Raw genomic sequence first — 144,179 nt, forward strand, 5'->3', positions numbered from 1 at the left:
GTCGCCGTTGCGGTCTCCCCGATAGCTGTGCGAATGTGCACCAGCCGTCCTTGAGAGACGATGCTGCAAGCCCATTCGTCGTGGATAGTACCGCTCCGAGCTGCTTGATGTTAAGCCGCGGGGTTTGGCGATGTCGCGCGTGGTATGCAGTAGCGCTGGGACTTTTGACCGGGTATACTCGAGATCCGGTTATCCGAAGCTCGGATCACGGATGGGTAAACGAATACTATTCGGATACTCGGATATCCGGATACGGATCATCGAATAGTCGGATATTCGGGTATCCGGATATTTATTATCCGAATATCCGTAATTTTTTTCTGTCTTTTGAAACCCCGCCCAACAAATCGTAACACGAAAAATGACTTTTTTCACAATCCCCCATATTCTCGTAAGTAATTATTTACAAAATTCTCTTTAAACTATGTTCGGATACAAAATCCGGATATCCGACTATCCGAAAATTCGGATGTCCTGTCGGATAATATCCGGGTATCTGTTTGATCCGGATTTTGGATATTTGTCGGATATCCGTTGCCGGATATCCGGATATTTCAATCCGGATAGTCCCAGCACTAGTATGCAGTCGACAGTTTTGAGCGCACAGTTACCGCAGCTAGTGGTCCGAGCCAATATCCACACCGCGATTGATGCGTCATTTGGTAATGTCTAAGAAGAACCGACCGTCGATGAGAATATGGTCAACTTGGTTTGCTGTACGTTGGCCAGGTGATCTCCAGGTGGTTTTGTGGATGTCCTTTTGGAAAAGAAAGTACTTCGGACTGCCAGTCCTCGAGAAGCTGCGAAGTTGAGTTTGGTGTAGCTGGCGAGACACCGCGTTTTGTAACTCAGCCGTCTACTCCGGATCAGCTCCCCTACCCTATCAGCATACGACCAAGTTCCCACCGGTTCACCGATCTTCCCTTGGTTGCTCGTATCGTAGTCCTGTCGGGTACCACGTGTTGATAGGGATCGGAGTTGCTGGGCATTCTACTTTGGACCACACTGCAGTCTGTTTCCGTCTATCAACCACAGCAAAGATCTATAAGACGCTAATTCCACGACTACGGATGTTGGTCGATGAAGGAAGCCAAGCGTAGGATCCTGCGTTCAACGCTTAGCGGCAAACTGGAGAATTAGGTGTGATGCAGGTGCATGAGCCACAAGGTGTACCAAACATACTAACATGCGGATATCTTTAAACTAATAAAATAGTGCAGGCTACAAAGGCTGGCCACGTTGCACAAATGTTACAGGAGTGAACAGCTAATATTTAGCAGAAAGCCCGACAGGTGTCGGTGAATCCGTGATAGACCCCGTACTCGTTAGATGTGTGTACGGATGAGAATGCCCGATCGGCGGGTATTAGGGGCGACTGGAGAAGACTAGCCTAAGATCGAGTGATGTGGAGACGTATTCTGGATTCGGTAGTGGTTTGTTGTTTGATGGTTTACCATTGCCATAGGTAAGCAGCATATTAAATTTGTTCCGCTGCTGGGCCAAGGTATTACGGACTGGCATATTGGGTTGTCTCCCTCGGGCCTTGAGAGTATCGTGCGGGTCTGATTGCTGTTTCCAGATCCGGGATCTTAACGTGTTCTTGTCGTTTGGTTGGATGTAGGCGGAAGGGGATAGGACTAAACTGGGGCGTGGATGGATTTCAGGAAAACGTATATAAGGGACATGTAGGATAGGTCACGGCTCGCCAAGACATCACGAACAGGAACAGCCGGCTGTCTACCCTCGGCCTGAAGACAATATCGTTGTTTGGTAAAGCCTTATAAGGTCTCCTGGATGGGCTCCCCACCATTGTCCGGTTATTGTACGAAGAAAATTCACTCTTTGTTGACATTTTTTCATCAGTTACCTGACGTGACAACCCCAGGTGCCTTTAGAGTCGAACCAGACACCAAGATATTTGTGTACCAAAACCTGAGAAATCGTTTTACCCATTAATTGTGTTTGAAGCTGAGCAGGTTCATGCTTCCTAGAAAAAACTACTATCTCAGTCTTCTCCGGAGAGAATTCGATACCTAGCTGTAAAGCCCAAGCACACAAATTGTCCAAGGTATCTTGCAATGGTCCTTGCAAATCGGCAGCTTTGGCTCCTGTAACAGAGATTACACTGTCGTCTGCAAGTTGTCTTATCGTGCATGTATTTCATTCGTCGATGTCATTTACATAAGGGTTGTAAAGAAGGGGGCTTAAACATGAGCCCTGGGGAAGACCCATGTTGCTATATAATGCGAAAAGTTGCCAAATCGCCGTGCGTAAAATGCATGTGCTTTTCGGACAACAAATTGTGCAAAAAATTGTTCGAAATTGGAAAAAATCCTTGTCGGTGAAGTTTACCCGAAAGAATGTCAATAGAGACGGAATCAAAAGCCCCCTTAATGTCCAAGAACGCAGACGCCATTTGTTCTTTGTGAGCATACGCCAGCTGAATATCTGTTGATAGCAACGCAAGACAATCATTCGTCCCTTTGGCACGGCGGAAGCCAAATTGAGTATCTGATAGTAGACCATTTGATTCGACCCAGTGTCTAAACGACGGAGTATTATTTTTCCATCAATTTCCGGATACAGGATAGCATTGCAATCGGCCTATAAGAGTTGTGATCAGAAGCTGGTTTTCCTGGTTTTTGCATGGCGATCATCTTCACTTGCTTCCAATCCTGCGGTACAATGTTTTGCTCCATGAACTTATTGAACAAGTTCAACAAGCGCCTCTTGGCATTGCCGGGTAGATTCTTCAACAAGTTGAATTTGATTCTATCTAACCCAGGCGCGTTATTGTTACAGGACAGGAGGGCAACTGAAAATTCTGCCATCGTAAAAGGTGATTATATCACGTCGGAGACGCATCGCGAACAATGTTTTGCTCAGGAACAGAGTCCGAACATACTCTCCTGGCAAGTCAAATATCCACCGACTTGAAGACTCCTCGCTTTCGTTGACGTAAATAGTCGCCAGGTATACCTCCTTTCTGGAAGGCCAAAAACGCGTCGGATCTTTGCGTGTAGACATCGGAGCACTCTTGGTCCCACCACGGAGTGGGAGGCCGTTCTTTAATCGTTACGCCGGGATATTTCTTCGTTTGGGCTTGTAACGCGGCGTCGAGAATCAAGCCCGCGAGGAGGTTGTATTCTTCAAGTAGTGGATGATGTTGAATCGACTCGACCGCTTTTGAAATCATTTCCTCGTATAACTTCCAATCGACATTCCGTGGGAGGTCATACGGAATGTCAATTGGTCGCATGCGAGTTGACCCGTTAGTAGTTGAAATAAGAATAGGCAAATGGTCGCTACCGTGAGGATCGAGGATTACCTTCCTATGCAATCCAACCGTAGCGACGTCGAACATAAGGATAGATCCAAAGCGCTTGGGCGCGCTGGAGGTTTCGGGATACGTGTCATTTCACCGTTGTTTAAAATAGTCATGTCGAAGTCATCGCAAAGGTTATAGATTAAAGAGGAGCGGTTATCATTGTGAGGGGAACCCCAAGCCACACCATGAGAATTGAAGTCTCCCAAAATCAAACGTGGCGAGGGAAAAAGTTCTGTTAAATAAAAGAGCAGCCGTTGCCCAACCTGTGCTCTGGGAGGAATATATATATATATATTGATTGAGGCAATACAAAGCTCTTTACCTAGTATTGTCATTTGACATGCGGCAACTTCGATGCCTGGAATCGAGGGGAGGTTAATACGATTTTTTTTCCTGTATGGACTTCCTCACTGCGACCAGAATCGTAGATCTATTGTGAGATATGCCCGGGTGTCTGCTGTATCCCGCACTGCTGTTAATAGCTATACCTCTATTGAGAAGTTTAGAGAAGAAGGTTAATACGATAGAAAGAATAGCACTTTTTAATCCCTAAAAGTACTCCTCCATATGGGGTGTCTCGATCAAGGCGAATAATATTAAAATCATGGAAGTTGAGATCAATATTTGAAGTGAGCCAAGTTTCACAAAGGGAAAATGCATCGCATTTGTTTTTATTTATCAAAGCTTTGAACGAATCAATTTTTGGTAAAATACTTCTACAATTCCACTATAAGACAGAGATAGAATCTTTCATATACGCAGATGAATTAGGCATCGAAGGATACAATCGCTGCAAGGAGGGGCCATTGGGCAGTCAACTGCTTCAAAAATGATCTGACTGTTGGGAGGAATGCTGTAAGAAAAAATTTAATTGGATCGGGTACATTGAAAGTTTCAAAAATCTAGTCCACAATGTCAGAAAATTTCACTAATCCAGAGTTTGTTTCATCAACTGGATGTGCAAAAGGAACAACTGGGGTTTTAGATGTTCCTGGCAGTGCTGGGAACTCCTTCTGGGACTTTAAATTTGCAAGCCCAGGAGGAGTTTGCTTCGGTTTTTCCGCAGCATTTTTAGGTTTGTTTGTACCATTCATTTCACTTTGAGAAATCTTAGGACCTTCTCTGGGAAGTTTAGGAGAGGAAATATTTTTCCTCTTTCTAGACTCCCCAGGATAGGCGTAAGATGTTCCCGCTAGTGAATCGTCAGAATCGGTTTCATCAGAGGACAACAGATCAAAATGGTTTGATGTAATGGGAGAAGTGGTAACGGTCTTCTTCAGCATCTCAACGTAAAAACGCTTCGAACGCTCTTTGAGAGACCTCTTTATTTTATCCCTTCGCTGCATGTACACCGCACATGTCGAGAGCTCATGCTGACTCTCCCCACAGTGAATGCATTTTTCAGCATTTTTACTGCAGGAATCATCCGCATGATTCACCCCACACTTGCCACAACGTGCTTTATTGCAGCAGTAGGCGGCGGTGTGGCCTAACTGCTTACAATTCAGGCAGTTCATGACGCGAGGAACATAACCCGGTGGATCGAGACGTGGCTTGGTAGTGCTGACCCGGCGAACGTAACTCGAAACGAGTCTGACGGAGTGTATACTGTTTTGCCACCGATGATCGATGCTGACCGCAGTTGCTTGCAGTCGAGCACCTTTACATCGGGACATGTGTTGTTCTTAAAGCACCCTTTGGCACTTTCCAATATACACTCGACGGACAGACTCGAATCGGTTATGACACCGTCGATCTCCACGTCTCGTGCGGGTATGTAAACGCGATACTCGCGTGTGAAGAGCTCAGAGCAAGCTATATCGTTGGCCTCTTTCAGATTACTGACCACGACACGGACCTAGGTCGGACCTTGGAAATTTCGGTCACGCCCTTGTATTCCTTCGTCAGGTCTTTCGAAATCTGCAAAATGTTCAACTGTTTCGATTTCGGTTCGCCTCTGGCCGAAAATATACAGTATAGCTGCCCTGGGCTCCGTCTGGGTAAAGCCTGGGGCAAGGGGGGACTGGAGAATGAACAGGGGAGGGGGTAACAGAAGGGTCAAGGTCAGAGGGGTTCGGGGATGGTGGCGCGGGATCTACCTCTATCGCGCTAAGTCTAGCGCACTAGCGCCGGCAAGAACACGTACCTTTTTACTTCTCTCTTCCAGCAAGGTTGGTTGTCCGATCGTTTGAAACTGCAGCCAGCAGCACCAATACAGCAGCACCAATCAGCCACCAGCAGCGAGCCGGGTGTGAGATCACTCTACACAGCGACACAACTCCCTGTCAACTGATGACTTCTTCTTTTTCCTCTTTTGTGTTGAAATTCTCGTCCACTGCTGTAGCAAAAATCAATCAGCAGCCAAATCGGCTCATGCACCAGCTGGCAGTCACGATGCGAAACAGTTGCACAAAGGCGGGCGACCTTGAACTCGGATTAATTTCACTCGACCAGGCAAACAATGCCAACACTTGCTCACACGTCTTTTGTTTTATATTCTACTAGCTGTCCCGGCAAACTTCGTCTCGCCTATTTTAGTGTTTAATTTAATAGTTTTAAACATTTCAAATTCATTGATTACTTGCGATTTGTTTATATCATTTGAAATGATTGGTTTTATCGGAATGACAACATCCTCGACTTTTGGCTTTTGTACATCACCTCTATTCCGAAAATATATTGAATGCATTTCAGTTATTTTCGTTTTTTTTAAAAACTGAAAGTGGTCATCTTCGAACTCAAAATGGTGTGCAGGGTCAATGCTTGGCTTCTATACATCATTTCGATTACGGAAATATCCATATGTAGTAGTATTCGGTTATTTTCGGCTGTTTCCCAGAAGTTGCCATTTAACAATTCAAACTGGTGTCTGAGGTCAATTTTTAGCTACTTGCATCATTCTGGATCCGGTGATACACATATTGGGTGTTTTCAGAAACTGTAAGTCGCCATCTTGGATTTCAAAATGACATTAGGAGACAATTTTCGGCCTCTGAGCGTCAATCTGGTTGAAGAAAAATTCATATTGGGTGGTATTTTGACATTTTCGGATGTTTTCTAGACACCGGAAGTCGCCATCTTACAATTCAAAATGTTGTCTGAGGTCGATTTGTGGCTTCAGTGCATCATAAAAATCTCGGAAATACCCATATTGGGTGGTATTTGGTCATTTGCCGCTGGTTTTCAGAAACCGGAAGTCGCCATCTTGGATTTCAAAATGGCATTAGGGGACAGTTTTTGGCCTCTGAGCGTCGTTCTGGTTGAAGGAACCCTCATATTGGGTGAAATTTGGTCATTTTCGGCTGTTTTCCAGACACCGAAAGTCGCCATCTTACAATTCAAAATGTTGTCTGAGGTCGATTTGTCGCTTCAGTGCATCATACTCATATTGGGTGGTATTTGGTCATTTGCCGCTGGTTTCCAGAAACCGGAAGTCGCCATCTTGGATTTTAAAATGGCATTAGGAGACAATTTCTGGCCTCTGAGCGTCATTCTGGTTGAAGAAACACTCATATTGGGTGAAATTTGGTCATTTTCGGCTGTTTTCCAGACACCGGAAGTCGCCATCTTACAATTCAAAATGTTGTCTGAGGTCGATTTGTGGCTTCAGTGCGTCATAACAATTCCGGAAATACCCATATTGGGTGGTATCTGGTCATTTGTCGCTGTTTTTCAGAAATATGAAGTCGCCATCTTGGATTTAAAAATGGCATTTGGAGACATGCCAGAAGAAGGAAGGGTGTCGAAACATTATAGACATGTTTGTAACATCTACAAACATTCACTTGCCAAATTTGGTTATATTTGCTTGATTGGTTCTCGAGCTGTGCGAAATTTGAGTATCATTTGTATGGGACCCCTCCCTTATAGAAGAGGGAGGGGTGTCAAACCATTATGGATATATTTGTTACCCTTAAAAACATCCACATGCCAAATTTGATAGTATTTAGTTGATTGGTTCTCGAGCTGTGCGAAATTCGTATTTCATTTGTATGGGTCCGTGGTTGAAGAGGGAGGGGTGTCCCTTGTTGAAGAGAGAGGGGTGTCAAATCATTATCGATATATTTGTTACCCCTTAAAACATCCACCTACCCAATTTGGTTCTATTTACTTGGTTAGTTCTCTAGATATGCAGAAATTTGAGTTTCATTTGTATGGAACCCCTCCCTTACAGAAGAGGGAGGGGTGTCGAACTAATATGGACATATTTGTCACTCCTAAAAATATCCACATGCCAAATTTGGTTTCATTTGCTTGGTTAGTTTTTGAGATGTGCAGAAAATTGTGTTTCATTTGTATGGGGGCCGTCCCTTCCAGAAGAGGGAGGGGTCTCAAACTATCATGAAAACCTTTCTCGGCCCCTAGAACCCCTACATACAAATTTTCACGTCGATCGGTTCGGTAGTTTCCGAGCCTATATGGATCAGACAGACAGACAGACAGACAGATAGACCAACAGACAGACCGACAGACAGACCGGACTGCATTTTTATAGGTATAGATAGGAGCGATCACCAAACACGCCCGATACTGATGCGTGTTCGGCACAGAATGACTTGATTGACATGTCACCATAAAAGTAAACGCGATACCCGCATTTTTTAACCAAATGACATAGATCAACCTTAGAACAGTACATGCGAAATAAAGCAGTTTTCATACTTTTTAAGCTTCTTATTGTGTTTAAAACCTATAGTTTCGCTAAACTCTTCCAAGCGGAAATTTTGCGTACGACTATGTATTTAGGGTCTTTTTTATTACAAAATTTATTACAAAACGTCAATGGACAACGTAATCCTAATTCCCCATCAAAAAGGGTCTATTTCATATTGGTCAATGAGTGAGATGTCGATAAAACCCACGCTCAGCTGTTTTTAAAAACCACATCGAATGCAAAAATCTTACTTCAGTCTGAGTCTCATCGTCAATCCGCATGTTGAAATTTTAATAAAAAAACGTCTATAAATCAATTCGAAATTGAATAAAATATTGCACTGACGGTAACACATAGGATCGAGTTTATTAGTCAACATGATAAGTTAAAGATTGCTCACAGGCTCATACTAATGTATAACAATAAAGTCGTAAATCTGTAAAAGTTGATGTTAATGTTTCCTGCCTTTTTTTGGTGACAGCCGTTGGCGTTAAAATGCTGCGTCACAGGTTATATTGTAGATATTATTGGGACGTCCGATGTTTTGCATCTCGCGAATAGCTTTACAAATGCTTGTTTCGTTTAGTTCAATATCTAGTTTATTATACGAAATGATTAGTTCTGGTATTCAATTTTGGTTTATTATTCAAAATGATTAATGATTGAAAAACTTTTTCCATTTAAAAGATTCAAATTTACAACATTCATATTTTCTTTTTTGTTTATTCTGGATTTGATTTGGTATCTTCAGCATCACATTTCAGGTGTGCCCGATGCATGTGTATATAAATTTTAAAATTGGCGATAATTATGATATGTGTGCATTTATGTTTAATAAGTTAGCTTCGAATATTTTTATTTTTTTTTTAAACGTTGTCAAACTTATATTTTGAACAAATTCGTTAAAGAGTTGACGAAACACTGGTTGGGAGATATTTATATTTGTATTGAAAACATCCTGTTGAATGCCGCGAAAATCGTTTTTTCTAAGGAAAATGTTCAAACGTTTGTTAGTCACTATTTTGTTGAATCGAATTAGGCATTAACATCACATGATGCCGATCTCAGTGACATCGCTTCTTCTTCGTCATCGTTTTCTTGTGAATCTTCCGGTTCTCCAAGAGCGTGTACAAACTCATAAAAGTCGATCCTTCCGTCACCATCAACATCGACCTCTTTGATCATGTCTTCGACTGAAATAGGATAATATCATATCAATCGACAGAAGCAGGGCGAGAATTTGGACTACAAACTCTCTTCTTCGTCGAGATCTTCTCCGAGACATTGTAAAACAGCCCGTAAGTCCGAAGCCGTAATGTAACCACGGTTGTGTTTGTCGAAAACGCGAAAAGCATCCCGCAGCTCACGTTCTTCTTGGTCAGCAGAAGCTTCCGCAACGGTGTCGGTCATATTGGACATAATGTCTACAAACTCTTCGAAGCTTACATTTCCATCACCTACAAATATATTTTAGTTCAGAACTTCAAAGAAACCTTCTAGTTGCAAAATTACCGTCAACATCTATTTCCATTAACATCTGCTCTAGCTCTTCAACACGGGCGAATTGTCCCAACGAACGCATCACAGTTCCCAACTCTTCTTTCGTGATGGAACCATCATTATCCTTATCGAATAGTCGAAACGCTTCTCGAAACTCCTTCATCTGATTTTTGGAGATGAACCGTCGGTTCATACTGTAATTGAAGTTACTGGACGTTATCGATTCGGATGTTTGCGATCGACGGGTATGTGGATGCACTCCTTCGACGATAACGTGTTCCTCTAGGCTGGAGCACTCACTCGCAAGCTGATTGCTGTTGTCCTCTTGGACTAGTTGATTGCTACCGTCGGCAGGATGTGCACGACGCATGTTGCGGTGGCTAACTGCGGAACTGGCGCTCAGATCGTACGACGTCCCGGCCAACCGTTGCGATGGATAGCTTGAACTGTTGTCACTCTGATTGTTCTGGTTCGAGTCCTGATCAGTTTGTTGAGGCTGCGAAGCAGTTATGTCTGGATCGTTGGAGTGTTTAGTCTGGAAAAAAATCGAGAAAAACACGAACATGAGTATTAAACATCGAGAAATATCTTAAAAGGCTTGGTCACACTCTGTAGAATGACAAAATCTGATTGAATAATCCACAATTCAAAATAGCAGTTCCATGAGAGTGTTGTAAGTTTGAGTTTTAATACAAAGGTTTTAGCAAACAAATTTTTCAGCTCAGAGGGTTATTTTTGGAGTCAACAATCGATACTCAAACACAGATTTTCGAAGGTTTGTAGCACTAGAAAATTTCAAGCGAAGGTTAATTTTCACAGTTTGCATTTTCTATGATGAATAAAAATAAAGAGTTTTTGCATAGAGCTTTCCAATTATACTTGTTTAGGTTTACTTCATACGGTGTGAATCGGATATATATTTTTTCTTTAAGTCTTCAAAGTTAAGCTTAGTAAGTGTATTTTTACGACGATTGCTTGTTTGTGCTACAAATTGTGTCTTTCAACATGAAGTATGATTTACGCTCAGCCACCCAAAGGGTCCTACAACTTGGTTCGTTTACCACCCACTAAAGTAAAAGCGAGAGATAATTATGAGGCAAACAACCTTAAGCTAGGGTGCAAGACTGAGTAGACATAAAGCTTGATGAGATTGTTGAAATTCTAAAATTGCCTGACCTTTTTAATTTTTTCCTAGTTTTCATCACTAGTGGGATTACCTCTGCTTTTGAATCACTTTCGAAGTATTTAACAAACAATATTTAAAAATTTTGAAAAAGAATTTTACATTTTATTTACATTTACTTTTGTTAGGGTTCATTTTACGCTCGACGAAAGATATTCAATGTTGCGAAATGTTTTTAAAGTTTTTCAAGAAATGCAATGTAAGAGTCGTAACAATAGGTTCCATTCATTCAATTCCTCTTTTTGGTGTATCTTTTCCGGCTTCACAGTCTGGTGTCGGAACAAATTATGAAAAGTCGGATTTTTTAATTGTTCTCCACAAAAAAGCGAAGGCTTTATGTTACATTCCATATCGGAACTAGACCTTCTGTTTATTATACACAGCTTTCGAGGACAACTGTTATTGTATAGGCACAATTACGAGGAGAGCACTGCGATCCTTTTTCACACTAAGAGTTTCTCCTGAGCCGGGATTCGAATAAACGACGACTGCCTTGTTGGGTTAGTACCGAATCTCGCGGCCAGCTGGGAGGCTAATTTGTCCACCACATAAAACTTAATTCGTGCGGACTTTAGAATTTACTTGTGAAGAATTTTAAAAATGATATTCGCTTATGCATGGTGGACAACAGAACAGTATGGTTCTTGGCAACAAACGGCACAAAAACGATAGATTTTCTGGTTAAATTTTTTTCATAGAATTTTTTTTAATTAAAAATGTTTAATTGATTCAGTAATGTTTGTGTCTATTCTAGAAAAAAAAATTTTGTATTATTTATTTTTTGTTATTATAGGGTAACCGCTCCTATATTCATCTCAGTACCTATAATCATCTTATCACGCCTTTTTGATCAATTTCTCGTCAAATTCTACCATATTTTCTACGTAAAACTTACAGCCACTTGAGAAAATCGAGAAGCAAATAGATTTACTTTCAAAAATTTGTAGAAGTTTGACGGTAAATTGGACAAATGAGAGAAATAAGATGAATATAGGTGCACCATGCTGTTGGGATGAATAATGGAGCGATTACCCTACCAGGCTGGAACCACATAATATATTCCGTTCAGTGGAAGGCATGTGGAGGATGGAATGATCCAGAAACTCTTTTATCGCTATGAGTAAACGCTTGTTGGTTATCGATATTTCATCGGTTCAGCCGTACACACATGCCACTGAGAGATTAAATCGTGAATAGTATAAACAGAGCTGGCAGCAGCATAAACAGGTTTTTTGTTGACGTAGGTACCCAGGGTAAGCACTAGACACAATAAGTAATTTTTCCAAGAAAAAATGCTCAATTTTATCTGGGGTCGGCAATGATTGTAATGTGGTATGGTGGGCAATTCTAACTTTTTTAATTTTCTCTCCGCTGCAGCTACTCGCCTCGTAAAAGTAAAAGTTTTCAACCAACAAGAAAAGTTTTTTTCTCCGTGAAATTGTATACTGTGATTTTGCTCATCTTTTTCAAGCTGTATGAAGTTGCATCTGTTGCCATCTGGCTAGCGGTTAATAAACCGCAAACAAAGCTTGACTGTTGTATAGCATGCTGATGATTCCAGTTCCACAGTCGGTAATGAATTATAGTTTTCAGAAACCACAAACGAAATTGAACAACATATTTTGGCAACATAAGCACACCTTTGACATTTAACCGAAGCTCAAGCTGGATAAAAATTTCTTTTACGGTATTTGTTTTTTAATTTGTCTGAAAATCTGAGCTGTTTTATTCCGTTCATTACTTTTCGAGCAATATTAATAAAACGAGAGACAAATCTTCTAATACTATCATTGAGCTTGGGTGTATTAAACGCAATTTCCGTTCCACTGTTTGATTTTTCATTTTGCTGGCTAAAATAGGGATTAATTTATTCACAGCAATGTGTTGAAAAAATGCTCCGAAATCTACTGTTTGAGCAACAAAAAGTAGCTTTGAAATTTTTTTCACAACACAGCTTTGAAGAATTTAAAGCATAGGGGTTCCTGGGGTAAAATGCACCAGTTAACGAAAGCAGAGTATATTGTTGTTAAAGCTGAGAGATAAAACCAATGTTATACACTGATCAATATAATAAAACCCTTATTTGTTCATTCAAACTCGCATCTGATGCTAAAACATTATAGAAAATGCATAATACACATTTTTTGAGTGAGTGTAATATTTTATAAAAGTCGTAAATCGAGGCAAAATGCACTCTTCCTGGGGTAAAATGCACCGCAACAAAGGGGCAAGAAGCACCATGCAAATGAGGTAGAAAGCACCCCGTCTACGGAGCAGAATGCACTACAATATTGGGGCGGCCTACGACTCATTTTGTCATCTAATAAATAAAGGCAAAAAGGTTTTCTATGAAATTCCATACACTCGAGCGGCATGGTTTTTGGAAACACCGTTTTTGATTGCCTCTAGCACCGATCGCAGCTGTTCAACGATCCATGACCGCCGATTGGACTTCTGGACAATGCTGGAAACGAGATGAAATGTAAGCAAAAAATTTGTTTACACAGAGACTTTGCCCCGAGCTAAGGGAAGCGTTATGCCCCGAATGTAACAAGAGAATGTTTCTGGTTACATAACGGTAATTCTCATTGAAACTTACCGATATTTCATCAGAAATATGTTGCTCGACATATATTCGATGTAATTACACTTTCCGCTGGTGGAAAACATCAATTTAAGAGCTAAAAACTCTTAAATTAGCTGAGAAAAAAATTAGACCGTATGCGACGAAAACTTTTTTTGTATTTATTCACATTTTCTGACATTTTAGTGCTGCCAAATTGACAGGGTGACTAAAGAAAGCATAGATTCAAATAATAGAATTGATATTTTGTTATTAAAATGTTTCTCCATTGTAAATCAGAAGGGGTGCATCTTGCCTCAACGATGCTTATTACCCCAGGTACCCCTACTACGAGTAATAACTAATAGAAACGCTTTTTTCAACTTTTATTCAACACAACAATACGGAATTGCACGAAATTCAACAATGAGAATGTGTTTTGAGAATACATATATTTCGGGTTCACGAAAGGCTCAGATCATGTTCCATATTCTAACTTTAAATGAACAAAGAAAAGTTTAAAAAGGAGTAAGCAGTTTTACTCTGAAGGAAAATAGTAAAATTTGAAGGTAAACGGAACGGAACGGTTTCTGATTGGTCATAAGCTGGACAATGCGCACCATCGCACATCTTTTATCTGCAGGTATAAAATAGATCCATGTGAGGTATCACTGGTGATCCTTTAGCCTCTTGTCCAGCAACTCTTATCCCTACCTCCTCGTGGTGCCGACTGGTGTACGAGTAACCTCAGGAAAGATCGGATAACCAACCTTGGTCGTATGCTGACAGAAAAGAGGGGTTCCTTTCGGGAGCTAATTCGAGCATCTGGCCTCCATGTTAGGAACGGCTCGAAACAGTGTCTGTTCTCCATGTTAGAAGCGGCTGAAGAGTTGCGGCTCTTCGAAATCGCAGCGCTGTAGGAGGTGCGTTGAAAAGATTCTATGGTACGTACGTTTCAGGATGGTCATACCATATACCAGGGCTGCGGCTACACATAAGCTGGGTACATCTTTTATCGTGATGGGCGAGATGCAGAAGCGGTTGATTGGGTTTTGTTCGATCATTTCCCGAATGTGCCGGTTGGGGATCAAAAGCCGGTTCATCAAAGTCAGCAAAATCAATGTGCACAGTCCTCACTTCGGAAGCACCGATGATGATAAAAAGAAATTCTACCTGCAGCTGGAGCCGAATACGACCGTTACCCATGATATCATGATATCAATATCATCATACAATGCTCAGGTCGGCCAAAGGGAGGAGCTTCAACCGGTAATTAGAAAGATCAGCGTGCACCAGCTGACTAACGAAAACGGCCTGAGACTCATCGACTTCGCCGCCTCTAAAAATATGGCCGTACGTACGTACGTACCTTCTTCCAGCACAACCTCTAGCAATGGTACACCTGGAGGTCACCAAATCAGACAGAACCGCAAATCGAACACGTATTGGTAGATGGTCAGTACTTCTCGGGCATCATCGATGACAGAACCTACCCAGGCGCCAGCGACGTCGCTGAAAGTTACACACATGCGCTTGAAGCATCGCTTCAAGAAGAGGGCGAGTTGGTTGACACCTTTCTCGAGGACTGTTCAAGCACCGTGAAAACAGCCATCAACAGCCAGTGTAGCAGAGAACGTGCTGCGGCATTTGGAACGAAAAAAGGAGTTCGATGGTGAGTGTCGGCAGGTGTTGAATGAAAAGAACGCTACGTGGGTGCTAATGTTGCGAAGCGATTTGACGTGAAGCGATTTAGACAAAAGATAAAACTGCATAACCAACTAATCCTAGAGAAGAAGTGCTGTCAGGAAAAGGCAGAGTTAGAGGTACTAGAACAGTTGAATTACTCTCATGAGACGCGAAAGTTTCACCAGAAACTCAACACAACCCGCACAGGCTTTGTACCGCAAGCTGCAATGTGCCATAATAAGGAAGGAAGTATTCTGGTGGACGATCATGAGGTGACCTCGAGAAATATTTGAATGGCGTACAGCAAGAGGACCAAGACCAATAAGGTATATTACAAAGGAGTGGCAGACCCGATTTCAATATGCGATCAGAGGTAGCGAGTAAAAAGTTGTGACGTCACAACAATCGTTTACGTTCGGCATTCAGTGCGGATATTCGACAAATTGTTCTTTTTTCAAGTTTTTAATGTTCTACGGTTACCAAAAAACGCGATTGCCATCGTGTTCAGTTAAACTTGGTGGTGTTTCGGTTTCGGGAGCCAAAAAATTAGGCATAAGCATACATGCTTCTCCCAAAATTCCCGATGATGAGAAACGCTGGTGTTTGTTCTGTCGGGTACCGGATCTTCCCGCGAACTTTTATGTTTGCTCACAACATTTCCGCGCGGAGGATTTTGAACATAGGTTCCAGGCCGATTGCCGGTGCATTGCAGCATCGGAAGGTAATGTATCGGAAGGTAATGTATCAATCTGTCCAAAAGTAATTGTTTACGTTTCAGCCGTTCAACCAATTTTTACACTTCCACCGGTGAATCTATCATCACGGACGGTGCGAGCCAGATCCGCGCTGGTAGTAGAGCTACCACACGAGGCAGAGGAACGAGGCAAATGCATCAGCTGAAGAAGGCGCTCCTTCGGTCGAGCAGGTAAAAGCACCGACGAGAATGTTTTTTTTCGACTGGGGCCGGCGGTGGCTTGTTGGATGAAGCGAGTCAACCAATGTCTGAGCGCTCTACTTACGACGATATTCATCCACCGATCAATTGTCAAAAAGACACTTAAAAACTCAAAGACCTACGATTCATCGTTGATCGCAAGAGGTTGAAAATACGAAATATTCAGGCATAGGCATTCAAAGTAATTTACAAGAGAATACGTTATCGTTTTCGTCAGTCAATTTCAAAACATCTCGTAATCTATGACAATACCTGGGAGACATATGTTCTTTCTGATGATGATGATGATCGAGGTTGTTAATACGATAGATTATCGTCGATAATCGTCATCGCCGTTACCGATAACGTATGGTATCGTTATTGACGATGACGCTACCGTCTTCAAACATTAACGATATCGGCGATAACGATAGTCACTAGACGTTATCAGCTCACTAACGCCTTATGCCAGTTTTGTCTGCTGTGGTAGCGAATGTTGTACGACTTGATCAAGCGTTCTTTCACTTCGGAGGATTGGAGACGAAACATCACTAGGCAACAGAAAGAAACTTTTCCTTATTTGTTTATGTTTCGCTTCTCATCAGGAAAATAAATTTCTCAGTTTTGATTGTTTTAGCTTATGAGGCGCTTTTTAAAGCACAAATTCGAATAGTAAGGTATGTAGCATTGTCATATTTGCATTTAAAATGCATCTAAATGATATATCTAATAAAGCAAAAGATGGTATTGCAGTGGATGGTAATAAACAAACGTTATTGATTTGATACCGTCTAGTAGCTATCGTCATTGACAATGACGATAATGTCTGAAGACGTAAGCGTCATCGTCGATAACGATAACAGACGGTATCGTTATCGGCGTTTACGATAAATTCAATTTCAATTTCTAACAAAATTCATACATGTTCCTGCGCCAAACTGTGTATTATTGATTGTTGTGACGTCACGATCTCAGCACGCGAAAAATGTTGCTATCTAACATTAGCAAACAAGCTAAGGGGGGATTTACTGCTGTCAAAATTCATATATGTGTGCGTTATCGCAGATCAATTCTGGTCCATGAAGTTTGTTGGTCCATAACGTTTGATAGATTACCTGTGTGGCAATGGAACTTTATCACTTTTAGCCAAATACAGGTTGCTTCCACAAAATTTCACTACGCAACGCATTAATAGTTAAAGTTTTTCACAATTTCTCGATTTTTGTCAAAAAAGAACGTTCCAATTCTATTAAATTTAGCTTCGATCAAAACGACAACATCCAAAACAACCGGACGCCTTGTTGCCATATATGTTGGTTACGGTTACACGATATTTGACAGATAGATTCCCCCTGACCACGCTCATCTGCCACTCCTTCGTATATATTATGCATTAAGTTGAAAATTGGAGTTGTCGACTAGTGACATTCGATTTTACTCTCATACCGTACATTATACTTAACGTAGAAAGTAGTGCGCTGTATAGCGCATCTGATTTGCTATACAGCGCATTACTTCCGACATTAAGTATAATGTACGGTATGTGAGAAAAATCGAATGTCGCTAGTCGAAAAATTCGACTTTCTACTTGGGCGACAATTCCTTATTGGACCAAGACAGTGATGGAAATGACATTCATTGTCGATGCAGCAGAAACAGAAGACGTGCCACTCCGAACGATAGGCGAAGTTAAGAAAATTGGCCGGCAAAGATGATGTCGGAGCGGAGCTTTTCTAAATGGACTTGGATTAGTTGGTCGAGTGCCTGCATCGACTGACTGTTAAGATTTAAGATACCGAATAGCTGCCGGAGGAGTGGAAGGAAGGGGTTATATGTATTATCTACAAAAAAGCGACATACTGGACTGTGAGACCTATCGTGCGATCACCATCCTGAACGCCTCCTACAAAGTGTTTTCCCAAGTCATCGTCCAACGTCTGTCGCCACTAGTAAATGAGTGAGGGAAGTTACCAAGCTGGCTTCGTAGAAGTAGTAGGCTCGTCAACAATGGACTAGATCTTCACTTTGTGGCAGATCCTCCAAAATTTCCGTGAGCACAGAGTTCCTACGCACCATCAAATTTAAAGCCGCATATGGAAGATCATGTACGAGAATGGCGTTCCCGGGAAGCTGATCCGACTAATTAAGGCTACGATGGATGGAAACCAGTGCTATGTGAGGATTTCGGGTGAATTATCCTGTGCATTCGAATCCCGCAGGGGACTTCGGCAAGGTGATGGTTTCTCTTTCCTAGTGTTCAACATTGCGCTAGAAGGTGTTATGCGACGAGCGGCACGATTTGCGATCGATCCAGCCAATTAATCTGCTTGCCGATAGCGTAGACATTGTCGGCAGAACATTTGAAACGGTGACAGCAGTACAACAGGCTAAAACGCGAAGCAGAGAAGGTTAGGCTAAAGATTAATTCGTCCAAAACGAAGTACACGCTGGCTGGCGGAACCTAACATGGCAAAGCCCACTTAGGCAGTACTGTGACGATTGACGGGGATGAGCTCGAGGTAGTCGACGAATTCGTCCACCTTGGCTCACTGGTAACTTCGGACAACGATGCCAACCATGAGATCTGGAGACAAATTATCTACGGAAGTCGTGACTACTATGGACTTCACAAGTATCTGCGGTCGAACAGACTCAGCCTTGGAACAAAGTGTATTCTGTACAAAACGCTGTTCTCTACCGGTACGAGACGTGGACACTGCTCAAGGAGGACTTGTGAGCACTCGGAGTTTTCGAACGACGGTGTGCAGGAGAACGGTGTGTGGGCAGGACATGTTGCACGATTGCTGGACAACTATTCTGCAAAACTGGTGTTCGCTGAAAATCCGGTTGATGCACGGCGAATACACCAGAGGTTTAGTACATATTCTACTAAAAGTGTGAACTTACTAATTCAGTATGTATGTATTGTAAAAATTGGTTGGCGAATGGTTGGACACGTGTCACTTGAGATCCTATTGTGGTCATTCACCTCTGTCCAGCAACTCCTATCCCAACCTCCACGTGGTGCCGACCGGGATACGAGTAACCTTAGCGGAGATCGGGTAACCAACCCCGGTGGAAACTTTGGTCGTATGCTGACTGGGAAGGGGGAACGTACGTGGCTGTTTCCCCATGTTAGGGGCGGCGTACAACAGCGTCTGATCCGGAGCGGGCGGCTGAATCATGAAACGCGGTGTCTCGCCAGCTACATCAAAGACGGCAGCCCCGTCGCGAGACTAGGTATTGCAGCCCTAGTAAGGCAGCATACTGAATATTAAATACTACGAACAATCCAGATATAAATACGGAACGGAATAATCGGCACGGACCTAGGCGAACGAAAAAGGACAACGATTATTGGAAACTCGGTACTTGGAATGTAAGGACTCTACTCGAACCGGCACGCGCAAGTATCCTGGATAGAGAGCTGCGGAAGGTGAATGTGGAGGTTGCAGCTATCCAAGAGGTGCGGTGGCCGAAATCGGGAGAACGCGAATTCCGAGCAGTAGATCCTATTGCGGACACTTCATTTAAGTACCACATCTACTATAGTGGCGGCGTGAAAGCAGAAAGAGGAGTCGGTTTCGTGCTAAATGGAAAACAGATGAAGCGTGTCATTAGATGGAGGCCATTCAGTGACCGTATATGCGTGTTGAGAATTAAGGGCAAATTCTTCAATTACAGCCTAATAAATGTGTACGCACCGACCAACGAGAAACCCGATGACGAAAAGGAGGAGTTCTATCAGCTCCTGGAAAAGACATACAATGAGTGCCCAGGACACGATATAAAGATTGTCATCGGAGATGCAAATGCACAGGTCGGGCAGGAAGACTTCTTCCACCCCGTAACTGGTAGGGAAAGCTTCCACTCTACTACGAACGACAATGGCCTGAGGCTTGTTAATTTCGCTGCAGCTAGGGGGATGGCTATCTGTAGCACTTATTTTGCACGCCGGAACATACGTAAGCACACCTGGATGCACCCGAATGGAGAGCTTTGCTCTCAAATTGACCACGTTCTGATTGATGGACGGCACTTTTCAGACGTTACAGACGTGAGGTCGTTCAGAGGACCGAACGTTGACTCGGATCACTATCTCGTAGTAGCCAAAATCCGCGCCAGGCTGTCCAACGTGCTGAAATCCAAGGCAACGAGGAGGATGCAGTTGAACATCCAGCGGCTACCAACTGAAGGAGTAGCTGCAGAGTACTCGCAGAAAGTTGATGAACGGATTGAGGAAAGAGCTGAAGGGAACCTGAATGAACAGTGGAGGTACATCCACAGTTCGATCAGCACTACAGCGTGAGAAGTGTTGGGTACAACTGCGGCAGCTGCGTCCAATGAGTGGTTTGACGCTGAGTGCCAGCGAGTGACGGAAGAGAAGAACCGCGCCAGGGGTCACATGTTGGCCACGGCTGTGACTCGTCAGAGCATGGGTAGATATCGAGATGCAAGAGCCGCTGAAAAGAGACTCCACCGCCGGAAGAAACGACAGCATTGGGAGCGTATTCTTACGGAGGCGGAAGGTTGCTTCTCCAGGCACGATGCGAAGAGCTTCTACAAGAAGGTCAACGGAATCAGGAATCGAAACGTGTCAGCTCCTGTCAAGTGCAACGATAGGGAGGGGAACCTGATAACCGATAAAACAGAGGTGGCCAGGCGTTGGAAGGAACACTTCAGTGTGCTGTTGAACGGTGAGGGAAACAGTGGAGTCGAAAGGAGCAGGATGACTATTGAGAATGATGGTCAGCTGTAGATCCACCATCCATGGACGAGGTGAAAAAAGCAGTGAAAGAGATGAGAAACTGCAAGGCAGCTGGGAAGGACGGCATTCCCGCCGATGTCTTCAAAGTCGGGAGCGAACAGCTGTATCGTGCCATCCATCGGATCATGCTGAGAGTGTGGTCTGATGAAGAATTGCCCTCGGACTGGTTGGAGGGTCTCATATGCCCGATCTACAAAAAAGGCCATCGCCTGGACTGTAGCAATTATCGGGGCATAACACTTCTCAATACCGTGTACAAAATTCTCTCCCGCATCCTGTTCCACAGACTGAGGCCGTTGCAGGAGACCTTTGTTGGCGAGTACCAATGCGGTTTTCGAGGGGGACGCTCCACGACGGACCAAATGTTTACCTTGCGACAAATCCTCGATGAGTTTCGAGAATACAACTTGCAGACGCACCATCTGTTCATAGACTTCAGGGCAGCGTACGATTCAGTCAAGAGGAATGAGTTATGGCAGATTATGATGGAACATGGCTTCCCAACAAAGCTGATTAGGCTGATACGTGCCACCCTTGAAGGTTCTACATCAAGCGTCAGGATAGCCGGTGAGATATCGGACTCGTTCGTGACGTTAGATGGTTTGAAGCAGGGTGACGGGCTGTCGAACTTATTGTTCAACATCGCATTGGAAGGTGCTATACGGAGGGCTGGTGTGCAGAGAAGCGGCACCATCATTACGAAGTCGCACATGCTTCTCGGTTTTGCGGACGATATCGACATCATTGGTATCAACCGTAGAGCTGTGGAAGAGGCCTTCGGACCTCTCAGGAGAGAAGCTGCGAGATTAGGGCTTGTCATAAACTCTGCCAAAACGAAATACATGGTGGCTGGCAGAGTGCGTGGTAGTCCGTCGGAGGTTGGTGCTGCGGTGGTGCTAGATGGGGAAACATTTGAAGTAGTCGACGAATTTATTTACCTGGGCACATTAGTGACATGTGACAACGAGGTTAGCCGTGAGATAAAGAGGCGGATAGCAGCCACAAACAGGGCCTTTTACGGATTACGTAACCAGCTAAGGTCCCGCAGTCTGCAAATTCGAACTAAACTTGCACTCTATAAAACACTGATTCTTCCGGTGGCCCTCTACGGCCATGAATCATGGACGCTGAAAGAGGCTGATCGGCGAGCTCTTGGTGTTTTTGAGCGTAGGATTTTGCGTTCAACCCTTGGCGGCAAACTAGAAAATGGTGTTTGGCACAGACGCATGAACCATGAAGTGTACCAGGCATACAAATCGGCGGATATAGTCAAGCGGATAAAACACGGCAGGCTTCAGTGGGCTGGGCATGTAGCGAGAATGCCGGATGAGCGTCAAGCGAAGGCTATATTTAGCAGGAATCCCGATAGAGGTCGACGACTTCGAGGTAGACCCCGCACTCGTTGGATGTGTGCTGTCGACGAGGATGCACGCGAAATAGGTGTTAGGGGCGATTGGAGGATAGCAGCCCAAGACCGAGGGACATGGCGACGTATTCTGGATTCGGCATTGGATCGATAATCGGTCTGTCGCCTCCAAAATAAGTAAAGTAAGTAAGTGTTGTAAAAATAAATGAATTATGCATTGTAAAGTATTTTTTTGACGAAGAATTACGTTTTAACTTTCTGATAGAAGGGTGTTGAATGAAAACCTAAATATTGAAAGCGTCACGATAGTTATCCAGTTTTGAAAGGCCTATAACTCAGTCAGTTACCAAAGAATATTCTTCATTTCTGCAGTAATCGATGGGAAAATTAATTACGCTTCCAGTAAAATTCTATGATGCTAACTAAAGTACTATTGTACTTTTGAAAAATGCGGAGCCTTGTTCTTAAAGTAGATGTTTTCTAATCAGAGCTGCAATACTACCCAATATGAGTATTTTCGGAATCGGAATGCTCTCGAACATAGAAATATACAACACTATTAGGTAGAAATCCGAAAGCAACCCCAGATGCCGTTATGAAGTTTATGGCTTTCGGTTTCTGGTAAGGCAAAGCAAAGCTTTGGTGCTACATTCCGATTCGGAACTCAACCTTCTGTTTTTTATACACAGACTTCGCAGCCAACTGTTTAGCGTACAGTTCAATTGCGAGGCTAGCGCTACGATCCTACTTACTAAAACAGTACGTCCCGACCCGAGACTCGAACCCACGACAACTGGCTTGTTAGGCCAGCATCGTACCTCAAGACTAACTGGGAGGTTTCTGGTAAACAGTACAAAATGGCAAATTTTAATCTAATATGAGTACCTGTGACCTGAAATCGATCACAGATGCAATTTTTAAATCCATGGTTCCAACTTTTGGCTTCGGGAGAACAGCATAAAGTGATATGGGTATTGTCGAGATCAGAGCGGTGCCAAGAGTCCGAAACATGACTCGGCGATGGTGTTATTTTTTCGCTCCCATGCACTTTTCGTGTTCCTTATGGGTCCTATAATAACCGTGTAGCTTTTCAGATTGATCGGTGTAACTTTATTTTTGCGCCCGATTTTTAAAGTTTCCATACGATTTTATATGGGAAAATCCACTTTTTCAAAACTTATTCTCTAGAGATGTCCAGCTGGTTTCTAAAAATATATCGATACATGATATCTGTAGGAAATTTTCCTGGGAAAAACTCTTCTGAAGACCGTAAGGCGCTACGATGCTTGTAGAAAAAGTTATTCACCCCAAACTGGCGGATTGTCTGACGAACGGCTCACCGTTGAATTTTTCCAGCAACACTGCTACAGCATGCAGCTATTGCACACTTGCTTATAAATGAGAAATGGTTTCGCGTGGAAGTAAGCTTTAAAGTATAATTTTTGCTCATAGTATCTTCGGAGAAGCCTCCATAATAAATTTTACACCATATCATTTCTTATCACATGACTGAATTTGCAACAACAGCATGCTGCAACAGTATTGCTAGTAAAATTCAAAAGTGAGCCGTTCGTCAGACATTCAATCAGTTTGGGGTGAATAACTTTTTCTACAAGCATCGCAGCGCCTTACGGTCTCCAGAAGAGTTTTTCCCAGGACAATATTTCCTACAAATAGCATGTATCAAGTTATTTTTAAAAGCCGACTGGACATCTCTAGAGATTAAGTTTTGAAAAAGTGGATTTTCCCAAATAAAATCGTATGAAAATTTTAAAAATCGGGCGCAAAAATATAGTTCCTCCGATCGATCTGAAAAATTACACGGTTGTTAGGGGCCATCCACATACCACGTGGTCAGATTTTTAACTTGGTACGGCCAATTCTGGAAAATGCGTTCGTTATATGCGATTCGTATTATTGGATTCAGTTAATTGAGCGTATTCAAAAGCAGTTTGTTCGAAGAATTTGTCGCTTACTGCCTTGGAGAAACCCTGAACGTCTGTCTTTCTACGAGACCTTCTGCTTACTAGTTGGCGTTGCACTTCTGCGCTGCAAGGATATCGTGGCTAGAACAGCACATAAAATCCTGCTATGCTCCAGCAGTGTTTGGTGTTATTTTTTCATTATATATTGTTGGTGTTGATCTATTTTACGTTGTTTCTGTTTGATTTGTGAATAATGCTATGTATTTGTGTGAAAAAGATGCTGAATTTTTATGCCGGTTTTGAAACTGCCTCTAGTGCTTTTCAAGGCGGCTTTTTCCAGCCAATTTTTAAATTACTTCATTAAGACTATGAGGCGGATGAAATTGAAAATAAATAATAATAATAAATGAAAATCTTTGAAAAATAATAAGCCCTAAGGGTATACAGTATTCGTGCATAATAATGAACACAATGATAAACATGAGAAACTATTATATTATATTATATTATGGAGAAATTTATATTCATATACATTTAGTAAATCAACATCAATAATAGTGTTGCAAGGAATTAATAGATTAGAGTTCGCGCTGTCAATGGTGCTTTCATGAACAACATTAACAGAAATCAATCTAGGTATCTATCCAGAAAAACTCTCCTGAGCACAGACTGGAAAACTTTTTTAATTCACTGTTTATCGTAAACTTCGAATTGGATTCCACAGAGCAACGACCGAATAGACTAATCTATCACACAGAAACGCTTGGAGCTGTCTCTAAAGTAAGGAGAACAAATATATCACACTTGCTGATACAGACGAACGGAACAGTTTCTGTTCGTTATCTGATTGTTTTCACATCACGGATTAAGTGGTGTGATTTGTACACACTTTAGGATAGATGTGATTAACTTTGTCGCTTATCAACGAAATTCGAGTGGGTGACTTATGGGAATTATGCACATGTGGTAATCGCAAAGCAGGATTGTTATGATATGAAGTGACTTTTACTTTCAACAAATCAGCGTTTCTCACTATATTTATTGTGTTTGTTTCAAGGAAACTTGGTATAAATCAATCAGGTTTGATAAATTTTCAAGCGATTTTACGAACAGTTGACTTTTTTCGGGTTTTGGAACAATTCCGCTAATTTCTTGCATTTTCTTGCAACCGCTAATTTCTTGCAACATCGCTTTATAGAAAATATAGTAAATGTATCCCAATACGTTTATTGTAGTTGCATAGAAAACTGACGCTGGGATGAATAGATGAAAAAATCCAAATGGGGAATAAACACTCAAAGTTTGCTTGAGTGGTGAGGTGAAAACGTTGTTTTACCGTGTTTCATTTATTTTCAGTGGTTAGTAGTTTTTTGTTTCTTGAAAGAACTGTGTATGAGTATCGATTCTCGAATGTAAAAGTAATACATTGAGTTGAAAACTTTTTCAGAGCGAAAACTTGTGCTACACGCATTCATGCATTTGATCCCAGCGATTTATATATTGGGAGTAGTATTTACCTTTGCTGTGCATTCAGCAATCTTTTTAGCTAAATACTGTGATGATTGAATCTTGAAGACGTTTTTACCAAGTAGTAGATAATCTTAGTTCAAAGAATTTTATTTAAAATACGTTTTCTTCTATGTATGGCAGATTTTGAGAAGATTCGCGTTTTCTATGGCATGGCAGTGTTCGAAAATTCAGTTTTTTGCTTTAAACTCTTGTATAAGGTTACAGGGGGTATTTTGGCTCACCTGCATATTTTGGCCCACCCGGGAACATTTTACGCATTTTTTGATGAATTCATTGAATACAGAAAACTATGTATGCATCATAGAAATAGCATAACTAAGAATCAGATTTTTAGAGTTTTCGGCAAAACACTGATGTTTCTAGCGCATCGTAGAAATTTTGATACTTCTAAGATATTTTCCAATAAATTGCATTGTTGAACGATGTACGTCAAGGTAATCTTATGGTAGAGCAGGTATATGCCCCCTCCCTTAAATCCGGGCCAGATAGGAAGTCACATGAGAGATTTATTTAAATCTGAGAAGGACGAAACAAAAATCATGAATTATTTGTTTTGTGAGCCAGGAAGTGCTTAACAGAATTAAAATAGGTTGCTAAATCTGCTGAAGCCTTATTGTACCAGTTTTCTTACCACAAAAAAACTAATTAAAAACATACGTTTTCATTAGGGTACGATGCAGTAGCTGCAGGTTTTTCGTTTTTTAGTTTTCGCTGCGAAACGCGCTAAATGGAAGAAAAAATCCCTCCGGAACCGCCAGCACCGAGATAAAACTTTAAATGAATTCGTTTATCACGAGTACAACTTACCATAATCAGCTGCCGGATATCCTTGACGAGGGTCGACGCAGTGAGGAAGTTATTCACCGCCGAGAAGATTTTACCTTCCAACTTGAACGATTTTTGGAACGTTTATTCGTCTGATTGGTTGACCGGACGAGTGAACGAGTCCTCTTCCTCCAAAATGGAGCTCCAAAGGTTATGTTTCTGACGATGCTGCACACAGGTTTTCTTAACACTTTGCTTTCGAAAGTTTTCCTCAACTGCTAACCCGTCTCGCTGTCCCCGCAAAAGGTGCCAGTCAGCGATGCAGCAATGGGTGTTGGAATTTTCTCAAATTCATTTGTATCACGAATCTAAAGTAACAATCCTGAACGGCTAATTGGTTTCTGCTCTAGCTTGAAAGTGTGTGGCTTGTATGCTGTAATTACTTATTTATGATAATGATAGTAATTTCAGAACAGAGTTTAACCTCTGTCCTTTAGCTGTTTGTTTCCTAGTAAACTCTGGAGTATCGGAATTTACTTTATTTATGTATATACTCAATTGAGTAGGTACTAATTGAAAAATATCTCTCGAGGCTATAACTTATGACACCAAACCGGTCAAATTTATGAAATAGCAACAATTATTCCGTAAGAAAAGTCTCGTATATCAAAAACCATGGCGTTATGAAAACTATACTCCTCCCTCCCCCCTGTTTAAAAATAATTATTTTGCCCAGTTCTTTCATATTTATTTTCCTTAGTTTTTCGATTGTAATTGACTATGAAATATATATTAATAAGGCACACGAGGATGAAAATTGAAACTATTTTGTTTTACCTTGCAGAAAATACTCCACGGACAGGCCAAAATATTTCGTCCATTAACTTGATACATTATAACAAAAAAAAAAAAATTCGAATTATTTAGAACGTCAATCTTTCTCCACACGAACTCGGCGGTCATTCACTATTAACTGCATAAAGGCTATATTCTAAAAGATATGGATAGTCACACTCCTCCTCAGTTTGCCCTTCTCAATCCTTGTGTTTGAAAGTTTACTTTCCTCAGAATTTACATTCCCCGTAACAGCGGCGAAAGGGTTGTTTACGCGTTTGATGTCACAGTCGAAGAGCTCATAGCATGGCAGACAATAGGGTTTGTAGGATATCACAGCCAACGGGCAGTAATAAAAAGCAAAACGACGATAAACATTATTTCAGGGGGTTTTCTGGGAGAATTCCTGCTACAAACTTTTATGAATCATTTTAAAAAGCAAAGTCAGCGTGTATGACATCCAATGCTTCTCTTGAGATGGAAAGGTTCTAATAAAAGGTATTCAACTACTATACTTTATTATTTTAAACAATATCTATGAACTTCAACCGATTACGAAGAGCAGCTACAGCAGCTATAACTACTTATTCTTTTAGGCGGGGGCCTAGTGTGGTTGGTAACGTCTCCGCCAACCACGCTCGACGCCTGGGTTCGAATCCCACCGCCGACATAGGTGTTGATGGTTGTGAGGTGGCGTGATCCACTCACAACCAACCCAACTGGTCTAGATTCAATCCTAGCCGACACCGGGAGATTTTCTGAGGCGAAAAATCTCTGGGATCACGCCTTCCATCGCATGAGGAAGTAAAGCCGTTGGCACCGGTCCGTTAATAAACGGGTCGTGAGTTAGGGTCCTGGGTGTGGAGTCGCCTCCATGGGCGTCGGTGATTGGCCACAACAGTGGCGGAACTAGACCGACGGAAAATAAGCGAGAATAAAAAAAAAACTTATTCTTTTAATTGAATTTCACTTTTCATATTTCTTAATAGCTCCTTAGACATTTTAGTAGTTTAGTTGGCAGCAGAAAGCTTACCTTCCTTTGAGATTTCCTAGGACAGGATAAGTCGATTGCATAGTAAAATGACTAATAGACCTTTATTTGAATGAATAAATGATGTAAGTGAGAAAAAATGTCGAGACATGTTAAACAGTTAGTAGTAATATAGTACAATATGTTAGAAGTTAGAAAAACTAGGTGAAGTAATTTTTGCTGATGACATAAATTTATGTATAAAAAATACAAATTTTAGCTTTGTGTAATAGTAGACAAATGATTTAAGTCAATTTTATTCAACAATATACGTCAAGTATTTCAGAGTTATTCAACACTTATATCAACCTCGGATGAAAGCAAAACGATATATAAATGTTGCGTTTATGCAATTCAAATTTTCCATTTAATTAGCAGCTTGGGAGTGAGAGTAAATACGCTGTGAAAACAGTTTCACTCTGTAAAATTTTTCAGATTTGGCCACGCCGAATCAGTCTAACAGCACTTGTTTACCTGTGTTTTTATGTTGATGGTAGGCATGCCAAAGCTTGAGAGAAATTTCAAGTAGGACCACGCTGTCACAAATTCAGTACACTCTGTTTAGTAGTTTTTCATGGCCGTGAATTTGGTAATCATGTTTTGATGAAAATATAATACGTGATATAATATTTAGTATATGTATTTAAATTATGCAATTATATATAGATACCATTGGGGTTATCATTTGGTCGGGGTTAGAAATCAGGACAATTTTATCCGGTACAAATTTAATATAGGGTGTTTCCATTTTTGAGGTATCAATAAAAACACGTAATTTGAGATATGCACTTCGAAATCACCAAATCACTCATTAATTCATTCAAAGTATTTCTAGGACGATCCAATTTTGCAACTTTGATTCATTAGAGTAGCTAGTAGATACCTAAAATAAGCAGCACACGTGAACTGTTTAAAATTGGATCCTAAAGTTTTACACGGTTTTACTATTTTTTTGAATCAGCTGAAGGAGAGAAATTTTCTGAGCAAAACGTGATTTTTAAAAAAAATGTTTATCGTTGTCCTTCGATTTTTAAATGAAGAATAACAAACTGCTCGAAATGCCTTAAATGACAGTTCCCCTCAACACGCTCGTAAACAATAACTCATGAACTGAGCAACTCTGACTCAGTTTAGAACGATGTTCGTAGACGTCAAAAAATGAGTACAAGTCCTTTTTGATTTTGAGTAACTTTGACTCACTTTTTGAGTTCCCTTGATATAAATTCTTTCTTAGTAACGTCGCATATAACGACGTCCATTTTGAAAGGTTATTATGATGTGCTTCAGTCTGTGACATATGTTTTTTAATTGTGTGCGCCTCAGAAGGCATTATAACTGTTAACTTTTATTACAAGGTAATTATTGATGAACATGTGGTGTCGTTTATTGGCCGTGACGGATATCTAGCCAATAATGAAACTGAACTGTACCCAAAAATTGAGTAATGTCGTACTCAAATTTTGAGTTATAATGACTCATTTTAAAGACGTCTAGTGTTACTCAGTTTTGAGTATTTGTGGAGTTACTCAATTTAAGAGTTGTTCCACTTTCTACGAAAATGCGTCAAATGTTACTCATTTTAGAGTTATTATTTACGAGCGTGTACCTTGCATGGGTGAAATGTCATTCAAGACATTCCGAGCAGTTTTTCATTCATTTAAAAATCGAAGCTTTCACGTATTTTATACTGGCTTGTTAAGCCAGCATCGTATCTCGAGATCAACTGGAAGGATAGGAGTGACCGCCATTACGGTGCGTAAAAAGCTGGATAGCTTTAGTACCTTTAGTAACTGTCAGATGTTTGACGGTTGCAACGACTAGACAATGTCTCTCGTCAAGATTCACCCAAAGGAAAAAAAATCGTTCAAAATGAGTCCGTTTCGCCCCGGAGTCAAGGTAAAAGTACTGAACAATCTTCAACATTTCTGAATAACTGGTATCATTCAGAATAACCAGGACAAATGCTAAAATATGAAAAATAAATCAGGACGCTCCAAACAAGTCTCAAAATCAGGACACAAATGAGAAACAGTTTATTGAACAACGATCGTAATGATTACACGCCTAGATTGGGAATGACTGAATCTCCTCTATGGGCGCTTGTCAACTTCTCAAGGCCTGCTTGGCTAAATATGGAGCCCAACTGTTCGTCGTAGGTTTTCGAATCATCCAACGTCCAGCGCTTTCGTGAAGATGTCCGCCAACTGCTTATCGGTCCAAATTGGATCCACATACAGCGTTCAGATGCAATGTTTTTGATGTCAGGTTTTGGGCCACCCCCGTACAACTACAATTGTTCTTATAGATCGTCGCCGGTTGCGTACTCTTAACACCAGCACCACGCAGGAAACTGGTTTACCAAATCACTCCAGTGACATCAGTGCTCAGTTGCACCTGTTTCACGATTGACCACGATACTGTGGCCGTAAACTTCGAATAAGAAGCCACTTACTGATTTGCGAACCGTTTCTCTGCTGGTTCGGGATCCATGTCATAGCATCACATCCGAAAATCCTTATCCTGTCAAGGTCTGGTTTTGTGTTCATCCTCTTTTCTGCAGGGGTTACGATTCCAGTTAAAGCAACCGTAGGGCAACCGTTCAAGAGGTGCGTTACCGTCGGAGCCGCTTCCGACCACAACACCTTCGCAGATTTTGAATTAGGCAGAATTGAAGATCAATCAGCGTCTGATTCAAACGTTCAGCTACCCGTTTTGGTGTGAGTTTCATTGATTTTTGTAGTCGTTGAATTGCTTAATTGAAAAATCAACGCGGAGATCTTCCTGATTTGCCTCCAGGATGCACAAAGTCATTGTTCTGCGATGACACTAGCATTTCCGTAAAAGGAAAAAGCCTTCGTGTCATATGCAGTCGATTGCAGAAAAGTTTAGATATTTTTTCTTCCTACTTGCAAAAGTGGAAAATCTCTCCCAATGCTTCTAAAACTCAAATGATAATTTTTTCTCATAAGCCTAGGGCTTCTTTCCTCAAGCCAAACAATAATCACGTTGTCAAGATGAATGGGGTTATTTTAAGTTGGTCTGACAAGGTTAAGTACTTGGGACTAATTTACGATAAAAAACTTATTTTCAAAGAGCACATTGAGAGTATACAAGCCAAGTGCATCAAATATACGATATGTTTATATCCTCTCATTAACAGGAATTCTAAACTTTGTTTAAAGAACAAACTTTTGATTTACAAACAAATTTTTAGATCAGCAATGCTTTATGCTATACCGATCTGGTCAAGTTGCTGTTCAACAAGGAAGAAAACGATCCAAAGGATTCAGAATAAAATTCTGAAAATGATTTTGGAGCGTCCTCCTTGGTTTGGTACACTCGAATTACATAAACTTACTGGTGTTGAACCTTTAGAAGCTATGTCAAATAAAATTATTAACAATTTTCGACAAAAATCGTTGCAATCCTCAATTGCTACGATAAACTCTCTTTAAAGCCAATAAGTTAGCAATTAAGTTAGTTGTAAGTTTACTTCCCCTTTTCTGACAAGTAGGTTTAAATCCCTACGAATGATAAGTCCTAATTGCGAAAGCAAACAAATCCTAACAATTAAAATTACAAATTTCTAACAGTGTTGAGAAGTCACCATTTGTGATTGGACACACATACTCATTTTTCTTAATAAAAAAAACGTTAATTTTGGTGAGAATAGATTCGTACAAGACTCAAACAAACGTCGCCACATAGGGTGGGCAAGCGAATTCTCTGTTTATCGGATAGGATGTTCGGCATTTTTGGCCACATCGATAATGAAATCATCTTTTATTTTCCGCATATACCGCAGATGATTTGCATTTATGAGATGATCGCTGCATCCTGTGTCTAGGTAGAACTAGATTTTCCCGGTTTTTTGATTTTTTTCTGGTCATCATTTACCATAAACGTTACTACCCTCCTATCGACTGTCGTTATGGCATTTCCTCCTGGTTTCATTGAACGACAGTTCCTCTGCAATGTGCTTGAGCTTGCCAGAACGATGACACTTGCCAGTAAACTGCTGCTGCTTCCTACCTTCGACGAGTCCCGCACCACTCAAGTCATTCTGGCAGTTTGCCCTTTTCTCTCTACGATCAACAGCCGCTGTTTGATCGTCCTTCCTCTATATTATAGATCTTTTCCTCTAGATTATATAGTGCCGTCACCCGGGGATCATCGCTGTTGCGTAAGGAATAGTTGAGCGGTCTGGAATTGCCGGATAAGATCATCAAATCCTTCCTTCCTCCGTAATCGTGCAAACTGCTTCCTTAGCAACGTTTAACTTGAACCGAATTTTTTCACAAAGGTTTCTTATATAGTCTTCCGTTTGCTTTTGTCGAACAAATTTAAACATTTCATCCGTTGTGAATTAAATGAGAATTTGAATTGATTTGACCTTTCTGTCGGTTTGAGAGCATCGTCTGACGCCGAAACTGGTTGTATCAGCGAGTGTTGCGAAATTTCGACACTGCAAGATGAAAATGATGAAACAGTAATTTCACTCTCACTGTCATCACACTGATATTGAGTGTCACCCGTGTCAATTCTCACTCAAAATCATGTCAGTGATATAAATGGTATTATCATCGAAATTATTGGATCTTAGCCAATTTATTTTGCATGATAGCATCCTTAGCTTCACTTATCGTGGGGGCGGTATGTTTCTCTCATCCGCTGTACTGAATGAAATCGTTCCTCTTGCCGTCTCGGTCTTTTGCCTCTGCGCCATTCAGGTGTTTCACCTGTCGATAACCTCATGATCATTCGTCGAGATTCCTCCACACCGAGGCACAAAGCCTGCGTGAGATGCGATTAGTTTCATGTTAGTTATTACAAAAGTTCACATCAATGGACAACGTTATTCTAATTCCCTAACAAAAAAAAAGTTTCATGTTAGTTTCGTGTTTCCTGAGAATGATATAGATGCCTCATTTCCTCACATTTCAGCTCTTCCAGACGGTGCTTTTTGTCGCGAGAAAGATGTGTCTGCTGTCTTCGTTTTTGTTTATATCGCTTTGATGGGTCCTTTACATCGTTTTGATGAGTCCTTTGCTCAAGCATCAATGCGCTGCATTCTCCTAGTCTAGAATCGGCTGATTTTCTTTGTTGAACCAGCCGTCACGTCGATTTCCTCTAGACGAACACAATAGCACCTTCCGCTGCGCTATCGATGATTGCTTTACCATTACTCTAGCCGTCCTCTAGAGAGGCTTTGGTGAGCTCTCCTTCATTTGGTAACGCTGCCTTAAGGCTTTGCAGCTATTCAGTGACGACTTCGGGAAGTTTAGGTCGCTCCAGAGCGTACCGTGGCGGATAACGGTAGCGGATGTCGTTGACAACCGAGAGTCTTTAATGCATCTTGACCATCAGATAGAGGTCGACGTTTGCGCCACGATAAGTTAGACTGTTGTGGTGATCTCCAGGCGTACTGATATGCTGAAAATAAGTACTATGTTATGACCATGTTCTTGGGGGCTGCGAAGTCAATGAGTCGGAGGCCATTTTCATTCATGAGCCGGTGTGGGCTGAACTTCCCAATAGTTGGTCTAAATTCCTCATCCTGGCCGACTTGAGTGTTCAGATCTCCGATGATAATTTTGATGCCATGTTTCGGGCAGCTCTCGTATGCATGCTCCAGCTGCGGGTAAAAGGCCTTCTTATTGTTATTGTGTTTATTCCTAGGTGATGAATGTGCACGTTGATGATGCTAACGTTGAAGAAGCGGCCTCTAATCCTTAACCTGCTCATTCTGATGTGGATTGGCCACCATCCAATCATACGCTTATGCATTTTGACCATCGCAATGAAAGCTGTGTCCAGCTCGTGTGTGTTGCCGCAGCTCTGGTAATTGATGAAACCATCTCTATGCGTATTAGGGTGGGGAAAATTGATCGATTTTCCAGAACCAAGTTTTTTTGGTTCCTTCTGGGGCTCCAAACAACCCTAAACTTATCGGAAGTCGATTGGTTTCGTCTTCGCTTGGCGCATTGCATTTCAAATTTGTATGGAAATTTCTATGGAAAAACCTACTTTTTTGCATTTACCTTCCTAGAGGGCTCAATAATGATCTAATATAGCACTACATTATGTGAAAGTATAGTATTTTAGATGCCTGACAACTTTGCAGAAGGCACTGAAGAGCTAGGATGTCCCTAAGAAGAGCTATAGCTGTTCAAAGTTGAGTATGTCGGTTTAAATGCAGAAAATCTTGTTTTCTGCCAACATTACCAATGTACCGGCGCCAGTAGGATTCCGATCAGAAATAACCTGTCGTAACGAGTTTATACACTCAGCTGGATCAAACAAACAAATTCAGGTCAATATTATAGACGTAGGTAGAATCTACAACGTGTTTCAGAGGTTACTTCTGATGGAAATCTGACTAACGCCGGTACACTGGCAGTGTTGGCAGAAAACATGATTTGCAACATAAATTTCGACATACTCAACTTTGAACAGCTCCAGTATTTTTTTGGGACACCCTAGCTCTTTGATGTCTTCGGCCAAGTTGTTAGGCATCAAAAAACCCACCATTTGAAGTCATGAAACCTATGGTTTGAGCCACTTTGAGCTTTTTAGAATGGAAAATGCAAAAACGTTGGCTTTTCCATACAAATCTCCATATAAATTTGAAATGCAAAGCGCCAAGCGGAGACCAAACCAATCGACTTCTGATAAATTTAGGATTGTTTGGGACTCTAAAAAGAACAGAACAAAACTTGGTTCTGGCTTTCTATCGATTCCCCACCCTAATACGTAAGTACCGATACTCGCTTCCAGTATAACTCCTGGAGCGATACAATGTCGGACTTGCGGATCTTCAAAAAGTCGGAAAAAATGCGGGTACTTCTAAAAAATCAAAGGACTTTTAGTTTCATGATCCGAGTTTCCAATCCGTTTCTTGCGCTTTTGCTTTGCCGTTAGTCCGTTTTCGTTGCCTGGGCCTACATTGTTTGCATTCTGTACTGATGATTTTTACAACTTGTTTGTAGGGCCTGCACCAATCCCCTATCTTGCTATTTATTAGAGGCTGTTGAAACCGAACGAAACCATTACTGTATCGGGTTTGATTGGGGGATTAAACCGAGTACTGTAGCCACAATATTAGCAGAGGCAAGAAAAACTGATACTACTATATGACAACGCTCGGCCTCATACTGACAAGTAACTATTTTTTATAAATAAAATGGCATTTTTATTTCAAATAAATAGCGAGAAATTAGTTGCGAACCTAATATAAGATTTCGAAATTATTTAACCATTTAGTGCTACTATCTTTTTACCTTTCTCGGGGAAAGGCAAAACCTAATAGGTGAGTTATAAAAAGAGTATGTCTTTGAAATTTTAAAACATAATTCGATTTTAACTATGCCGTGTTTTAGATACTTCTTTGTCAAACGTTTTCGATGGAATATTAACTCCAGCTAGCAAAATTCGAACACATAATTACATTCACACCAGTTTAGCCTTAAACGGTAACGCAACAATTAACAACTTGTCCCATCTAAGGTTGTTCGGTTGTTAAAGTATGGTTACATAAATTGGGCACTGAAATTTGACACGGTTTTCAGATTTTTATGTATCAGTTGAAAAAAGGTAACTTTCTGAGCAAAACGTGAATTTAAAAAAAATGTTTATCGTTGTCCTTCAATTTTTAAATGAAGAAGTAGTTTTTTATTTTTTTATTTAAATATCGAAAGACAACCACAAACATTCTACAAAAATCACGCTTGTTAAGAAAACGCGTCTTTTTCGAATGATATATAAAAACTGGTATAGCTTTAGGACCCAATTGCAATTGCAAGAAAATTATATTACCAGCAGTTCGGGAGGGTTTTTTCCCATTCGACTTTACTGCTCGAAAAGTGCAATATTAAAGTACTTGCCAAAGTGCTCAGAAGTGCATCATTATACTATTATTGCCATTGTGACGAGATGCCTTCGTGCTGTCCTTACGGATACACGCTGATACGGTGAGAATACTAGCGGGTGAAATGGTGAAGTTCAGGGTTGAATTCAATCATAAACCTGAAAATCATCGTGCTCAAGAATACCAAAGTTCATTTTTCTTAATTAACGTTCGGTGTTCGGTGCTATGCAACTTAATAAGATACTTTATGGTCAGAGTTTCAAACTGGATAATGGTAAAATTTTAATATAAATTGTGCAAGCCACCCACGTATTCTCACTGTTCAACTCGTGCTCTCATCCACCCCAGCAGGGTGAAAACTAGTGATACTAGCCAAAGTTATTCACATAGTTATGTGCATGCAGCCATTCATTAATTTATGTTAATAAAAAGTAGACCAATATACGAACGGTACACACAGCAAAAGCGCAAGAACAAAGAAGTACAAAAAGCTTGATCAGCTCAGCGCAGCATAGAACATCGCCCTGGGAGAAGAAAACTTCAGTGGCCACTTCTACATTGCGCTGCTGCATCTTCTTAGCAAAGCTAGACAACAGTGGTTCTGATTCTGATAGCGTTGCGAGTGCACGTATGGATGTACTTTTTTGAACTTCTTCTCGCCGATTTTCGCCTTCGGACAGAACAGAGAGACGGAAGCCTCCCGTTCGCCCGACTCCTGGCAGCACATGCAGGACCGTTCCATCTGCCAGATCTTGCTACCCGATACCTGAATGTAGCTGGCGCAGCGGCCAACACACGCAAACGACGGGATTGGCTTTGGGACACATCCCGGATACTGGAGCACATGGATAACCGGTGTTACCTGGCAGTCGTCTGCCGTGTAGTGCTGGATGTCATCTGGTGAGTTGGTGGGTGATGTTAGTAGTGCACAGTGATGGGGTTCGTGTTGTATGATGTACATGTGTTTTCATCGGTCAAGTGATAGCAGAAAATGGAATGAGAAAGGACAAAACGTAAATATAAAGGTAAGCAATTTTTTATCGGAAAAACGGTTGCATAAAAATAAGCATGGAACAATAAATTTCGGTAAAATAATGAATTCACTGCGGAATGGTTTGGTTGGTTGGTTGGTTGGTTGCATTGTTCGTTGATGGGGTTGGGATGTGGCTTGATGGTGATTGAGTCCGCTTGAATGCTTGGAAAATAAAAAAAAAAATTAACTGAATGAAAGTGTATCGTGTTTAAATTATTATATTACACGCTGTTGATACCTTCAGCTTTTCGCGACTGGTGATATTTTATTGTTGTACATTTATTATGCGAAACCTGTGAAGGATACTTTTAAACCAATCATTCTGCCTTTCATTCGGATCTATAATTAAAAACTATGATCTGAAAATCTGATTAATTCGACATTTTCGAGTGAAATTTTTCAACCTTGTGCAGTCATTCGAATATAATGCTATGACATAGTTGGTACGAGATTCGTTTCTCTGGATCATTATCAATAACAACCAAATAATCGATATGAGCCATAATCGACATAACCCATATACGATGTAAATGTATGCCACGAGTATGTCCATGAATATTAGCTTAAATCTGCACGTCGCAAACAAGAACTATGGCGTTAGGTGTTAAAACTAGAAAAACCTTGTAGAAAATTTTTCTTAAGATTAGCGCTCTAACTTCAGAAATCGATAGAAATCTTTGAACATTATTGCAGACTAAATATTTTATAGATTGACCTTTCATCAACATTCTTTCAAAACTACATGAATATTTTGAAAAAATCTGTTCCCGAAATTGATCTAAACTAAATTTTAGAAGGTGTCTAGTTCTCCGTGTTTTCAAATGTAACACAGAAATAACAAGACTTGCGAAACTAATTGTCATCCAGAATCGTGTGCTTAAGCCTCCACTGTAAATTAGAACAAACACTGTAAATTAGAACATAAGAAAAATAACATGGAAAACTGTCAGGCGTCAAATGTAGGTTATCGCAAAAGCTCTGAAGTAGTTGCAATCCAGCCACCGAGAAGGCTACCAATAAAGTTTCGGTCTGTACACAGTGAAGAAATAAACCGCAATTATTTAAGCGCTACGATTATCGGAGTAAAGTTAGTTAAATTGGCTTCACACAACAACATATCCAAGGTCACGGCCATACGCCATACAAATTTTTTGAGGTTAATTTACCGTCTTTCGGCGGTAAGGGAAAAGCTTCGCAATTCGGAGCGTCTGTTCAACAAGATGGTGCGACTCAAGACAGCATCCGATCTCCATGTTAAGAGCGGTTGATCAACGTTTTGGTGCCAGCGTACAACTCTAAACTGAGCTGCTACGATGGTCCGCAGCCGGCGTGACATGGGTTTGGGGTAGGCCCACCAATCTGCCCCATAAACATAGAAAGTTACGAACGATCAGAGAGAACAAACGACCCGGAACAATTCGCGAAGACCAAGGCGACTGAAACGGGCTTTGGAATTGGTAACTCGGAACATGGAACTGTTAGTCGGTATGCTTCCCAGGCTGCGATCATCTACGACGAGTTAAATCTATGCAGCTTCAAAATCGTAGCACTACGGGAACTTTGCTGAACCGGACCGAAGGTGTGGAAAGGCGGACATCGGGAGCTAGCTGTAAGCAGTGGCGTAGCTAGGGGGTGCGGTTCGCACCAGGCCCATCACTCAAAGGGGCCCCAAAGTCATGCAAACATCGAACCGGTCAACATGCCCATCTGAACTCAACCTCATGTATTTGTGCTCGCCACTCTGCCCTCGTGATCCACACGGACAGAGTAAACGTAATACCGATGGTCATTTTTAACATGATTTGTGATTCGACTGACGCCGAAGTTGAATGTTTGCCGATCGCAGAAAACATTTGATGCAACGTGGAAACACATAACAAAGGAGCGATTTTTTGCGATGCTGAAAACGCTGTCTAGGGTATTTGTTTAATTATTCATCTCATTAGGCCGACGTTCACGAAGAATGCATGGAGTAAACACCAGATTTACACGAAATCGTTGAACAAATAAACAAAATATGATTACATGCTCTCATAGAATCGCCCATCAATGGAAATTTGGTAAACTTAGTTAGTTTTATCCTGAATTTTGTAAAACAAACCATTTTTCACAACCTCCCACTCATCTTAGAACCTAAGCCACTGCTTAATTATTCATCTCACGACGCCCCCATATTCATCACACAGTTAATCACTTTGTTAATGAACGTAGCCGCATACCATCGTAGTAGGTTACCTAGGTATCCGCTGTAGTTGTTTACGCGCAAATTGGTAGTCTAGGTATCCACTGCAGTGCTGTCGATTTATGTCAATTATGTCGGAATTATTCAAATTTAAAGCTTGTTTTTGGAAATTCAAGGTGAACATTTTGAAAGTTAATGTATTCTTAGTGTAGTGATTGATTTTGTTTAGTGATTAATACAAAATGTAGTCCGCAAATGATGAAAAAAACTTTGGTTGGTTGCTGAATGAATCCCGTTGTAGCCGTATAGAGCAATGGGTAGATTTCGTTTTCTTGGTTAGATGATCGAAATAAATGAGTTTTTCAGTGTAGATGACCGACTATAATAACAAATTCAGAGATTTTAGGTTAGTTTCTGAGGATTCTACTTCATGAGATATCTAAAGTGTACTAATAAGAATCCATTCCATGGATTAGTTGATTGGTTTGGTTAGAAAATATGCGTTTTTTCTAGTTTTCAATTGAGTTTTCGTTTTATAATTATGGGGTGAGATGAATAATGGAACAGTTCCCCTATCTGTGTTGCTGTGTTTCTAACATAAAACAGAGTGAGGGAAATAATCCGCGTTCGCGAGTGACTATGTAATTTCTGATTTTGCCAATTTAAAAGCACGGAAAGTGAGTATCAAAATTAACCTTATTTTCGATTTTGCGGAAAACGGAATGAGTAAGTATAAAAACTAAATTTTTTGTTTCTCTCAATTCCTTTCATGAAAAAAAAAACTGCCCAGTCATTTTCATTGGGGGCCCACATTTTTGTTACCGCACCAGGCCCACCAAACCATAGCTACGCTACTGGCTGTAAGCTCAGGCCATTTCTTCAATTAAAGCATCATCAACGTGCACTGACCACACAAGGCGAGACCTTATACCGAGAATGAAGCCTTCTACGTGCAGCTGGAATGAGTCTATGACGGGTGCCCTAGGAACGACGTGAAAATTGTCATCGGCGACATGAAAGCTCAGGAAGAACGAGAGGCAATTTGCAGACTACTGGTTGGACCAAATAGTCTTCTATACTGTACGAAAACAGTCAACGGTTGCAGCCTCACGTGGTATGGTAGTCCGAAGCCACAACGCCCGACCAACGTACAGAAAGCAAAATCGGCAACTTTCTAATCGACAGAAGATTCTTCTCTGATATTACTAACGTTCGCACATACCACACTGCAAACATAAATTCGGACCGCTATCTAGTTGCAGTATGCGTGCGCTCAAAACTCTCGACGTGTCAAAGTCGAACGTCGCGACCCAATTTTGTACACATAAGGGACCCTAAGGTTGGTGAGTACGGGCAGGAGCTTGCAATGGTACTACAAACGAAAGCGCAGCTTGGCACAGATCGCAAAAACGACTGGTTTGATATCCTGGATTTATTGGGTATGTACCCTTCCATGGACACAGGCTAGATTAAAAATTGTACGGAAACCATGCTTGCGACATATCGAACTTCTCCCTAATAAATCCAGAACTACGAAAAGTTTCGAAATGTCCCTTACTGTTTTAAAAATTATACTAAATTTGTAATCTTTTAAAAAAGGTTGTATTAAATTTGCTTGAGATCTTGCGGAATGGCAGGTAAAACGAATTTTCATTTTTTCGGTTCTGAAGGGGTCAGGAGGAGAAGAACATGCGAGAATTCTGCAGTACCGTCACGAGAGCGAATGTGGAACGATATCAATGTGCGTGGGACAGGCAGAGCTCGGCCCTCCGAAGGATAAAGCGCCACCAGGAGGATCGAGATTGCGTAGCGAGGGAGCACTTGTTCTGCGTTAGCGACACCCGTAAGTTCTATGAGAAACTGCAACTGCGTGAGCTAGTGTCTTAGTGCCGTGACCAGGGAGGAATCTCCTGACGAGCTAGTGTGAGGTGATCGGAAGGTGGGAACAGTACTAGGACGAACATCTTAACGACAATGTTACAATGTAGGAGTATGTGCAGATGGCGACAGATTTTCCAGAATATTGAGAAGGAAATCGATAATGTGGTGTTGGTAAAATAACAACAGCCAACAGAAAAAAAATATATTGCGACTATAACGTTGCCGTCTAGTTCCCCATACACGAATGTTTTCTTTGCTGTCCACCTTATTCCCATGTCGACGATAGCATGTATGGTTGCATATAACATTCGGTGTGCGATACACACGTTCTCCAGTGCACAGCCGCTCTATTGCCGAGTTTGCTTTTCTTTGCACGAAGGCTGTCGGTAAGTTGCCGAGCAGTAGTTACGCTTCTTCTTTCCACAACCTTTTTTAACAGCCGTCACCCGACATCCACCATGGGTAAATAAAAAAAGAAACGGAAAATGTCTCCGGTGGATTCGGGCTGTTACCGAAACGCACTGTTTGTGTAGTGCGGACACGAACGTCTTATAAAAAACAGCTTCTTCTCTTTTCTACATTCGCAATCCCAAAGACAATTTTCGAAATAATGCCGAATAGACACACGGAGTACATTTTTCATTTCCTTTTATGATGCTCTGTTGCCAATACGTTCTCAATGTGATTATCGGTTTGTCAGCGCGAATAGGTATCACGAACAAATGGCAACAGCAAACACGTGCTGTACCATCAGCATGCCTGTCCAGAAGGTTCGGTGGCCAAATTCCGGAGAAAGGGAATTCCGTGCAGTAGACCCTATTGCACGCACTTCTTTCAAGTACCACATCTACTTCACTGGCGGCAAAGCAGCGGAACGGGGCGACGGTTCTGTAGTGTTGGGAAATCAGAAAACAAAAGTCATCCGTTGGAGGCCCGTAGATGACCGTATACGCGTGTCTAGGATTAGGTGTCCCTAATTCTTCAACTACAGTTTAATCAACACCCACTCGTCAATCAATGAAAACGGCATGAGGCTGATAAACTCTGCTGGGGCCAGAGGAATAGCCATATGTAGCTCCTACTTTCCACGTTTAAATATTCGGAAACACACCTGTGGGCATCCAGCTCCCAGATCGATCACGTACTGATTGACGGTCGGCACTTTTCGGATGTTACTCATGCTAGATCTATTCGGGGATCAAACATTGACTCTGACCATTACCTCGTCGTTTGTAAGATCCGCGTACGGTTGTCAAACGTGCTGAAATCTGGCACAGAGAGGACGGTGCGTTTCAATTTACAGCGGTTGAAGGCTGAACAGCAGCAGGAGCGAGAGGAAGACATAAATGGGCTGTGGAGTAGTATTCACGGTGTCATTGAAATGACTGCGAGAGAGGTAGTAGGCACGACGCGAAGACAGCCTAATGACTGGTTTGATGTCGAGTGCTAGAGAACCGTGCCAGGAGCCGCACTGCGGTTACGCGTCAGAGCAGAGAGAGGTACACTGCCGGTAACCGCTAGTCAGTCCCATCTGTAAAAATGTTAAAACGAGAAAACAGCTTCGAAAGATATTTCATTCACGCTCAGTTATCACTTATTTGAGATGAATTATTTTGACAATATTCATGCTAAAATATATAATAGTTTGCATACTAGCCTGCACTAATTACGTTGTAAAAATCATTGATATAATTGATTTTATGATAAAAACCTTGAGTGTGACTGACTTGCCGTTACATTTTACACCGAAGAGAAAAGTAACCGCAAGTCAGTCACATTGCCATGTTGAAACTATAGTGCGTGTTGACGTGTTGTTATTCGTTGCCGTAGAAAACTGTCAATCCTTCGCTGTTAGGAAGTGTATGTCCATGAGAACCTTTTAAGAAATGTCGAGTTTGGAAAATCTCATGATGTACGGAACCGATGAAAGCTTATCCGGTCAGGACTCGGATAAAGAAACTGAAGCCGGGACTGCAATTGGTTCATGCGACAACAAATGTCAAGATGATCCAAATCCCATTCTGTGCCGAACACGCATCAGTACTGGACGTGTTTGGTGATCGGTCCGATAGAGTATAAAACAAAAGACGTGTGAACAAGTGTTGGCATTGTTTGCCTGGTCAAGTGAAATAAATCCGGGTTCAAGGTCGTGCCTTTGTGCAACTGTTTCGCATCGTGACTGCCAGCTGGTGCGTAAGCCGATTTGGCTGCTGGCTGGATTGTGCTACAGCAGTGGACGAGACACAAACGAGGAAAAAGAAGAAGCCATCAGTGTCAGCGAGTTGTATCGCTGTGTGGAGTGATCTCACACCTGGCTCGCTGCTGGTGGCTGTTTGGTGCTGCTGTATTGGTGCTGCTGGCTGTAACGGCTGCTACTTCGAACGATCGGACAACCAACCTTACTGGAAGGGAGAAATAAAAAGGTACGTGTTCTTGTCAGCGCTAGTGCGCTAGACTTAGCGCGATGGATGTAGATCCCTCGCCTCCCGCGCCACCATCCCCGAACCCCTCTGACCCTGACCCTTCTGTTACCCCCTCCCCTGTTCATTCTTCAGTCCCCCCTCGCCCCAGGCTTTACCCAGACGGAGCCCAGGGCAGCTATACTGTTTATTTTCGGCCAAAGGCAGGACCGAAATCGAAAAAGTTGAACCTCTTGCAGATTTCTAAAGACCTGACGAAGGAGTACAAGGGCGTGACCGAAATTTCCAAGGTCCGGCCTAACAAGCTCCGTGTCGTGGTCGGTAACCTGAAAGAGGCCAACGATATAGCTTGCTCTGAGCTCTTCACACGCGAGTATCGCGTTTACATACCCGCACGAGACGTGGAGATCGACGGTGTCATAACCGATTCGAGTCTGTCCGTCGAGTGTATACTGCAAAGTGCCAAAGGGTGCTTTAAGGACAAAACGTGTCCCGAAGTAAAGGTGCTCGACTGCAAGCAATTGCGGTCAGCATCGATCATCGGTGGCAAAACAGTATACACTCCGTCAGACTCGTTTCGAGTTACGTTCGCCGGGTCTGCACTACCAAGCCACGTCTCGATCCACCGGGTTCGTCTCCCTGTGAGGCTCTACGTGCCCCGCGTCATGAACTGCCTGAATTGCAAGCAGTTAGGCCATACAGCCGCCTACTGCTGCAATAAGGCACGTTGTGGCAAGTGTGGGGAGTCTCATGCGGAAGATTCTTGCAGTGTTAACGCTGAAAAGTGTATTCACTGCGGAGAAAATCTGCATGAGCTCTCGACATGTGCGGTGTACATGCAGCGCAGGGATAAAATAAAACGGTCTCTCAAAGAGCGTTCAAAGCGTTCCTACGCTGACATGCTGAAGAAGACCGTTACCACTTCTCCCGTTACTTCGAACCCCTTCGATCTGTTGTCCTCTGATGAAACCGATTCTGACGATTCACCAGCGGGAGCATCTTACGCCAATCCTGGAGAGTCTAGAAAGAGGAAAAATATTTCCTCTCCTAAACTTCCCAGAAAAGGTCCTAAGATTTCTCAAAGTGAAATGAAAGTTACAAACAAACCAAACAGTGCTGCGGAAAAACCGAAGCAAACTCCTCCTGGGCTGGCAAATTTAAAGTCCCAGAAGGAGTTCCCAGCACTTCCAGGAACATCTAAAACCCCAGTTGCTCCTTTTACACTCCCAGTTGATGAAACAAACTCTGGATTAGTGAAATTTTCTGACATTGTGGACTGGATTTTTGAAACTTTCAATGTACCCGATCCAATTAAAATTTTTCTTACAGCATTCCTCCCAACAGTTAGATCATTTTTGAAGCAGTTGACTGCCCAATGGCCTCTCCTTGCAGCGATTGTATCCTTCGATGCCTAATTCAACTGCGTATATGAAGGATTCTATCTCTGTCTTACAGTGGAATTGTAGAAGTATTTTACCAAAAATTGATTCGTTTAAAGTTTTGATAAATAAAAACAAATGCGATGCATTTTCCCTTTGTGAAACTTGGCTTACTTCAAATATTGATCTCAACTTCCATGATTTTAATATTATTCGCCTTGATCGAGACACCCCATATGGAGGAGTACTTTTAGGGATTAAAAAGTGCTATTCTTTCTATCGTATTAACCTCCCCTCGATTCCAGGCATCGAAGTTGTCGCATGTCAAATGACAATACAAGGTAAAGAGCTTTGCATTGCCTCAATATATATTCCCCCCAGAGCACAGGTTGGGCAACGGCTGCTCTTTGATTTAATAGAACTTCTTCCCTCGCCACGTTTGATTTTGGGAGACTTCAACTCTCATGGCGTGGCTTGGGGTTCCCCATACAATGATAACCGCTCCTCTTTAATCTATAACCTTTGCGATGACTTCGACATGACTATTTTAAACAACGGTGAAATGACACGTATCCCGAAACCTCCAGCGCGCCCAAGCGCTTTGGATCTATCCTTATGTTCGACGTCGCTACGGTTGGATTGCACATGGAAGGTAATCCTCGATCCTCACGGTAGCGACCATCTGCCTATTCTTATTTCAATTACTAACGGGTCAACTCGCATGCGACCAATTGACATTCCGTATGACCTCACACGAAATGTCGATTGGAAGTTAAACGAGGAAATGATTTCAAAAGCGGTCGAGTCGATTCAACATCATTCACCACTTGAAGAATACAACCTCCTCGCGGGCTTGATTCTCGACGCCGCGTTGCAAGCCCAAACGAAGAAATATCCCGGCGTAACGATCAAAGAACGGCCTCCCACTCCGTGGTGGGACCAAGAGTGCTCCGATGTCTACACGCAAAGATCCGACGCGTTTAAGGCCTACCAGACGGGAGGTATACCTGGCGACTATTTACGGTATTCGGAGCTTGATACCAAGCTTAAAAGCTTGGCTAAAGCAAAGAAACGTGGATATTGGCGTCGGTTCGTGAACGAGACGTCGAGGGAGACATCGATGAGCACTCTTTGGAACACAGCCCGAAGAATGCGGAATCGCGTAACGGTCAACGAAAGCGAGGAGTCTTCAAGTAGGTGGATATTTGATTTTGCCAGGAAAGTATGTCCGGACTCTGTTCCTGAGCAAAATATTGTTCGCGATGCGTCTCCGGGCCACGACGCGATAGAATCACCTTTTACGATGGCAGAATTTTCAGTTGCCCTCCTGTCCTGTAACAATAACGCGCCTGGATTAGATAGAATCAAATTCAACTTGTTGAAGAATCTACCCGGCAATGCCAAGAGGCGCTTGTTGAACTTGTTCAATAAGTTCCTGGAGCAAAACATTGTACCGCAGGATTGGAGGCAAGTGAAGGTGATCGCCATCCAAAAACCAGGGAAACCAGCTTCTAATCACAACTCTTATAGGCCGATTGCAATGCTATCCTGTATCCGGAAATTGATGGAAAAAATGATACTCCGTCGTTTAGACCACTGGGTCGAATCAAATGGTCTACTATCAGAAACTCAATTTGGCTTCCGCCGTGCCAAAGGGACGAATGATTGTCTTGCGTTGCTTTCAACAGATATTCAGCTGGCGTATGCTCGTAAAGAACAAATGGCGTCTGCGTTCTTGGACATTAAGGGGGCTTTTGATTCCGTTTCTATTGACATTCTTTCGGGTAAACTTCACCGACAAGGATTTTCTCCAATTTTGAACAATTTTTTGCACAATTTGTTGTCCGAAAAGCACATGCATTTTACGCATGGCGATTTGGCAACTTTTCGCATTAGCTACATGGGTCTTCCCCAGGGCTCATGTTTAAGCCCCCTTCTTTACAACTTTTATGCAAATGACATCGACGAATGTCTGGCAAATTCATGCACGATAAGACAACTTGCAGACGACAGTGTAATCTCTGTTACAGGAGCCAAAGCTGCCGATTTGCAAGGACCATTGCAAGATACCTTGGACAATTTGTCTGCTTGGGCTTTACAGCTAGGTATCGAATTCTCTCCGGAGAAGACTGAGATAGTAGTTTTTTCTAGGAAGCATGAACCTGCTCAGCTTCAAACACAATTAATGGGTAAAACGATTTCTCAGGTTTTGGTACACAAATATCTTGGTGTCTGGTTCGACTCTAAAGGCACCTGGGGTTGTCACGTGAGGTATCTGATGAAAAAATGTCAACAAAGAGTGAATTTTCTTCGTACAATAACCGGACAATGGTGGGGAGCCCATCCAGGAGACCTTATAAGGCTTTACCAAACAACGATATTGTCTGTTATTGAATACGGGTGTTTCTGCTTCCGCTCCGCAGCAAACACACATTTGATCAAACTGGAGCGAATACAATATCGTTGTTTGCGTATCGCCTTAGGTTGCATGCAGTCGACCCATACGATGAGTTTGGAGGTTTTAGCTGGAGTACTACCATTGAAAAACCGCTTCTGGAGCCTGTCTTCTCGTATTCTAATCAAATGTGAGGTCTTGAACCGTCCCGTGATTGAAAATTTTGAAAGGTTAATCGAACTTAATTCTCAAACCCGTTTTATGACATTGTATTTCAATCACATGTCCCAAAATATTAACCCTTCTTCGAATATTCCAAATCGTGTCGACTTATCAAATACTTCTGATTCTACTGTGTTTTTCGATACATCCATGATAGAAGAAACTCGTGGAATCCCGGATCATTTACGCGTGCAGCAGATCCCTAAAATTTTTTCCAATAAATATCGAAACATCAACTGCGACAATATGTACTACACTGACGGATCACTTCTTGATGGGTCCACTGGCTTCGGTATCTTCAATAACAATTTAACCGTCTCCCATAAGCTCGATAATCCTGCTTCTGTTTACGTCGCAGAATTAGCTGCAATTCAGTACACCCTAGGGATTATCGAAAAAATGCCCACGGACCATTATTTCATCTTTACGGACAGTCTCAGTTCCATTGAGGCTCTCCGATCGATGAAAGATGTTAAGCACTCTCCGTATTTCCTGGGGAAAATACGGGAACATCTGAGTGCTTTATCCGAAAAATCTACTCAGATTACCTTAGCGTGGGTCCCTTCTCACTGCTCGATACCGGGTAATGAGAAAGCGGACTCTTTGGCTAAGGTGGACGCAACAAACGGTGATATTTATGAAAGACCAATTGCCTTTAATGAATTTTTCGCACTTGTACGTCAGAATACGATCATCAGTTGGCAAAATGCTTGGACCAGAGGGGAATTGGGAAGGTGGTTACATTCCATAATCCCCAAAGTATCGACGAACCCGTGGTTCAAGGGGTTGGATGTAGGTCGGGATTTCATTTGCGTGATGTCCCGGCTTATGTCCAATCACTATAGATTTGACGCGCTCCTCCGTCGTGTTGGGCTCGGGGAAAGTGGTATCTGTGCCTGTGGTGAAGGTTATCACGACATAGAGCATGTGGTTTGGTCATGCCCTGTACACCGTGACGCCAGGTCTAAATTAATAGCTTCCCTGCAGGCCGAGAGTAGACAGCCGGCTGTTCCTGTTCGTGATGTCTTGGCGAGCCGTGATCTATCCTACATGTCCCTTATATACGTTTTCCTGAAATCCATCCACGCCCCAGTCTAGTCCGTTCCCCTCCGTCTACACCCAACAAAACGACAAGAACACGTTTGAACCTTAAGCACAAAACCAGCAACCAGACCCCGCACAATAGAACCAGGACCCAAGGACTACGAGCCTCTGTCCCAACTCACGACATCGTGGCTCAGCAGAACGAATCCATACATGCCATTCGACGATTATCAGACGACCATTGAACAACAAAACACTGATTGGAAATCCCATGCTAGTTTTAAGTTAGACTTAATTTCAGCTCGTAGTCGGCAGCGAGGATAAAAAATTTGCTTTAGTTTTTAAGTCATCAGATATAATTGGCGCCGTTAAACATTAAATTGTATTTGTGCCGTGTCAAATAAATGTTATGTGAAGAAAAAAAAAAAAAAAATGATCCAAATCCATTAGAGGTTCGAGCATCACCTTTGGAGATTTCTTGGAACGATTCCCTGGATTCTGATGGAAGTTTTTTCGATACTCAAGATTTTGCGGATAGATCCACGAAAAAGCGAACCAAGAAAAAAAATGACTTGAATTCGTATTAGCAGAAAATTACTCCACATAAATTCATCACCAATTCAAACTAAAAAATAATCCCAATAATTGATAATTATTACTAGATAACTTATTTTTATCTAAACGGTCGTATCGAACTCTTTTTTACTCCCCATTCATTTTACTGTTGTATTATGCATGTTTTTTTTGTAAATCGGGACTGGCTTTCGGTTATTTTTCTTCTGGGACTGACTTGCGGTTACTTTGCCTAATGTGACAATTCGACTTGGTATTGATTTCCACTTTTGTTGAACAAACCACTATTTTTTATCGGTACATCTGAAAATATACTCAAAGCTAGGCCAAAATACGAGGCTAACTCAAATTTGACTAAATTACAGATGGGACTGACTTGCGGTTACCGGCAGTACAGAGGGGCAAGAGCTGTCGAAAATAGAGTCCATCGTCGGAAGAAGCGCGAGTACGAGAAGCAGGTGCTCGCCAGTGTAGAGGACCGCTATGCTAGAAACGACGTGCGGAGCTTCTAAAGAACAGTCAATATAGTCAGAAGCAGGAATTTGCCTGTGCCGGTCATGTGTAATGACAAAGACGGCAACCTGCTTACTAATAAACCGACGGTTGCAGCCAGGTGGAAGGAGCATTTTAGGCGCTATTGAACGGTGAGGAGCCGGATGAGCAGAGCAGAAACAGATGAGCATTATAAGTGACGAACAAGCTGTGGAGCCACCAACACAGGAGAAGGTGAAAGAGACGATTAGTGAGCTGAAAACCGGCAAAGCCACTGGGAAGGACGGTATCCCAGCCGAATTCCTGAAAGCGGGAAGCGAGCGGCTGTACTATGCGATCCACCAGATAATAGTAAGGATCTGGGCGGATGAACAAATGCCGAACGACTGGTTAGAAGGCCTAATATGCCCTATGCCCTATAAGAAGGGTCATTATTTAAATTGTTGCAACTATCGAGGCATTGCGTTGCTCAACTACGCATATAAAGTGCTCTGCCGTATCCTGTTCTTCAGTTTGAGACCGTTAACGGAATCCTTTGTTGGCGAATACCAGGCTGGTTTTCGACAGGGGCGTTCCACGACAGATCAAATCTTCACCCTCCGACAGATCCTCGATAAATTCCGGGAGTATAACCTGCAAACGCACCATCTGTTTGTGAATTTCAAGGCAGCATACGACTTAGTGAAAAGAAACGAGCTGTGGCAGATCATGCTGGAACACGGTTTCCCGACGAAACTAATTAAGCTGAGCCGCATGACGCAGGAGGGATCGAATTCATGCGTGCGGATAGCTGGCGAGACATCAGCCGCGTTCGTAACGTTTGATAGACTGAAGCAAGGGGATTCGCTCTCTAACTTACTGTTGCACATCGCCCTTGAAGGTGCAGTAAGAACAGCAAACGTGCAAAGAAACGGTACGATCATCACGAAATCTCACATGCTTCTTGGTTTTGCGAACGACATCGATATCATCGGTATTAACCGTAGGGCCGTGGAGGAGGCCTTCGTACCTTTTAAAAGGGAAGCAGCGAGATTGAGACTTGTCACTAACGAAGTACATGGTAGCTGGCAGGGAGCGTGGGAATTTCTGTGGTGTTGGTGCTGAGGTGGAGATACAGTCATGGAGAAAATAATTAATACACTTGCAGTTTTGGTTAGTTTTCCATATTTGCGCACTGATTTAAGTTCTTATACGATGTTATGTTACGTCATTACGATCTGCAAACAGTCTCTTTCGAAAACAAACGGAGAAATAACTGCAATTTTCTTATGTCGGTGATTCCGTAATTTTTTGGGTGAGTTAAGGCTCAAATACACACACGGCGTAATGACGCCTTCTCCATACAAAGTGGAAGGCGGAATAGCGATCACGCCTCCTATTTTATATGGAGAAGGTGTCATTGCGCAGTGTGTGTTTGGGCCTTTTGTGTTTTTTGCTCTACTTCAAAGGCGACACATTTTGGCAAGAACTGAATTTTCTAAAAAGTTCTTAGACTAGGGTGCAACTAGATGGCACAGCGTGTGTTGGTGGGATGAGTTGAAATTTAACCTTTTCGGTCCAAACGGTCAGCAGCTGGTGAGAAGACCGGTAAATACTGCCTTCAACGCACAATTAACCAAGAAAGTAGTGAAATTTGGAAGTGACCACAAAATGGTGTGGTGCTGTTTTCTGATTCTGGTGTGGGACCCATTCATTTTGTAACATGAATATGAATACTAACGACTATGTAGATAATGCTGATTGCATCTGACACGCGAATTACAGACAACTTGCAAGCAAAACGCAGATAATGTGCACGCCAGACTGATCGTATACCAGTTAACTAGAGCGAACGAGACAGAAAGCCTTCGTTAATCGTATCTATACAGTCTATCGCGTTCACTCTCGTATGCTGGTATACGATAAATCTGACGTACAAGTTGTTTGCATTTTGCTTGCAAGTTGTCTGTAATTCGCATTTTAGCGGAAATTTGCAATATTTTACGTAGCCTGACGCTTCCGTAAGCCAAAGAAAACGTGCCTCTTTGTTAGAGGGTAACGATCCTAAACATACATAATTGAGAATTTGAAGATGATTTTCAGAGGAAAATATAAAATTGTTGGTTTGGCCAGTATAGTCTCCTAACTTAAGCCGTATCAAAATCTTTGGAGGATTGTTAAGTCCTACGTTGCAAAGCATCATCTAAAGAATGAAACAGACTTATGTAACGTCATAAATGCAGCGTGAAATGCTAGCCCAGCTTCTACTCAGGTTGCAAACATACCACGAAGAGAAAATATGGTTTTAAACAGGCCACGAAACATTGAAAGTGAGTTTTGTAACGTCAAAGGTCACTTTGCCAAAAAAAGCTTATTAGGCATGTTTTGTGTATATATTTCAATAGTGTATTTTTTGCCGCCTTAAAAACACTAACTCACGCAAAAAAAAATCCCGGAAACACCGACGCAGAAAAATTCTAGTTATTTCTCCGTTACTCTTTGAAAGAGAGTGTCTGCAGATCGTAATGACGTAACATAACATCATATAACAACTAAAATCAGTGCCCAAGTATGGAAAATTAACCAAAACTGCAAGTTTATTTATTATTTTCTCCATGACTGTAGATGGGGAACGATTTGAAGTGGTTGACGAATTCGTTTATCTTGGTACGCTTGTGACATGTGACAACGATATGAGCCGTGAAGTGAAACGACGAGTTGCAGCTGCGAACAGGGCCTTCTACGGACTACGTAACCAGCTAAGGTCCCGTGGTTTGCAAACTCGCACATAACTAGCGCTGTATAGGACGCTGATACTCCCGGTGGCCCTTTACGGACATGAAGCAGGAAGCTGATCGACGAGGTCTCGGAGTTTTTGAGCGTAAAGTTCTGCGATCGATACTTGGCGGTTATTTGGAAGATGGAGTGTGGCGCAGACGCATGAATCACGAGTTGTATCATGCAAACATGCTGATATAGTGAAGGTAATAAAGCAAGGAGGCTTCAGTGGGCTGGACATGTAGCCAGAATGCCTGACGAGAGAGCCACTAAAACGGACAAGACAGAAGAAGCTGGACAACTCTAATTCGTTCGGCCCTAGACGGGGAACGGTCCGTTTGCCAACAAACAACATTACCCCAAATATTGCGTCGAGTTTATATTATTTAGATTGATATAGGATAAAAAAATCTTCATTTACAAACTTTCGTTGGATTTTCAGATGCTTGGTCAAAGGGAATTGGACGTTTAAAATCAATATTTTGTTTTCCTGTTAACTTATAAGATTGTTTCAAAGCAATACTATTTGAGTTATAAAACTTTTCTACGGTATGGTTATTGCGTATTTTTTCTTCTGAAGACATTCGTTATATAAAAGTATAAACTAAAATTATATTTGATTCATACTTTTTTTCTGAGAGAACCATTATTCTCTAAGGATATAACTAAACTTTCGTTCGCTCGATATATACATATACAATATATTTCTTAAATACACGGTCGAGCTGCAACCAAACCACAATTTTTGAAAAAAAAATCACAATTGAAATATTAATGTTATGTTATAGCAGCTGTGTGCTAGCATTTTTCACTGAATTATGTTCAATAGCGTAGCAGCGCTGCACATACCTGTAATAGCCATACAGAGAAAGAAACGTAAAACTTTGAACAAATTCCCTATCACTACGTCCTTTATTCCTAAACTGGAAAACCGTAAATAAAGTATAAGGTTTTATAGCAACGCTCCAAATGGACATTTGTGAGGCAATGAAGCTAGGTTGTTAAGCTGTGTTAGCTTTATTCAACCACATTCTGTGACACACTATCTCTGCTATATCGAGCGAAGACGAGCTATTCCATTGGTTTTATGAATATTTGTTATTTTTTTTTATTATGTTACTCTGAATCTGAAGATTCCGAAGTAAATGGAATCTCTAATCGATACTTACAGTGCCTCACGGTTGAGTTCGGAGTGCTCGCTGTAGGCATGAAAAACTGCAATTGTACATCTGAGCATTAGATGCGACTATCTCTAGTTCGAATAGCATTTTGCTAATGTATTCGCTATCGCCTATTTTGTTAATCATGATTATCTTTCAAGGCTAACTTTTGTGATGAATGTTTATAGATCTATCATTAGCCAGCGGGAATTTTCGTTATAAAAGCGCTCTTAAAGTTTCCATAATTCTCAATCAACATTTTGTATCAAACAACACATCTTTTAATATCTGGAGATTGCAAATAGAATTGGAATTTCTAAATCTCTAATACTGTGTTATATATTTATTGATGTAACGACGGCAGGTTCGACGTACTTTTCGCTTGTTCAACCTGCTAGTCGGCGACATTGCCATCAATAGCTCAGCCGCATAATAAGAAGGTACAAGTACCTTCTAATTCTGTTTTGCGGGTGCATTCATCCTATGCCGCAATGGAATCGCAATCTCGATGCACTGTCATCAAAATTCTACACCAGGAGCACGACCGCGAGGCAGCCAACATCAATATTTCGTGTATCATCTCTGTTAGGTTGCATTCGATTCGAATTGATCCGCGGGAAAAGCGCATATGGAAATGCCAAACGACGGAAGTAAATTTTTCAACCCGTATTGTGGTGGCGTGGTTTCGGGCTAGGTTAGTTGAAGTATTTATGCAGAAAGTGATTGAATAGTAGGGTAAGGAACAAATTTTAAGGAGCTTATGCAACCTGATTTACATTGAGATGAATTACTAGTAATGTGTAAAGTAAAACACAAACATAAGTATATAAATTTGTTTTCTATATCTTTTCATCAGCCTGCACTTAGGGGGTAAGGAACCGATTAATCAGGGGTCCACTATTTTCATTAGTCAGAGTTAACAAGCCTCAAACTTCTGAATTTTAGCTGTCTTACAAAATCCCCTTTATCACATAAAAGTCTTTGAATAAACATCAATCGAAGTGACCGAAATTGTAGTCATTTAGTGAGTGCTGAAGAATATCTCCTGTAAAATAGATGCAAACTCTTTAACAAGTTCGAGTGGATTGAAATAGTCTCCATGAATTGGGAACTCTTATTGATTATTGTAACAGTTCGTCAAATCAGCTTCATAATCTAAATAAATATGTGTATAAATTGATATAGGGTAAAAAACGGCTTAAGCAGTGGCGCCTATTATAATCAGTCGAAGAAAACAAGCCTCAAACTTCTGAATTTTGATCAATATCGACAATTCCAATGATGGAAACGAAAACTTTGATTGTCTAGCTGTTTTACGAATATAAGAAATACAGTTAATCACAAAGAAATCTGTGAACAAACATCATTCGAAACAAATCGACCTATACTGCAGCCATTCAGAAGCCACTTCGAGTGCTGAAAAAAAAACACCTGCGAAACAGATGGAAACTGCTTAAAATAGGTTCGGGGTGATTGGAATAGCGTCCCTCGATTGGTAACTTTAATTGATTATAGTTAAAGTTTGCTAACTTAGTTTTACAATCTGAAAACAAGTTCTGACAGAGAAAACGATAGAGAACAGATGGATATACTTTTGTCTGAATTTCACCCAACACATTTTGAGTATTTCGTCTCAATACACAGGCGGTTCCTAAAGCTGCTTAAAATATGTTCTCTACCCTAGTTATGTATGTATTTTACCTTATAGATTTCGAGTATTCCGTTTCAATGCACAGGTCACATAAGCTGCATGGAATTGGTTTCTTAATTGGTTCTGTTGATTATAATATTTTGACGCTACATGGATTAGGTTCACATGATCGAAAACATACAATTATCGCTTTGAAAAATTGACGCATATGTTACGAAAAATTGCATGGTTAGCCAAACCAAAGCCAAGACTTCAGTTTTCCTCTCTACTTTTCGACTGTTCTATTTGTTTTTGTTATAGATTCAAACAGTTTTGCGAAAGTAAACCTGTTATGAAGCTGTTATTAAACTAAATAGACGCTGTTAAAGATCAAAAGCCACTGTACCACTTATCTCACTCCTTCTCGTGCGTCTAACATTTTTAGCTGATTCGTATTTCTCCAAAAACAAAGTTTCCCTTACGAGGTCAAGAATAACATTTCTTAGAAGGTAACTTTTCACTCAACGTGTATTTTCCCCAAAGGTATGACTTCTCGGAAGTACATCATGTAACTTAAAGTAATGCGGTTGTAGTATTTAATACTTTGTAGTATTATTTATAAAGACTACATAAAAAGTTTTTCATGGTAGGTATCTGATTGTTTCATGTGTACAGATGGTAACGGTTCTAAGCGGAAAATTCTGGCTCTCCAACTCTCCCCAAATTCTAAACGTTTATACACATTGATATCCTAAGATTCAATGATGATAAAAACTTTTAACTTCGCGATTTATCTGATTGTTCCATTTCACTAAAAATCGTCCATTATTTCCTCTAAATTACCCACTTCGCTTTAAAATCAGAGTGATCAATTATATTATTCTCCGCATAGCATACATCTGTAGGCAAGCATAGTCTGCAGCTTGCCTCGCGCGTGGGAGCCTGCATAGATATATAGTATCAATTTGTATTCACGAAATAAAAAAGCAGGCCCCAAAATCTTGAAGCGTATAGCTCAAGGAGGCTGCTTGACAATCATTTCTGCGAACCAGCTGCACGACAAGTGTTTGGAAACCGGAAGTAAGAGCAATAAGCTGCCAGCTTTTATTCTCCGTTAGACACAATTACTGCAGGTTGGGCTTTGTTAAGCCCATTCACTATCCGTTCCGTTTACAGTGAAGCAAGTCACCTAAAAGTTTTGTTTGGTTTCCCTTTCACCAATTGTTCATTCACTGTTTAATGTACACAATGGAATGGGACCTTTTTCCATCATCTTCTTGACACAATAATTAGATGTTTCCGTAGTTTAAAGCACTTTAAAGAGGTCAGTCCAAGAAGCAGCATCTATGCTGTTGACGATGCAAAGCTTTTTCTACTAACACTTGTGGTAAACTCGAAGGGAAGGGGGCCAAAAAGTGATATCCTTTAATTGCTTCTAGATTTTTTTCATTGAGTACTACTATGGTCACAGGATATCCGCTTCACTTAACTTCAATACACAGAATGAGGGATGTTGTGAAAATTTCCGATGTTTTATCTCATTTTCCACGGCGATAACAGTCAGGAGCACCTGAGAAAGAGCTTTTCCGTTCAACACTCTCGCAATGATACGAAGCTCCCGGTGGGTGACATTTTTGCAATCTTTTGGCTGCCCTTATGCGGCGGCGAAAGTCAGATTATGGTGGGTGGTAAAGCGTGATGCCGTGATAAGACAGAGAGCCGGAGCAACACGTAGTGCAAAGTTTCTCTCTGCTGTGAGCGGTGAACTTCCCCAGGGATGAAGCTGATTGGGTATGATTTAATCATTTGATTTTTATTAAAGGCTGGTTAGCCGAATCGATGATTCTCTTTATAACAAAAGCTTTCATATCTGATAGGAGGTCTTACAACTTTTTATATTTTTAAACGTTTGCTTTAAACTCTACTGTTTCGAGTGTTTCTGTAGGGGTATAAACAGTGATCAAAATATGACTACGTGACTCAGGAACGGTCTCTCATAACTTATTCATTTACGGTATAACCTCGTAACTGTGGAACTATGGTTTTATTATCGGTTATTAGAGTGTTTTTGACAAAGGACTACGTCTTACTTTGGCACGATGGCATGCTCATAAGATTGTAATGAAAATTTGTCACATTCAGTGGCATAGTTTCTTCGAAAGGTTAAATGTTCCCCAAGTTTGATATGATGAATAAATCTTGGAGTAGTAAACTAGCAAAATGTTGAATACAATTGCTACCATTTCAACTAATCCCGATCTTCTTTTTATCTGAGTTACTGTCGGCGACTACTCGGGTGATGAGACACGAGCCAAATAGACGCAAGGCTTACGGGTGTTATATATGAAGGCTGTTCAATAAGTTCGAATTCGTACTAAAAATTTGATGATCCTGTGCTGGTCAACACAGGTACACTCCAAAACCTCAAACCGGGAAAATGAAAGATGACAAGCTTGAGTCGATTAACTGGTCAACACAGGTACACTCCAAAACCTCAAACCGGGAAAATGAAAGATTATAGCTATTCAACCATTCCTGTGAATTTTGGTGTCCCTAACCACTAACTTTTTTTCAGAGACTTAATGAGTTTTCTCGTAAACATAACGTTGAGGCGATGAACCCGGCGAGCAATTACTATGCGAACTCTCTCGTAAGTTATTGCGTTTTGATAATGGCTAGAGGCACAAAAATTCATAGGAATGGTTGAAGAGCTATAATCTTTAATTTTTTTCCGATTTGAACTTTTGAAATAGACTTATTTAACATTCTGTCGATCAGTGTTATCAAAAAAATCACACGCCGCACGCACCTAGTTTATCGGCATCTCGTCCCAAATCTTGAAATTGGTCCATAGAGCTCACTTGATGTTTGCTCTACTTGGCCAGCATGTACGACCATCCATAAAAGTCCATGAAAGAATACTGGCCAACGTCGATGCCCACAGCCGATCATTTTGGACATTGTGCGGCTGTCGCAAACAAATGTTTCTCATCAGAAAACACGAACTTCTAACTTGCGTGCCGTGAAAATATTCGTTTGGCTCTGGCCAGCCTCTTGTTCGTTGTAGCCTTCGTTACTTCGTGAGCCTTGCGTTTCTTGTACTACTTGTATCCCAGGTCCCTTGTTATGAGGATGTGGGAAGTCGCGATCGAGACAACCGGGTCAAAAGCGGTCTTCCGGATTGAGTGATTGATCTTCTTCTGCTAGATCTAGCTCCACCTGGTCTATTCATCTTACCCACTGCGGCCCTGGTCGTCTTCTCCCTACCGAATTCGAGGCAAACACCATCGTCCGGCATTCTTGCAACATGCCCTGCCCAGCGTATCCGTCCAGCTTTAGCCACCTTCTGAATACTGGGTTTACCGGAAGTTGCGCGAGCAAATCCTCCATCCTTACACACAGTCCAATTTGTAGCCTTTCTTATAGATAGGGCAGATAACCCCATTTTTCTACTCCTCTGGTAGCTGTTCTGTATTCCAAACTCTTGCTATCAGCCGTTGCAAACAGGTGGCCAGCTATTTCGGGCCCATCTTTATAAGCTCCACTCCGAGACCATGCTTCCCAACCGTTTTATTGTTTTTCAGCCGCTTGATGACATCCTGAACTCCTCCTCCTCCGGGCGGCGCTTTTTCTCCCGGAAGATGTGGGTTCGCTACATCTTCTTCTGTCTGTGTCTTTCTACATTCAGCGTTCTCCTCATCCATCACCCTCTTACATTCGCTGTTGATCTCTTCAGGAAGCGTAGCTTCGAGCGAATGCGCGTAGTCTTCGGCGACGTTAGGTTGCTTCAGTTGCTTGAGATCTAGTAGATCTAGCGGACTTTGTAACGGCTACGGAGCTACGGAGGTGGTTGTTGGAAGTAGGTACTATGCACGGCCATGGTGTTGGAGACGGCAAAGTCGATAAGTCTTATCTCATTTCGTTTGTCATCTGGTGTCCGCTGAACCTTCCGATCATCGGTTTGTATTCGTCCTCCTAGCCGGTTGTCTCTCTAGTAGTAGCAAAAACGAATTTCAGTGGAAGAAGCGGGTACCAGTAGCTGCATATCTTGTGTGATTGGTATCATATAAAAAATATAAATGAATCTACTGTACCTGTAGCTCCGATGTTTTGTGCAACGTAAGAACCGACGATCACATGACAAACAACACTTATTGTTCTTACAATATAAAACGCATTAAAATGTACCTTTCAGTCGGCCGGATTCGGGCGCGCTACCGCCCATCTTCGGGGCTTCCCCCAGAGTCGAGAGTCGTCTGAGAGGTAAAGGTCTCGCGTCGCGTGATGAAATCAACTGAAGCAAAACAGTTGTCAACGCGCTTGTATGATTGAAGTAGACAATTTCCATACATAAAGAGTGTTACGGTCAAAAATTGCGTTGATGCAGGAGAAGCAACGCATCTAGGTTTTGGTCCCGGATCGGGGGTAAATCGAAATCTTCATGTTTTTGGGTAAGAAAGTGACTTTGAACCCGAGTCATTGGCATCCTTACACCAAGTAACAGTGAATGACAATGAACTCATGTCCTGGGCTCAAATTTATTTGTGCTCGCTGTCAGCAGTAATAAATGCTATCTCGTTTACACATATGTTGAGATGTTAGCCCTTGAAACATGGTGCGATGCCATAGGGGTGTTTGTACCACTCAGAGACAAAATGTGAATAGTTGCACGAAGCTTTATCCGGCCGTAGGTCTCTCGTGTTGCTTCAACAGAGGAAGCAGACGTATTGAAGTAGATCTTCCCGTTTACAGTCCCGGTAGTCACAAAAGGCGCACTCTTTTTGCCACATAAGCAGATCGCTTGTCAAATCATGTATTTCTTGGCAAACTTTGAATGTTCCTGCTTCTTTACTTCCTCCGGAACAAAAAAGTTGTACTGGGCAGTGAAGGACATTATACCCGCAAGTTGCCAGAAGTCCGCCTTGACGTAAGTCTCACCATCCATAATGAGACAATAAGGTTTCGTGAGTACCTGGTTTACAGTTTCCAGGTCCATGACTTTCCCACCGTATATTGCCGTTCGTCACGATTTGGTCCTTGGTTTATTCAACGAAGGACTTGGATAGATTCAACGCTTTTACAACACGCTTGTGATCCTGACTACTAATAGAATATTCATTTTGACGGCATTTTTCCTTCGGTTCGATGCTCAGACTTTCGTAGTAACGTTTAATCACACGACTCACCGTTGATTGCACGATTCCAAGTTGTTTTCCGATGTTCCGAAAAGAGCGTTGACGATTTTCCAGTACTTGCGCAAAATCAATTCACGACGTTGCTTATCGGGTAACGGTATTTTTTCAATTATCGAAAAACTGACGGCGAGAACAATACAAACAATACACTCCAAACTACTTCTACGCAAATATTCGAGATAAAATACCCAATGGGTAATTCTCTACAGCGTTTTCTGCGGGTACCCGCATAACTGTCCCATACTGATTTTTGTCACTTTTGATTTATCATCGGGAATCGACTGAATTGTTATCATATTTTCCGAAAAAAATCTAAAATTGATACTTTTGTATGGAGAAACATGGAAAAAAATTCCAGGTTGTGTTTGCCCCATATTGGAAGTTCCCGCATTACAGTTCCTTTGCATAGTGGAACATACTGAGAACATATAATCTTGCTCCAGATTAGTGTATTAGTGTATAACTTTAGGCATATAGAAGTTTGTCATTCAATTAACTAGACTAATGTCGTTTTCGTTTTTGCGGTGTAGCTACCCCGCGGACTACACTTTGTCCTATCACTGTTTTTTTACATTTTCCGGACTATCCCGGACTACCCTTTTTCTGTCCCGGACAGTCCGCGCAAGAAACAGAATGCAGTTTTGAAGACACCAACACATTCACACGTATGTGTCAAAATAAAAAAAAAAATGTGTCAAAATCGGTTTGCTTTGATTATCGTTCTTCGCGTGTCAAACATCAGGTTGAATTTTATTCTGTTATTTTGTCATTTTTCAGTAAATTGGCAAATTTTTCGTACAGTAGCACAAATGCGATAAAAGACAATGGCGATAATGACCAAAACAAAAGTGACAGTTACCTCTGGTATTACGCACACCATTGCAACTGCTCGCAGTGTTTTTTTTTTCAGTTGCAAAGCGTAGTCCGGGACGGGATAGTCCTGCCGTAAAAACGAATTCGACATAATGTTGTTTTTCTGTAGTACAACCTACGTTGCCGGTGATACTGCCGGTTGCTGGTTGGATTTATATGGGATGGGACAAAATATGCGAGTACTTTTGAAATGTACCCGCATATTTTGTCCCATATTGTTTTATTTTCAGGTTATATAACGTAAAGCCAACTCCACCCACGATTTTTTGTCAGGGGGGATTTACTGCTGTTAAAATTCATATATGTGTGCGTTATCGCAGATCAACTCTGGTCCATGAAGTTTGTTGGTCCATGACGTTTGATAGATTACCTGTGTGGCAATGAAACTTCATCACTTTTAGCCAAATACAGGTTGCTGCCACAAAATTTCACTACGCAACGCATTAATAATTAAAGTTTTTCGCGATTTCTCGAGTTTTGTTTAAAAAGAACGTTCCAATTCTACTAAATCTAGCTTCGATCAAAACGACAAAAACCAAAACAACTGGACGCCTTGTTGCCAAATATGTTGGTTACGGTTACAAGATATTTGACGGATAGATTCCCTCTGTTTGTTGTTCTCAACGTTAAACTTGTGGTGCCATGAAACTGTTTTGGTCTTTGGTTTTGGATGTAATAGCTGGAAATCAGAAAATTTACGGATAATATCAAATCGCCGTTTTCTCAACATGTTGCTTTTCATTATGGGACAGTTATCCGGTACCGGCAGTTTTCCCCGTAATGTAATTTGATGTGGGATATTCTCACAGAACAGATATGCAACTAAAGAACCAGAGAATGTTTGAATGTTTGAGAAATTATTTGTTTGATTTTTTCTATTGATGTGGATCGTGAATTGTTGCTGGATTACCTTTTGAGAGATCTTCCTGAATACGGTCCTATCTTAATTCGATATTGATTGATTGATGAGATCACCTTTTTAACTGGTCATTGAAGCTTAAAAAAAAAAGAGCGGGGGCCTAGTGTGGTTGGTAACGTCTCCGCCAACCACGCTCGACGCCTGGTTTCGAATCCCACCGCCGACATAGGTGTCGATGGTTGTGAGGTGGCGTGATCCACTCACAACCCCAAGTATGATGACAGTTCTACAAGGTATGCTATTCACGTCGATGCATTAGTATTAGTGATCGTTATGAACTTTTTTTTCAATTTTGTATGAAATTTGAAATGGTTTTGCATTTTAAACTAAACTTATAAAACATACTTTCCTGAAAAGTTATAGAAATGATGTTGAAACATGTTTTATTTGTGGGGAATACATAAACATGCTGCGGTTTAGGTCAAATATGCTGTTTTTCATCAATTTGCCGGTAACCTTTTTGCACTTTCCGTTTTTTTTACTGTAGTCTAAAAGCGTTTCTAAATAAAGTCGCTTATGTTTCATACAGTAACAAAAGTCATGAGCTATGACAATGACTAAGATTATGCTCCAACTATTGGAAATATAGCATTTTTATATATTTTATTTCGACATATTGTCGCAATTTTTCACACTAAATCTAAATTAATATCAATTTCTAGTGTGTTTCAACTGGAGATTCACTCTCCAACCAAAAAAAAAAAAAAAAAAACAGATATAAAACAACATTAAACGAGAAATTTCCAAAAAAGTTCTGAATTCCATACAAAACGCGAAATTTTCCATAACGAGATTTGTTTGTGTGCGTGGATAGATAAAAATGTAGCATACCTTGTAGAACTGTCATCATACTTGGCTCACAACCAACCTAACTGGTCTAGATTCAATCCTAGCCGACACCGGGAGATTTTCTGAGGCGAAAAATCTCTGGGATCACGCCTTCCATCGCATGAGGAAGTAAAGCCGTTGGCGCCGGTCCGTTAATAAACGGGTCGTGAGTTAGGGTCCTGAGTGTGGAGTCGCCTCCCTGGGCGTCGGTGATTGGCCACAACAGTGGCGGAACTAGCCCGACGGAAAACAAGCGAGAAAAAAAAAAGCTTAAAAAAATAAATTTTTGTTGCTAGTTCAAACCTGGGAGGGAGAAACGCACCTCCCTGACACCGTTATCTCATTACCTATAGTTTGACAGTACCCCCATTATGACGAACCCCTCGATGCCGAGCAACAGCCAAACAACAATGGCCGCAAAAAAAAATATTTTGGCTAATTTTACGTAAAATGTATTCATTGTCGTTTTAAAAAATATTTTGGTTAATTTTTACGTAAAATAATACATATCATAAGCTTTAAGTAATAATCATGTTAGCGTACTTCGGTTATTAAACTTGCGCTCCTCTGGATTTAAGGCTTTGGTTACAATTTCGAATACACTAAAAAATAAAATGCATAAATGCATAAAATGCATCGCGGTCGAATGGAAATTTTCGTTTCACAAAATAGTGAGATGTAGGATTGGAAAATTTTTGCAACTGCATGAAACCCCGAAAAATCTGCCTCACAGGTTACGATCTCGTACACATTTTCAGAAAGTCTGCGCAAACATATATAAACTCAATACTCTGAAGGAACTTTTATACAACGGCAAATTGAAAAAACACACACTCGAAAAATTTGTGTTTTACAAACAAATTTGCACATTCAGAATTCTTGATGTTACTAAAAACTTCGTTTGAGTCATGCATGCGTTAGAGTAAGAAGATAGTTACAGGCTATCGCTGAGTGTGCTCTGTTTTGAGTGTAGTCCCAGGTTCGGACATGACCACTTCGACCGAGTCTAGTGCGACGAAGCAAAAAGTTGACGATGTACCTGATACGACTGGTAGTCGTCTACGGCAGCGGTTCTCAATCTGGGGTACGCGTACCCCTGAGGGCACTCGAAAGCCTTCAGGGTACGCGAAAGATAAATTAGTAATGGCGGACAAAGCAATTTTTCATTAAAATACATCATTTGTTGTTGAATCGTGCTTTTGAAATATGACTGTAGCAATCAAACAAGCCAAAGTTCCATTCGAAACATGGACTAGACTACCACAACATGACCTACCACTACTCTCTTCCATGCTGCGAGAACATTCCAAGCCAGGGGGTACAGTCGATATGAAAAATATCGCCAAGGAGTACGCGGACAAAAAAAGGTTGAGAACCGCTGCTCTACGGAATCGATACAACGACGCTTCTGGCGGAGGGCCTTAACGCTCTTGGAGTTTGCGAACGGAAAGAGCTGTGGACTATCTACGGTGGAGTACAGACGGACGACGGATAATGGCGACAGTGCATGAACACGCGCTGCTTGGAGAGAACCCCATTGCACATCTGGCGAAAGTGAATAGCTTGTGGTGGGCTGGTCACGTCGTAAGGATGCCGGACGACAACCCTGTGAACAACTTTTTGATACAGCTCGAGCCACTGCCGTCTGATTGGTAAAGTAAGTAAGAGAGCTAGGTTTGAGAATCGATTCTGGGTGTAGTACTAGTTCTTAGCAAATGAAAGATGACATCTCAATTTGTGTTGATTTTGATGCTCTATTAAAAAGTATGAAATGTATTTATATTGAATACAATCGTTCTCTGGGAAATTCGAGGAGGGCTCAACACTTTCCCCCCTGAAGCCCTCTCGTAGTTGCGCCCATGTAAAGTACTCTATCAAACAATTTCCGTTCGTATCAAAAGAAGCTAAAAATAAATGTGGATTCAATTTATAAAATTCTCGAAATTTGTTACAGAATTTTCATGGTTTGTAGCAGCTCCTGAATGTGAATGAGTTTATATCGATAAAAATATAAGATTTAAAACAGACCTTAAGAACTGTTCCTAAGCACCTCCTTTAGCAGGGGTATCCTTGATCTTATGAGAGATATGTGGAGTGGAGAGATGCTTTGTCGTATAGTTAATAAGGATAAAATGCATCGTCAAACTGATATTGTTACTTGGGTGCAGACGTCTCAAGGAGTATAAGATAGAGGCATGTATTAGAAAAAAAAAAAAAAAATAAAAAGATGCAATACAATAAAAAAAAAAAACAAAAAGAACCAACAGCAGAACAGTTCCAATAAGGTAGAAGTTATCTTCTTACTAGCTGAACAAACAATTAAGTAAAATACAAGTATTTGGAAAATAACTGACCAAGGGGGAGAATGAATTCTTCGTAATGCGATGTTTAGCTGTAACAGAATAGAAGCCAACGAAATCACAGGCTGAAATACATTGTATAGAACATTTGGCCAAATATTGTTGGAAGAGCCCTTTCCTATTAGGTAGCAATGTATTCTTGTATAAATTCATGTAAAAAAAAACTTTTATACCTCACTTACTTTTTTGATACAGCTGGATGTGTAAAGAAAACTAAAATATCTGAATAAGTTTTGCTGACGAATTTTTCTTTTTACACCCTTAGCAAAACTAGTGATTAAAAATGTTTACCTTTATAGGTATTTTGCTTTACTTTCCCATATCAATTTTCCGCGATCACAAATTAAAGCTTCAGTTAAAAATGCATGCGAGATCTTTAAATAACAGCTGACGTTCACGATTGATTTGACAAAAAATACAAGGTAAAAATGTACAAATGAGTATTACCCGACCGATGGATCCTGCACTAGAAATAGAGGCGTAACCAAGTCTTGCGCCCTGCTGGGATTGGTAACTGATAACTGAGGTCAAGGCTCCGCAGTGTGCGGGATAATGTTTCGACTGTCGCCATATTCGCAACACATTCCTCCACAAGACATTACTTGTAGATTGATGAACACGGGTGGTAAAAATTTACACGCTTTTTGCATTTGTCAAGTCAGTTCGTGGTATACACATTGCGTTTGTCCGAGACTGTTCCTGTGCAATTTAGAAAGAGATGATAGTTGATTCTGCGCATTGACACGCGTCTTTAAATGAATAAATCTTTTATTCGGCTTTAAACCTTCTTACATCAAAACAACTTAATCCAAAGTACAAATAACAATGATTAATAGTACGATCACAAGTTAGACGTCCGCCGGTTCGAGCGTATCAAGCCGGATTTAGAAAGCGGCTCGTTCCAGTGCAGTCAGCTGCTGCGTTAATCGTTCTTCTTTCGCCTTCCGAATGGTAAAGTTTTTTCTCGTTTCAATAAACTCATGCAGGAATGTGGACACATCGGTATCGCCGGCGAGGAACTTTTGAGCTTCCTCGTCGCTTTTGGCGTCAGCGGCGGAAACCGCGATCTGAAGCAACTCTTTAATATGTTGGGGTGAGAAATCCTCTGCCTTGCGTTGATACATTTGGTTAGAAGCATCGTACCGCTCACCGAGTTCTTTAAAATCTAGCAACAGCTTGTCTAACCGTTGTCTTCGTTCTTCGATTAAAAGCTTTTTGGCAACGTTATCGGAAGCTAATGTTTCAATTTGACTCATCAAATAACTCATTTCGTTGCTCTGCTTTTGAACGAAGCTTATCTTCTCAATGAAATCTTCCCGATAATCCTCGTCGCTGTTTAGTCGAGCAAGTTCGTCAATTTGTAGTGAACCTAAATTAAATGAGTCTTGTTCTGCAACTGGAGAAGCAATATTTCGGGAATCTACCGTGCTCTCTTGGTTGTTCTCATTGCGATTGTGTTGTGGCGCGCAAGAAGAAACATCATTTAGCAATGAAGGGGGATGTTTCTCAAATTCACGACCGACTGCCTGTACGACTCGACCCAGGTCAGAATGGATAGTATACTGGAAGAAAGACAAACCATCTGTAGGTTTAAAACTGATTTTTAGGAGAAGCAAACTTACATTCAGAATTCCGGGCGCGTTTTCTATTGCACCGGTTGCGGGATTGACCCATGGATGATTTAGTATCGGACTTACAATCAATGTTGGCTTTTCGTTGGGAAATCCTGGTCCTAGAATAATGTTAATGGCGATCTCCCGTCCAGCAGAGTTGAAATTTACCAAGTATTCTTCGTTTTCTGTGACTTCCTGAACACTGAGTGTTTAGGCAATTGAGTTTGAATGTTTTTTTTTTAGATACTTACATAATACTTACTTCAAATTAAAAATTTTGAGAGTGTCAATTTGCCTTTTCCTCATTGTTATTTGCGAAAAGCTTACGGAAATCGAAGAAAATAAATCGTGAAATATAATAATAAATTCTGCACGACTTATATCCTTTGATCGACTTGAGTTTGAACTCGATGCACTAAAATGAAAACATAAAACAAATCGATGAAAGATCTGTCAGAAAGTCTCTATCAAGCTACGCACTAAAAACCGATTCAAGCACAAAAAAAACGATTGTTTTAGCAAGCCAATACACGAACAGTATTTTTTTCGAAAGCGCCATCTGTTAGAAAATAGGAAAACGATAATATCCAAAAATGATTTTGTAGAAAATCAGTATTAACCCTTTCCCGCTCATGGTGACTCTAGAGCACCAAGAATTATAATCATCATATCTTGACATAAAATAGTTTGTTGTGCTTACCATTGTTCCATAAACTTTTATATGCTGCCTCAGAGCATCACTGGGCATTTTCTTCAAAATACTACAGTTGACAGTAATTTTAGTTAGTCTACAAAGTGTTCAGCTTGAATTTTCTCGTGAAGCTATAAATTTTAATGATAAACCTTGTGAGCGGGAGAGGGTCAACCCTCTAGTGCCCAAGTTAATTTCTAGACGGGCTTCGGTAAAATCACTATGAATCATTATAAACATTTTTTAAGTATTTATTGTAGCTTTTCAGAGGTTCGAATGAAGCCCGCCAAATGGCGGCATTGGGCACTAGAGGGTTAAAAATAAAGAATTAAATAATCAACGTAATTATTTAATTAACTGACACATGAAAACATCACAAACATTTAAAAACTACTGTTCCTATTTTGCAACGCACGAAAACTAAGTTGAATGAAATTTTGAATATTTGTACTTGAAAAGCGACCCATGGTATGAACCTGGGAGGGAGAAACGGATACGAAGCTGTGTTAGTGTCAAAATTAGGGATACCATCCGTCCTGATTTAGCAGGACATGTCCTGATTTTGAGACCCTGTTTTGACGTCCTGATTTATTTTTCATTTTCTGGCATTTGTCCTGATTTTCATAAGATTTTCAATTTTGTAGTGTGATAATAATATGCAGAATTATTCAAAATCAATAATTTTTTTGATTCCAGAACACAACGGTCACTACGGACGATTTTGTTTTTAGTTGAATCTTAGTTAAGTGACGAGAGAAATCTTTTAGGTATTGTAACCGTTAAACATTTGGCTCAACGGGGGACCCTACTCTGTAAGGTCGAAATCTTTTTTTTTCCAATGTTTAGAGTAAAGTAAGGTGTTCGGCTATTTTGGCTATTGATTAGGGTTCATGTGAAGATTTATTCTACATGTCGTGGTTGCTCATATAGTGTATTAAGTTGTTGGCAGCTGGAAACGTGAATGCCCTCCCTAAATCGGAGGTAGGTTTTTCTCAGCAAGTACTGAACCGATTTGGCTGAATTGTTTTTAGCATGTAAGAATGGATTATCTAACTTGTTATATAGTCGTTTTTGAAATTTAAAAAAATTGACAAAACGGCGGCCATTTTAGTAAAAAATTAGCTTTTTTCATAAAAATCGCTTGAAAAATCATAAAATATTGAAAAAAAATTAAATATTGAAAAACGGCTATGTAACAAGTAAGGTAATCCATTTTTACATGCTGGAAAAAAAATTCAGCCAGATAGGCTCAGTAGATGCTGAGAAAAAGTTAAAGGGTATGTGCTTGAGTGCACAAACGTAGGCTTGACGTGGGTCTATTGTGAGTGTGAAGATTTAATTCTGCCATAGCCATAGTATATAACACACACCAAACGTACAAATACCTAACACAACAATCCATGAACACTTCACAAAAAAACACGACATACACCTTTCATAAACCATAGCATACAAACTAATAGGAAAAATAATTAACTTGTTGCCTATAAAAGTATTCTGTCATGAATAAATTTACCTCGGATGAATGCATTTTTGCACACACATACGTTATACACACACGCTATATACACACACTACTCACAAGCACACGCTCTTAGACACACCCACGCTACCTACACACACACATACACACACCACTTACATACACACGCCACTTACATACATACGCCACTTACACACATACACGCACACACGCCGCTCACACACACACACACGTGACTCACACATACACACACGTCACTCACACACACATTTACACACACCCACACATTCACACACACATTCAAACACACACACACACACACACACACACACACACACATTCAAACACACACACGCATTCACACACACGTCACTCACAACACACATTCACACACACATAAACATTGACACACACAAACATTGACACATTCACACATACACACACACATTCACACACACACACATTCACACACACATACACACACAAACATACACACCCACACACACATACACACCCACACACACCTACACACACACCCACACACACACACACCTACACACACACACCTACACACACACCTACACACACACACCTACACACACACACCCACACACACACATACACACGCTAACGCTACTCACACACACACATACACTCACCAACGCTACTCAGACACACACTTGGTATACGACACACTATACCTACACAAATTACTATCGGCAGCATCCAAACGGCTACCAAGTCTTCCAATGGTCTCTTCCAACGGCTTCCAAAGGTCCCCAGTGCCGATCACGTCCAGTTTCGGGCTGTATTCCAACAACGATATCTGAATTAGATTACCACTGGTGGGATCCAACTCAGATCGAAGGGAAGCCGAACTGTTCGCCTTGACGGTCGACCAGGGAATGAGCTTCTCTCAACACGAAATATCCTTTTATAGCGTCACTCAGTGTGGGGAACTTGGGTGATTGGGGGAAGAACCAATCACGTGGAAGCATCTCTGCTTTCTTTCATCGTCGCTTACGTTGGGTGATGAATGCGATGCCAATTGGCTGGCATTGCTAGCCAATGACTGAATGCGTGAAATCATTTCGTCTATGTTTTTGAAGTCTGCGTTAGGGAAATATACCAATCGTATGAAAAATGTATGTGGATATTCGACCTTCATGATCATGTTATACAAATCTTGTATGTTTTAGCTTTCCAACGGTATATTAACTATTGAAATCGGAACAGTTGTTTGAGCGCTATTAGCATCTTAAATCTTCCATTCTGCCAACCAAAAACGTTACATGTTCAATCCAGTTTTCCCAGAAGGTACCTTAGTATAGTGAAGAAAGACGTAGTCCCACGTCAAAACTCACCATAAGTTAAAAAAAATATAGTTTCGCGAAAAACGCTGCCAATATCATAATACTAACTATACTTGCACACACGACACACAAAATACATTTCCAAACATACCTTAATCAATATCCAAAATATTCGAACACTTCATTTCACCCTAAACATCCAGAAAAAATCACATTTTTCATTTTTCGACATTCCAGTCAGTCCCATCTAAACGGTAAGTTTAATTTGAAAAAGTTTACATTTGCTGAACATCTGCCTATACATTCAAAACTGCTTAATAATATTAAATCGTTTGAGAAGTATGTTGAACAGGAAAAGAAGTTTCTCGGTGTTTTTGAAGTGCAAATCACATTTAACGTGGTATATTATTTTAAACTTCGAAGAACAGCTTAGCTCAAATTTGTACCGAAAAAAAGGTGTCCTGATTTCTAATTTCAACCAGATGGTATCTCTAGTCAAAATTAACTAGAATGAGCTGTCATTGACTGTCAATTTGAACCAAGGAAAAATAAGCATTTTTTTTAATGAGTATTGTTATAACTGAAAGGTATCGCGTTGCTCGAAAAAAATATTCATCGCAAACAGTTTTTGTATTCATTGTCATTTTACAAAAAAAAAAAAAATTGGTTTGTTTTTACGTAAAATAATAAATTTCATAAGCTTTAAGTAATAATCATGCTAGCGTACTTCGATTATCAAACTTGCGCTACAATTTCGAACACACTTCTTCACGGTCGAACTCGAAACTTTGAAAAAACTTTTATACAACGGCAAATTGGGTTGTTTAGCTATTTCAGTTTTTTATATCATCGGAAAGATCCGCATTTTCTAAGTAAAACGTGATTTAAAAAAAAATTATATCGTTGTCCTTCGCTCTTTAAATCACGATTTAAACCTGCTCGAAAACTGCTCGAAATCGCTAAAATGACAGTTCGCCCATAGAGATATGTGACTTTTCACATACGCACACTAGTTAACTTGTAAAGCCATGTAAAGTTGCTTTTGTTTCTTCCAATCTGTAAATCATCGCATCTCGTTGCTTCGACTTTTATCACTTTTTCACCATTTTTGGTCGATTATATTTAGCGCCTTCTTCCGAATTCTGATCACAAATGAGAAAATTGATTCAGAAACAAGTTTAAAACATATAATGAGTATTCAACTGAATTTTTGTCCAGCTGCTAAAAACATAGCATTGCAAACAAAACAGCTATTTATAAATATTTTCCCCAACTAGTGGCACTAACACATTTGTACGTAAAAAGGTCTATATACCAACTGTCATTGTAGCGATTTAGAGCGAATTTTTATTCTCCATTTGAAAATCGAAGGATTATGATATAAAGTTTTAAAAAATCACGTTTTACTCAGAAAATTACACTCTTTCAGATGATGTACGAAAATCGGAAATCCGTGAATAGCTAAACAGCCCAATTGAAGGAAACACAGACTCGAAAAATTAGTCTGTAATATTTGCACATTCAGTATTCCTTCGTTTGAGTCATGCATGCGTTACAGCAAAAAGATAGTTACACGCTATCAGAAAACGACGTATGTGCGTGTTCTCTGTGTTGAGTGTAGTATTCGTTTCTCCCTCCCAAGTATAAACTACAGAAACTAAACTTTTATAATACTAGTAATAGTGGTTCAAAAATTTTCATAAAAAAGGAAACACATCAACGTCAACATATTGCATATGTTCTGCATTCCTTGGCCTACCACCATGTTGAAAGGCTTGAAAGCAGGGGGCTGCCTTTCCGTAAAAAGGCCGACAGAATATCTACCTAGTTAGCCGGGAATGCACTCTTTGGGCTATATGAGAGTTCTGGAACTTCTAATTCAAACCGATTCAATCGAAAACCCGGAGTACCGGAATATAATAAAAACTAAGTCAATGTCAAATGCTTACTCAGAAGAGACGAACATCAATATTGGACCGTTATGTGGGTACCGACAAAACAGCCAGCAAGCTTTCGGATAGCGTTTTTGCAAAAAAATTACTTAGAGAAATATAGTTTTCTTTGTTTTTTTTTTGTTAATCTCATATGGTTTTTAATGCAAGGAAATTTTTGTTTGTGTTCACTCTTCCAACTGCTGTTCCTCCGTCTACTGTTGTTTTTCCAACTGCTCTGTTGTTGTTGCATCTGTCCTTGGAGCTGCATCTGTTGTTGTAGCTGTTGCATGGCGTCATACCACTGGTGATACCAAAGTTGCTGTTGTTGTCTGTGGCCTTGATGCACCACCATGTCTTTGTGGTGCTTGCAACCGCTACTGCCGTGGCACTGCTGCCGTTTTTTCCGTTTCGTCCTTGAGATGACCTCCGCAAATGCCGCAAATGATATTAGAAACAATTGGACGGTGTTCCGATTTTTTCGATGAAAAAATTTCAAACTTTCTAGGGGGGACTGAAGCCCCCTCTGGCCCCCCGTAGTTGCGCCCATGATTATATCCGATATGAAATTGAACAACAATTGTCCTTATAAGGACAACAAACAAATTATTGAAGATTTAATTTTTTCCTATTTTTGCGCTAGAATTAAAAGTAAAATGTTATTTCAATCCAACACTCCAACACAAAATTTTAAACATATTCAATACAAGTAATTTAACAAACTATCTCATGTAGTTCTATGTCAAATTTGCGGTCGTGGCTTTGCATGCAACCCTCTTGATTTTTTGTGTCACTTTTGAAGCACAAAAATTACGGTTCGTCTACAGGCTTTTAATTCAACTTAGTTTTTGTGCATTGCCAAAAAGGGCCATTTTTTACGTGTTCTTGATATTTTTTATGTGTCGGTTAATTGAATAATTACGTTAATGTAATGTTTACGCGCCATAATAGCGGACGCTATAATGCAAAGTTCGTAATAAATTACCCATCCTTTTGACAACTCTGCTTACGTCAGTTCGAAGTCTTCATATATTTGATCAAAAGAAAAATATATCTGCAAACATTTGTGTTGCCAGTTTTTCAGAAATGGCAAATCTGACGTAAGCAGAGAGGTTCGCATTAGAGCGACTACCATTATGGTGCGTAGAAAGCTGGTTTGTCCAGAAGCCATCGCTTTCGAAAATATATTTTGCTTCGTTCATTGGCTTGTCTCTCCAACTGGTTTTTGGTGCTTGAATCGGTGTTTAGTGTGTATCTGCCAGATGGCGCTTTAATAAAAATACTGGTTCGTGTCTCGGCTTTTCGGGCTCGGAACGCTTTTGTATTTGAAACGGTTTTTGGTGCGTAGCTTGACGCCCGTTGTCAGAAACAGGCGTGATTTTAGCTAGCAGGTTTTTAATAGGCACAATTTGTGATAGTGTCGCCTTTTGGACTTGCGGTGGATATAGAAACTACTAGTGCCTATCCAGGGGAGTATAAAGGTCAACATTTTACATTTGTCTAAGGGCAATTGCGTATTGCGAAATATATCCAATATTCAATATTACTGAGTATTTATTGTGGCATTTTTGAGCAGCCATCTATGTTAAATCTTTTTGAAGAAACAATATTTTCGGGGTGATGTCAATGTGACAAATAGACGATATATAAAATTGTATAATATTACCGAGATATTTTCATGAAATCACATTTGTGTCTAGCCCCTAGATATTTTTCGATTGCTGTTGGTATAGATGAAAAAACGGCAACACTGTTCGGAAACATTGTTGGGGAGCGTTCACAGTAGATTCGCAATGTTTACTGTCAAATGCCGCCGAAACAAACTTTTGTTGACCAAACTTTTGCGCTACAATTGTTGCGGTATAAAAATAGTAACAGAAATACGCTAAATGTAATTGAACGATTGATATGTTACTTAATCAAAACAGTGTCCTTTATGTAATTATTCTGCTTGGTACTACACAGTTGGTTAATATCCCCTTTTTCGTGGTGCATTTATTGATTTCAGTTGCTGAGTTCTATGCGTTCTGTGCTTCGTCTCTTGCAGCCGAAAAAAATTGCAGCGACTGTCGACGTAGCAGGTAATAGCAGGATGTTTTCGATGGGCCCAGGAAATGCTAAAACTTACCCGACAACGTTGGAAGGCTTCGGATATGGTTTTACTGATGGTGTGTTACATTGATCTGTTGTGTTGAGATGTTCATATATTTGTAATTTGTTTCGCAGAGGGTAAACTGAGGCAGATTGATAAGGAAACCGGTAAATTGACAGATAAAGCTTTCGACTTCAACATCTACACCTCGGCGCAGGAAAACCAGGCTCATTACGAAGCCCTAGGAGAAGTAATCACCGATGCTATCTACGAGAGGTTGGAAAAAGTTGTAGGTTTGAAAAAGATATTTTTGCCGGACGATGTGCCACCAGAAGAAGCCACCTTCATATTCAGCACTAAAGAGAAACTGGATCAACCGAAAAAGTTGCTGGTTTTGATTCACGGTAGTGGCGTGGTGCGTGCTGGACAGTGGGCTCGAAGGTTAGTCGATTTACAATGTTCGTCTTTATTGTGATTCGATAGATATTTAATTTATTTTGCATTAGTAGCATGGTAATCAACTACAAATCTTGGTTTTCAAAAAATGCCCTGTTTCTGCGTTCCCACTAGTATAAAATTTCAAAAACCCTTATTTTAAATCATTTTGTAATTGGCTGCCATTATAACGATTCATGGCTTCCGCACCAAACTGATTAGGTTCATAACATAATAAGCTTCAAGGGTATACGAAGGATTTAAAGGGCAATATCAAGTCGAACATACTAATATGTTTTGGGAAGGTCATTGACTTTATTTATTGAAGTTCCCAACACGAAAAATATTTGGACGTTTTAATATGAAAAGTTCTACTCGACTCGAATTCATACTCATCTAATCAAACACCCTTCATCGTTCACATTCAGCAAATGGTATTAAATTTAAGCCAAATATGTATTAAATTGGCCAGTCCAACAATTTTTATCATTAGTCTGGAAAATCACCCACACTGCGCATAATAATTGCATGGCCAGTCAATCGTCATATCTTGAATGGCAGTGTGTAACTTCTAATGATCTCACTTTTTCTAGATCAATAACGATGCTGGTCATGCAGATTGATTGAAGGAGGTGTGGTAGGAAAGCTACTTTAACACTTGTTGCTACTTACTAGATAGTGAGCAACTCCCCTGCTCCCTGCCAGCTACCATATATTTTGTTTTGGAAGAGTTAACGCTGAGTCCCAATCTTCGCTTCCCTCCTAAAAGGCCTGAACGCCCCACGGTCGATACCGATGATATCAATTTCGTTCGCAATACCTAGGAGCTTATAAGCATTCGTGATAATTGTACCGTTTCATTGCACGTTCGCTCTTCGTATTGCACCCAGTGTTGCAATTTGCACCTTCTAGGGCGATGTTGGAAAGTAAGTTGGAGAGCGCATTCCCGTGCTTCAGTCCATCTAACGTAACGAACACGACTGATGTCTCACCAGCTATCCACATACATGATTTCGATTCCTCCAGCGTCATGCGACTCAGCTTCATTAGTTTCGTCATGAAACCGTGTTCCAGCAGCTCGTTTCTTTTCACTGAGTTACGCGCTGACTGCAAGTTATACTTACGGAACTTATCGGAGATCTGTCGCAGGGTGAATTCCGTCGTGGAACGCCCCTATCGAAAATCAGCCTAGTATTCGCCGACGAAGGATTCCGTTAACGGTCTCAATCAGAAGAACAGGATTCGGGAGAGCACTTTGCATGCGGAGTTAAGCAACTTGCATAACTGTTGAGCAAATGCCTCGATAGTCCATCTTCTTCGGGCATATAAGTCCTTCCAACCAGTTGATCGACATTTGTTCTTCCACCCAGATCCTCAGCATGAGCTGGTGGATCACAGAGCACAGCCGCTTGTTTCTCACTTTTAGAACCTCCTCCTGTGTTGCTGGCTCCACAGCTTGTTCATAATCCTCATCCAGTTTCTGTTTTGCCCCTCTTGCCCTTCACCATTCAATAGCGCCTGAAACTGCTCTTTCCACTTGGTCGAATGGATGTACATGTTTTCGAGAATAAACAACCTTAGAATACCTACATTGATCCGATCTGAAACCGTTAGCCTTTCAACTGGCAAAAGATAAACATTGGGGAATATCAGTTTGAAAATTTGCAAGTATATTTTCAAATCGTAATTTCAAAGGAAGTGACTAACATTGACAAAAGCAAAGCAAAGCCTTGGTGCTACATTCCGTATCGGAACTCGACCTTCTGTTTATTATACACAGACTTCGCAGCCAACTGTTGAGTGTACAGGACAATTGCGGGGCTTGCGCTACGATCCTACTGACACTAACAGTCTCTCCCGAGCCGAGACTCGAACATACGACTAACATTGACATCAATACCAAAAATCGACGTAAAATAACACTGTCTTATAGTTGCCTAACAATACTACATTAAATTTTTGCATTTATGGCTAAAATCTGCGCTTTTCTTGTAACCCTTTTCAAATGAGCCTTAAATCATTCTGACATCGAGATTCGCCCACCTTTTTTCGCCTTGTTTTTATTTTTTCTTCAGTTGCGCCCCTTTAAATTACTGTCGCCTGTTTACGAAATATTTCGCAAGTAAGCCCGTTGTTTCAAAACAATGTAAAGGGCCTAGTTCCAAAGTATCTTTTGTTTTGGGTAAACTGTTTCGTCGCCCTTTACTAAGAACTTGATTTGAATAATTTAATCGATTTATACAAAAGAAAGGATTCTTGCCATGAATTGTGTGAGTTCTAGTTCCTTTCTAGTTCCTGAAAGATTTAAAAAATTGGGTATTGAACATGATGTTTTGACTAAAAGAAAAATCATCAAAACAAAACAGTAACACATATAGTCGGCTTTTACAAAAAAAACGGGCAATACCTTAGATATGTTTTAAATTTTGTAGATCGTAGTGGCAGAGCTAGTAGCGAGTTACTTTTTAGTGATTTTGTCACTATTTTGTGCCTAGTCGTTGAAAAGTTACTATTTACGCCGACTATTTTACAAGTCACTAGAGTCACTATTTAATATCAAATGAGCATTTATTTATTTCTGTATAAAAAAATACAATTGAAATTGTCCATAAAGTGTTCGTGTCCATGAGCATTATGAATTGTTACATAGGGGAGAGGAAAGATAAGATTAGCGTTACGTAACGAAAAATCTGGGAAGGCTTTATTTTACTATTTTACTCCAAAAATGAGCATTTTTATGAGGCTAATCCTTCTGTTGTGTTACGTAGTTTTCATGAGGGGGTGGCGTTACGGTTTGCTACATATGGGGAAGCGGGGTCAAGAAATTGGATTTTTGCGTTGGGTATTTTATGGATGTCGCCTTACCGTATATATAAACAGTTAGGTTAAAGCCTATTTCGTTGACTTTTCCATCATGAGAGTTACGTGCCACCATGTGTTTCAATGTTCTTGAGATTCTCATCGGCATGGCCAGATTTAGGCGCTGAGGGGCCCGGGGCAAATTTGTTTGTTAGGCCCTCTTTTCTTTAAACATTTAGAAGTAACGTTCTGCAAGGTGACGAGCAAAAAAAAAAAAGGTCGCCCAAGACTAGGGGGGGCCCTTGAAACGGGAGGCCCGGGGCATTTGCCCCCTTGGCCCCCCCCTCAAATCCGGGCCTGCTCATCGGAGTGATCAGTGCAGCGTAGATACGAACAAACTGTCTAAGAATTGCCAGTGTAAACATTTAAAATCTAATAATAAATTTGTCCTATGCATTTCATAATCCGCGCGAATTAACGGTAGAAATTTTACTCCGATTATCTCTACGAGAACCAATCATTCCGCATTTTATGTTCTTAACATATATTTCAGAAGATACGATTTATCAAGGTTGAATAATGAATTTTAAAGCCCTATATTAATTAACTTTTTGGTCACTACTTAAATGGAAAAAGTTAATAAAGTCACTATTATTTCTCTCCAATTCCGCTACTAGCCCTGCAGTTGCTTGAATAGCTTGACAGTTGAAAAGAAGGTCAATGTAGATCGCGTGTTAATATTTCTTCGTATATGAGGCAATATTGAGCTACATATTGACATCAGTGTCTATAAATAGAGTTTGGTCAATATTAGAGAAAATACAGTGACATTATATTCGATTTACAGATTGACTTTGAACAGTACTAGATGAAATTTGTTGATACGCATCATCGTAAAATGGCACTTAGGATAGACGCAAGAAGCAATGATCGAAACGTTGGGGGATTGAGGCTGATCAAAGCAAATATATTGAAGGAAAATGCCGCATCCAATCACTAATTATTACCTACCAAAAACTGAACTTTGTAAATAGTACGCGTACTTCACATTGAAAAATATATAAATCAATGATATTGTTGCATTGTTCTTTTTGGGAACTTTAAGGTGTATTTAATGCAAAATTTGTTCGCAGTACATGTTACACACTACTGTGTTTTAGTTCATATAGCATCGTAGTTGAATCATAAAATGGGTGAAACGAAATTGTATTTATGCCTAGATTATGGCAATAGAAAATTGCACTAAGTAGCAAACAGAGTTGTTCATACCTCAGATTTTATGCAAAAGGAAATTGTTATAGAATTGTAAAAAATGAATGTTTCTTAACAGCGCGAACCGTTTTGGCACGTAAAATGCCTCCACTTTGGTACTTATAAGCGTAATATGAACAGAACAGAAATATGCGGACCGAATTGTTGGATGGGCACCACAGCTCAAATCCCGTATCATTAGATGTGTTAAACAGTTGCCCATAAAGTGGTCCAAACCATGATGGCGGGAGCTCTGGAAATCTTGAGGAAGATTAAAGATGAAGGGCCATTATCTGTCTAATTTTTTAGCACTTCAATCGTTTGCCTTATGAAAGAGAAGTAACGCATCAAAATTTTGTTCGCGCATTGGTCAAATCAACCGTTACCAACGTAATAGAAGTGGAGAACGTTTATCGACTATCCGAAAGCCATGAAAACGACAAAAAGAGCGGCCAGCAGTTTCTAGTGAACTTCCAACTTTTCCGACCGGGATGTGGCAAGCAAGCTGGGAGATTTGTATACAACTGTGAACCGAGTTAAAAAAACGAGTCGGACAAAAAGGTGGTGACTCCAAATCTTGATGATAAGCAAAACAAGTCGGCCAGACAACGATCGTGAAAGCTGTGCGTGAAGATGCTGACGAAGTAGGATTGCGTGGCACATGATGATGAAACCTACGTCAAAGCAGACCACAAACAGCTTTCTGGACAGGAATATTATACGACAACTGGAAGAGGAAAGATGGCAGAGATGTTCAGATACATTAAGCTGTCAAAGTTAGCGAAGAAATATCTCGTGCGGCAAGCCATCTGTTCCTGTGGTTTGAAGAGCAACATTTTCATCGCGAAAGGATCCGTCAACCTGGAAATACCTGAATAGAGAGAGAGAAAGAGAGAGAAAAAGAGAGATATAATAAAGGAGAAAAGAAGGAAGAAAAGTAGAAGTAGAAGTGCAAGTGGAAGTAGATGTAGAAGTAGAAGTAGAAGTAGAAGTAGAAGTAGAAGTAGAAGAAGGAGAAGAAGTAGAAGAAGTAGAAGAAGTAGAAGAAGTAGAAGAAGGAGAAGAAGTAGAAGAAGTAGAAGAAGGAGAAGAAGTAGAAGAAGTAGAAGAAGTACAAGAAGTACAAGAAGTATAAGAAGTAGAAGAAGTAGAAGAAGAAGAAGTAGAAGAAGTAGAAGAAGAAGAAGTAGAAGAAGTAGAAGAAGAAGAAGTAGAAGAAGTAGAAGAAGTAGAAGAAGTAGAAAAAGTAGAAAAAGTAGAAAAAGTAGAAGAAGTAGAAGAAGTAGAAGAAGAAGTAGAAGATGAAGAAGAAGAAGAAAAAGAAGAAGGAGGAAAAGAGAACAAGGACAAGGAAGAAACGTAGAAGAAAAAGATAAGAAGAGAAAAGAGAGAAAGTTAAAAGTGAGATTTTTTTTAAACAAATAAATTATCTTTTCTTGTTTTATTTTTCATATCCTCAACTTTTTAAATGATTCATTTTTCGTAAGGCGACATCCATAAATGACGAAACTATAATAGAGGAAGGAAGTATACAAATTATTACATAGGACAGGAGAGAGATCCTTGGGGAAACGATATTTAAATTAAAAAAAATATTGTGAGGAAGCGTAATTGAACAATAAAATATTTTATTCTATATTTCTACTAAATCTACTATACTATCGGAAATTATCTGGTATTTTTTTCCGTACATCTTTGTATTTATTTTTAAAGCTGAAAAAAATATTCTCTGACCAACAATATCCTTCTTAGCCTCATAATCAACCATTCGCTGGACGCAGGGACGCAGATTCCGTACATCAACAAGGGCCGCGAAGCGGGCTACGAAGTGCTGTTGACAAACACCAATGATAATTATCGTAAAATCGGCTCGTCATCGAAAGGAATCAAGGGCAGCCGGAACCCCACGGAGCACGCCGTGTCAGTGTTCGAAAAGCACGTCATCGCCAGTAATCCGCAAGCGGTCGCAATTGTTGCGCACAGCTATGGTGGCGTTGTCACCGTAGAGTTGGCTCAGAAGTTTCCGAAATTTTTCAAGGAGAAGGTGTTTGCGGTCGGATTCACCGACAGTGTTCACTCGCCCTCGCTTGTTCCCGAAGCGCTGATTGCGGTAAGTTAAACGGAATCGCATCGTTGGCGATTGTAATAAAATTACCTTACTGTTTTTCTCTCCCTTCTGTAACACAAGATTGGTCGCAACTGGGTAACTTCGAAAGAGCCACTCGACACGACGCTAACCATTTCCAAGCAAGACTTGCCGCGATACTCAGCAGGTAAGCCCACTAGAGCACGTGTTGCCCATTGCGTAATTGGCCAACTCAACTTATTTGCATGCGTTTATGATATTACTCGGAGCTCATAGTCGATGCCTTTTGCGGGAATAAATTTTACATTTTCGAATAAAGTTGTAATTTTATTCGAGTGATTGGCTTTTCAAATTAATGCTGCTTATGTTCTTCACATTCCCCTATTTTATGGTGTGTTGAGTGCTCTCAAGTAGGGGTAATGAAGGCCAATGTATTCATGAAAGTATTTATCAGTTTTAACGCATATTTTTTATTTATATCTTCTATTTTTACAAGGTCACATAAAGCATGAGATGACGTCCTACACATGTATGGAAGCGTTGTTCAAATTTTTCGAGCAGAGATACGAACAGTTTACCGCGAAAGATGCTAGTCCGGATTCTAAGAAACCGAAAAGTGAACTGTAACTGTAGGAAAATCGCTCCTCCCCAACAGTTGTCACGCTTCTTATTCATAAGAAAATCAACCAGCAAGCACCAAGGCGCTGTATAAAAGTTTTGATTGTGCGAATAAAATTGAGTCCAACAGTAAAGTAAGCCAGTATTGTTCTTGTTCGAGTGCAAATAGAAGTATCACTTAATCCTGATTCGATTCTGTCGTAATAGCGGAGACGCTGGTCTCCGCTCAGTGATTTGATTTCGGCTGGCAGTTTATTTACGCAACAATTATTCAAACTGTTATCTAGATTTATACTATAAGAACGAGGTAATAGCAGAACCTCCTCAACGGCAAAGTGAAGGGATTTCTTGTGAAGAAACCCATTATGTCAGATGGGCATTATCGGTGTGTACATTACAACAAAAGGAATGCAAAATGAGATCTGTGGTTAAATCTTTCCCAGTTTGTCCTTCCTTATCGGAAGGATGTTTTGAATCACCCTTCTCAGCTTGTGGAAGAAATTTGCAAATTGAGGTTCCACTATCCTGTTGTAAGACAACAAGAAATGGGGCTGCTTTTTGTTTCCATCGAAAGGATAGTTGCTGTTGGTAATCTTTCAGCTATAAACCAGCGCGGATATTTACACAAAAAGTGTGAAAATAAAATAATGAGGTTTTGTTTCGTCTTCGATCGATAGACTTACTTTTCCCGCATCATGTTTTTGAAAATTTTACTTGTTTCTTGCCAGAAGAGTGCATTCGATAAGATGTTTTGTCCTACCGGAAAAGAGTTGTTGCCCATATAAGAAAAAAACTCAGAGCTTCCCCGGTTTTTGCAAAAAAATAGTCAAGATTCCTGCAACCGAAAAATGTTCCAGTTTTCGGTTCTCACCGAAACAAAATCAAGTATCCTCGGAAAGTCACCTGCGTTTTCACACTCCAGTGCGTACGAAACGGTTGAACAGTAATATGACGAAATAAGATCGAGGGCAACTTCTCCCCCTACGCTGCGTTGACGTATAAAGCAAATGTATGCTCAAAATGTAACAATTAGTGTGTCCTTTTTTCCTCGTTTTTCTTACATGCAAGTACAGTGCATGAACGGTTGCTTACCGCATTGACTGACAGCCATAACACGATTCCCCATTGACATCCTGTTTCCCGCAGCTTTACCGGATAGGGTGAAATGTCCTGTCAAGTCGGGAGTAATTTATGGTCACGCTTCGATTGCACTTAATGTGAAATCTGTGTTTAAACTGTAATTATTGTCAGTGGTATGGGAAATGTGATTTTATTTTTTTTTCAAATTCAGTTTACACACTCACCTGCAATTACATTTGATTAATTTTTTTCAATTACTTTTTTTCTGACTTTTCGGATGACGACGCAAAAATTTACGAGGGCACTGCTTTCGGACGCGCTGCAGTGCGTAACCGAAAAGGGTTCAACTGACAATCAGTGCCCCAGTGTGTGGGAATTTTTCAAAAAGGAGTCCTTTTGCAAGTGCAATTTTTCTGTTTTGTGTATGATAAAAGTGGATGCAGCGTGGTTTGAGCTGCAAGTAAGCTCAATCATGCCGCTTCTGCCTTACATTTTAAACCTTTTTTTTCAATACTATATTAGCATAGCATTGGACCAAGATTTTTTTCGCAATGGGAATCCATAAAGTAGCGAGTAATTTTCGAAATGAAGGTCTTGATTATCAATTTGATAGTTTTATACAATAGTTTTCATTTTGCGGTGAAAGGTCATCACTTGACACTCACTATTTTTTTTTTATTTATTCGATATCCTATTTTCATCTGACCTTATAGGTCTCCATAAAAATTTGTTGGGGAGAAAAGCCTATTTGAGGCCGTCCACATGTAGGTGTAAAAATCCCATTATCTATTGTTACACATACATGAAATTTTACGTTACAATAAGTCAATAACACAACTAAAAACTGTACAAATCTAAATTTCGAATTGAATAAGTATTATATTGGGTTCAACTTAGTCATTACATAAAACATTCATCTTATTTATCCTAAACTATATTCATACAAAGTGCGATGTACATCGGGTTGAAGTAAACCACCAGATCGAAGTGAGTTGTAGAGCACGAAAGTTCAGCAAAGAGAGAATTCTCGGGCTGTCGACTTCACTATTTAAAACCCCAATCATAAACACAGCTTGTTGAATTTTTCTGCGTCGTTCTAGCGTATCAATAAGGTGACACCGCTCGGAATACGGAGGAAGATTATAAAGATCACGCCAGGGAAGATTCCTTACTGCCAACCGGATAATTTTTTTTTGCACACGTTCGAACCTTAAAATCCAAGCAAGTTAATAAGGAGATCAAATCAAACACGCATTTTTCAATAAGGGTCTCGCAAGTGAGCAGTATAAAGCTTTTAAACAGTACGGATCCTCAAATTCATGTCATATTTTGCTAATAAAACCGAGCTGTCCAGTTGCCTTGGAAATGATAGATGAGCGGTTCACGTTAAAACTTAGCTTAGCGTCGAATAAAACACCGAGGTCGTTTAAATGATCAACAACTGAAAAGGCTTCGCAGTGCGATGGAACGTCATGATCAGGGGCGGACGAAGGGTGATTTGACCTGCAGGCGAAAATTGATTACGCGCCCCGCCGCTCGTCCGTGTGTAAGTTTATAACATGAGCATTTTCAAAGAAGTAGGCATTGCCGAGCAGTCCTTGAGAAGTTGATAGGCGCTCAAGGGAAACGCGTTTTTCAATAAAATATTCCTTGTTCGTTAACATTTGTCTGAGTTCGTCTTAGTCTGTCCGAGTTAAAATCTGATGTTATCAAAGGAACACATCCCGCAACTGACCGGACTGAATTTCGATAATAGGTGTTTCCAAATCAAGCTTCATCTGTGCTGACAAAACCAGCTCCGGCGGCAGGCGATGCTCTCACGAAGTGGGATCAATCCGACAGAAAGGCCAAGTCAATTCACAGCCAATGAAATCTTGGAATTTGGTCGGCCAGAGCAAACGGCAGCTGTAATGTGGGAGGCGGCCGGGAAGATCCAGTTCGGCCTAGATAGGATGCAGTGATCATCACGTGAAGGAAAATGAAAGATGCGGAAAGTAAGGTAGGTCTAACAAAGAAGTTGAAGTTACTTTGAGAGTGTTAGAGAACGAGCCACACGTTAGTTAGAAAGTACATTACTCGGATCGCTGGTATGAAATGTATCAGGTTATTTCGTATCGGTCATGATTGGATGATTGGTTATGCCCCAAATGGACACCAGTTTTGAGACAAATTAGCGAGCAAAATCGTCATTGCAAGAGCGTCAAATTCAACGAAGGTTGCTCCCCTCACTGAGGCGGACACAGCTGTTCGCAAATCAGTAAGCGTCAAATTCAACGAAGGTTGCTCCCCTCACTGAGGCGGACACAGCTGTTCGCAAATCAGTAAGTGGCTTCTTGTTCGAAGTTTACGGCCACAGTCTCGCGGTCAAACAAGAAGCCCGTGGCTGATGTGGTTGAAGTGATTTGGCTAACCGGTTTTTTGCATGATGTTGATTTTAAGATTACGCAACCGGTGACGATCTATGAGGATAACCATAGTTGAAAAGGAATGGCCCAAACCTGACATCAAACACTATCTTATACGCGACCACATCGCAGCTGAACGCATACAAGTGGAACCTTTTCGGGTCAATAAGCAGTTGATGGACATCTTCACCAAGGCGCTGGACGTTGGATGATTCGAAGCCCTGCGGCGAAAAATTGGGCTCCATAATCCAAAGGGGTGGCGAAGTAGACAATACCAAACAGGCCCTGAGAAGTTGACAAGCGCCCATGGAGAAAATTATCAGTCATTCTCCATCAACGTCGTCAACGTTTGCCCGTGTATTTGTCCGTCCAAGCCAAGACCTCTAGCGTCATACGAATCAGCCTTATTAGTTTCGTCGGAAAACCGTGTTCCAGCATTATCTGCCACAGCTCGTAATTTCCATTGAATCGTACGCCGCCTTAAAATCTACAAACAGATGGTAAGTCTGCAATTTATACTCCCGAAACTTATCTAGGATCTGCCGCAGGGTGAAAATTTGGTCCGACATTGAACGGTCTTGTTGAAAACCAGCCTGGTAATCGCCGACAAATGATTCCGTTAACGGTCTCAATCTGAAGAACAGGATACGGGAGAGAATTTATTCAAGGAGTTGAGCAACATAATACCTCGAAAGTTGCAACAATTCAGTAGATGTCCCTTCTTATAGATAGGGCATATGAGGACTTCCAACCAGTCGTTCGGAATTTGTTCATCGGCCCAGATCCTTAGTATTATCTGGTGGATCGCATAGTACAGCCGCTCGCTTCCCGCTTCCAGGAGTTCGGCCAGGATACCGTCCTTCCCTCTGGCCTTGCCATTTTTCAGCTTACCAGTCGCCTTTTTCACCTCCTCCTGTGTTGGTGGCTTGTTCGTCACTTTCAATCCTCATCCTGTTTCTGCTCTGCTCATCCGACTCCTCCCCGTTCAATTGCACCTGAAAATGCTCCTTTCACCTGGTTGCAACCGTCGGTTTGTCAGTAAGCAGGTTGCCGTCCTTGTCATTACACATGACCGGCATAGGGAAGTTCCTACTTCTAACTCTATTGATTGTTCTATAGAAGCTCCGCACGTCGTTTCTAGCATAGCTATCCTCTGCGCTGGCGAGCACCTGCTCCTCGTACTCGCGCTTGTTCCGACGGTGGACTCTATTTTCAGCAGCTTTTGCCTCCCTGTATCTCTCTGCTCTGACGCGTAGCCGCAGTGAGCATGCAGCTTCTGGCACGGCTTTTTTCATCTGTCGCTCTCTAGCACTTGACATTAAACCAGCCGTTACGCTGACTTCCACGCGTCGTACGTGCCACCTCTCTCGCAGTCGTTCCTCCCTCCCAACCAGTGCGTTTGCGTCTCCGATGACGACTTTTACGACGTGTTTTGGGCATTTGTAATAGATTCGCTCAAGCTTCATCGGATTCGTCGTTTGTCGATGCGTAGGTGTTGATTACACTGAAGAATTTGCCCTTAATCCTCAATAGACATATACGGTCATCTACGGGCCTCCACCGGATGACTCTTGTTTTCTGATTTTCCAGCACTACAAAACCGACGCCCCGTTCCGCTACTTTGCCGCCACTGTAGTAGATGTGGTACTTGAAGGAAGTGCGATTTCGACTCCCTGCCGCTGTAGTTCTTCCAAGTACCCAATTTCCAATCGTTTACCTTAATCTTTTTCCGTGTTCGTAGCCTAGGTTGCCGATTGATCCGTTCCGTATTTCTAATTTCGATGTTCGTGGTTGAAAGAAAGGTTCCGGTATGCTACCTTACCAGGGTCGCGATACCTACATCCTGCTGATGGGGATGCCATCTTAGGTGTAGCTGATGGGATACAGCATTCCATAATTCAGCCGCCCGCTCCGGGTCAGAGGCTGTTGTACACCGCCCCTAATATGGGGATACGGCCGCGTACGACCCCCTTCAAGTTCTCATACGACCATAGTTTCACCCGGGGGTTGGTTACCCGATCTTCGCTAAGGTTACTCGTTTCCCGCGCGGCACCTCGTGGAGGTTGAGATAGGAGTTGTTGGACAGAGGTGAATGACCACATTAGGGACTCAAGTCACACGTGTCCAACCATTTCCCACCCCTCTGCGATTGTATTCCACTGAAAAAACGGCTCTTTACTGAGCCGAAGCATTATGCTTATATAACCGAAAGGTTCCTCGATTGGTTTGCCGCCTCGAGGCTGGATTTGCCAGGGGTACAGTCAAATGCGTACCACGATTCTCGGCATAAAATGACATCTGTTGAATATTGGTTTTCCGAGATTCTCGCAGGCCCGCAGTGGTCCATGATGGAAAAACTGGCGCTTTAACGAAAGGTAGATTCGAACTAAGCCATTGAAGTAGAATATCTTTTGAAATACGCTCCACCAATCCACCAATAATTTTACGAGAAGTTACAACGAGATTAAAAGAGAGAAAAGCTGATTGTGAGTAATTTATGAAATAATTAACTTCATTGTAAATTTGTTGAAATTAATGCAATTTAGGTTTGTTCAAATTTCTTTTTATTGTTTTTTGGTGTAGCAGAAGCTTATGATAAAGTTTCAAAACTTTGTGAGTTCGGCGATTTATTGAATGCAATTATTTTTTGAATTGTTCAGTCAAAATCAAAACAGAGCAAGTCAATATATGTATGTGTATTCTTCTTTTGTTCAGTCATAGTAACCAAGTTAACCTAACCAGCTATAAAATTGTCTTTTTTGAACCCATAACGTTTGCTTTTCATAATTATCACATCTCGTGATACAGTTGAAGAGTAACTCCAACTTATAACATCAAAATTGCGCATAGGGAAAACTTCGATATCCACAGACTTATTCACAGTGCAACAATTTTTTTGCCTTGGCTTCTATGTATGATTTTTTGATGAATTTGATGCGAAAATAAATTTCCCGGAGTTTGAACATATTTCAACTTAAGGGGCAACAATGGCACCATTTTGAATTTTTGAGAAACTGGAAATTTTTGATGTTTTTTCGACGCCATTTTGTTTTAAGACCAATTATCAAAATTCTAAGAGTTTCTGATCTATGTAAAATGTCAGCAAAATGTCGATTTTGCCCCAATTCCCCTACAATACAAAAATAGGTTTATCTGCTGGCATTTCACGTAGATCAGACACCTACCATTCGACTTCTGAGACTTTTTTGCTCAAAATAAGATATATTTTGACTACCACTACCACATGTGGTCCCCGTGGTTCTGTGGTTAGCGATGTCGGTCGGCTAGCTCTCCCGCACGGTTGTGATATCGGGTTCGATTCTCGATCGAGTCGAGGATCTTTTCGAGCTGGAAATTTTCTTGACTCAGCACTGGGGCACGGTGTATCGTTGTACTTACACATGCAAAATGTGCCAAAAACAATATCGATAACGAATTCTCTCAACTAATCTAGTTGATCGAGACCGCTATTAGCCCCTAGGCTAAGCGTGCGATATTGTTTTTTTTTGACTACCACTTTAAGATATTAGCGAAATACCATTAATGCTCAAAAATAATCGATATTATTTTGCTTTGTGAAATATACTAAAACTATGCCAAAACCGGTTTCGTAGAATCACCGTTTTGAGCTCAGTTTTTGTCCTATTTAAGATCTGTTTTTTTTTTTCAAAAGATGGGTTAAAAGATGCTAATATGTGGATAAACTCTTAGAATTTTGATATTTGGTCTTAAAACAAAATAGCGCCGAAAAAACATCAAAAATTATCGGTTTCTCAAAAATTCAAAATGGCGCCATTGTTGCCCCTTAAGTTGAAATATGTTCAATCTCGGGGAAATTTAGTTTTGCATAAAAATACACAAAAAAATTATATATAGAAGCCAAGGCAAAAAAAAGTCAATTTTTGTTGCACTGTGTTATTTATGATCCTCGAAATAATCAAAATGTCACCGTTGACCGTATGTGAATATATCCTCACAAATATTTTGAAAAATGTAACAGTCAATTCCATTCTAGATTCGAACATACGACGAATGATTTGTTTCGCATTAAAGATTCAAATAGTCATTAAGATGCTATTCAAATTTCTAAATAAGTAATCATAATGACATGCAATCGAAAATTCGATATGATACATACGTCCCAAGAATCTCATGCATCCTCCGGGCACATTTTTTGGCCACCAGATTGGTTGCTTCCTGATCCGAGATCGGAATCGGTAAAGCTGCTTTTTACGTGGGGGATACGTAACTCGTTAATAAATCCGCGTAAATGCCAAAATCCGCACGAAACAAAAAAAACACGCCAATTTCGCAATCCGCGTAAACAAATGCATAAAAAACTACTTGAGTGTACGAGTACTTTGCGATTTAAAGCAAATTTTCCTTTTTATAATGTGAGAGACATGACTATTTGATTAGTCTTATGCGCCGCCACCATTACTATGAATCTATTTCAAAAATTATTCGTGATTCAAAAAAAAAAATACTCAGCACAAAATGACATCTTTACATGACATGACATGACTCATTGGAACATCTGTGCAAAGTTTTATCCAGACCAAAAAGGGTCAATTAAAATGGTTGCTCGTTTTTTATGGAATTTCACTGACAGAACAAATTACGAACGTTTTGTTTTGATTTGAAATTCTAAGTTCCACAACGCAATTCAGTTCAGTTGTGTTCACTTTCAGGCCTTCATTCTGAATCGCATCTTGTCAAGCGAAATGGAGATATTTCCACTGTTGAACAAACCTCGAGCAAAACCGGGTTCGACAAATTATTTTCCCCGGATTATAAATTACCTACCTTGACCGCGGGGTTCCCCGGGGTTGAAGAAGAAAAGAGTAAGGAGGCGTTAGCGCAATCACACCTGAGTTGATGCGCACGACCGACGCACTCCTGACGTGACGGGGGCAACTGTGTTGTGTAGTCGATCGGCCAAAGATCATTACTCAACCCCGGTATCGGGCTAATCAGCAGACTTTTTTTCCTGATACGATTTCAAAATCGAATGAATAACGAAGCCGGCGAACTCGTAAACTTTGTGTGGCACGCATAAACACCACACGGAATGCGATAGTAAAATCGTCCAGTCAAACCAATAGTGGATCGAGATTGATGACCCGCGTGATGGTTACTTATGTTTGAGGCATAATATATTTCATTTGATATATAACTCAGAATCTGATAGTTCTTGTTCTTATTTTCGCGCTTGTAGGTATGTTTTGCTTACATTTTATCTTATCTTTTTGTCCATTTTATTCTTTTACTTTTCATTTCGCTTCGTATTACTCTTTTAGACTTGAATGGAGGGAGTGTATGATTTACCAGAAAACTGTGAAAACTGTATCAATGACATTTAAATAGATTTTTGTTTTGAAAATGTCTACAGTTTTACTCGTTTTTGAGGGAAGTTTAATACTATTTTGAGCGCTCAAAGTGCTGAGTTTCTGAAAAAAAGTAACCATACTAAAATAATAATGGATTTATGAAAATGATCGTTAATGGACTCGAAATAACCCACAAAAAATGCAATTTGTTGTTTTTTTTTTATTTTAGTTTACCTGATACTTGGAAAAAAATTACAACATAAGTTGAAAACAATAATGACCGCTTTAAATTATCGATAAATGCTAATACTAACACTTCTGATAAGTTATTGTAATATGTAATGGCTATGTTTATACGCTTTTCACCAATAGTATTGAACACTAAATCCCACTAAACATGAAACCAGCTGCAGTAGCTTCTGATTCCAAAGAAAATTGTGAAAGGTGAACATGAATCACAGGCTTATTTCGATAGTTTTCAAGTTACGTATTACGAACCTATCCCAAGTAGCAGCCCTGGTAGCAGAGTCGTGTGTATGTCCGATGGGAAAGGCCAGTGGCCATAAAATCGCTCACAGGGCACCGGAAGGTGACAGTTTAATGGCGCTTTAATGGAAAATCAAAACTACCGATAAAATCGTTCATTGCCGTTCGGTTCCATTCCGGCGGCCACACGAGGATTTGCGGTCGGTGCCTTCAAAGTTCTACTAAAACCTCTAACGCACAGCCACAGAGGTTGAAAGCTGGCGATAGCCAGTACTGCATGCGGTTTTCTGTGTCGAGGACCTAGTCGAGGGCAGGTGCGATAAATTAACAATAAAAATCATAATTAATATGCACAAAACGAGCATAAGACACTTTAGGCTTCCTTTTTGCGCGATAGCATCGAAAACACGCAGGACGTCAGGCTTGGGGGAGAAGTGCAATGGCAGAAAGGCGGTAAAAAGTCTTTCGATGCCATAAAATATCGGAATTATGTGAAAGCTGATATCGAACTACACGACGCAGTCGTCGTTGCTGTCGTCGTCATGGTGGCCATCGGTAAGGGCTTCTGTGGAGTGGGATGTCGAAAAGAAACCCACGATTGGTCGGTACCAGGCTAGGAAGCTCAGTCACACGATCATCAACGGCTGCAGGAAAGAAGTCGGCAAATGTCACCGGATAAGTCGAATCGTTTGGTTCGTCGGGTATCGAATGTTAAATATTGTACTTCTAATCGGTTTATTAAGACCGGAAGATGTATCGATTTAACTGCTTTGCCCGTCGATTCGCCTAAGGCATGGAATGGAGGGTTGCATGCATATGCTAAAAACCTCTTTTTTTCTTGCAGATGTACATGCATGTTTTCGTTACATAACTTAACTTGTTAATCAAACTCCTTGGTATGATGTTTGGGACGGTAAACAATTTTTTCGTAAGGAAACATTTGTGGAAATTGTAGTTCTGATGTAGGTAATCTTTTCTTAGCGTACAAGTAGATTGTTATATAAACACATCTAGTGTTGATTTGTGATTTGAATTTATTGATTACGAATCGAATAATTTTCTTTTGATCCATTCGTTTAAATATGCACCTGAACATTGCAGCAACAAGGTTTGTCAAATCCAAAATTCAGTAGTAATTTATATTTTCAGATTCACTGAAACAGGGTACAATTTATTTATTTATTTATTTATTTCGTCAATCATATATGTAGACTGGTTACAATAATTTCTAAACTATACACGAACATTAAACAAATTAATTTTGTGTCCTCTGCCTCAAGGACTTGAAATACTGTTTCAGTTTATACCGGGACATCGTAATGTCAATGGCTTCGCAGTGTTGATTATAAGAATTCATCATACTATTTATAGGTCCATTTTTTGCGTATTCCGTACGATGATGGTTAAGAGCAGATAAACTACGGTGTCGAAGTTGTCGAATGGGTGCATAAAAGTTCAATTTAGAAACTAGTACTGCTGAGTCAACGTTCTGCGAAACGATATCGTTTACAAATAAAGCCATCGCGTACTCTCACCGTTCTTTTAATGTTTGAATGTCAATCAACATGCAGCGTGCTTCATATGACGGAAGACGATGTGCGGTCCAACCTAGCTTACGAAGAGCATATAGTAGAAATTGCTTTTGTACTGATTCTATTCTTTCTTCATGCACGCCAGAACGAGGAGACCACACAATGCTAAAGTATTCCAGTATTGACCTCACATAGGCAAAATACAAAGTTTTGATAGTGTACGGGTCTTGAAAATTGTAGCAGAAGCGTTTGATAAACTCTTACAAGTTGTTTGCCTTGTGTATGATAGTGTTATAGTGGTCGATGAAATTAAGTTTAGAATCTAAGATTATTCCTAAATCCCTATCTTTATCACATTTCTTCACATTCTGATCCCCTAATGCAATTACAATTTTGGGCGTTGTTAATTTTCTGCTGAAGGATATTACATTGCATTTTTTTACATTTACTTCAAGTAGGCTTTTCTTACACCAGATGTAAAATGTGTGGATTTCATTATGAAATACATTGATGTCTTCTTGATTTTTTATTTCCAAAAACAGCTTCATGTTGTCTGCATATATTAGAACTTTAATATTTTTGAGGATGAAGGAAATATCGTTTACGTACAAAATAAAAAGAAGTGGTCCTAAGTGGGAGCCTTGGGGAACACCTGAAGTAACTTGAATGGGATTTGACTTTTTTTCATTAAATTTTATTATTTGCTGCCTGTTTGTCAAATATGATTCAAGCCACTTCAGGAGACCAGACTCAATTCCAATTTTTTGCAGTTTAAAAAGTAGCATTGGTATGTCAATACGATCAAATGCTTTGCTAAAGTCTGTATAAAGAGCTTCAACATGGTTCCCATTATCCATTGCATTCAATGAGTAATCTACGAATTCAAGTAAATTTGTGGATGAAGAGCGGCCTTTGAAGAAGCCGTGTTGTTTGTCAGTTATTCGATTTTTGAGTTGAGCAAATATCTTTTCATTGACAATTGCCTCAAAGAGTTTAGGAATGCAAGAGATAATAGCGGTTCCACGATAATTACGTATGTCAGATTTACGCCCAGATTTGAAAATAGGCACTAAAAATGAGCTTTTCCATATATTTGGGAAGACTCGAGTTTCCAACGACATATTGAACAGCCAGAACAAAGGAGATGTAAGTTTCTTCGAAAGATTTTTCATGAGTGCTGGAGGTATTCCGTCAGGTCCAGGTCCTTTGGAAGGGTCTAAATTTCTCAGACCCTGCAAAACATCCTGTACCTGAAGTTGGTTGACACCAACGTTTCTTGGATATTCTGGATAAAATGCAAAATAATCGCGGTCGCGATTTTCTTCGGAAAATGTGGTATAGATTTCCAGGACAAATTTTGCAAAGAGATTGCAATTTTTCTCCGAGTTATCACCAACATGTTCATCGAGTTGCATTATTGATGGAAAATTGTCTGATTTTAGTTTTGTTTTGACGTAATTGAAAAAGTTCTTTGGACAAGACTTAATTTCTAGTTCAGTTTTTGCATTGAATTCTTCTAATGCATCACTGATCGCAAAGTTCAGTTGATCACATATTCCCAAGTAAATTGCTACTGCTATTGTGTTTTTTGAAAATTTTGTGGGCTTTTTGTTTGCGGTTTTTTAAATTTTTTATTTGTTTGTTAAACCAGACTGGATGTTTAGTGTTAGCGTGGCGTCGTTTTTTCTTCAATGGAATCTCTTGAGAGATGATGTTGTACAGAATTTTGTAAAAGACGCTAACAGATGATTCGACATTTCCTTCATCTCTAAAAATTTATTGCCAATTGACACAGTTTAATTTGTTTTTAATATTTGCATAGTTCGCGAGTTTGAAATCAAGGACTTCCTCATACTCACAGTCGTTGGGTCTTTGATATTCATGTAAAAATAAAGAATATTCAATTGCTGTGTGAAACTTTTCGTTTTTCCACAGTGGGTTAACTGATTCGGTCACACAGAAATCTTCGTGTTATGAGTAGGTCCAAATAGCAATTTTCACGGTTTCTTACATTGTTAATCTGGTTCAAACCTAGTTTAGCAATTTCGTCAAACATGAAGTGCAAAGTGATGTTATCTCCAACGACTGGGAGTAGGATGCTTTCGTTTTCAGGGTCTAAGAATTACCATAATTAACTGGAAATGTGTTTTTTTTTGGAAAAAAGTCTTCCTTCAAATTTATTTTTCTATTTCTAGTGGTATTCATAGCCAAAATGAAGTTTCATAGTTTGCAAAAGAGATCCACCAAATTGTTAATGATTAAAACAGCATGCAAGCAAAGCGATAAACCACTTTAACTCTGGGTAATAAATTGGTCCAATTATGATACATTTTTTGGTCCGATCATGATATAAATTCTATGATTAGAAAGAACGATTCATTTTAATAAACTCACGTCGGATTTCCTGTAAAATATATCATTTCTTATGGTAATTTTAATTAATTTTTCATGGTAAAATTATTTTTATTTAATTTTTCATGACTACATGAGATATAAATGGTGAAAAAGTGACAAGAAAATCTATTCATGAAAAGAGTTTAAATTGGTCCGATCATGATACATTACCTCAAGACTTCGGGAAATTAAATCCAACCGAATACGTATTGGAATTGGAATTGGTGTGGAATTGAAAATTACACGAATTAGACAGATAAACATGGAAGGAAGCTTCAATTACTCTCGGTAGTATGAATGGAACTTATTCTATTCGGTGGAATTATATTATTTTTACTTGTATTGATTGTAAGTAACATTGAAAACACAATTTACAAACTATTGAAACAAACAATTCAAAGGTTATGCGTTGCCTTGATTTTCAACATGATATACTTTCGTATTTCTGCATTTTAGTTGACTAACTTGCGAACTGCGCAATCTCAATTTATGCCAATAATTTTGGGAAGCCTAACATTTTGCTCGGAGTGCTTGCTGAACACTCGGTTGTTAGAGAAGACACAAAACCGAAATTGGCTAAAATTTTTAGTTGTACAAAATAATTTGTTTTTTTTGTTGTTTGTTTTTGATTTTTCCTTTTCGATTATTGATGCATGAAATTCTGCTTATAATTTTCGTATACGCTTATTCGTTTTGCATAATTCACTCTTCGTTTGTTGTTTTCAATTTTCCTTTATTTTACGTTTTAAATTTTTCTAAACTTGTTTCTTAGTATTTCTTTTCCACAATGTCTTTTTATTGGTTCCAGGCTATTATTTTCTTCGTTTATTTTCAAATAAGAACTTATTTTAACCTATCCGACGTTTCGTCACTGAACAGCGACATCTTCAGGGGGATTGTTGGGATTTATCTTTCATCCCGTTATTGGTGAGGAAAGGTATGGAAAGCGCGGCCTGGAGAACGGCCATCTGTAGTACCCATTTTGCACGTCTGAACATTCGGAAGCACACCTGGAGATAACCCAATTGATAGGCCTGCTCCCAGATTGTCCACATGCTGATCGACAGCCGGCACGGGAGCCAAACATGGACTTGGATCATTATCTCGTGGTAGATAACGTTTGCGGTAAAAAAATGGCCTTTTTTCAGATGGTGGTGAAAAAAAAAAACTAAGACAGATAATTGAGTTGGATAAATTTCCCATTAATGGTAAATTCTACGCCCTTGCGAGCGGCCTCCCGGCAGTTAACCGGAACATTCGCCGTGGCGGACGAAAACAAGCTCTTTCTTCGTTTTTTTATCAATTCCTCCTCCGTTTTCGTGACAAAACTGTTGGAATAAATCTTGCGCTTCAAGTTTGTCCAGTAATTCTCGATGGGACGCAGCTAGGGGACGTTGGGCGGATTCGCCGACTTCGGTACCCATCGATATTCAGCCGCTCCATCTCCTCCAACGATCGCTTCGAGTTGTAGGCCGACGCCAAACCTGGCCAGAACACCGTGTCGTCGCCCTTATGGTATTTTTTGATGAACGACACAACTTCTGGCAGGCACTTCGTACTATAAATTTCCCCGTTCACGGCCAGCTCGAAGCGAAAAAGAGCAACTTTGACATCCCTTTCACACTGATTGTCAGCACCTTCTTGGGGAACTTGGTCTGTGAAATAAACTTCACCTCGGTGCTCACTTCCTTCGTGGGGGAGGTAAAATACGAAGTGCCCTGTTAATCGTTGCCATTCAGGGTGAGATAGGTCTCGTCATCCATCACCACTGCCACGTCACGATTCGCCGGGAATATCGACTTGACCATCTTATTCAACCGCTGTCGTTGCGTCCGGGACTGCCGCTTCCTGATATGTATGTCCATGTATACCAGATACTTTTTCACTGTTTTACCGCATGCACCAACCTTGTGGTCCCCGTGGTTCTGTGGTTAGCGATGCCGGTCGGCTAGCACTCCCGCACGGTTGTGATATCGGGTTCGATTCCCGATCAGGTCGAGGATCTTTTCGAGCTGGAAATTTTCTCGACTCAGCACTGGGGCACGGTGTATCGTTGTACTTATCCTACAACATGCAAAATGTGCCGAAAAACAATATCGATAACGAATTCTCTCAACTAACCTAGTTGATCGAGACCGCATTAGCCCCCCAGGCTAGCGTGCGATATTGTTTTGTTTACCAACCTCCCGGTCAAGTGCACGCAGCGATTTAGCCACTTCCCTCGTTCTTCCTCTTCAGCATCCTTTGAAGCTTCTTGTCGTTCAGGGTCGTTGGCCATCCGGAACCGAGCTTTCTTTCGATAGTGTCAAGATGTTGTAGATGCCGGAACGGGCTTACCAGGCGTCCACAAAGCGCCGCACGATGTCCCTTTTTGACGCGGCGGGGTACCGTTCTTTGAACGCGTACACTTCTGAACGGAGTAGGTTCACTTTTTTCGCCATCACAGTTAGAGTTTGACTGATAAAGCTGTCAATTTTTTATTGCTAACTTACTAGTTTCGTCAGTGCGATTAAAGGTAAACCCATGAAGAATCGGCAATTTTTGTCCATTTTTTTACCGCAAACGTTAAAACGAGATCGGCGAGGAAGATACGTCTGGACACCTAGAGGTTATCAGCGGAAGGATTTGCTGTAGAGTATACTCGCAAAGTTGATAAACGGATCGATGAACCAGTTGGAGTGGATTTGAACGAGCAAGCACATCCATGATTCTGTCAGCGAAACAGCGCGAGAAGTGATATGCATGACAACGGGAACCACGCGTAGTGGGTGATTCGTTGTTGAGTGTCTAGAAGTGACGGATGAGAAGAACCGGGCCTACGCTAACACGTTAGTAGTATAGACACTATATATATAGACCTGCGGACTGAATCGCAGCGAGCCAAAACAACTGTAGAACGAGCGAGCCAAAATGAACATAATGAAAAATGTGTATCAAACAAATAACAAAAATATAAAAAACCAGCGTTGCTAGGGTTGCTGCCTTCCACTCCGCAGGTCTATATATAGTGTTTATAGTTAGTAGCAGCTAATCGTGTGACGCATCAGATGCGGGAGAAATACCGGGAGGCAAGAGCAACCGAAAAGAGGCTTCACTACCGTAAGAAACGTGAGCACTACTATCGCGTCCTCGCGAAGGCAGAGAATTTCTTCAGCAGGCACGACACGAGGAGCTTCTATAGAACGATTAATGGAATCAGGAAGCGGACCGTACCAGTACCTGCCATGTATGGGATGGGAAACCTGATTACCGACAAATCCCAGGTGACCGGGCGTTGAAAGAAACATTTTGAAGTGGTGTTGAACGGTGAGGATGGTAGGAGAGTCGTCAAGAGGAACAGAATAGAAAATTTGGGAGGACGGACAAGCTGTGGACCCACCAACTTTGGACGAGATGAAGAATGCTTGCAAAAAGCTGAAGATCCACAAAGCCGCTGGTAAAGACGGCTTACCGGTTGAACATTTCAAAGTCATAAACGAGCGGCTGTGTAGAGCTATTCATCAGGTATTCTATGGGTATAGTCTGAGGAACAACTACTTTCGGACTGGTCGGAAGGACTCATATGCCCTATTTTCAAGAAGGGACATAGACTCGACTGCAGTAATCATCGAGGTATAACCCTTCTCAATTCCGCTTATAAAATTCTCTTCCGCATCCTGTTCCAGCGACTGAGGCCGTTGCAGGAAGCCTTTGTTGGAGAATACCAATGCGGTTTTCGAGCGGAACGATTTACAATGGACCAGATGTTAACCTTGAGACCAGACCGATGTCATGGCAACAGTTTCCTGAAGCCGCCGCCGATGATGATGGCGCTACTGTTGGAAATATGGTCATAAGCTCCGTTCATTGTGCCGCATGTGTTACTGTACAGATTTTTTGCGTGCTTCTAACTATATTGAATGTAGGGCTATCCGGAACATGTTGAAACATGTTTGAACGTGACAATTTATGTCCTGCACAAAATCCATGAAACGTTTAAAACAAAACAATCGTTTTTCGCTTTCTGCAGTTCTTTACACCACTTGCAGCAACAGTTGATCTGGCATGGACGGTGCTTAATCGGCTGTTTCGCAAGCACTGACAGCCTTTTGACGTATAATCGAGCCAGAGAGCCAGAGTAAAACGGCTTCAAGCGGAATGTATGGGGATGACGTTCATGACAGGGATGTGCTTGAGACAGATCCTCGACAAGTTTTGAGAACACAATTTGCAAACACATCATCCTTTTATAGACTTTAAAACGCCGTACGATACAGTGAAACGCAACGAGCTAAGATTGAACATGGTTTTTTGACAAAACTATTTAAACAGCTATGTGCGACGCTTGTCTGTTTTACATCATACGTCTGAACAGCGGGCGAATTTTTTGACGCATTTGTGACGTTAAATGGTCTGAAGCAAGGTGACGGGCTCTCGAACTTGCTATTCAACAAGTGGGCAGGTGTGCAGAGGAGCGGCATCATCATGAAGACTAACATGCTAGTGGGTTTTGCGGACAACATTGATATAATTCGTGTTAACTGTAGAGTTGTTGAGGGGGCCTTTATGGTTCTCAGAAGGAAAGCTGTGAGAATTGGACTCACCATAAATACTTCCAAAACGAAGTATCTGGTGACTGGCAAAGCGCGTGGTAGCTCTACGGGTGTTGGTGCTGCGGTGGAGATGGATGGGGATACTTTTGAAGTGGTCGACGACTTTGTTTATCATGGTACTCTCGTACCATGTGACAATGAGGTGAGCCACGGGGTGAAGAGGCGGATTGCGGCCATCTTAGGTCCCGTAGCCTGTAGATACGTACGAAATTTGCGCTTTACAGGACTCTGATCTTCCCAGTGGCGCTCTACGAACATGAGTCGGGGACGTGGAATGAGGCCGATCGACGAGCGCTTGGGGTCTTCGAGCGTAGAACCCTGCGATCAATACTCAGTGGCAAACTGGAAAATGGGATGTGGCGCAGGCGCCTGAATTACGAGCTGTACGAAGTATACAAACACACTGATATTGTCATGCTGATGAAACACGGCAGGTTCCATTGGGCTGGCCACGTAGCACGGATGGCGGAAGAGCGACCAGCAAAGATAATATTGAGCAGAGAACTGGATAGACTTCGAGGTCGATTTATTGCCATAAAAGTAAAAGTAAGTTTTTGTCATTTATTTTATGTTATATGTTATATGTTATTTGTTATTTGTTATTTGTTATTTGTTATTTGTTATTTGTTGTTTGTTATTTGTTATTTGTTATATGTTATATGTTATTTGTTATTTGTTATTTGTTATTTGTTATTTGTTGTTTGTTATTTGTTATTTGTTATTTGTTATTTGTTATTTGTTATTTGTTATTTGTTATTTGTTATTTGTTATTTGTTATTTGTTATTTGTTATTTGTTATTTGTTATTTGTTATTAGTTATTAGTTATTAGTTATTAGTTATTTGTTATTAGTTTTTAGTTATTTGTTATTTGTTATTTGTTTTTTGTTATTTGTTATGTGTTATTTGTTATTTGTTATTTGTTATTTGTTATTTGTTATTTGTTATTTGTTATTTGTTATTTGTTATTTGTTATTTGTTATTTGTTATTTGTTATTTGTTATTTGTTATTTGTTATTTGTTATTTGTTATTTGTTATTTGTTATTTGTTATTTGTTATTTGTTATTTGTTATTTGTTATTTGTTATTTGTTATTTGTTATTTGTTATTTGTTATTTGTTATTTGTTATTTGTTATTTGTTATTTGTTATTTGTCATTTGTTATTTGTTATTTGTTATTTGTTATTTGTTATTTGTTATTTGTTATTTGTTATTTGTTATTTGTTATTTGTTATTTGTTATTTGTTATTTGTTATTTGTTATTTGTTATTTGTTATTTGTTATTTGTTATTTGTTATTTGTTATTTGTTATTTGTTATTTGTTATTTGTTATTTGTTATTTGTTATTTGTTAATTTGTTATTTGTTATTTGTTATTTGTTATTTGTTATTTGTTATTTGTTATTTGTTATTTGTTATTTGTTATTTGTTATTTGTTATTTGTTATTTGTTATTTGTTATTTGTTATTTGTTATTTGTTATGTGTTATTTGTTATTTGTTATTTGTTATTTGTTATTTGTTATTTGTTATTTGTTATTTGTTATTTGTTATTTGTTATTTGTTATTTGTAATTTGTTATTTGTTATTTGTTATTTGTTATTTGTTATTTGTTATTTGTTATTTGTTATTTGTTAATTTGTTATTTGTTATTTGTTATTTGTTATTTGTTATTTGTTATTTTGTTATTTGTTATTTGTTATTTGTTATTTGTTATTTGTTATTTGTTATTTGTTATTTGTTATTTGTTATTTGTTATTTGTTATTTGTTATTTGTTATTTGTTATTTGTTATTTGTTATTTGTTATTTGTTATTTGTTATTTGTTATTTGTTATTTGTTATTTGTTATTTGTTATTTGTTATTTGTTATTTGTTATTTGTTATTTGTTATTTGTTATTTGTTATTTGTTATTTGTTATTTGTTATTTGTTATTTGTTATTTGTTATTTGTTATTTGTTATTTGTTATTTGTTATTTGTTATTTGTTATTTGTTATTTGTTATTTGTTATTTGTTATTTGTTATTTTTTATTTGTTATTTGTTATTTGTTATTTGTTATTTGTTATTTGTTATTTGTTATTTGTTATTTGTTATTTTTTATTTGTTATTTGTTATTTGTTATTTGTTATTTGTTATTTGTTATTTGTTATTTGTTATTTGTTATTTGTTATTTGTTATTTGTTATTTGTTATTTGTTATTTGTTATTTGTTATTTGTTATTTGTTATTTGTTATTTGTTATTTGTTATTTGTTATTTGTTATTTGTTATTTGTTATTTGTTATTTGTTATTTGTTATTTGTTATTTGTTATTTGTTATGTGTTATTTGTTATTTGTTATTTGTTATTTGTTATTTTTTATTTGTTATTTGTTATTTGTTATTTGTTATTTGTTATTTGTTATTTGTTATTTGTTATTTGTTATTTGTTATTTGTTATTTGTTATTTGTTATTTGTTATTTGTTATTTGTTATTTGTTATTTGTTATTTGTTATTTGTTATTTGTTATTTGTTATTTGTTATTTGTTATTTGTTATTTGTTATTTGTTATTTGTTATTTGTTATTTGTTATTTGTTATTTGTTATTTGTTATTTGTTATTTGTTATTTGTTATTTGTTATTTGTTATTTGTTATTTGTTATTTGTTATTTGTTATTTGTTATTTGTTATTTGTTATTTGTTAATTTGTTATTTGTTATTTGTTATTTGTTATTTGTTATTTGTTATTTGTTATTTTGTTAATTGTTATTTGTTATTTGTTATTTGTTATTTGTTATTTGTTATTTGTTATTTGTTATTTGTTATTTGTTATTTGTTATTTGTTATTTGTTATTTGTTATTTGTTATTTGTTATTTGTTATTTGTTATTTGTTATTTGTTATTTGTTATTTGTTATTTGTTATTTGTTATTTGTTATTTGTTATTTGTTATTTGTTATTTGTTATTTGTTATTTGTTATTTGTTATTTGTTATTTGTTATTTGTTATTTGTTATTTGTTATTTGTTATTTGTTATTTGTTATTTGTTATTTGTTATTTGTTATTTGTTATTTGTTATTTGTTATTTGTTATTTGTTATTTGTTATTTGTTATTTGTTATTTGTTATTTATTGTTTGATATTTATACGATAGTGGATCAATTGATACATGTTCGTATTTTATGATGTGTGAAATAAAACTAGCGGATCTGAACTTTAAATAAAAATTTTGCATTGCAAAAAATCCATGTCGAAAACTGACTGGTGCTTTTGTACTGGTGCTTTTTGAATTTCTAACGATTTATCTTACTCTTTTTAAAAGATGCGTTACGATACACGTTAAGTTTAATGAACTTCAAATATATTAGCCTAAGCTCAAGTAGAGTCAAACCCGAACGCAAAAGATCATCCGGGTTGAATTTCTTTTCAATTTGATCATTATTTTGTTTTGGTTGAGAGCATAGCATTCTACGGATTGGTATTCTAAAGCAAGTTAGCTTAGATCAGACTCCAGCCTCTTTCCAACATTCGACAAATAATGACGCTAAGACAAATGATGATGGCAATCACTGGTATCGATAGACTGGAGACGAATCGTGACCCTTCGGCCCGCTAGGGGCGTGAAATTGAGAAATTCGTTGCGCTCGCTTCCAAAGAACCTTCCAAAACTGGACAGTGTGTAAATCCAATTAATGGAGTCTATTTCTAATTGAAATGTTTCACAATATGTTTTTTTATTTGTGCCTTTGAACAGTTTCAAGCCTGTGCATCAGACAATCGAGGATTGATGGAAGGCAACTAGTGACTCACGGTAACGCCTCAGCCTGGTCGGTGCCTGGTCCCTTTGGCAGTCCGCAACTGATAAACCCCAGTCAAGTCCGTCAATCATTAGAGATCCGAAAGAACGCTTGTCTTTTTTTAAACGCGCCCTTCTCACCCCTCCAATGGAACCGAGTAAACGAGCTTTTCATAAATTCATTACCGGGTATCATTTATCATTTTCTTAAATTTATAACAATCTTGAAACGGCGATATCCAGATTGAAGCTGAAGGAATTGTGTAATTTTTTTCACGCGCCCGTGATGCGTGCGAGAGATGGAGCACTGCGCAAAATGATTTTTCTCATGAGGCTGTCCCGGAGGAAATTGAGTTTGCTTGTTTCAGTCACTATACTGACAAGGTGCGAGAATGGTTATTGGTCATTTCACCTCCGATAATTGCAATGCTTTGTTTTCAAGTGATAGCAAAACAGTTTTTTTTTCAAACGAGGTTATAAATGGAGTTTTTTTTTCGAGTACAAAATTAGAACTGCAACTAAAAACCGTTTCCGTTTCTTCGTAGCACTCTAATATCACGTTTCACGTTTCATTCATCTTAACGTTAGCCGTCGATGAAGGAAGTGCTAAATATCGCCATATCAGACCAATTTTGCCACACATTTCGTAAAATCTTGAACACGATCACGCGAGCTGAGCTTGCATGTCCACCTCCAATTCATTAGCATACGGGCCTTTGCTACCGGTCATCGTCGTCGTCGCCGCCGTCGTCGTTGTCGCCGATCGTACTCAGTTCCGTTCTGATCAGCGCACCCAATAATGCAATGCTAGCGTCCTATTGGGAAAGAGAAGATGAACTTTTGTGTTGACTCCAAATTAATCCTTCCGTTCACCGCGATTCAACAAGGAGGATTCCGTAAACAAAGCTACCAAACGATGCCTGCGGTGAGCACTACCTTGCCGTAACGTTACTTAAGGACTCAGCGCAATGCATTTCGTGGTCAATCTCCATATAATTGAGATTGAGCATCGTGGCGCGCTTCGGGAGATAAAAATTAAGATAACAATAACAAACACACCACGGCAGCACACGGTTTGGGACCTCCATCGAAGATCGGTTTTAGTAAGTTTTTTTCTCATGGTGACCAACAATATGCATGTGCAGACATTCACACTTTTTCCCCGGCACCGAGGAATTGTAAACCTTTGTAAGAATGAAAAATCAATGGCGAACAGGATTATTGGGCATCGCTCTCGAAAGAGTTGGATTTGAATTTAATGAATGAAGTAGGTACCAAGCCGGCACCTCTAATTAATCCGTTCGACTGGGTGGCGTCTTGCGAGGTCAAAGGTTGCCAGTTGTTATCTCCGAATTTGCACTAGAAAGAAAGTAACCTTCACGGTTAGAGCTGAGCAATATGCAGCGGAGCATTTTTCATATCGTTCGGAAGCCCAAGGTCTGCCACGGTATTTATCCATAAATAAGGATAGGAATTAGGAATTCATAGTGGATTTTTTTTCAGTTTCGAGGTACAAAGCAAACAACGCAATCTACTTTCCTGCGTAGATTTTCCCCTCATTTGATATACATGTTTATGAGACACACAGTAAAAGCACTGCAGTGAGCTCTGTTGTGTAGTTATTGAGCGTAATGTTCTTTTGTTCGAGAAAGCTCACACTACTTTATTATCTCTCTAGGTGCTGGAGAAATGTTTCCGATTACACATCGGTGTTTTTTGCGAGCTCTTCAGATACACACGATTCACTGCTTTCTTTAAGCAAGTGCGTTGCATTGCCCCTCTGTTTAAGAGCAGTTGTTTTCGCAGTTGGAGAAATTCTTCTACACGCTAGTAATTCTCTGAGGAGTAACGACAAGCCTGCTCGAAGTGAAACGATTGATGAGCGTAAAGAGAGAAATTTTGACGTAGATATATGAATTATGATCTGTATCAAATATGCAATTTTGCTGATGTAGTGAGAGTAATACAATCGGGCAATTGCAGTGGATTGGACACGTGATTAGAATGACAAAAGAGGGCAGAAAATATTATACTAACCAACGAAGTAGGACAGAACTATTAATTTCTGGGTTGGTTTTCAATTAATCTACTACAAAACGGTGAATGTAAAAGTTCTACCTAATCATCAATTCAATCATACCTATGTCCGTTCGAGATTGGTTTGACTCTTACTACAATTTCGCATTGAGAAAGCAATTAATCTACAGGATAGGGAGAGAATTTATTGTGCAAGCATGTAAGTTATCTCTCGCACGAGCACGATTACCACCCATTCATAGTATTCTTAATTGAACAAACACCGCAAAGCCCGAAGCTTTGGTTGAATACCGGACAAATCCTGTTACAAGGGGATGAGCATGAAACAAAACAAATGCTGTAAATTACCTACATATAAGGTGAACCCTGCGGCAGCAGGAATCGGTAGGAGAGAAACCGACCCGAACGCGGGGGTGGAACAACAAACACATTTAGAAGCCCACAAGTCCGGAAGTCGTACAAAACACAAGCTGCGAAAAAGGACCCATTGGCTTGTACAAATTAATTATTATGGTTACATAATGGCCCGGCAGCAACAGGACGCGCGGCTGTGCTATTGTAGGGCCCGCTAATTGTTGCGCTTACAAAGGAGCTAAACACCTACAAATTGCCTCTTTTGGTCACCGGATGGTCTCTTTAGGGACGGTATTCCCGTTGCTGCTGAATGGAACTCAATTTGACACAATTTAAGGACAATGAAAATAATGGTCAACTTTCGTTGTGGATTTTTTTCCGCTCCGAGACGTATCTTTCGCATTGCTCCTCTTCCTAGCTTGCCGGAACAAAGTTGAATGAATGTCGGTTGGCCGGCCGGCCGGGAACAACAGCGAAGAAAAGAACAACCATCCTGGCGGTCCATTAAACGCCTACTGTGCGAAAAGTGTTAGGAAATGCAACCGGCCGATCCGCCTGCAGCCGGACAACGACACGAGCCTAAGCAAAATCCGGGCCAGGGGCGAGATAATAAAGTCGTAAAAAAATCTCCTGCCTTTGTTAAGAGGTGACGCCGAGAAGGTGAGCTAAAATTGTTCTGCCCGTGAAGGATACTTTTGATTGTGCAAAAAGAAAAGCGAGAGTTCCGACGATAAGTCCAGATGTCTGGATAGTGTTTAACGATTTGTGTCAAATTAATTTAGTTGTAATATATCTAGAGCGTATCCGGGAAATTTTAAATTGAATCGATATAATTTAAATTAATGATTTTTTTCCAATTTATATGAATTGATGTCTTCAGTACAAATCACTATTGCCGCCTCTACACTTTCTGGCAAGTTTGTTTAGCTTTAGCAGTCTTACAATAGTGGAGATACAAAATGGAAACTAATTTATGAATTAGAACTAATTTCGTTACGGTTTGGATCGAAACCTTCAAAATTGCGCGATCAATAATCAACTTTTTAATTTTACCCCAATAAAAGTGCATAGTTAGTAGCACGGCCCGCGTAAGGTAAGATGTATAACTAGGTAAAATATGCTAAATATTTAGACGATTGCATGCGAATATATGATGATCGTAGGAAAAAAAGGTTAAAAATACTAGAAGTGAACAGCCTTTAGAATGTAAAAGAGCGGGAGCGACCAAAATCGCATTTCGAGCGTTTAATGCGAACATAAAAATGCAGTTCTTAAGCATGATATCCAAACGGTTCATCAGCAAATTCAGCAGCATTTTCGCCACCACAATATAGGTATATAATTATAATTTTACTTTTATTGGTTACATTGAAAACTAGAATCGAATTTTAGCTGATAATAAAATGGTAGCTCCCGGAAAGGTCGGCATAACTACCCTTACTAACACGCAGAGAATCCTGAGTAAGAATCCCCAGGATACCTATAACTCGGTAACGGAATCGTGAAAGGAATCGCAAACACGATCCGGAGGATTCCCACTCACGATTCTTATTCAAGAATCGTGGAGCCATATACAGGGCATTCCTGAGGATTCTTTTTTCAGGAATCCTTTTCAAGGACGCTTACGAATCCAATGTGAGGAATCCTAGAGAATCTATGCGAATCGTATGTGTTCGTCCGGGTAGTTTTTTTTCAATTTAGTCGTTGTGGAAACTGATGGCAGTTAGTCACAGTCGTTCTCAGTAATTTCAATTAATGCTAGTTTTCTGGGAGAGAATACTGATCCCAACTTTGATAGGAGTTAGTGCCAAAAGTGCTCCGGTGGAAACCACGGATGCTCAACTACGGAACGGATGGATTTGAGTGGGAGTAAGGTTTTTTCTGTTGGTAATAGTAAATAAATAAAGGATACAATATTTTTATAAGAACGAATGATTAAAGGTACATACTAAGCGACGGATGGTACAACTAGAAGTAACAACTTTCGACAAACTTTCAAATGCATATAGTCTGGTTTGCTACTATTTGCAACCTTCAGATAAATTTGGAATCATAAATATGGCTGTTTTCAGCAAAAAACTGCAAATATCTTGATAACAAATGAAAATATCAATGCAATATGTTCTACAAAAATGCGAAATTTAGCGAAATAAATAAAATATTAGACAATCTTGAATTGTTTTGACGATTACAGAAACAGTTATGAACAAAAAACTAATTTTAATGGGTGCTTCTCGAATAACTCAATTTTGTCATAACAAACGTACAGATAGAACATTGCAGTGTTAAGCAATTATAGACAACTTTGCCGAAGAAAGCAATCTGGTATTTTAAAAATTGGAAAATATAATTTTTATATTTAACTGTTACGGGGATTGATCACAAAACCAAAAACGTCGAAAGAAAGACCTTGTTGTATGAAATAAACTTGCTGAAGGCATTGGGTACACAAATCAATATTTCACTATCAGATGTAAAACGATCACGATTTTTTGAGTTTAGACCACTGTGCACTGTAAGAAAGCCAACTTCACTTGTAAATATAACAAAACAAGTTTTTTTCAAAAAAAAAATCTGAATTTTATTTTTACAATATACGTATGTATATTACTGTACCGATTGAGAAACTGTTTCGATGCTAGGATTATTTATTATCATTATTCTTTGCATATATTTAAGCTGGATTTCTAGCAAACTTTAAGATACTGCTAATACGTTACCAGATAGCACTGTCAGCGACGTTAGCCTAGTACACATGAAAATTAATCTTATTGTAGCAATAAGCTCACCATGCGGCGCTAGTGTACAAGCGATTTATGAAGTATTTCCATTTGAAAATTTATACAATAGAGTAATGTATCATGATCCGACCAATTTAGACTATTTTCAAGGTACATCACTTTTCATGATACATTTTCACCATTAATATTACATGTAATCATAAATAATATATATTTATCGGAAAAGTCTATCTGTCTATTTTAAAAAAATAACAATTTATAGCAAATCGGACGTAAATTCATTTAAATATATCGTTTTTCCTGACCATAGAATTTGTATCATGATCGGACCAAAAATTATATCATAATCGGACCAGTGTGCTCCTGAGACTTCAAGCGATTTTTCGCTTCGCGTGCACGATGTTTGGTTTGGGCTTGATAAATCAGATATTTTTTCGTGATTCTAAAAATTATTTTCAAACAAAATAAAAGGTTATGAATTATACTTGAGCTTCCAATACGGCAAATTTGCCTATTCAATTTGTGGGTGTTTTTTTCGGTTGCAGTTTCGTTTTTCCGATAGCTCACTCCACCAGATCTCGTTTTTGAGAGTTTTTTTTTCTATAAAAAATAAGCTTCATCATTTTTATTCTGTTCCAATGAATTAAACGTGAAATCCTTCATTGGGTATATCAAGCATAAGCAAAGTGAAGCAATGATGTCTCAGAAGTAAGTTGATCCGATCATGGTTCAATGCTGGTCCGATCATGATACAAAACAGGCTTTCGCGGTTCACCAATAATTCGAACTTTAAAGCAAATATTTCCTATAAAATGTATTCCTACACTGAATTTAAATGTTACAGAAGCATATTACTGAAAAATATACTGCAATCTTTAAATATTCGATTCTAAAATCACTGCTTGAAAACAAGACTTGGTGACAATTATAAGGGCAAATTGTGCTCGAAAATAGACCATTTTTTAATTTTTTTTTATTAATAGTAATACTTAAGTAATCTGAATGAAACTTTCTGAACATCGTCAGAACAAGTTTTTTTATGATGCGGGTACATATTTGATACAGTTTTTTATCCTATAGTTGAGAAATCTCGCATATAAAAAAATAGTCCGATCATGGTACATTTTCTGACTGGTCCGATCATGATACAACACCTACTTTCGATCGATATTGTTCTTACATGAAAGTGTTTCTGGGATTTTGCATTGCGACATACGACATTCGACATCACTCTTTGATATTTTGTCAGTTTGAAATTTCGGAGGTTTCATAGATCGTGCCATTGTGATGTTTTGAATAATGTGGTAAATGCGTTTTGGTGGAAGCTTCGCAATCAACTGAATCGTCTCGTCTCGTCTCGTCTCTTGGGTTCTCACCAGTAGATATAGTAAGTCGCAGTGTGAAAGAGGCAATCTGTCGGTTACAAAAACAACATCTACAAGGCATATGTTTTAATTCACAAAAAAGAGTGTGATATTTCCTTATTTTGTTTAATTCGGAGAAACTCAAAGTTATAAAGGGGCTTTTGGTAGGGGTTCAGGATACGATATTTTTTTTACTAAGGGTCAAGTTTTAGAGCATTTTTCCGCTTTCAAAATTTTTTGGGGTGTTTTTCAGTGAGGTTGGGTGATTTGGGCGGTTGTTTTAAATCAACAATATAATAATAATAAAAATAATAAAAATACTTCACAAATGCATCCGTTTTGGAGGTATTTGTCATTTGATTTGGGAAGATTGGAAGATGGACATCAACGAATAAATTTTATCGGGAACGAATCGAATTTTCTCTCAACTTTCTTTTGTTGAAGATTGACATTATTCCAAAACTTGGATGGAAAGATGTAAGCCGGACTTTTTTTTGTTAAAGTTAAGTTTGACATATTTTTTCACTTTGTTTTAAAGTTAAGTTTTAAATATCTTTTCAATTTCAATTTCCACCGAGAGCGATTAAGTTTCAGTGATGCAATATGATTCTAGTTATAATCTCAAATAATAAAACCCTCTAGGCTAACTGCATCTGTTTTTGAGATATTTAAAAAAAATAGGTTTTGGAAAAGTACGAATTTTTGTGAGTTATTTGTGGTTCTCCGGCAACATACATATATTTGTCTAGTTGTACGATAAATATAAAATAGTTCAATGAATTTCTGATGGAATCGATGAATTGTGTTGTTCTCGCTAATGTGTCGTATGCAATTAATTTTTGAACGTACTGACTCGGGTCCATCCACATACCACGTGGACAGATTTTCAACGATTTTGACACGCGATACGAATCTCCAGATCACCAGTCCCAGCAAACCGAACTTAAGCGATTAATCACTGTACTAAAAACAAAACCTATCTTTCTTTTTTTGTTATTTTAGAATCAATAAAGTTGATATATTTAATATAAAAAACAATACTGTAAACATTCAATTCGCGATAACGTTGTTTGAAACGGCCACTATACGGTATCCAGTTGCTGTCTTCATCACATTTGATCTGTGACTTATATTCGAATGCGAGTTGTGAAAAGTTAATTTTTTTCAATCGCGAGTATTTCAAGCGGATGCACAGTGGTCCAATAAGGCAAAAAGTGGAACTTAATTCTATAGCGCCTTTCACCTTCATCCTAGCCTAATAAAGTCTTCGGAACAATTGTTTGTATGAATGACCCGCATAATCGCAAATTGTCAAAAAGTATGAAAAGTTTACTATACTAAAAATTAAAAAATAACTTTTTTGTGTTCAGAGATAGAAGAATAGTGCATTCAGAAAAGTTGTAGAAGATTCAAAAATATGAAACTTTGTTGAACAAATGAAAATCGATGAATATCTTCTTTCGGTACAAAGTTATAAAATATATTACATGGAACTTACTTAAAAGTTAATTTTTTGTACTTAACTTTTGTTAGTCGCATTTTAGACGAAAGTATTGTTTAGAGGAATCGTAAGGGCACACAAAACACACACTTCTGCCAAAGGTCGTACATCTCCAAGACTTTTCCTTACAAAGTTATATCATGAATTGATAAAGACATCAAAAACCCAAAAGAAACGAACTAAAATTCCAGTTCTTTCAGTACAAAGTGCTACTGAAGGCCGTGTCTAGATGAAGTGCAAGAAGACGTTAGGAATTGTCTCATGATATCGCTTGCCATTGTGAATCCTGCTTTCATACACTGGGGTCGCTTTTTACGCGGGTTGTTTTTATACGTTTTTTAAAACGGGATATTTTTACAATAACGCGGATTATATCTACTCGATTCGGGAGATTATTTGTACGCGTTATCAAATAAGTTTAGTACAAGTATATCTAATCTAATCTTTTGAATGCGGTACAACCACCCGCGTAAAAAGCGACCCCAGTGTATTATGATTTTTCTATTTTTTAAACAATTATGTTGAAATTCACTTTGAATGTGAATGGTTTGGCATTTTCTTACTAGATTGTGAACTCTGTTCGGTTTTATATACATATTATGCATATTGTTTTGGCGAAAAAGTGTATCTGCATTTTCTAAATTCTTATAGCTTCGGATGCATGGAACTTTGCCAGTTTTACTATTTATAAGGTAACTCTTGCGTAGACAAGAAAAAGAGAATCTATTTAACCGCTATGTCTGCGTTGATCGTAGGGAATAAAGTGGTCGCGCGAAATGCTTCGGGGGAAGGCGTCATCAGACCGGTTGAGGTTTGCTCATCGATGGGGTTTCGAAGTGTAGCGACTTCGCGAGATATTTATGCGTGTCTCATGGTGAGCGTTTAGTCAGATCGGAGTAAATTTCGTTCGGTTGATGAATATCGTGATTAAACTAATGACTGAAGTGCGTTTGACTTCCGGAAGCTATTCGGAATTGATAATAGACAAATATCTGAATACTTGGATACTTCGGGCAGTGGATGATTTTTTCGCGTGCGTCTTTCGCATAGGATCGTGTCGTTTGACAAGAAAGGTGACAAATTAACACAAACCTTCCGTTTTACCGCATTCGTGAGATGCAGGCTAAGCTTGGTTCGGTTTAATGGTTAAGCTGGAGATGGCTCACGCGTTGCTTTTATATAAGCGCATCGATAACTGGAGAACCGCGTTCTTTGGAGTGCGTTTACTTTCTCGAGGAATACTGTTTTTTTTTGGTAATAGACAAATATTCAAACACTTAGATTCTCCTGGTGGCGAATGGTCACCTAGATTCGCGGTGTTTGACAAGAAATATACTCATCGTTCGCCTTCGTAATGAGTTAACTTCACGCGCCATAGTGACACATACTTTTCGCTTCTGTCACAGTCGTGGAGATGCAGATTCATTCACCTTGTCCATTTTTCGCATCCTCGTTACAGTAAAATTTCTTTTACGCGGGGGATACATACTTCGTAAAAAACGCGTTAGTTAGAAAATCCGCGTGAAAAAAACCGCTGTAACTCAAAAATCCGCGTAGAAAAGGCGATAATTAAAATATCTGCGTAAAGTAAACAACCGAATGAGGGCTAAAAAAAAAAACCGAGACGCTCCACGACCAGTATTTTAAAGCATCCTCTTTGACGGTCATTCGGTCTTTCGGAGGGTGGAAGGTTTTTTTTTGACTAGGTCTTTACTCGATTAGCTCTTAGTCGTTTTTGGTTCCCGACCCGCGTTATTTCAAAAATTCGCGAACATTTTTTTGAATTACCGCGTAAAACCGTGTTAATTCAAAAATGCGCGTTGAAAATCCACATCAATTCCGAAATTCGCGTAAAAACCTGACTATACATAAATCGCCTACTTTATTTAATTTAAAATGTAAGTAATAAAACGAAAATATGTAATTAGTTCGTGAAGTAAAAAAAATTAATATTCCATCATTTAAATGTATGTTTTCTATAGTTACCCTGACAATTTGGCAGCTCAAACTGATAGGGTGCAAATTAATTAATACAAAAAAATTAATACAAAAAAAAGTTTCCGTTGGATACGGTCAAATTTTTTTTTTGACTGAATTAAGTGTTTTTTCAATTTTTGTTTTCCACCAGCTAAAATTGTTATTGCGTCAAACGAACATCTACCAACAATTTTTTAATGGAATATCGGCAAGTTTCAATGAGCTTTACCGTTATGTAACCAGAAACATTCTGTTGTTACGTTCGGGGCATAACGCTTCCCGTAGCTCGGGGCAAAAAGACTCTTTGCAAACTGCTTACATTTCATCTCGTTTCCATCAATGTCCGGACGTCCACTCGGCGGTCATGGACCGTTGAACAGCCACAATCGATATTAGAAGCAATCGATGACTAAATGAGCCGTACCGCCATTATATTGTAGTGCATTCTGCCCCTTTGATGGGGTGTATTTTACCTCATTTGCAGGGTGATTTTTACCCCAGTGAGGGTGTGTTTTCCAAATCATTACATACGCTCATTTAAAAAACGTGTGTTACGCATTTTCTGTAATTTTTTAGCATCTAATGCGAGTTCAAACGAACAAATAAGGGTTTTTGATATTTTTATCAGTGTATAACATTGGTTTCACCTCTCAGCTTTAACAAGAATAACTTTTGCTTTTTTTAACTGGTGTGTTTAACCCCAGAAACCCCTTTGTATACTGCCTATAATTGCATATCAGTCCCATATGGATTTTCATCATTTTTGAGTAAAATATAAGATTTCATTTATTTCTAGCTACTTTTTGAATAGACACTGAAACTGCAGCAATTTCTAGTAGCTTGTTCAAAAAAGGCTTCTTGGTTTCGCCTATCAGGGAAATAATAGCCTTGAGCAATGCTTCTTTCTGTGAGGTTTTAATTTCCTGTGGATGATCTTCACGCTTCAAATGCAAATCCTTTTTAGATGGTTAGCTGTCCCTAAACAGTTTTCAGAAGTTGTCCGAGATTTTGCTATTTCAACGACGGCCTTAAAGTCGATAACGGGTGGACGTTTTCGCGTTCTTCGTCGTACTGCAGTAAAAAGACTGTCTGGGAACATAAATATGTGCCCAAACATACTTGAGAAAAATATTACTACTTCTGGCAGAGCGGTTGCGAGTGAGACTACCCAGAAAACCCAAAATAAAATACCCAAACCACGAAAAATACCTTCAAGCGCTGTTTTCTCAAATCGACGATTTTTCAGATGGGACTGATATGCGATTCTAGGCAGTATACCGAAAAATGATTTTCTAAATATTCGCTACCTTGCAAGGTAATCGAACTTTTTCATATTACATGCTTTAATCTGATACCTTCAACTTTTCTCAAAAGTCATCTACAATAGACACCTCTTGTACAACTAATAATGGATCTTCCATAGTCATTTGGGACATTAGCATCTGCGACCCGAAGAGCATGAACAAATTACGCTGCCACTAGAATGTTAAAGGTAGTGGGTGGTCGCTTCATAATATATGAATCTTTATCGAGACCCTGCTGCCGTTGCTGGTAAGATTAACTTGCTGATTAAGTAATTACATACCGCTCATGGGCAGGCAGGATCGAAATTAATGTTTCATCGCAACCATTTTCCAAACACTCTGCTTCTTCACTCTGCTCTAAATTTGCACCAACAAGCTGGGATATATTATATTATGTGTATCTCTGGATTGGTGCATATTTAGTAGCGCAAGGTGAGTGCGGCTTACCGCGAGTACTTAAATGGAAATAAAAATAATGAGTACCAGCTGAGATGATAAGCAAGCACGTAATGGTTTCGGGTGGGTCGAAGAACGGACGGGAGGACATTTTTAATTCTTCCCGCCGAGCAGCGATCTACGTTAATCTCTTTGTTTCAGGGGGGAAATCCGGCAGCAGAAGACAACATAACGGTGGCAACAGGGACCGCTGCTACTGCTGGCAAAAGTCGAGGGGGAGTGTGTACTGGATATTATTAAGTGCTCAACATAATGGTAGGGACTCGGCTTGATGGAGCTTTTCGACAAATAATGCGGTGTTGGCGGTGGTTTCGCAGCGGGGGTAAATAATGATTATTATGATTTACGCAAAATTGCGCTTTGACCACTCCAGATGATTAGGGAAAGCAACAGTCGCTTGTTCAGTGGCAGTCGCAAGGGCTGCTCAATCGTTCTAATGGTTAATTTGTCTTTCAACAATCGCCGAGGATTAAATACTGATCCGCAAAATAGCTGCCGGAAAGAGCGATGTAATGGCATTGTGATTGCAGGTTTTAATGCAGTCAGTAACCTGCGTGCTGTTTTTTACGCAACAGAACTCTTAGTTAGTGAAGTACTGAAAAAGTGGCCTCATTTTTGCGTAGTTTGATGTATGAATTTTCAATTAAACCTTTCAGGCATTTGATATTTAACAAATTTTACGATTGCTGTCTACCCACTCAATTTTGTCAACTCGACAGGCCGCCGCATCGTAAATCAATTTGGAAGGAAAAACCATAAAATAAAATCTCGTTTGCTCTTTCCAGTTGCCTATTCCACTCCCACTAAACAGATGTGAAGTGCTTTGTTCTACCGTGTACCATTCTGACACGCTGTAATGGAGTTTAAATTTCTCTTTCGATGTGTAACCAAAAAAGTTGAAAAAAAAATCAAACAGCATGCTACCAGAATACGAAACCCCAAATGCGTCTAATCTGTTTATTTATTTGGCTGTAAGTAAAAATCATACTTAATTCTAAGCCAAAACAAAAAACACCATCATCATCATCTTGTTCGACTAAGACAGTCTACGGGGCACCGGCAGAATGAAATCTTAAAAACTGACCCCAAAGGTCACCCTTAGTATTCTCGGTTCGGTAGAAAATGGGAAAGCGATTCCCTGATTTGGAACGCGCCAGGCATCCAGCACTGGATATCGACATTAATTTTAGACACAAAAAGCGCTTCATTTACGATCGGTGCACATGTTACGGTAGGAACATATCGATGAAAAAAAAAATCATAAACACTCATGTTTATCTTTAATGAGAACAGAGAGGAAAAGTCGAAAAATGGCTTGCACACGCATGTCAGTTTTTGACATTTGCGCTAATGCCCTGGCCAGCCACGGAAGCCATGCGTCGGCACTGAGCGCGACAGGCACTCCGTGGTGCCTCTAGCAGACACACACATGGTACGTGTTTTCTCCGGTGTCAAAGCACTTTCACTTTGCTGGTTGAGGTTAATTACGAATTACTTCCTCAGAGCATTTACGTTTTGGCTGTTTGTTGTTTGTGGAGTGCTGGGACAAATATAGTTAGTAGTTTTAACAGGAATGGAGTAATACATGTCAGAATCAGCTGAGAATATTTGAATTTTTTTTATTTGCATAAAAGTTTACTGCAGCTCTCGTTGTTTGTTTCTCTCGCTTCCCCTAGAAGTTTTAAACTAGAAAGTAAATCGAATGTTTCTATACATTTCAGCAAACATTACATTCATTTGATAAAATGTAACAAGAAGATCTTGTATTGCAAACTGATCCAAAAATAAAGATGTCTACGATATGTATTAATAAATAAAATCGGTTTGAATTCGACTGACATGGTAGGTAATACCATTTAGAAATAAAATGTTTGTATGAAGAAAAATGTTAGGAATGATACGTAGATTCAGATATTGCTAGGCAGAATTTTGGTTTCTTTGAAAAAAAAAAAAAAAAAAACGGAATGAGAGGCGTGAGTGTTTTAGAAAAAATACATTTTCTGATTGTTACCATCATTTTTGTCGACGTGATTTTGATCGGATTAGCGTTTGCGAAGATATGAAAAAAGTGTGTTATTTCCAAATTGATTTCATTACTTTTGAACGATGATAAAAAAGGCTAAACTTTTCTAATGAATTAAAATCAGAAAAAAAAGAAATTTCTGCCCAAGAGCACACGTTGTAAATCATTGTTATGTATTAGTTATAGTCTTGAATCAATTTATCATAAATATTTGAGCACAGGTTTGAGGTAGGACCGCGGTCAGCCCGTACCTACTATTAGTTTGATTGACATATTTATACACACCGAAGGACCTCCTTCATTGCCGGAATCGCTATGTTATATAAAAAACAATAACTTCCCACAGGGACTATCAGCCTGCTTCAAATGGCAAGGATAACTTTGGGCTACCGACATGTTCCGGCTGGTCCCCGGAGGAGGCAGGAAATTCCTACGGTTCATAAATATTTATTGAATATATCCACTCCGGTCGCATTCTCATGCAAGCAGAACAACACCACTCACGACGGTACATTTTCCCCCGATCCGGTGGTGCACGCACTTCCAAGTACAAGTAAGAACTTAAGGCGTAAAACTTGTTACGGAGAGTGAAAAAAAAAAGTTGTCTGCTGCCTGTACGTGGGGGGAACCGAAATTGTCCCTTAATTTATTTCCTCCGATCATATATCACCGGCGAAAAAATCGGAAACATGCCATCGCCAGCCACCGCCGACAACTTCTGGTTTATCATTTCTTCAGCCTCTACTTGTTCCGGCTAGTGTGAGAGTGTGCATGCCGCAGGGGTACGGATTTTCCCAAGCCCATTCTGGTGTCATTTCCTCGCAGGAGGAGCACCAATAAGAAAGCAATAAATCATTTCCAGTAGAGCTAAGCAGAAAAGTTCGCCACAAATTTCGGGGGTGTAGATCAATGTTTTTCGAATGTTCATGAGAACTCCCAAAATTTTTGGTGATGAGCTCATCGATGATATATTCAGAACATTTAAACGACCGGTTCTAATTTTTCCACTGGCTGTAATCCTTTACAAATGTCTAATTTTATCGTTTGAACACTCTTGTTCTCAATGATGTTTTTTTTTGTGAATTCATTGTAATTATTATTATCAAACAAACCGGTAAACTGTTTGCTACCTTAATAATATTGTATCTAATAGCTGATAACACTAATTAACATCGAGCTGCATTAAGGGACCCTACTATGAAATGTTGTAAAAGAATTTCGTGATTTGTTTTTCGGATGTTTAGGGTAAGGCTAAGTGTTCCGGTATTTTGGTTATTGATTAAGGATATTTGATAATGTATTTTGCATGTCGCGGATGCAAAATAGTGAGTATTACGCTGTTGGCAGCGTGTTTTTCGAAAACATGATTTTTCAACTAGTGGTAAGTTTTTCTCAGCATCTACTGAACCGATTTGACTGAAATTTTTTCAAGCATGTAAGAATGCATTATTAATCTTGTTACATAGCCATATAGCGTTAGTTAACTATGTAACAGTTAAGATAATCTCTTTGTTCATGCTGAAAAAAAATCAGCCAAATCGGTTCAGTAGATGCTGAGAAAAGCTTACCACCGGTTAGGTACTGATTTAGGGAGAACATCCACGTTCCAAGCTGTCAACAGCGTAGTAGGAGGACAAGGGGCAAGATGAGCACCTTAAGCTTCTTATCAAATTGTTAGGGCAAAGTGAGCAAAATCTACTGAATACATTTTTACTACATAGAGTAAGAATAATACTCAAGAGTTGCTACATTGGAAACTTAAGAAAAAAGTTTTTTGAATATTTTTGAATAATTTCCTAAGCCACTAAAAAGTATGAGGCTGGTCGCGGTACGGGGTAAATTGGGCATACCTATGGGGCATAATGGGCATGTTCATATTTTTCGATTTCAAGCAAACATTAAACAATGTATCAATGTAACGTACAATCTTAGGTACCGAGACAAAGTTTTCCTTTCCTATTTCACTATTTATACTCCAAAACAGCATAATTTTTTAGCCTTTTTCAATTTCAAAATTATCTATGAATTTGCTCGCATGTAAAAATAAGGTTTTGGTCCATAAAACACTACTGTGCGGATGAAGAAATAATAAAATATGACAAAATTTAAATTTAGGTAGCTTCATTTTAATGATTGTCAACAAAGGTTACATCATTGCATGTATCCTGGGCACACATCTCTTTCGCATAAATGGAACCACACGTTACAGTTTGAACACATTCGTAGGTCCCGAAGAGTTACCCCGTAGAATCGCTTCTCCATGCTCGAAACATGCTGCACCAACTCTTTCTCCTGCTGGATCGAGAACACCGTTGCGAATCGCTCCAAGCTATGCTGCGACAATTCTGTTCGACGCAGCCTTAAATGTCGGCTTAACGTTTGCCGTGGAATGCCATGTGCAATAGCCGCTCGGTTCACTGACATTCGATGTGAAATACCGCGTCTATAGCAGTGGACAATGATGACTGTGGCCATTTTTTTGCGCCCCGACAACCGTTTGTAATTCCGAACCATTTTACTATTAACTGCTGCTAGCACGATGTTCACTTTTTTGACAGCACTTTCTGGTTTGTAGGTTATGTTTTCGTGCATAGGTATGGCAATTTTGCCCCTACCAGCAGTGCCCATTCTACCCCATGAGAAACACTTATGAGAAAGAGCTGTTTTTAGATGATGTTTCATTCGAAAACACTCCATCATTTATTGAAACTGTTTGAATATCAATAACGATTATCGAAAATAAACTTTCGAGCCCAAAACGGCATATACGCATGCAAAAACCCTTATTTTTCGCACTTGTGAGCTATATTATTATACGTGAGACGTGCATGAATGATACAATTGTTTATTGTGTAAAAGCGAGTTTGTTTTCTCCAGTTATTTTGAATAAAATTACATCTTCAGATTAATGTTAATGATTCAAATTTATAATAGTTTCAAAATTACTGCTAGAAACCTAGAAACAACATACGCCCATTCTGCCCCGTATGGCGATCTTGCCCCTTGTTCCCCTACTCATTATATTTGCATTCACGACATGCAGCAAACATCACAGTTACGTAACAGTCTCTACTAACAACCCCACTCCCCCTCCCCCCAACGTAACGCTAGCTCAACCCCCCCACCCTCCCTCCATGCGTTAATAATTAAGTCCAAGTGTATGCTGTCCTTACTCGCTACCGCTCGTTCGGACTTAACTAAAGGAAAAAAAACCTGTTTGAATAATCCTAGAAAACCAGTAGATCAGTTGTTTGTATGCGAGAGGCCGGCGCTTCCGACGGCGGGTCGGCAGCCGGCTCGGACCGCGGAAACCACGGCGGCTTTGTGCCGCCTCACTTCCTTGCCCTCGATTATGCGTCTTCGCCGCATGAATTGTTTTATGTTAAACCTACCATCGAAAAATTACTCTCCGCGATGCCGTGAGACTCTTTTGGACCTGAACCAAACCAGTTTGCGCGTTTCTGATCTAATAATTAGGCTTGATTGGCACCTCCCATCAAAACTGGTCATTGCTTGCGACCAGTTATTATGTCTGCTTACCAAATAATATTAAATAATAAATGTGGAGTAGCAACCTTGATACCGTGACCAGGATTCGCACCAATTTGCCATCACGCACTTGGGTATCGTGAGTCAGGTTTTGCTATCAGTGATTCTGCCTTTCGTGCCCTTCGAAATTTTGCCTTTTGAAATATTCTGCCTTGTGTGTACAGTTATAGAATTCTGCCTTTCGTGATTCTGCCTTCTGTGGCGAATCCTTTGTGTACGACGCCTAAGGCATATTTTAAAAAGTGAAAAAATACGATGATCATTACATTTCTATAGTGTTTTTTACAGAAGTTTGGAGACAGCGAATGAAATTTTCAGTTCTGTAAAATCTTTGGAAATTCTTAGTTTTCCAAAAGTGCTAATATTTTTAAAATTCTTTCTCCCAGATGATTGATGTAGTAGGGTTGGTTAGTAGTAAAGCTGTGCCCCAATTTAGTATCGCATAGTCAAGTAGACTAACGACCTTTTTGGGATTAGAGTTTCATACCTGATATGGAGTTAAAAGGTAACGTCCGAAGAAGAAGTACTTCACAAATGCAAGGGTTTCACGATGACAAAGCAGGTGAGCCGACGTTTCAACTGCAAGGTTGCAGGAGCGACAGTAATCACATCCGACAATTCCGATGTTCTTCAGGCGGTTAAGAGAAGGACAGTGTCCGGTAATAACTCCCGTGTAGAGACGTAGCTCACCACGCTTGAGACCGAGAAGCCTCTTTGGTTATAGCAGGGTTTAGTGAGATAAACTGTTTAGCTTGTCTGCAACTCTGTGTATTGTTCCGTCGGTTAGATATTACTAGCGTTTTCCATGATTTAAGTTCGCGCTTGATGGTGGATTTGGAGGAGCCCAGAAATGGCTCAGCTCCAATGAATTGCTGTGCTGATCCTCGTCTTGCAAGGTAGTAGGCGTTTTCATTGCCCTCGATACCACAGTGTCCAGGTACCCAGTACAGTAGAATATAGCTCTTGTAGTGCTGCGCTGCACCGAGAAGATGCCGATTTTTGCGTGCTTGTAAATACGTTGGAGCAGATGAGTATGGCATATACTTCTGCTTGAAAAACGGTGGGCCATACACCCATTGGAATAGTTTCGTTAACACTGGGACCATAGACTCCGGAGCCAGTGTTGGATCCTGTTTTTGATTCATCTAGATAGAAACAGATGATGCCTGATGAAAGTGTAGGACCATACCTTCTCGATATTTGGCGATCTGCAATCTGCAATTTGATACTATGGTGACCAAAGCTGTAAATTCAAACTCCCTTAGAATGCGAAGATGACCAACCTGATTGCCTTTGAATATTGTTTTAATTCGCTTAAGCCTTCGTGCACCAAGCTCCGCTTCTTTCTTTACATGTTACTTTACATGAGGTAGTAACCAGAGCATGGCCTCCAAGGCTGCCGTTGGTGTAGTGCGCATGGCGCTGCTGGTGATGGAGAGATAGGCCAGCCGCTGAATTTTTTAACCTTTGCTTGTGCTGTCACGCGGCTGTATCCCCATAGGGGCGGCGTACAACAGCGTCTGACCCGGAGCGGGCGGCTGAATTATGGAATGCTGTATCTCGCCAGCTACACCTAAGATGGCAGCCCCATCAGCAGGATGTAGGTATCGCGACCCTGGTAAGGTAGCATACCGAAACCTTCCATCAACCACGAACAACGGATTTAGAAATACGGAACGGATCAATCGGCAAAGACCTAGGCTACGAACACGGAAAAAGATTAAGGTAAACGATTGGAAATTGGGTACTTGGAACGTCCGATCTCTCAATGAACCGGCGCGGGCTGGCTTGCTTGCTCGAGAACTACAGCGGCAGGGAGTCGAAATCGCAGCGATTCAGGCGGTTCGGTGGCCAAATTCCGAAGAAAGGGAATTCCGTGCAGTAGACCCTATTGCACGCACTTCTTTCAAGTACCACATCTACTACAGTGGCGGCAAAGCAGCGGAACGGGGCGTCGGTTTCGTAGTGCTGGGAAATGCCGCGGCCAGAGGAATGGCCATATGTAGCTCCTATTTTCCACGTTTGAATATTCGGAAACACACCTGGAGGCATCCAAATAGAGAAGCCTGCTCCCAGATCGATCACGTACTGTTTGCAGTCGGCACTCTTCGGATGTTACTGATGTTAGGTCGTTTCGGGGACCAAACATTGACTCTGACCATTATCTCGACCATTGTCGTACGTGCTGAAATCTCGCACAGAGAGGACGACGCGTTTCAACATTCAGCGGTTGAAAGCTGATGGCGTACACCAGAGATACACCAGAGAGCTGGATCAAAGGAACGTAGAACAGCAGGAGGAAGGAGTGAAAGACATAAATGGGCTGTGGAGCAGTATTCACGGCGCCATCGAAACGACTGCGAGAGAGGTGGTAGGTACGACGCGTGGAAGACAGCCTAACGGCTGGTTCGATGTCGAGTGCCAGAGAGCGACAGATGAGAAGAACCGTGCCAGGAGCCGCATGCTCACTGGCTACGCGTCAGAACAGAGAGAGATACAGGGTGGCAAGAGCTGCTGAAAATAGAACCCATCGTCGGAAGAAGCGCGAGTACGAGAAGCAGGTGCTCGCCAGCGCAGAGGACAGCTATGCTCAAAACGACGTACGGAGATTCTATAGAACTGTCAACAGAGTCAGAAGCAGATTGCAGCCAGGTGGAAGGAGCATTTTCAGGCGCTATTGAACGGTGAGGAGCCGGATGAGCAGAGCAGGAACAGGATGACGATTATGAGTGACGAACAAGCTGTGGAGCCACCAACACAGAAGGAGGTGAAAAAGGCGATTATTGAGCTGAAAAACGGCAAGGCCGCGGGAAGGACGGTATCCCGGCCGAACTTCTAAAAGCGGGAAGCGAGCGGCTGTACTATGCGATCCACCAGATAATACTAAGGATCTGGGTGGATGAACAAATGCCGAACGACTGGTTGGAAGGCCTCATATGCCCTATCTATAAGAAGGGCCATCGATTGGATTGTGGCAACTATCGAGGGATAGCGTTGCTCAACTCCGCATATAAAGTGCTCTCCCGTATCCTGTTCTTCAGATTGAGACCGTTAACGGAATCCTTTGTTGGCAAATACCAGGCTGGTTTTCGACAAGGGCGTTCCACGACGGATCAAATCTTCACCCTGCGACAGATCCTCGATAAGTTCCGGGAGTACAACTTACCGACTCACCATCTGTTTGTGGACTTCAGGGCGGCATACGACTCAGTGAAAAGAAACGAGCTGTGGCAGATCATGCTGGAACACGGCTTCCCTACGAAACTAATAAAGCTGAGTCGTATGACACTGGAGGGATCAAAATCGTGCGTGCGGATAGCTGGCGAGACATCAGCCGCGTTCGTAACGTTGGATGGACTAAAGCAGGGGGATGCGCTCTCCAACCTACTGTTTAACATCGCTCTTGAGGGTGCAGTACGAAGAGCAAACGTCGAAAGAAACGGTACGATCATCACGAAATCTCACATGCTTCTTGGCTTTGCGGACGACATCGATATCATCGGTATCAACCGTATGGCCGTGGAGGAGGCCTTCGTACCTTTTAAGAGAGAAGCAGCGAGATTGAGACTTGTCATTAACTTTGCCAAAACGAAGTACATGGTAGCTGGTAGAGAGCGTGGGAGTCCCCGTGGTGTTGGTGCTGAGGTGGAGATAGATGGGGAACGATTTGAAGTGGTTGACGAATTCGTTTATCTTGGTACGCTTGTGACATGTGACAACGATATGAGCCGTGAAGTGAAACGACGAGTTGCAGCTGCGAACAGGGCTTTCTACGGTCTGCGTAACCAGCTAAGGTCCCGTAGTTTACAAACTCGCACAAAACTAGCGCTGTATAAGACGCTGATATTCCCGGTGGCCTTTTACGGACCTGAAGCATGGACGCTGAAGGAAGCTGATCGACGAGTGCTCGGAGTTTTTGAGCGTAAAGTTCTGCGATCGATACTTGGCGGTAAACTGGAAGATGGAGTGTGGCGCAGACGCATGAATCACGAGTTGTACCAGGTATACAAACATGCTGATATAGTGGAGGTAATACAGCGGGGCAGGCTTCAGTGGGCTGGACATGTAGCCAGGATGCCTGACGAGAGAGCCGCCAAAACTATCTTCAGTAGAGAACCAGGAAAAGGCCGTCGACTCCGTGGTAGTCCTCGCACGCGGTGGATGTGCGCGGTGGAAGAAGATGCACGATCTGCTGGTGTACGGGGAGACTGGAGAAAGGCTGCCCAAGACAGAAGAAGCTGGACATCTCTAATTCGTTCGGCCCTAGACCGGTGAACGGTCCGTTAGCCAAAAAAGTAAGTACCTAAGTAAGTTGTGCTGTCACTTCATTCAGCTTTGACCACCACACGAGAGCGGTGCTGGTAATTGTTGGTCGTGCAATAGTTGTGTTGGACCGAAGAGCCAATTATGGTTTCAACCCCCTGGTTTTACTGAATACTGTGCTGCTGGCACATCCCCAGGCATTTCACTTCTTTACAGAAGTTTAGTAAGAACCCATTCAGTTAAGGACTCCTCCAGGACGGGGCGTGTTTCCTCCGTTTGGTGAAGGGGACAATAACTGTTTTAGCGGGATTTAAATTTAAATAATGTTTTGTCTTTTTTCCTACCTTCGGTATGAAGATCACCTTGACTTTCCGCCAGCTATCTGGGACATAGCCCAGGGTGAAGCTTGTACGGAACAGATGTATCAGTTCGGGCATTGAAACCACCTCGTTTTTGTAAAAAGATGGGTAGAATGCCATCTGGTCCAGAAGAGTTCATTGGTTCAAAGTAGCGTAATGCCCAATTGATTGAAGCCTCCGTGTACAGTTTTCGAGAGAGCAGAATCGAGTTGTTGGGCGCTGTACGCCTTGTCCTCGGACGCTGCTGCTCCGGTGTCTGCTATTCGTTTATGCAAGTTGACTCAGGGAAGTGCGTGTTCATAAGAACCTAGGTGTTACGGTAAGACTGCCGTCCTCTCTTTTCAACTGCCCTAGACCATTGATTTGTTCTACTGACATCGCTTTCTGGAAACTTTTTGCCTTGTTAAACAAACGTCTGGTCTCACGGCGGAGGTTATTGCGCGTTTCGTTTCACCAAGGCATGTTGCGACACACAAACTTTTCCTTTAAAGAACAGCTGGCCATATAGATATAAGTGATCCTATCTTACGTTCAAGATCACGAGCGGCCGTATCAAGTTCAGCGGGAGTGCGTATGTCGATTGAACAGGGTGAGTTGACTAAGTGATCCTTATACAAGGACCAGTTGGTCTTCTTCGGGTTCCTGAATTTTTCACTTTTAAAAGAATTAGCTTCGATGTCAAAAAAGATATTTCGGTGATCTGACAAGCTTGGTTCGTCAGAGACATGCCAGTTTTGACTTTCTCAATGATGTTTGCGCTGCAAAGAGTGATGTTGAGGACCTCGTCTTTTATGGCGTTTGTAAAAATGGGGATGTTTCCTACATTGCATATATTAGCCTTGTTAGAAGTAAGATATTCAAGAAGGTACTCACCCCTATTATTGGTATACGAGCTGGCCCAAATCGTCCCCGCGGAAGTAAGCGGATGTGATGACTTTGTCTTGCTTCCCGTTGGACGCCGGGATTCACGCGACGTCATGATGAATAAATTCTGTAAGGCGGCATCCCTAAATTACGTAACGCTCATAGGGGGGAGGGGGGTATCCTTGAGCGTTACGATTTGTTACACAGGGGAGGGAGGGAGGCGAGTTAAACGTTACGTAGCGAAAAATCTCTGGAGAGACTCTCCAAAAACGAGCATTTTTACCAAGGAAATCCTTCTGCGTTACGTAATTTTGGGGGAGGGGGTGGTGTTGACGTTATGTTTCGTTACATATGATGGGGTGGGGGTCCAAAAATCGGGTTTTTTGCGTTACGTAATTTATGAATGTTGCCTAATTGGAGTAAATTTGATTACTCTGCTAGACAGAATTTTAGTCCTAGCTTTGGGCTGAGTTTGCTCTTTGATGAATCTTTTGCTAAGGACGCTGTAGGCTCCCTAAACGTGGTGAAGATTTACCTGGATGCAGCGAAACAAGCTCATTGCGTATTGGGTCCGTCTGTGGTTGGATCGGAGGACCCGGTACCTTGCAGACGGTTGCCATCAGCAGAAAATGGCTTCTTGGAGTTTTCTGTGGAACCTTCCTCTCGATCGCGGGTTTGTGAATGGGGAGAGTGGTTGAGGTGTCGAGCTATTGCTAGCAGTCTGCTGAACCTTATCTGCTATTGTAGGGTTGCGTTGAGCAGGTAATGATGACGAAGCTGGACGCTTCGTCTGAACCTTCCAGATTGCGTTAGGTAGGTGGTGATGCCTGAACTGACCGTTCTGCATGTACCTTCCTACTCTTCGCAACAGAAGTTCCCTTCCGTGCGTTGGTTGTCGGACTGTCCACCCGCCGCTGCGAGCTTCAACAAACGTGTAGTTCAATAAATAGCGTTGCTTGGTGATATGGGTCGTGGATTGTTCTTCGATCTCTAGAAACAGATCGACGGTTTTCCCTGCTATCATGCGGTTTCTTCCGCGCCACTCCAGTGCAGGGTACCGTCGTTCAGATTTTGGATGAATCGCAGTATCTTATCGTTTGAAGTGTCCACGATGTTAGAAAAATAACCAGAGAACAGGATAGCTTTCGGAAGGTCATCCGTGTTGTAACATTGTGTACAAGTCGTGTACATCGCAAGGAGTTAGGTCTAGGATGGTTTTCACCAGCCACACAACTGTTTGATTATCGGCGCAGACCAAGCTAAGGTAGCCGTGCTTGAAGTGGCAACTCCTGAACTTGGGTCTGAGTAGGGAAGAATCCAGTGCCGCAATCTGATCCAGTATCGAATCGTGTACTGTTCCAAGTTGCTCCTTGGATAGAAGTTTGGTGGGATAGCCGTCAAAGAAAGCATCTACCAATTCCCTGTAGGTTACTCCCACCGAGTGTCTCGGAACCGAAAGACCATCCCCATTGCACATCCGAGACTTTTTGTTTTTTGTCGATCGGCGCTGGTATTAGGTGACGGGGCCTCGTCCGATCGTTGCCGCTTAACAGCGGCTTGACCTGGTGGGTCAGGCTGGCCGGAGAGTCAAAGGGCGAGCGCTCTGGCCTTCTTTCAGGTATGCCGTGTACCTGCACTTTTGTGCGTTTTAAGAGATACTCGCTCTCTCCTTGCGGGGAGCAAGCAGATTAGAAGGTGCGTCTGCGTCTGTCTCCTTTGGAGAATCGAGGAGTGTTCGTTTGGTCATTTCCTTCGTCTCCTTCTGAATTTTGTTGTTTTTGAAAAAGTTTGTTTTGTTTGTGTTGCCTATGTGAATCCCACGAGAAACTAGGAATATAGAGCCACTGCGTCAAAGCCCCACCTAACGCAGTGAGGGCAGAAGTACAGTGGAGGGCGCTTTGTCCACTGGCTCCGTTCAGAACTAGGATATTTGTTAAACCCCCCTGCCATTCATCCGTCGGCACGGATCGCGTGACACCTTGGATTAGAGGTTTTCGTACATTCTGTTTAGGTAATAGTCATGGATACTTTCCTCCTTTCCAGGGGCTTTGGACCTTCTGCTTTGGTCTTTAATAGTTCAAGTTCATTCGTACGTGCACTAAAGCGATACATCACAGGCGGAGGTAAAACAAAAGTACCGTGGAATGGGATGAAATTGATCACCTGAAAATTCGTGAAAAAAAAATACTGATCAAAAGATTCTGATCTTACAACACTAGGCAATGTTTACGTGTCCTAAAATGCTACTTTTGAAAAATTTACATACCTGTCAAAGCTAACCCTTGCATGCCCGGTGCAATTTTACAAATTTTCGAAAAATTCTTCTAACTCAGTCAAAACGCAATCAAATTTGATCAAAAAATTTCGAAATTACATAAAAAGAGTACCTATTGAATTAACTTAAAGTAATCTTAATTAAGCGTTAATTACGTTAAATTTGGAGAAGTGACTAAAGTTTGATAAAAGCTCAAAAAATTTTTTTTTTTCAACAATAATTATTTCATACCATCAAAGTAATACTGATGTAATTTTGCTGGACTAAGATTTTTATTTTAGAGCTAGTATTTGAGCTTAGCAACAAACCGGATTGAAATCGATCTAAAGATGATCAAATGAGAGCAAATTTAGCAAACTACAGCTTGTGAACCAAAATGAATAAATTTTAACCTGAAATATCGTTATTTTCGTTTCCAAACTAGCTGTCATTGATATTTTTCAGTTCAGGCGAATTTTTCAGAAATCTTCACTTATCAGTAACATATAAAAAGCACATTTCTGAAAAAAATGTATGGATTTCAAGGATGATCAATTTCACCTCGATTTATCTCATAGTACCTTATTGAATTGTTGAATTTATTTGATGAAGTAGATGATAGAAATTTCACCAACACCCATAGACGTTTTTTAGAACACATACCAGTACTTGTTTTGAATATATACTATTTCGGGAAAAATATACATGAAGCTAGTTAGTTGGTTTGACTCGGCACGAAATCTATCAATTTACAAAATAGGTCTAGCTGGATATGCGGAATCAATGACTGAAAATATTATCTGTTCTAGGTCTTGATTTGGAAGTGATAATACGTAATCCAAACGGTGATAAATGTTATCAAAAAGGATAGGCAAAAAAGACCTTTCAATAGTATGCCCGCGTACACATACATCCGTCATGCCAGAGAAAAGTGAGGAAAGTGTCACTTAGCATAAATTTTTATCCCAAGACGTGCGGCTGTTATCCGGTATATCAGCACCCATCAATTATGTCTCAGATCTAACAACAATCCTAAAATTGGACCAAACGCGGCAGTGCATTCCAATTCTGCGTGGAGATCAATTTGCATGTCACGCCATTTGAAATTTAAATCACCCGCAAAGCAAACACGTCGCCACCAAGTCAGAACTTGACTGCACAGAACAAAACTCAATCCACAGTCTGGCACAAATGGCAATAAATCTTGATCTACTTATCGGCTTTCTCACTTTTCCGCAGATTGGCATGGCGGGCTAAGAAAGTGACGTGATTGGCACATTCATTGGCGCTTGCTTTCTTTGTCGCACCGAGGGGGAAGTGAACGACGACGACGATGACGTCGCTGAAGAGTCCCATGGGGGCATCCATCCTGTCCACCCCGATGGAAGTCGACTCCGTGTAGATGCCTATGCGAGATTTGTCGATTCGATTGGCACGGAATCTCCAAGGTCTGGCGGCAGTCGGAGTGTCGTCGTAGCAGTCTGTGTGCCGTTGGCGGATGAGTGATTTATGCTTTGTTTGCTCGGAGCAAGTTTCCGCACTTGTGGCCGCTCCGTCGGGCTTTGCGCGGTAGGCAGGAGGTTTTTTATAGCACAACATTGATAAGAAAATATGCCAAAAATGTATCTCTCGATACGGTGATGACGTTATCGTTGTGAATCATCTTTATTGTGCGTTTGGAATGCATTATGCGAGATGGTATTGAGTGAGAAATATGAGTACCGATAAGGTTGGATGGAAAGTACTGCAATTTCCGATATCGATTCGATTGTTTCTTTTCTTTTCTGTGATATCTAGAAAGTGAAGTTTAATTATTGTTTTTCAGTTATTGGTAATGGTTTGTGTTTTCAATTGGATTACCAATCGACTGATCATTACTCTTTCAGCCGAACATTCGAACTTTCACATATTGCTATGTTATATATTATATGGATAAAATAACAGAGCATAATTGCTCTGCTATTTTACTCATATAATATAGGTCATACTAAAGTGGCTCAAATCTCAGCCGCCAGTGGTGGAAAATTTGAACACCTGAACTAATTTCACCATCACCGATGATGATTTACTCTCCTAGCGTTCACCCTGGCAGGGGAGTTCAAATTGCTACAATCAACCGGCTGCCCCTTTGGTTCAATGAGTAACCGCAGCCCAGGTTATCTTACCCACCATTGCCTTACCGTTCAGTGCGATGAACAGCGCCACTTCGGTGCATAAATATGTAGCTATGCAAAAGAAGTCTGCATTTCTGTCCCAGAGACCTCCGGACCGCTGATTCAGTCTGCATTTTTTTGCGCTATAATTTAATTGAATTAAATTATCGTTCGCCTCGTGTCCCGAACCTTCCGTTTCGAAGCGACGGCTCTTTCCACCTTGTTTCCAATCTTGAGTAATTGTTGCAGAAATATGTTTATCGGAGTTGCGCTTCTCTCCTTCTTATTACGGATGGTTTGTGTTGATATTTTTTTCTTTTCTCTCGTTTGCGTTGGTGTCCCGTATGGTTGCATCCGAAGAGTTGAGCCAAACAGGTCGTCGCATTTTCGCGTGCACAAAAAAGTCCTCTGATGCACACGAAAACCCTCTGGACTCCACACACTAACAGGCAGAACAGAGTGCCGTAATTATTATCTTAATTTGATGCAATTTGGTTCTATATGTTATTATTTTAACCTTTTATTGTTATTGTTTGTGCGACCTCTCCGGCAGCTTCACTACTGCAGTTGGCATTACACCATCTACTCTTCTACTGTGACCCTTGTCAAGCGAGGTACCTATCGCCGTTTCAGTTTTAGACTGTTCTGCTGAGCAGAAGGATTCTGAATTGCAGTTTGGCTATTTGCAGACACTTTAAAGAACATTACAAAGGGCTTTAGAAGTATGTGGTGATTTTTTTTGGACCAGTCTACTGATGCGCTCGTGTATGCAAAAGAGCTTCAAGTCATGACCATGCTCAGCTTCTTTGGTAACACTTGCGATGACCATCGTCGCCGGACCGCACCAAAACGGGAGCATATAATATCATATTCGAAGAAGTTTTTCGCATCTAATCGGCAGAGTCGAAATTTGATACTAAATTGACAAAAAAAAAATCGAACTGTTGACAATGGAAATAAATTCTGCTCTTGCAAAATAAATTTATCACAAGTACGAGCAAGTCATTCTCGTCGGGCTGCAAGTTAGTTTGACCCTGCACAAGACCGGTAAGAGAAAACTGGTGTCCACTGTCGATGGAAAATTATCATTTTGTCGCAATGTGTGCGGTTGATTGCCTCTGATAAATTTACACGTTTCAATTAAGGCTATTAATTTTGCGTCGATTATAGAGCACCCGAGAACTGGGGTGGGCTTGTGATTTGGGGGAAACCGTGCCTCATGCCAACCAGGATTATTTAATTTATCGCCTTTGCTAGTCTATATTGCGTACGAAACTAAAACAACGACAATTAGGATGAATAAATTTATATGCTGCGATATAGAACAAGCAGCTCCAATAAAGATTGTTTTGAAAAGTGAGATCTAGAAATGAAGCTGCTTGTGCGCAGTTTTTTTCTAAATCATGTAAATAGCATCCAACTTTATTCTTCTTCACATATATAATTTATTTGACACATCACAAATACAAATGAATGTTTAACGGCACTAATTATAAATTTCATGCTTTTGTGTGATTAGTTTGGTTATTTTCTTCTGTTCTACCCTTACCAATGTCGGTAATTCATGTTTGAAATTTCAAGATGCGTGTTATCGTTTTTTAATTCCGTTTTTAATTTTTACTATTCCAATTTCATGTTTATTATCGGACAGATTATTGATTTGTAAGCATTTTTGCGTAGATTTGCTGAATTAATTTTCACTTGCTCGCTTTCAAAATCCATTCTTTCTTCCATTTCTGACTAATTAGGTGCGCAATAATGTTTTCGCTGTTTTTTAAAAGCTTAATCTAAACTTTATTTTGAAAAAAAAAAGGTTCTCATACTACTTTGTTCATCTTTCTGTCAGAGCTCAAATATTGTCACGTTAGAACTGTTCATCTTTTAAGACTATCCAGAGAACGCGCCACTTTTCGATGTTTTCATATGAGCAGAACCGCTGGTCATTCAGACCTGGGAGGAAGAAACGGATACGAAGCTGTGTAAGTGTCAAAACGAACCAGAATGAGCTGTCATCGACTGTCAATTTGAACCAAGGAAAAAAAAAGCATTTTTTTGCGATGAGTATTGTTATAACTTATACCTTTCAGTTGCTCGAAAAAATATTCATCGCAAACAGTTTTTGCATTCATTGTCATTTCACAAAATATTTTCGTTTGTTTTTACGTAAAATAATAAATTTCATAAGCTTAAAGTAATAATCATGCTAGCGTACTTCGATTATTAAACTTGCGCTTCTCTGGATTTAAGGCTTTGGTTACAATTTCGAACATACTTCACTACGGTCGACCTCAAAACTCTGGAAAAACTTTTATACAACGGCAAATTGAAAAAAAAAAACACAGACTCGAAAAATTAGTTTGTAAAAACTGCACACTATTCGCGTTGAAAAAGATTTTGAAGGCTGTTCGCACTTATGTGAGCTCTCATATGTAATTGTCAAAATGCACAAAATATTTCCTTCCTTCTTTTTCGCACGCAAAAACCAAACAAATATCAGCAACACCGTCAACGCGAATTCCTGATGTTACTAAAAATTTCGTTTGAGTCATGCATGCGTTACAGCAAGAAGATAGTTACACGCTATCAAGAAACGACGCATGTGCGTGTTCTCTGTTTTGAGTATAGTATTCGTTTCTCCCTCCCAGACTCAGACCAAGTATGTACCATCAAACGAAACAAGTCATAAGCGTGCTGGGCATCGGTGGTATATGGTGGCTGAGGTAGGACCCCCCCCCATTGAGCGTTTCTATCGAGTTTTAACGGCTTTGGCACTATGAGGCCGAGCGTTGTCATGTAGTATAATCACATTTTCGTGCCTCTGTTCGTATTGTGGCCGGTTTTCGCACAGTGCTCGGTTTAATCGCATCAATTGAAGTCGATACCGTTCCTCAGTAAGGGTTTTTTCGGTTTCAACAGTTTTTTTCGAGTTGCTGTAATGAATCCATTTTTCATCACCCGTCACGATGCGATGAAGAAAACACCTCCTTTTGCCGTTGGAGCAATTGTTTGCAGTTAAAAAACGATGCTCGACGAATTACTCCAGTTCAGCGTTTTCGGAGGTTCTTGGCCTTCCTTCACGCGGACAGTCGTTAACACCGAAGTTACCATCTTCAAAGCAACATTTGCGTAAACTGTTCTCAACGTTGCTTTTCAGTCGTCGTTTTTTTTTTTCGAATGAAATAAGAAAAGTAACACCTCCCGCGAATGACGATTGTTCAAAGTCAAATATTTACACACAACTAAAACATTATGCCACCACAATTAAATTTGTAGGTTTGCATCGAAGTGCCCTTTTGGAAGTATCAATCCATTCTGCAATACCATCCAACTGATGGCCTAAATCGCCTTGGAGCAATTCTCAAAAAAATGTCCCAATTTTGTTATATACTAGTTGACCCGGCAAACTTCATCCCGCATATTTGTGTGTTTAATTAAATAATTCAAAACATTCCAAATTGATTGATTCTTTGCGATTCGTTTTAAGTCTGCAAACGCACGATAAATCGGTCATAGGATATGATTTAAGTCAAAAGTCAAATCGTTTGAAATGATTGGTTTTATCGGAATTACAAACTTTCTCGCCTTTTGTGTACCATCACCTCGTTTCTGTAAATACCCATATTGGGTGGTATTCGGTCATTTTCAGCTGTATTTTCTGGCATCGAGATGTTTCCGGAAATACCCATATTGGGTGGTATTCAGTTATTTTGGCTGTTTACCAGAAACTGAAAGTGGTCATCTTTGAATTAAAAATGGTGTCCAGGGTCAATGTTTGGCTTCTATGCATCATCTCGATTACGGAAATATCCATATTGAGTAGTATTCAGTCATTTTGTCTGTTTCCTCAAAGTCCATCTTTTAACTCAAAATGGTGCCTGAGGTCGATTTTTAGTTCCTTGCATCATACCGGTTCCGAAAATACTCATATTGGGTGGTATTCGGTCACTTTAGGCTATTTTACAGAAACCGATAGTTGGGATCTTGAATTTCAAAATGGCATGTGAAATCAATTTCTGGTCTCTGAACGTGACTCTGATTCCGGAAATATCCATATTGGATGATGTTTGGTCATTTTCAGCTGTTTTCTAGGCACCGGAATTCGCCACCTTAGAATTTAACATGGTGTCTGTGACCGACTTTAAGCTTCTGATGATGGTTTGTTCCGGAGATACTCATATTGGGTGGAATTCGGCCATTTTTTGGTTGTTTTCCAGAAACCGGAAGTTGCCATCCTGCAATTTATAATGGTATCTAAGGTCGATTTGTGGCTTTAGTGCATTATCACGATTCCAGAAATAGTCATATTGGGTAGGATTTGGTCACTTTCCGCTGTTTTTCAGAAACCGGTAGTCGCCATCTTGGATTTCAAAATGGACATTTTCTGCCATCTGAGTGTCATTCGGATTCCGGAAACACCCATTTCAGAAATCGAAAGTCCATCTTAAAGCGTCTGGAGTCAATTTTTGGCTCCTGTGCATCATCCCGTTAATTTAAGGCTGTTTTTCGAAAAAAAAAATAGTTGAAATACCTCTCCCCTTCCAGAGTACGGAAGAGTGTCAAACCACCATAGAAAATTCTGTTTGATTTGTATAGGAGCCCTCCTTTCCACAAGTGTAAGGGGTATCAAACCACCATGAAAATATTGTTTGCTCCCAAAAACCTTAACATATCGAATTTCGTGCAATTCTCGATATGTGCAGAAATTTGTGTTTCATTTGTATGGGACCCCTCCCTTCTAGAAAAGGGAGGGGTTTCCAACCATTACGGACTTATTTGTTGCTCCTAAAGACATCCACATGCCAAATTTGGTTGTATTTGCTTGATTGGTTCTCGAGTTGTGTGAAATTTCTGTTTCATTTGTATGGGACCTCTCCCTTATAGAAGAGAGAGGGGTATCAAAACACTATGGATATATTTTTCACCCCTAAAAAAATTCACCTGCCAAATTTGGTTTCATCTGTTTGGTTAGTTTTCGAGATGTGCAGAAATTTGTGTTTCATTTGTATGGGACCCCTTCCTTTCAAAAGAGGGAGGGGTCTCGAATTATTTTAGTCACCTTGTATATACAAAATTTCACGCTGATCAGTTCAGTAGTTTCCAAGCCTATATGGATCAGACAGACAGACAGACAGACAGAGCTGCATTTTTATATGTTTAGAAGATTTTTAACTGTCATTTTTGATTTGTCTGAAACTTTGCACTGATGTTTTTATGAGCTGATGTTGTTATATTGGTAATTTTTTCGAATCACGATTTTTTTTCAAGGCGGCATCCATGAATTACGTAACGCAAAAAAAACCCCAATTTTTGGACCTACACCCCCCATATGTAATGGAACGTTACGCCAACACCTAGAGAGCTTCGTAGCCGCAAGGTTACAGAGTCCGCTTCCGTTCGAATCTTAGTAGAATCAGGCCATTTGGTTGTCAAAGGACTATAACATGGGTTCATTCTCAGGCTCTCAACTGCATACCCTTCCTTCAAGGTGAATTCTATAGTACCCTTGCTGACTTTCATACTAACAAAAAAGCCCCTCTTATAATAAAACTGTTCTGAGTAACGTATAATAGTTCTCTTCAGAGAATTGTAATTATGACGCGGTCTTAGCTGGCGGAACGAGGTTTCGATAAGACTCCTTCCTCTTGGCGAAAGTAGAAGTCCTTCTTATAATAAACCTGACCAGAGACAAATATCTTATAATACCAATATAGTTCACTCTCGAATTCCTCATATAATTTCGAGAAGACGCATAGGGGACACCCCCTCTTGTGGTGAAAAAGGTAACTAAACTCATTGCACAGTGGTACAGTAACGCAATTTAGGCGGACATGAGCTTTTTGATGTGATTTTGTGGTTTTAAAGCAAAAGTTTCTTCTGAGGCGTTGTTTCTTATACTTAGTCCTTTATTAATGTTCAAATGAAAATTAGGGTGGCCCTAAAATCAACGAAACGAAATAAACTAGCTTTTTTATTTGCAGAAATAATTGTATACATTTTTCGGCAAAGTTGTAAATCGACTATTTTTTTGTAGCGATTTAAAGCAATTTGACGTAACTGACCTAGGGTTAAAAACAGATTTTTTGCTTTATTTTTTCAGTTCAAATGTAATAACAAAGTTTTCTTTGGTTAACCTTAAGAACACAAAAATACGCAACTTTTGACGGAAAAACATTGTCGATATGTTGTATAGGTGAAGAGCTTTTATTTTTTAAATAAAACGTTCAATAAAAACATATTTTTAAGCTCTTGAGGTCTGAATACACTGTTATTAAATTTGAACTGAAAAAATAGAGCCAAAAAACTGTTTTTTTCGGAACCCACTCTAAGCCAGTCACGTAAAATTGCTCTATTTCGGTCAATTTATTAGCTACAAAAGAGTTTTTTTTTGCTCAAAATTAGTTAATCTACAACTGTGCCGAAGAATGTAAAAAGTTACTCCTGCAAATAAAAAAGTTATTTTTTTATTTCGCCGATTTTAGGACCACCCTAATTTTAATTTGCACATAAATTAAGGACTAGCTATAAGAAACAAATTCTTAGAAGAAACTTTGACTTTAAAATAAAAAAATCGCATCGAAAACCTCATGTCCGCCTAAATTGCCTTAGTGTACCACTGTGCATTGTTGTTGCATTTCTGTGATCGTATGACACATTCTTACACACGAAACTGAAAATATTCAATTTTAGACTTAGTTGACTCAATTTCATATTTTCACAGAAAAAATGACAAATCATGTGGAAAAATTACTTATTACAGATTGCGTACGTAATTCCGGACTAGAAATGATAAGAGGAGGAACCTGCGACTCTAGTTGAATCTTCTATATAATATGCTTGTATTTCACAATGACCTGGTTGTACTGAGATTCGAGCCCGCAATCTTCCGCTTTGTACCAATTAGTAGTAAATACATGGCTAGTTTGTGCTTGATTTAATATTAAATGTCAAATACTCAAAACACCCGTGACGAAGAAATCTTCTAATACTAATGTTGTGAAATAAATTTCTAGAACTTTCTTAGCCTCAATAATGAACTTTGAGTACTTTATGCGAACAATATACCTGCATGCTTTTTCCTGCGTGCTCGAAGATTGCTGCATATACTTTCACAGCTCCTTAAGGGATTTTATTAGCGCTCCAATAGAGCGGAGTGTGTTTTTTTTTGTCGACTAGTTTGAAACGTTTGTACCAGCAAATAATTGTCAGTGTTACGTATGTCTTAAGTATGTGGTTGTATCTCGACCATATTTACTGTTTAAAAGTCGTGTGAAACTTTCACTTGTAAATTCCTTGTTTCCACAATGGTGAATATATGTACACTGCGATCACTTTTTACACGGGTTGTTTTTATGCGTTTTTCAAACGGGACATTTTCACAATAACGCGGATTATTTTTACTCGATTCGGAAGATTATTTGTATGCGGTATCAAATAAGTTTAGTATAAATATATCGAATCTAATCTTTTAAATGCGGTACAACCAACCGCGTAAAAAGCAACCCCAGTGTATATTATTGTTTTAAGCTTTCACTTTCTTGACGTAAACTAATAATGCGATATATTTCTTTAATTTTAAAATTCTTGAAATAAAAAAAAAACAATTATGACAAATCTTCCATACTTACAAAGTTACAATTTGACATCTACTCATTCGAGTTACACTTTATTAAACATTTATTATATTCACTTGACATGTAGAACAGATTAGATGTACAAGTCACCTATTTTGTTATAAGAAGCGACAATTGGTTTATCTCCACGATAATAAGAAAATCCACGAGACAGTTGTGATCAGCTGATTACAGTTGAGGTCGCTACTTCGATAGAACCCCGATCGGGGAAGCGCGAAAAGCAAATATCCAATCGATTGCTCCAGTATCTCGAGAATAGCCATCCTTAACACAACAATAAGATACCACTCTTGATTTTTTGCAGACATTAAGATTTTGTGTTTGGTTCTGTTTTGGGTTTGAGGTTCAAAAACAATAACACAAACAAACGTACCAACCGGGAAACGTCACCCATGCACTGCCTCATGCATAAGCGAACGTTATTCCCATTATAAAATTCACAATAATATGTGCATTTTTTTTAGTGTACCCATTTGGGTAATTTAATTGTCAAAAGTGATTCATTTTCGAATGTCCTGTAGAACAACATCAGAAGTGGCGCTCCTAGCGGTCGAAAAGGTGACTAGCGCTTCTGTCATTTTCAATGTGTCTTTATGATTTCACGTAAGTGAACTATATTGGTATTATAAGATATTTGCCAGAGGTGAAGCATTGAGTGCCTCTTCAGGGAATTGTGATTGTGACGCGGTGTTGGTAGGAGGAACGAGGTTCGATAAGACTCCTTCCTCTTGACAAAATAAGTCCTTCTTATAATAAAACTGATCTCAGAAATATTTACCCTCTACAGGGAATTGTAATTGGCGATATTGGCACGAGGAGCGAGGTTTCGATAAGACTCCTTCCTCTTGACATAATAAGTCCCTCTTAGAATAAACCTGGCCAGAGAGGAACGTTAGGTGTAGCCTCAGTTCAGGGAATTGTAATTTGGCGATATTGGTAGGATAGAAAAGAGGCTTGGTATAGTAGAGCAGTAAGCTTGAAATGAAAGGGTAAACTCTCACACACAAGCACGGATATAAATGAAAAAGCGTATCATTCACTTCAATAGTGATACTGCCAATAATATGAAGTGCGGAGTACAGAAAACACCTGGGCAATATCACAATAGATCAAAATGTCTCTGGTCGCAGTGATGAGTTCATACAGAGGAAAAAAAAAAACGCCAACACCTACCCCCCATAAAAATTACGTAAATTATCATACCATATTCCATTGAAAAGCATCATGCGTTTCGGTGTCTCAAGCAAAGTTGCTTATTTTACTATTATCTAAAACATTGCTGAACATACCCAAGTGATATTACGTGGATAAAATAAGAATAAACCTGAAAAACTGATTTTTGGAATCAACAATCGTAAGAAACTAAAAACCACCACATATTTCAGGCCAATGACGGCCACTGAGTATCTTCACAATTATACAAAGACTGAACTTCGAGCTATCAGACGAAACTTATTGCAAGTGCAACCGTTTGCAGCTTACTTAGTAATAACATTTTGAAAAGAGCACTTTTTTAACATAAAAATCATAGTATCTTCTACAGATGAGATCTAAACGAATAAGTGTCTACAGCAAAGTTGTTTGTTTTACCATCACCTAAAACTTTGCTTAACATACCCATGTTATATAATGTGGTTTAAGTGTGAAAAAGTCCAAACAACTTATTTTAAGGTACTACTTCCAAAGACCATATCATATCAATAAATTGAAGCCATGGCAACTTGATGTCTAAAGCAAACATTATTAATATGTCAAGTACTACAACATTGTAGAACACATTTATTCGCTATCGGTTCAAATATATTACTTGGTCGGTGGAGGACCTACCAAAACTAAATCTCGATCGCTGGGCAACACCATCGGCGATCTAGTGAGGGTGGGCAACACTAGCCTCTTTTAAACGGCTAGCACGGCCGTGAGCTGCTTTCTCGCTCTCAGGGTCGGCTCTGACATCGAAGGGCTGATCGAAGAATTGGATGTTCGGGCAATAAAAGGACAATAGTAAATTTTAATACTATATTAATCTGCTATCCGCTTACACGATCGCAAGTCTTACTGTGCCGGCCGGGCTTTCACTGCTGCTTCTGTTGCTTCGGGTGCTGACGATGCTCGTTGCTGCTGGACTTTTATGCTGCTTGGCTCGTTCACGCAGCGGTTAACGCTGCCGCTGTCTCTGCTGCCGTTGATCGGACTCTGCTCTGGGCTAGGGGTTTACGCTGTCCCATCTCCGGTGCGTTTCCTGGGCGGAATAAGGCTCTCGTGGCCTAATCAGCTTAACCCGTCCCGTGAAACTGGACCAAGGGAGTATTTGCCGCCAAGTCGGCTGCTGGTAACCGCTTACTTCCGATCTGTATCTAAGATACAATTCCGGGTCCTGATTCGACAATTCTCCGAAAATTAGCACAATTTGCTTCACTGTCGTAATATGAAGAGGAGTATCTTCTTTTTATTTTTAACCAACTTGAACTTTATTTTAGGGCCACTTAACTATTAGCACATTCGACCTTTTTCTGATGGTAGCACAAGTGTAAAAACCCTCTACAATTCGTTGGACCCAGTAGCTTACCCCAAATTTCCCATTTTTTTCTTAGTATAAATTTCCCATTATAACGCCGGTAGCATTCTTCTGACAGCCTATTTGGGTGGTGCATTTTATTCAGCAGCATCAGGGTTGCGTATCGAGTGGATTTTTTCCTAACTGTTCTACGGGAGTGTATATTTAATTTTAAACTATCCTACTTTTAGCTTTTAAGTTTTTTAATAACTACTTAACGAAAACGTATTTAGACAAGCAAAATGATCAAAGTGCCTCAACGGTAACACTACCCTATACTCCCCCTTAAAATTAATTAATAATCTCGTTATTAATTAATTACCTTTCTTTATTTATTTACATATAACAAACCCTGGTTTGAGTTGCACCTTTATATGCAATCGGACCACACAAAACAAAACAACGTTTGTGTGTTCTATCATCAAATAGTTGCTCTCGTGTCACTCATGAGAGGTTATCTTCGTAGACCACAATCGCGGATCAATTAATGAATCTGTACATCTCCCAGTTCTCTCAAACAGTTCATTGCTTGATGGAAGAGCAAAAATTCTCGCTCCTATTAGTTGGCGAACTTCTTCCTGATGACGCGTTATTTAATCTAAATATTCCTAAACGGACCAATCGCTCTCGGGTACTCAAACGAACGCTTTTTTGTTTCTCTTGTAATGAATAGTTACAGATTATACCGGTAAATCCCTGTGAATGGCGAATTCGGAATATAATCTAAATTTCCTATTGCTCTGAACGGTGGTGTCTCTCAAAAACGCTTCTATTCGTACATGATATTTTATTTCTGTGACGTTACGCTACTTGACCGAAAGTGCGAGAGGGTCCTTGAATAGGCTTTTAATTTGCGTCTGATCAGACCCGCATCTCTCTCTCTCTATCAAAATTATTTTAGCTCTAGAGCTACAAACAACAATTATAAACATAACCGTATATTTCAACAAACCGCAATGACACGTTCCGCCACAATGGCTCTACAAATCTCAACAAAAACTGAATAAATTATTGTATTAGCGTACAGGTAAGTTTGTAAAAAGTGAAGGAAATTATGAGATTTTATATCTATCCTGAATTACCAGGCTTCAAATCTGCTGAGGAGAAAATCCCTAGGTTTTTGCCTTGATCATCGATCAGCTCATATGAGCTTGTTCCCCGCCGTGACACAATGGTACAAGGTACATACATTGGCCCAAGCTTGGCGTTATACGCATCCCCTGCTGAGGATAAAGCGAAATTCCGCTTAAAAACTTTCTGTCCCACCTGATACACTGGAGCAGGCTTGCGGAACCGAAGGTTGTATGATCGGGAACTTTTTTCGTGTGCTTTGAGCAGGTTCTTTTGAACGATGTCATATATGACTTGATTCACCCTGAGTCTGTTTTCTTGCCTGTTTATTTCAGAAACATCAGCCTTATCCGTATCTCGCCGGTGTTCTTCCCCACTGACGACTCTTTCGTGCCCGAAGAGAATTTTGTAGGGAGAAAAGCCGGTAGAATGATGTGAGGTATTATTTATGACAGCTTCTATTTCGGATATCCTCGTATCCCAAAGTCGCTAATCGGTTCGAACGTACGTACGTATGCACGCATTAATAGTCCGGTTCAGCCGTTCGACCGGATTGGCCTGGCTGTGATGCCGCGAATTCGCCCAATGTTGCACCTGATATCGACGGAGGAAATTTTGGAAGTCTTTGCTAAGAAAAGTCGACGCGTTGTCGCTTATAAGAAACTCTGGAACAGCAAATCGACGGAACCACTGCTCTTCGAGAATCTTGATTACCAGCGGAGTGGATATCTTTTTAATCGGTACCAAAACTGTCCACTTGGAAAAAAGGTCGAGTAGTACAAGCAGGTGCGTATTTCCAGCTTTCGAACGGGGCAATGATTGAATAAAATCAATTGCCAACATCTGAAACGGTTTAGTAGTGAGACGAGGATGGCCCATCGTCGGATGTTGTGATGTGTATGAGGGTTTACACTCTTTACAAATCACGCATTTGTCGATGTGTTTTCGAACAGCGCTAGCCATCTTCGGCCAAAAATATCTCGTACGCACTTTATCTAAAAGTTTCTCGTACTCGATGTGAAATGCTTCGACGTGCTCTCTTCGAAGCACATTACTCCGTGATGTCTCCGGAACACAAAGCTTCCACTCGAAGCGAAAGTCTAAAACTTCGGTTTTAGATGGTACAAATTTATACAGCTTGCCCCCTTCTACTTTATAATCCAGGAACTCATCTGGGCTGGCAAGAACATTTTTATATAAATCTGAGTACCATACGTCATCTTTCGATTCCAATATTGAAATCTCTATTGAGCGGGACAGTGCATCGGGGATGACATTATCTTTCCCGCGACGGTGTCTTATCTCAAAATCATAACCCTGTAGTTCTATGCTCCACCGGCTCAGTCTAGATGACGTACGCCACTTCCCTTTCATTATATGTGTAGGAGCGGAAGCGTCCGTCACGACCATGAAATGTGTCCCTTCAATGAACGGGCGAAATTTATCAATGGCTGACAGAACAGCTAGCCCTTCTTTCTCAGAAGCTGCGTATGCCTGCTGCGCTGGAGAGAGCTTTTGAGAGAAGTAGGCAACAACTTTCTCTCCTGTATCGTGCTGTTGCGTTAAAATTGCTGCGATTGCGCTATCGCTTGCATCAGTCTGAATTTGGAAGGGCAGATCGAAGTTCGGATTAGCAAGCACGGGTGCGGCAATCAAGCTCTCTTTAAGCTGCAGAAATGATTGCTCAGCTGTTGGTGTCCAATTTAGTGTCTTGGGTTTCTTTCGCAGAAGATCGGTGAGAGAAGCGGACATTGTACTGGAATTGGGGATAAAGCGGCGGTAATAATTCGCCATACCCGAAAGCGACGAAGAGCGCGTAATGAAGCCGGGCGCTCAAAATTGACAATCGCTTCCACTCTCTCGGGATTCGGTCGTAATCCCTCAGGCGAAAGAATATATCCCAGATATGTAAGCTCACTCACGCAAAATTTTGATTTATCAATATTTATCGATAAGTTTGCTGCCTTTAGTCGTCCGGCTACTTCCGAGAGAGTTTGAAGGTGAGCTTCGAATGTGTCACTCACGACGACGATGTCGTCGAGATACACGAATACGTTCGGTTCCAATTCACCATACCCCAGTACTTGGTCCATTAGTCGAGTCAAAGTGGCTGCCCTAGTAACAATATTGGTTTTATAAAAGTTTTATAGCATTTAATGCAGCCAAAACAGCGCTATAAAACTTTGATAAAACCAGTTTTGTTACTTGGGTGGACTGTTGACCAACCCGAAAGGTAGTCTGGTGAACTGAAACAATCCCCTTCCCAGCACTGAAAATGCCGTATACTTGCGCGAGTCTTGGTGGAGTGAAATTTGCAAAAATGCCTTGGTTAAGTTGACATATACAGACAGTAATGTCATATACAGTCATATACAGTTGACAAATACAGACTCGCACCCAGTCTGCTTAGTATACGGTCCTGGTGTGGGAGGGGATATGCATCCCTTCTCGCCCGCTCGTTTAGCCGTCTGGCATCCAAGCACAAACGAACCTCACCTGTTGGCACAAGCACAGGCACTGTGCTTAGAGACCAGTCACTTCTACTTGCCT

The 144,179-nt window shown here is 40.1% G+C and overlaps 3 protein-coding genes across 15 annotated transcripts; 1 reads left to right on the forward strand and 2 right to left on the reverse strand.

Annotated features, from left to right (window-relative positions):
- Positions 1-8,323: 8,323 nt before the first annotated feature.
- On the reverse strand, positions 8,324-56,626 carry LOC129730935 (neo-calmodulin). 9 transcript variants are annotated; one of them, XM_055690590.1, is made up of 5 exons: positions 56,482-56,626; positions 26,245-26,570; positions 9,495-10,017; positions 9,236-9,439; positions 8,324-9,175 (listed from the first exon to the last, which is right to left on the reverse strand). In XM_055690590.1, the coding sequence occupies exons 2-5, from the start codon at positions 26,245-26,247 to the stop codon at positions 9,018-9,020; spliced, it is 888 nt and encodes a 295-aa protein (XP_055546565.1). In that variant the 5' UTR covers positions 26,248-26,570; positions 56,482-56,626; the 3' UTR covers positions 8,324-9,017. The 9 variants fall into 9 exon arrangements, with proteins under 9 accessions (XP_055546565.1, XP_055546566.1, XP_055546564.1 ...); XM_055690591.1 differs by having other exon boundaries at positions 26,245-26,644; positions 56,482-56,624; XM_055690589.1 differs by having other exon boundaries at positions 26,245-26,635; positions 56,482-56,623.
- Positions 56,627-66,024: 9,398 nt separating this feature from the next.
- LOC129730934 (vacuolar protein sorting-associated protein 37A) lies at positions 66,025-67,312 on the reverse strand. The gene is made up of 3 exons (XM_055690587.1): positions 67,152-67,312; positions 66,899-67,091; positions 66,025-66,838 (listed from the first exon to the last, which is right to left on the reverse strand). Exons 1-3 carry the CDS (start codon positions 67,193-67,195, stop codon positions 66,161-66,163), a joined length of 915 nt encoding a protein of 304 aa, XP_055546562.1. The 5' UTR covers positions 67,196-67,312; the 3' UTR covers positions 66,025-66,160.
- A 6,759-nt stretch (positions 67,313-74,071) lies between these two features.
- Positions 74,072-81,722, forward strand: LOC129730931 (FAM172 family protein homolog CG10038). 5 transcript variants are annotated; one of them, XM_055690579.1, is made up of 6 exons: positions 74,072-74,198; positions 74,316-74,475; positions 74,534-74,840; positions 80,637-80,994; positions 81,073-81,157; positions 81,467-81,722. In XM_055690579.1, the coding sequence occupies exons 1-6, from the start codon at positions 74,115-74,117 to the stop codon at positions 81,595-81,597; spliced, it is 1,125 nt and encodes a 374-aa protein (XP_055546554.1). In that variant the 5' UTR covers positions 74,072-74,114; the 3' UTR covers positions 81,598-81,722. The 5 variants fall into 5 exon arrangements, with proteins under 5 accessions (XP_055546554.1, XP_055546559.1, XP_055546555.1 ...); XM_055690584.1 differs by having other exon boundaries at positions 74,097-74,194; XM_055690580.1 differs by having other exon boundaries at positions 74,107-74,245.
- The last annotated feature ends 62,457 nt before the right edge of the window (positions 81,723-144,179 follow it).

This window comes from Wyeomyia smithii, chromosome 3, assembly GCF_029784165.1.
Source record: "Wyeomyia smithii strain HCP4-BCI-WySm-NY-G18 chromosome 3, ASM2978416v1, whole genome shotgun sequence".
NCBI classification, from domain to species: Eukaryota; Metazoa; Arthropoda; class Insecta; order Diptera; family Culicidae; genus Wyeomyia; species Wyeomyia smithii.

What these genes read in the sequence shown, in the direction of transcription:
- LOC129730934 (XM_055690587.1), bottom strand. Translation starts at nt 67,195, where the DNA reads ATGAGGAAAAGGCAAATTGACACTCTCAAAATTTTTAATTTGAA. An exon ending in CTCAAAATTTTTAATTTGAA is followed by an intron (nt 67,092 to 67,151) that starts GTAAGTATTATG and finishes CTAAACACTCAG; the next exon opens with TGTTCAGGAAGTCACAGAAA. An exon ending in ACGCGCCCGGAATTCTGAAT is followed by an intron (nt 66,839 to 66,898) that starts GTAAGTTTGCTT and finishes TCTTTCTTCCAG; the next exon opens with TATACTATCCATTCTGACCT.
- LOC129730935 (XM_055690590.1), bottom strand. An exon ending in AATGGAAATAGATGTTGACG is followed by an intron (nt 9,440 to 9,494) that starts GTAATTTTGCAA and finishes ATATATTTGTAG; the next exon opens with GTGATGGAAATGTAAGCTTC. An exon ending in AGATCTCGACGAAGAAGAGA is followed by an intron (nt 9,176 to 9,235) that starts GTTTGTAGTCCA and finishes ATCCTATTTCAG; the next exon opens with TCGAAGACATGATCAAAGAG.
- LOC129730931 (XM_055690579.1), top strand. Translation starts at nt 74,115, where the DNA reads ATGCCGCCGAAACAAACTTTTGTTGACCAAACTTTTGCGCTACAATTG. An exon ending in GTAACAGAAATACGCTAAAT is followed by an intron (nt 74,199 to 74,315) that starts GTAATTGAACGA and finishes TATTGATTTCAG; the next exon opens with TTGCTGAGTTCTATGCGTTC. An exon ending in CTTGCCGCGATACTCAGCAG is followed by an intron (nt 81,158 to 81,466) that starts GTAAGCCCACTA and finishes TATTTTTACAAG; the next exon opens with GTCACATAAAGCATGAGATG.